This window comes from Dipodomys spectabilis, unplaced genomic scaffold (assembly GCF_019054845.1).
Source record: "Dipodomys spectabilis isolate Male_0828 unplaced genomic scaffold, ASM1905484v1 ptg000001l, whole genome shotgun sequence".
NCBI classification, from domain to species: domain Eukaryota; kingdom Metazoa; phylum Chordata; class Mammalia; order Rodentia; family Heteromyidae; genus Dipodomys; species Dipodomys spectabilis.
The window spans coordinates 8,220,066-8,346,296 of record NW_024870678.1 but is presented as its reverse complement, the minus strand read 5'-3'; the positions used below and the strand labels follow the sequence as shown (position 1 = coordinate 8,346,296).

At 37.4% G+C, this 126,231-nt stretch overlaps 1 protein-coding gene and 1 pseudogene across 1 annotated transcript; both read left to right on the top strand.

Annotated features, from left to right (window-relative positions):
• The first annotated feature begins 4,878 nt into the window (after positions 1–4,878).
• Frk (fyn related Src family tyrosine kinase) lies at positions 4,879–89,108 on the top strand. The gene is made up of 8 exons (XM_042669804.1): positions 4,879–5,788; positions 43,400–43,521; positions 69,932–70,095; positions 71,001–71,169; positions 75,085–75,243; positions 84,275–84,456; positions 85,937–86,102; positions 86,495–89,108. Exons 1-8 carry the CDS (start codon positions 5,418–5,420, stop codon positions 86,704–86,706), a joined length of 1,545 nt encoding a protein of 514 aa, XP_042525738.1. The 5' UTR covers positions 4,879–5,417; the 3' UTR covers positions 86,707–89,108.
• On the top strand, positions 65,718–66,281 carry LOC122099267 (annotated as a pseudogene).
• Positions 89,109–126,231: the final 37,123 nt, after the last annotated feature.

Sequence of the window (126,231 nt, the reverse complement as noted above, 5' to 3'; positions counted from 1 at the left end):
CCAGCTAGAAGAGAAGGGTTCAATTCACTTAAGATTGTGTGTGGGGATTAGAAATGGAGCTAGAAAAATTCAAGAGAAATATCTTTGTGTAGGAATGAACAGAGGAAGGCCTAGAGGAGGTGTCAGGGTTTTGCTCAGGTTTTGAAGTGCAGGCAGGAATATGCTAGAGGGGAAGGAATATTAAAGAAAAGAATGTCCAAGGAGACAGAACTGGATGCCAGGAGAGATTAGGTTTACCAAGAGACCCAGTAAACCAGTTTGGTTGAGCAGGAGGGCTACTGTAAGGCTGTAATGGAAGGAGGATGTTGAAAGGGTCATCTGATAAAGATTAGATAAAACACTAGTGCCTTGCTTTGAATTCTAAACCATATGTTCCAGGCAGTGAGGATTTGTTAAAGTTTATTGTGTCCATAGAGTGATTTATAACTATTGTTTTGGCAAAGAAAGCCAACCTGCAGAGAGCCGTAGGAGGGGAGAGAAAAGGCTGAGAGGCAACAGAAGCTCCAACGTATTTTGTTTGAGAGAGGCAAGACTTAAGGGGAGGGGTCAGATGAATGATGAGAGAAATGGTGGGTGAATGCAGTCATAATGTTTAATGTACATGTGTGACAGTGGAACCAGGTAATTTGAGGAGATGGGTCCGGTTGGGGCAGATGATGAGGGGAGAATGAGAGAAAGGGTGACACTGCTCAAGATTCATTGTATGTATACATTGACAGGCTGAATTGAAACCTCTTTGTACAACTACTTAAAGATAATAATAATTAAGAAAAAACATAAAAATAGAGGCACTTTTCTGTGCTCCAGGAGCTTTCCCACAATAGACTTTTATTCTCAATTATAAATATTTACACATTTATCCCACCACAATCCTTCTTCCTTTCCTCCCTCCCTCCCCCCATGCCTTCCTTCCTTCCTATGCCAATTAAACAAATACTTTTTGAATATGTGCTATTATATACTGGATATTGAACAAGGCATTGAAGATTGAGGGAAGAGAATTCTATTCTATTCTTCCAGGAACAGCAAAAAAAAAAAAAAAAAAAAAAAGGGTAAATAAGAGGGTTTCAACAACAAACAAAGTAGAAATGTGTGCCAGGTTTCAGAGGTGAGTTCTCTTGATTATTTTCATCAGGGGAGGTAATGCGTGGTTCCTACAGGGAACTCTAAGAAGGAAGTCATCAGAGGAGCAGGTAGAGGAGGATGTAGAGGGGGTCTCAGTCCTCAGAAGCTGTTGGTACTTTAGGGGAAGTGTGTTACTACATATGCACAGAAATGAACATGGAAATATTTGCTGGGTCTTGTATTTAATGCTTGAGCAGTTAGGTTTTACATCCATCATATTAGAAGAATTTTGCATAGCATAACGTTTGGGATTAATTCTTTTTAGAAGTATTGAGGTTGAGTTCAGCATTGCATTTGCTAAGATGCTCAATCACTTGATCCATCGCTTCAGCTTTTTGTATTTTTTTTGCTTCAGTTATCTTCACATTTCCCCCCGAAGTCATTTTGGGATTATAATCCTCTTGCTTATACCTCCTCTGTAGCTGAGATTACAACAACAAGCCATCATTGCCCAACTGGTTAATCAGTTGAGATGGAGATCTCATTAACTTTTTTTTTCAGGTCTTTTTTTTTATTGTGAAAATACTGTACAGAGGGGTTACAATTACATGGGCAAGATAATGAGTACATTTCTTATCAAGCATTGTTGCCTCCCCTTTTGTTTCCCCTTCCCATCCCTTTCCATCTCCCCCCTTCCCCCCCTTAGGTGAAATGAACCCCAAGATAAGTATTCAAATGTTTTTTCTTTCATGCGATTGTTTCTAACATATTTATAAGATTATTTCTTTGTTGCTTTGTATGTCCCTCTCCCATGGTATAATCCCTGCTTTCATTGTATTTGATGTTGGTATAATTTGTGGACGGGAAGGGAAAAAACAGATCGTTTAAATAGGGATACAAGTGGACCCATTGCAACAATGAGATGTACAACTCATTAACTTTTTACCAAGCTTTCCTCAAACCATTATCCTTCTCATCTCTGCTTCCTAACAAAGTGGGAATACTGATTGCATGTATGAGCCATTGTACCTAGCACCATTAAAAAATAATTAGTGTCAATTAGTTGCACTGGAGGGTTAATTGTTCAAAGGTGTTTCATGATAATACCTTACACATGCATATACATTTTTTAAGAGTCTAACCACAATGACAACAATAACAACAACGTCCCCCCCTCCCCAAACTGAAGATTTATAGTATTGGGCTCTGCAATCAGATTAAGTCCATGATGCAAGTCATGGTTTCTCCTCTGGGTGGCTATATGGTCTTGGACAAGTTACCTAATCTCTTTAAGCCTCTGTTTTGGTTTAAAAAAAAAGGAAGGAAGGAAGGAAGGAAAGAAAGGAATGGTGGGAGTGAAGACTCAACTAGCTTCTTCATAGGCATTGTTCTTTATTTTGTAAGAATTGATGGTGTACCACTTGCAATGCTCTTAGAATGGTGCATAGTGCATAGAAACTTCTCAGAAACCAATTGTTCTCCTTATGTGGGCTCACCTCAGCCATCATGGTTATCATGAAAACAGTTCAGTAAGCTATGACAAACACCACTCACCATGGTATGAGTTAGAGATAAGAACAAGCTGGAAAAGAGATATTATTAGTTAAGAGACGAGACCCCTGTAAAAATCTGAGAAAGAATCTTTTTCTTTTTCTTTTTCTGGTCACTACCCAGCTGTCATTCAGACAGATTTAAACCAAAAAGTTTGTGGGATAAATGAAAAGGAAGACTGAGCAGACTTTAGTGATTGATTAGCTGCAAAAATCAGGGAGTGAATAAAAGATGCTTGAAAGGCTTCAAGCTTGAGTGACTAGAGAATTCTGGCACTGTGGCATGAGGAAAGTCATTCACACTCTTGGTTCTGTGTCTCAGGCCAGTGCTCTCCTGACATCCTTGTATGGTTGGCCAACTTTTCAATTTTATTCACTTGCTCAGTGACTGTGCAGTGTAGCCAGCTGCTTTGTCATAAGCACAGCGAAGGCATGTGGAATCTTGGAGATCTTGGCATCTCATACCCCACTTACAAGTTGTATTTGAATCTCATTCTTATCGCTCCCAAGTCTTCTTGGGAAATCTCAGGAAAGACCTCAGCATCTACAGCTCTGTTGAAGAATATTAAAATAATGGTATATGCTTATAATTCTTGTTGTGTTTGAAACAAAATATTCCATATAGTTTGTCACTGTTATGTACTTATTTTTTCTTCTCCTGTCTAAAATATGGAATTGTATCTACATTCACTTTGAGGATCCATGATATTCAAAATCAACAACAGGGCTGGGATGTAGCTCAGTGGCAAAGCCTTTGCCTAGCAAGTGAAATGTCCTAGGTTTAATCCTCAATACCAAAAAAGAAAAAAACAAAACAAAACAAAAATCAACAACTATGTAGAAACCTGGTTCAGTTTTTGGCTTTTGTATTTCTGCTTTTTGTTACTTATACTCTGATTGATTCTGGGAATAATCCGAGAAACCATGGGGCATGATACAGGATCTTGTTTTAACCAAATGATCTGTCCATTGGTGCCTAGCTAGAACAAAGAAATAATAGCAGGTGGAGCTAAGGCCATAGTTTGCTGCCTTCCTTCCTTCCTCCCTCTCTCACTCCCTTCTTCTCTCCTTTCTTCCCAACCTGTTAATCTCTCTTTCTGCCTTCTTTCCTCTTCCTTCTCCTCCCTCCCTCCTCCTTTTCCCTTGAATCTGATTATTTTAATTACTGAAAATACTCTACAATTGGACAAAGTACAGGAGGATTAAGATTGTCTTAAAACCAGGCTCAAGGTTCGGGCAACACTTATTAACAAAGTTGGTTTTTAAGAGAGCATTTATTGTGTAATCCTGGGGATTGAACCTACTGCCTCATGACTGTTAAGTATAGCCTGATCAGAGTTACAATTCCAGTCCCTAAGAGAGAATATTTTTTTAAATGAATGTTTTGTTGGAAAATAAGTGGCATGTCAGGAACAATTTTGCAGTGCTCTCTGGTAGAATAAATGGCAGTATGCTGAGCTGTCTAAACTTCTTGTCCAGTAGCTCTTAAAATCCAGGGAACAGCTGAAGATTGCCTTGAGGAAGTAGTGCAAAACCTACTGTCTGCTTCAGAATGGCTGTCCAGACTTCAGCCTCATTCATTCCCCATCTCCTGCAATCAACCAAGACAGTAAGAATTATGTAGACCTGGGTGTTCATGTTCAACCATAAGAATCTTCACAGTGAGAGTTGCCTTATTTCTCTATTGGCCACCTACTCACCCTGTGTGTGTGTGTGTGTGTGTGTGTGTTTCAAAAATAGTTCATGAAAGATTGTAAATTAAATGTCTCTGTGGGAAAAGGCAGCATTGCAGGTTCTCAGCATTTTATTCAGCTGCTCTTTTACTTTTCCAGACCATGAATATACTCTGAGGCTATTAAAATCTATTTCTGGTGATTGGGGAAAAATGGACTTAATGTTTCCTTTCCCCCTCCCTCCCAATTGCCCTGTGTCTGGCAACAATACCTCAACACACTAATTTTTCTTTTTTTTACATTTTCTCTTCTGGTGGCAAAACAATCCCACTCCTATTTGTGGCGAGAGAGAGGAAAAAAAATCTCTGTCCTAAGTTTTATGTTGGGAACATAAAACAAGACAAAAAGCTACCTGGGCTAGCCTGTTTCTCCAGAGTGAAAGAAAGCAGTATACATTTTGGCGGCTGCTTTAAGAGTCTGGCTCCCTGGTAAGGGGGCTGGTCTATTATGGGTGTGAGAGAAAGGAGGGGGAAGAGGGAGTCCGGTTTAGATTCTGGACTGAAGGAAACCAGGAAGTAAGGAGGAATGATTACAGTCTGCACATAGCTCAGGATGTTAAAGGCAGCAGCCCTAGCTGGTTGGTTATTCATTAGCGAGAAGGCAAGGACAGTTGGGATCAGGACTGGTGAAACCACAGAAACAGATTTGAAGTTGGGTGAGAGTGACTGGCCTGGGCCAAGCTGGGAGAATTTTTTTTACCTAGAGGGAATACCTCTCTTGCTAACTTTTTCTTAGGACAGTGGGAAAGGTGACTGCTTTCTATTCTCCTGTGTGCGTCTAAATAGAGCTCTCTTAATTGTATTTCATTCGTTGTTGTTGTGGGATTGTGAAGCAGGCAGGAAGAAGAGCAGCTGCCCCCAGTCCCGACTGGCTTTTGCCCTGGGGCTGGAACTGAGGGCCAGAACCCAGAAAGCCAGGTGCTGAGTCTCTCCAGGCGAGAACAGAATTCAGACTCTTATGAAACCGGACTCTTCACACTCTCCAAAGTATGGTGAGTTGGTGCTGATCCAGTGAATCTGCAGACGCCCAGAGCAAGAAGCCCCTTTCTCCCTCCTCCCACTGGGGCGCCATGGGCAACATCTGTTTGAGGCTCTGGGCATACCTGCAGCCCTGTCTCCCTTGCTTGTCCCAAGAGGCTGACAAGTCGGTGGTGATTGCAAACCCAGCGGCCCACTATCCCCCTGAAGCCCCCGTGTCACAAAAACAGACTCCAGAGAGAAGCCATGGCCACTACTTTGTGGCTCTGTTTGATTACCATGCCCGGACGGCAGAGGACCTAAGTTTCCATGCAGGCGACAAACTCCAAGTCCTGGACACTTCTCATGAGGGCTGGTGGTTGGCCAGACACTTGGAGAAAAGGGGAGATGGCTTTGGCCAGCAACTGCAGGGCTACATTCCTTCTAACTACGTGGCTGAGGACAGGAGCCTCCAAGCAGAGCCGTGAGTAGTACAAACCCACACTTGATTTCTTAACTCTTCGAGGGCCTGGTGAAGTTCTCCTTTCTATCCACTTACAGCTTCCTTATCTGCAGATTTGCCTAGAAAACTATGTGTAGGTACTGAGAAGACTCACGGATGAAAGCATATCTTGCCCCAGAGAGAGTGAACCTGGCAGCTAATGGTTGTTGAAATCATTTCCATTACAGTCTGCACACCCTCCGGGAGCACTTTCTTCAACATTACCAAGGGGTGCACTTAATAATACTCTACTTCTCCTTTTTATGTAACACAATGCTGGCCTCACCTTCAAAAGTGAACTGCATAGGACTCCTCTGTATATTCGAATCTAAAATCCAGTGCTTTCTGTGTGATTTAACTTTAGAAGCATTTTGGAGGAATAATTCAAACCCGAACACCAATCCCAATACTTTTTATTACATAGCTTAACCTTACTAACCTAACCTACCAACAAGACAGATAATATATCAACAAGACTAGGTTTTCTGGTGAAATCATGACAGAAACATTTCTCTTAGAGTCTCCCATTCTAAGATATGCTACTCCGAGAGGGTTATCTCTTGGCGGTCCCAACTAAAAACTGGCCAGGTGGAGAGGCAGTAAAATTTAACAAGAAACATTATTTCTTAGAATGGTAAAGATTTTGTCTCAAAAAAAAAAACTATCCTACTATTTGAATAAGGCCTACAATTTATACAACATATTGTTTATAGTTGAACAAAAAGGGAAAAACACATGCTCATACTATCTGTCTGTCTATCTATCTATCTATCTATGTATCTATCTATCTACTGAAAGGTTATTTTACTGATTGTTGACCGTAAAGTAGGTAAAGCACTGTTTTCACAATGCATTGGTGGGTTCTGGTAGAATGGAAAGCCAGAAGGATCTGTTGGTCTCAATTTTGCTAAGACTATGAATGTCTCTCAGGAAATGGCCTTATTTTCTAGAATGGCATCATAATGGAGAAGCACTTATGTTCTCCTGTGATCCTTCTTTCATGAGAGGTGCATCATCCTTCACTGTCCACAGAATAAGATAGTAAGGACACAGTCATGAAATATCTTCATCAGTTTTCACACTTATAATCCAGATAGGATATTTGAGATTCTTTCCATCATCAAAAGCTTATAAATGTTAAGAAGGGATAGACTTCTATGACTAATTAGAAATTAATTGAAATTTAGACTTTTGATGGATGGGATTGATTAGTTCTCAAATGAGAAAACCATCTGTGTGAACATTTATTTTTTGCAATAGTCTACATCTCTTCTTACTCAATTTCACATAAAAGTCCATGGGGAAAAAACTAAGGTGCTCCTAAACAGCAAAGGAACATCTATTTTTAAAAATTCATTAAATGCTTAAATATATTTTTGTGTTTTCATTACTATGTAATTTCTAGGTAATAAGAGCATTATGCATATTTATATTAAGCGTAGCAAACTATATTTGCATAAATACTATAAAGTTAATATTTAGTGCCTGGGATTCATAATCTACTAGTATTTATATATATTTGATTTGTTTAACAGCTCAAGGCCTCTATTTTCTCTTTTGTAAGATCTCTGGGGTTGCCTAGACCTCTGGATTTTTTGATGATTTGGAAACACAAACTCCTATACTTTATATGTAATGTAATATATTATTAACTACATTTGCTTTTGATGGGATTATAAATTGTAAAGACTAGTGGACTGAAACAAGATAAGCTTCTGGATAAAAGGCTTTGCTTAGAACAAGGCCCTTATCAATTTTGGTTGCCTTTGCCTAGGAACACAACATGAGGCAGCTACAGTATTGAAGCCATTTTATTATTATTTATTTTATTTTTATATTTTCAAGGATGATCTATAGCTAAGAACACTCTTTTCTCTCTGTACCTAACTTCAAAACTTGTGTCTTGGTCTTGGTTTTCAACAGTGTTTCCATATGTCATTACCAGCTCAGAATGCTAGAGTGATCCTCTAGAGTGATCACAATTCAGACTTGAAGGTTCTACCATACTGCTTCTCCACATGACAGGATATGTTTTTCCTTCTATGTGTTCATGAAGGCTTTACATGGAATCCTGGGCTAATTTTTGAAGGTTCTTGCCACCTTTAGTATTTTTAGCACAAAACCCGCTAAACTTCCCATTAATTTCAAAAAAAGATTAATTTTTTAACTTGCAGTTTTCAGAGTAAGAGGGTCCAAGAGGCCCATACAGTGCTTAACTACCCAAGGAAGCAGATTAAAAACCAAAACAAAGCACAAAACTGGCTCCCTTGATATTATTTCTTCAGTGAGGTTTTCAAACTTAATACTTCATTTTTCCTTATGAACATTGTGAAAGTTAATGAGGTTAATTGAGCTCAGTAAATAGAATTGAAGAAGGAGAATTGTTTATATTCATTTATGTGAGATGAGTAGGCAGTGAGAAACCAATGAAAGTGGAAGAGTCATCAAATTTCTAATTAGACCAATTTAATGTGGTATATATAGTGTATATCTGTTTATGTCTTTAATCTCGACTTGTATTAGTAAGAAAACAGTAGAAGCACTTCTGGAGTTATTAAGGCCAGGGCAAATTAGTTCAAGATTTGATTTCATCTTCTTTTAATACCTGGAAGTAGAGATGTTGTGAAAAACTATACTATTATAAATCACCTTACTAAAAGATTAATACTCAAGTTAAAAATGCTTTATTCTATATCTCTTACACTAAGTAATATAATAATCCAATTCTTAAAGGTTTTTCTTTATGAAAAAGCATTGCATTTATTTTATCTTCAATCAAAGTTTATTCTTAGGTCTTCTTATAGATGAATACGTTTTCTTTAACACGGAATCTTTTAAAAACCTCATTCTACCTATGCCGAGTGCTCTTTAAATATGTTATCTAGTATTTTTAAAGATAAAGTTAAAATTCACCCTGAAAACAATGACATGAAAATTATATTTTAAATCACGGAGACAAGACAAATAGCTTTGTATCTTATTGCTTTTACAGTAAAAAAAAAATTCAAATATATTGAAAAAGTCAAGATGATCAGCAAAAGTATAGTTTTCACAGCATGAGTATTCTTTAAAGAGTTTAAAAAGTTTGCTTTACTGTTTAGTTATATATATTAGGTGTTGTCTTTGTACTTCTCTTAGGGTCATGCATTAGCAGAGTTTAGTATCCTGATGATGGCAGTGGTAGCAGGGAGTGGGTGGTCATCACCATATAAATGGTAGTAAGCCAGCAGCATCTGGTGGTTTCTGCCTCATTAAACTTGGACATGCCAAAGGTAGCAGTATAGACAACCCATTTGATGCCCTTTGTGCCAATGGCAGACTCTCAAGTGATGTTAACAACAATGACATACACTTCTGTGATTCTGACTCTATAAGCATCTCAACAGCATAAATGCAATTTCTATTAAAAGAAATCCCAACATCTGAAGTGTGATAGTCTACATCTGTAATTTTAGCTCTTGAGAAGGGTAGGTAGGAGAATCGAAGTTCCAGCCTTTGAACAGGGAGACTTTGTCTCAGACAAGAAAAGAAAACAAATATCAGAACTGGGAGTGTAGCTGAGTAGTAGAACATTGCCTGACACAAAGAGTCGGTTCTCTTCAGCGCCACACCCCCTTACCACTAGAATAATCTTTGACTTGTATGGTTATTGTTATTTATTTATTTATTTATTTGAGGCCTGAACTCTGGGTCTGGGCTCTGCCCCTCAGCTCTTCAGCTCAAGGCTAGTGCTCTACTAGTTGAGCCACAGTGTCACTTCCAGCATTTTCTGCTTATATGGTGCTGAGGAATCAAACCCAGGGCCTCATGCATGCATTTAATGAAGGACTCAGGACAGTCATAGGAATTGACATCTTCTTTGTTGGGTGTAGTATCTGGCTTTATGTTAAGAAATATTTCAACACTTATGAGTGACCCTATAAAACCTGTGAAGTTTCTCCATGTCTCCTAAACTTGAGGGTGGCTTACTTTTGTGTGTAGCAAGGCTTTAGGAGCCAATAGGAGTACAGAAATGTCTTTGTGGTTCCTTATAGCTTAGCAGAAGAGGAAGAAGAAAAGCTTTTTGTAGACAGCATTTTCCCCTTACCTACCACTTAAACGTAGATCTCTCTGGGCTGGGAAGGTGGCTCAGTGGTTGAGTGCTTGCCTTGCATGCATGAGACCCTGGGTTCGATTCCGCAGCGCCATATAAGCAGAAAAAGCTGGAAGTGGCACTGTGGCTCAAGTGGTAGAGCACTAGCTTTGGGTTGTATTGCTGAGGGACAGCGCCCAGGCCCAGAGTTCAGGCCCCATGACCGACCGAAAAAAAAAGTAGATCTCTGTTTCTGTTTCTGCCTTTCTGTCTTTGTCTCTCTCTCATTTTCTGACAGCATTTTAGGAAGTACCCTTGAAAAAAAAAGTAAAGTATCTGTGACACAATTTTGTTGGCAGTTTATGTTTATAAGCTGAAAATGTTAGAATGTTATGACATAAAAAAACATTAGGATTGGGCTGGGAAGGTGGCTCAGTGGTAGAGCGCTTGCCTTGCATGCATGAGGCCTTGGGTTCAAATCCTCAGCACCACATAAGCAAAAAAGAAAAAAGCCTGAAGTGGCTCTGTGGCTCAAGTGGTAGAGCGCTAGCCTTGAGCTGAAGAGCTGAGGGACAACGTCCAGGCCCAGAGTTCAGGCCCCACGACCGGACCCAAACAAAAACAAAAAACACAAAAACAAAACAAAAAACCCATTAGGATTCCTCATTAAGATATTTGCTAACTTCTGCTCCTCCTTAAAGTGTTAGATGAGGTTCCTATCAGATATTGTATAATTTAGGTGAGTGAAATAAACCATAAACTATTGAATTCTAGTCTTAAAGATTAGAATCTAGACTCCACCTTGGTTAAATTTATTCTTTGAAAAAAATTGTTCTCTTCAAATTACTTTGTTTTGTTCAAGTGAATTAATATTTATTGAGTGCTGGGATGCTGTTAATTTTTGACAAATTTAAGCATCTCACTATAGTGTCATTGTCAAAGTAGGCACAATCTTTTTTTATTCAGTAAAGCAAGAGTAACTTTTTCTTTTTTCTTTCTTTCTTTTTTGTTGTTGGCCATGGAGCTTGAACTCTGGGCCTGGATGTTGTCCCTGAGCTCTTCCGCTCAAGGTGAGTGCTATACCACTCAATCCACAGCACCACTTCCAAGATTAAGTTTATAAAAGTAACCATTGCCTACCATGCTTCTTAATTTGTTTCATATCACACTATAATAGAAAATAAACAATACCTTCTCTCAATTAACTGGTTGTCAGCTTAAAATATTTCTTGCAGATTTTTAAATTGTAAATACTACATTAGAAATCTATGTGATAAATAAAGATGAGAGCATTTTTTTTTTTTTTTGGTTTCTGGCATTGGATATCCTAACTAGATCTAAACATTAACAGTATAGAATTTTAATTAAAATATAATGCAAATTGGTTTCTTGGGTACTATAATGTCTTTTTTTAAATAAGTTTTTTATTGTGAAAATACTGTACAGAGGTGTTACAGTTGCATGAGCAAGGTAATGAGTACATTTCTTTTTTTTTAATTTAATTTAATTTTATTTGTGAACATACTGTACAGAGGGGTTACAATTACATGGGCAGGATAATGCGTACATTTCTTACCAAGCATTGCAGCCTCCTCCTTTGGTTTACCCTTCACATCCCTTCCCAGCCTCCCCCTCCCCCGCAATCCCAATCCTTCTCCTTCCCCCCCCCCCCCCCCCCCCCCCCCCCCCCCGGACCAACGTTGTAAAGCTCGTTTTGGACATGACAACTTGTACTTCTCATTGTTGCAACAGGTCCACCTGTATCCTTAAACAACTGGTTTTTCCCCATCTCCTCCACAAGTTATACTGACATCAAATATAGTGAAAGCAGGGGTTATACTGTGGGGGAGGGACATACAAAGCAACAAAGAGATAATCTTATAAATGTGTTAGAAACACATGCATGAAAGAAAAAAACATTAAAATACATATCTAAGGGTTCATTTTCCTGACATCACATTATCTGACCTTTTATGAGTACATTTCTTAACCAACATTATTGCCTTTGTTTTTCCCCTACCATCCCTTCCCTCCTACCTCCTCAACTACACTCCCATCCCCACCCCCAACCCCTACCTCCAAAGAATTTTAAAGTTCGTTTTTCAACATAGCGTTTTGTACATCTCATTGTTCAATGGGTCAACCTGTATCCTTATTTAAACAATTTGTTTTTTTCCTTCCCATCCTCAAATTATACCAACATCAAATTCAGTGAAAACAGGGGTTATACCATGGGGGAGGGACATACAAAAAAATCACCTTATAAATATGTTAGAAACAATAGCAAGAAAGAAAAAACCACTTGTGTCCCTATCTTGGGGTTCATTTCGCTTAACATCATCTTATCTGACCTTTTCTGCTTATCCCAGACATATACTAGTTATTGCAAATAAGGGAAACTATGGAACCTATTTTTCTTTGGGCCTGGCTAAATATAATTTTTTCCAAATCTTTCCATTTCCTAACAAATGGGGCAATGTCATTCTCTCTCTCTCTTTATATATACATAGAATATATATATATATATATATATATATATATATATATATATCACATTTTCTTGATCCATTCATCTACTGAGGGGCATCTGGGTTGGTTCCAAATCTTAGCTATGGTAAATAATGCTGCAGTAAACATAATTGTGCTGGTAGCTTTAGTATGGTCTTGTTTGTGATCATTTGGGTAAATGCTCAAAAGTGGGATTGCTGGGTCATAGGGGAGCTCTATGTGGAGTCTTTTGAGGAACCTCCATATTGCTTTCCAAAGTGGTTGAACAAGTTTACACTCCCACCAACAATGCAGTAGGGTTCCCTTCTGGCCACATCCTCTTCAGCATCTGTTGTTATTAGAGTTCTTGATTATAGCCATTCTAACTGGGGAGAGGTAGAATCTCAATGTTGTTTTGATTTGCAGTTCTTTTATGACTAGAGAGATTGAGCATTCCTTCATGTGTCTATTGGCCATTCTTATTTCCTCTTCAGAGAAGTTTCTCTTTAAGTCTTTAGCCATTTATTTACTGGGCAGTTGTTTCTTTGAGGATTTGTTGTTGGAGGATTTAATTTTTGAGTTCCAAGTATATTTTAGATATGAGATGCTTGTCTGTTGTATGGCAGATGATAAATCTCATAGAAATTACATATAAAATTTACATACATACGTACTAAACTATGCTATAGCTATTCCCAAAGTAGAGGTCAGGGCTTTTAAGGAGAACCCAATTTGCAAAATTAATGTTGTGGGCCCGACTTATATTCAGTTTTTACAGCTGATATTCATAATTCCAAATTAGCATGTGCACAGAAGGCTTTTAGCTTCTATATTGTGAAAGTTTTTTGTTTCTTTGGTGAGTATCAGTAGAGTTAACTATTAAATTCTTAAATGTTACTCAACAAAATAATTATGTCTATTTTTTGCTAATTATCTTACTAATTAACTGCTAATTTCTCTGTGGAATTTCTTTTGGCTTTCATTTTTTTTAATGGGGTCCTTAGGACTTCTAGCACTGAAGGCTTTTCAACCCCTTTCTTTAGGGAAGGTAGTTCTGCATATTAATAACAGCTTTAATGGTGTTTCAGGCTCTTTACAGCCATTTCCCTAAAGCCTGTGACTTTAGTATTAGTTTCTGTGGCTTTTTTGTTGAAGCCTAATGGTATAGAAGCCCTGTCTTAAAATGCATATATGCAAATATAGAGCAAGTGATCTATATATCCACTTTATTGATTTTTTTGTTTATTTTCAGAGATAGTAGACTATCCCCTGTGTAAAATGTTCTGTCATGATATCATTTTTTTCTACAAAGTTTTTTTCTCAGATTTTTAAATATTTAAACATTGAGCTAATTATGTGCTAATGTTTTTGTTTATGTCATCTTTTTAAAATTCATATATTAGTGTGTCTTTAAATCTAGACTAATTTTCTCAAGTTTCACTTCATGATTTCTGTGCCTTTTTGATAGCAAAATGAAAATACAGTTCAAGAAATGTAATTACTAGAACTTTTGAACTTTATAGTATGTATACAATTTTAAAGGGATGTAGAATCTTATATTCAAACAAGTTTTTCCATGGAAATGAGTATTTCAAACTGCATTGGAAACTTGGTTTGGATATTCAGAAGAATCTCATATAGTTCCTCTGAAGGGCCAGTTTTATGAAAGATTTAGGGTAACTATAATGCTTTTCTGATCTCACATGTATCTTTTTGCCATTTCTGAATGTTAATTCAGAGATATCATCATGTCAGTCTTAGTATTGTGCTGCTTACGAAGTCCAAGAATCACTTCTGAAAGATAGCTGTGACACTTCTGGGAAGCAGACTTTCGCCATTCTTCACAGAATTTCTCACTGTGGAAGATAAGAATTGCTAAGGGATTCATATCTCCAAGAAACACTTTTGTGTACTTACTCTAGTAAAGGGACTATTTTTCTATCATACTTGTTGAAGGAAAACAGAACACAGGATTAAGAAGAATAATCATCTCAGTAGGAGGTTTTAGGAAGAGCTTATAATTTTGAGTATATATATTATCTATCTATCTATCTATCTATCTATCTATCTATCTATCTATCTATCTATCTATCTATCTATCTATCTATCTATCTATCTATTTATCTATTGATATTCTTGAACTCAGGGGCTTGAACTCAAGCTCTGAGTGCTATCCCTGAGCTTTTTTCCTCAAGGCTGGTGTTCTACCACTTGAGTCACAGCTCCACTTCTGCCTTTTTGGTGATTAATTGGTAATAAGAATCTCATGGACTTTCTTGCCCAGCCTGGCTTTGAATCTTGATCTTCAAATCTCAGCCTCCTGAATAGCTAGGATTATAGACATGAACCACCAGTGCCCAGCAAGAGTATTGCTTTGGGGAAAACTTAAGGAAACAAGGCTTTGCTTCAGATTGGATCTGATAGAAAGTAGTGATAGATGTATGATTTGGAATACAAAATGTTGTGGAGGAGGGAAGATTAGTTGGAAACTGAAGATTCAATTGATAAAGAAAACAGTAGTGGATGTGAGGGCGATCTGGCTGCGACATCTGTCACCCCATTGATCGCCAGGGTTGATTCGGCTGATCTGGCTGGCTAGGCGGGTGTCCCCTTCCTCCCTCACCGCTCCATGTGCGTCCCTCCTGGAAGCTGCGCGCTCAGTCGAAGAGGATGACCATCCCCGATAGAGGAGGACCGGTCTTCGGTCAAGGGTATACGAGTAGCTGCGCTCCCCTGCTAGAACCTCCAAACAAGCTCTCAAGAAAACAGTAGTCATTTAGGTGAGCCAAGATGAACGGATGTCTGGGCATTCTGTGGTTGGACAATGTTCATGGTTTTGTGGATGCTCAGATTCTGCTGTGAGGTATCTCATCTTGTTGTTGTCTTGATGCATCATAGTCACACACTGGCCTTGTTTGATGCTAGTCTTTCCTAGATTGTTTATGTTCAACAGAGGAACACCAGGCCTTCCATAAGTGCTTGGTTGGCACTTGGATTGTCACAGGCTTCTTTACATCTTCTCAACACAGACAGTTGCTAATTAATGCCATAGGGCATAGAAGTTATTATGTAGTATGCTCTTAGGAAAAAAAAACCCAATTGTTTAATGAATGAATGAAGAAACTAATAAATGGATGAATGAGTGCAGGGGTAAGGCAGTCAGTCCTGATATGGGGGAAATCATACCATCCTTTCAAGGTTCAACTCACACAGTCATCTTCCTAGATGCATTCTCCAACCTTTGTAGAAAGGATGCATAAACTGTTTTTCCAATGGCTTTGTATTTATTGTTGCTGACCAATAGATTATAATAATTGATGTTTATTGAAGATGTACCATTGCATTACTTCAAAACACAAATAACTTTTCTTGCATTGCCTTATACTTTAGAACAATCCAACAAAACGGGTGTTTCTTTTTATCCTCATTTTTCAAATGTGGAGTTTAAAGCTAAATAAACTCAGCAGGTGGCTTTTATGCCTTAGTTTTTATTTGTAGCATTGTTGAAAAACAAAGATAGGAAGGTGAAAAATCTCAGAACTAAGCACTAAAGAAAAGTTAAGGAGAAAAGAAATAAGGAACTTTTTTAGTATCTTTAATGTATTAAGCATGCAAATCCAATTTAATCCTTATGATAGCTCTGTATAGCAAGTTTTCTTATCATTACTAAAATAGAAACTAAAATTAAATGGATTCTAGTGTATGCTTATCTGGTAACTAGTAGAGGCAAAATTATAAAAATAGATAAAGGAAAGAGAAAGAAGCTTATATAAAAACATGTAATTTTTGAATCAAGTAAAATATTAAGAGAAATATTCATTTCATACATTAATTTTGATGGAGAGAAAGGAAACAGTTGAAGTAGGAAGGGAGATAATATATCGAATTTTAGGCATGCCAAACTTGAAGTCTTAATAGGATATCTCAATGAAAATGTCCAGTAGAAATTTAAGAACACAAAAGTCAGGATGAAAGGAAATCTCTTCTCTGTAAAGTTGGTTTATGAAGTAATGACACAGAAATGTTATAGGCATCATAGGAATATAATGTTGTAGACTTCATGTGTATTATAGTACCATAGAGTGATAATCTAAAGAAGATTTTCAGAAGCATCCATAACTTGGCTAAGATTGGGGAAATTTCCTCTTTGGTTCATACCTTCCTTGTATACCCCCTAGGGTACTCTTCTTGCACACTGGCCATCAGCTTGCTGTATTGACTCCTGACAACAGGAGAGCAGCAAATTTAACAAAATCAGAAATCTGAATGTTGAGTTTTTGCTTTCTCATTGTTCTTTGAGTTCTAAAATTACTATGAAAAAAACCCTCAAGCTAATTTCCAGAAAAACTAAAGATTCACAGCTTATTGAAGTCTCACTAGTTTATTGAAGACTCATAATTAACTGAGCTCAGTTAACATCTGAGGAACCTATATCAAATAGCTGACTTTTAGATGTGGGAGACAAGTAACTAGGTGTTATAAATAAAAAAAACCTAACTATAACAGGGAGGAGGTAGAGCCACAGAATGAAGCACTGAAGAACTAACAAAAGTTACAAAAAAAACAAAAGTCATCTATTTCAGAGCAATAAAACAGAATGTCCAGGAAGAAGTTGGGGTCAAATTCTAAAGAAATGTTAAGGTAATAAGGAAGAGATAAGGAACATTAAGTTTGTTTGGGAGGGTTATTTGTGATATTAAAAGAGTAGTTTTCTAAAGTAATGATGGGTGGAGGCTTGGAAAAAAGTGACAGACTTATAAAGGGGCATTGACTTTCTGTCTGGGACTCTTAAGTTGGGGAGTTTAAGGCTTGTTATAAAAGTAATATATGACCAGGTCTACACATGAGGCATGGCTTAAAATATCTTAAAATTCCTATCTGATAGAATACGAATTAATTTTTATAGCGATCTCTATTATAATCTACTATAATGAATAAACAATAGTTATTAGGCATATTTTGTATTTTAAAACTTTAAGTTATAGGGCAAAAGAATGTTTTATGTTCACCTATTAACCAAAGAATAATTTTTAAAAAATTTGCTCTCTGGTTGGTAGACTAATTCTAAGCCAAAGGTGACATGTTTTACTGAATCACGATAAATGACTGTGGTTAGAGTTCTAGTCTCTCCTTCACCAGCCTCCTGCTTTGCTTTTCTAGCTCTTATATGGCTAGTGTGCTCTCCTACACATCTTGCCTTGCACATTTCATTCTTTCCTTAGTTCCAGTTGGGAACATTTTTGTTTTCTGGAGAATTTGACACAGCATCCTGCCTTATCTCCTCATTTGTGAGTTTAAGCATTTGTAGGGCTGATTCTGAGTCTGGTCATTTATTTATCTGTAGAGTGAGCTAGCAAAGTGCTCTCAGGAGGGTCTTTAACTTTACTGTAGAGGAGAGATACAAGGTGCAAAGAAAACATTAGAGAAAAGGGAAGAAGAGGCACAGTAGCTTAAGATGTAGTAAAAAGATGCAGATGAACTTTTTTTCTTTTTTATTGTGCCTGTTCTGGGGCTTAAACTCAGGGCCTCAGTCTCCTGAGTTGCTAGGATTACAGGCATGTGCTACCAGTACCTGATGCAGATGAATTTTTAAAGTAAATTCTAGAAAAGAAGATGATTATTCATGTTCATTGCTACACTATGGAAACCATATGGATGAGTGGATGAGAAAATGTTTGTGTGTGTGTGTATTAGTGTGTGTGTGAGTGTGTGTGTGATATATGCAAAGTTCCATTATATGTAAATACACATACATACCAAGTTCCATTGCATATATGAAATGACACACCTATGTATGCATATATACATATGTTTGTATATATTTATATATAAAATGGAACATGCATGTGAACATGTATTTATGAACATTTGTATATGTATATTATATATAATATATATATATATATATTGTACTCATAAGGAAGGATAACATTATGTCATTTGCAGAGAATGAACGGACCTGGAAAAATAATGCTAAATGAAGTAAGTCAGTCTTAGAGAGACAAAAAGTGCATGTTTTCTGTCATTTGTGGAGATTAGATCTAAATTGTAAATCTAATATGAAAGCATACACATGGATATATGTATATATACACAAACAAATGGACTAAAGTATGGGATATGTGAGGAAGATGTAACTCCCTGACCAACTAACTTGCAGTTTAACAAAATGACTATCAGGAAGCTGAAACATGTCTTATTGAGGTGGCTGGATGAGGAGGTCAGGGGACAAGGGACAGATGAATGGAGACAGGAAGGGTGGGAAAATGCAGTCATTTTATTCAAGGTACATTTGTGAAGATGGATCCAGGTAACTTGAGGGGCTGGGTGAGGTTGGGAGAGATGGGGGAGCTGATGGAAGGGGTGACACTGATCAAGATGCATTGTAGTCATAAACTGACATACTGAACTGAGACATCTATGTACAACTACTTAAAGACAATGAAAAGAAAAGCAAGATAAGAATAAACAGATGATTTTGCTTATTAAGCGTATAAGCACCTGTGTTGAAAATGAGCTATACAACTTGTGGGGGCGGGACATTGGGAAGAAAAAAACAGGGAGAAAACAAGGGAAGAGGTGACACTGTTCATAGAGAAATGTACTCATTACCTGACTTATGTAACTGTATCCCCTCTATACATCACCTTTATGATAAAAATTTAAAAACCGAAAGGGTATAAGCCAAAGTAAATGTTTGCTGTTGTTTTTAAGGAAAGAGCATGCAGTGAGAGGGCTTGAGAAGCTAGGCAGGGACTAAGGTACGGCAGTGTTGAGCAGCACAATCTGGTTTGTGGTTGAGGATAGTGGAGAAAAGGATTTTGTCACGTAAGTGAGACAAATGTGGACATTCAGGGAAGTTCATGATTCTCTGTTTATATTATTTTGTCTGTATTTGAAAAAATACTTGAGGCTTTTGCATCTGTGTTTTGTAAGCAGCTATCCTAAGGAGACTCACCCCGTGCTGTTTTTAACTCATGCTAAGCCCAGAGTGAAGAAAATGCCAGGATATTGAAAGGGGGTTAAACCCATTCTTCCTTCCTTCTACTTTCTTTTATCATTCAAATTATTTACTTCCACTTGAGTATTGGTTATCTTTCACAAAGTGAAAAGAAAATCCATAGAAATACACAAACCTAGTGTATAGATGTCAAAATCAAGTCAGTATTTCAGGGTCCTGAAGGAAATGAATTGACTTATATGGTGGGAAAATCGGGTTAGAACAACTTGGTAGTGATCTAAGAAGCCTTTGACATTCGCTAGTGAAAGATTGACTGTCTTACTGAAATGATTAGCCAAAAGACTTCTGTAAAGAATTAGGTTTAGTAGATTTGGTTGGTGCCCAAAGATTCAGAGAAATAAAGAAAGGAAACACTGGCATATTCAGATGGGCCTGTCCATTTCTATTTGGGCAAACTCAATATATATCATAGCTACTGATTTAATACTCAAAGAAATATTATATCAATAGTAATGATGACAACATATTTTAGTTTGCTGGCCTGTTCACAAGTAGAACAGGAAATTGCTTTTCAAGAAGCTAAAGGAATACACAGTTGGAGAGGGATTGGAGGTATATGTCAATGTTTGCACAGTTCCAATGTTTTAGTTTTTATCCATTTTTTCCTTTATAGTTTAGTAGATTGATACTTATCTTGTAATGCAATCACACTTCTTTAATGGACAAAATACTATTTTTTTCCCTCTCAAAGATATATTATCAGTTTATTTTTACTTTGAAAGTAACTTCACAGAAGTTAATTTTCCTCAAAAGAAAAGGGAGAAAATCTCCCAGGAATGTTTGCTTCTTAGTCCTTGGAAGATAAGCAATTTCAAAAAGCACTTTGTTTTACCATTTCTAACTGCATCACTACATACAGTCAGATCATTGAACACACTTAGTGATTTTATTGTGTACAATGGCTATAATGAGAATAATAATTCCAACCTATATTTCAAACCTATGATTTTAGCTTTCCATTTGATATACTTTAGTGACTTATGCTTACCATGATTTTGTGCCTTTTGAAAGAACTAGGAGTATAAAATATAATGGATTAGTTTGGTCCAACAGAGTCAGTATATTTTCTGAGAATAAGTCAAGTAATTGGTTCACTGAGTTCCAGGAGCTTGCTTACCTTATCTAATGAAGCTCTACCTCTGCCGAGAGAATAGAGCATAACTGCTCTATTCCCATTGCTGGGAGATTTGTCATGGAAAAAGGCTTTGTTCAAGCAAGCAAGAAAACCTTGTCATTAATCCAATTACTGATCTATTTTCAGAAACAAAGTACTTGCTGAAACTTATTTTAAAAATAACAGAGCGATCTCCTTCTACCCATTCCCTTTCTGTCCAGATGCTTTTCCTAGAATGGAAAACTGAAATCAAATCACGTTTTTATTATTATTTTTTTATTTCATTTTTCTTTTGTGTGTGTCAGTCATGGGACTTGAACTCACAGCCCAGATACTGTTGCTGAGCATTTTTGCTCAGGGATAGTGCTCTACCACTCTGAGCCACAGCACCACTTCTGGTTTTCTGGTGGTTAGTTAGAGATAAGAGTCTCATGGACTTCCCTGACTGGGCTGGCTTCAAACCACAGTGCTCAGATCTTAGCCTCCTGAGGAGCTAGGATTATAGGTATGAGCCACCAGTGCTGGGTTGAAATCACTCACGTTTAAAGTGAAGGCTTGATATCGTGTTTGATGGGACTTTACAGGTACTGGTGTCTGGGAAAGAGAGTCAGAGGGAAAGAGAGAAAATCAGTGGGATGAGTACAACATAGCAGAGAAGATGGATAGAAATTAAGGAGGAGTTGGCATTGCTTAAATTTCTATTACAAAGGAAGTTACAAGTGTTGAACAATCTCTGTGAATGTTCTCTACTGTAAACAGAAACCATGGAAATAGATATTCACCTGCTCACTATTTACTCATGGTAGTTGTTCCAACACAGAAACTCAGTACCTGTTAGCTCAGCCACTAGTATTGGAAAAAAATCAGTACAGTGAGGATTGAAGAAAACATTTAACAATAATTCTATAAAGGGGCCAATGATTTGAACAATTTATTTCATGACATACTTAAATATAACTAATTTTCTTGTGTCTTTTTTTCTTTTTCTTCTTGTGTCCTTTTTGTTTTTGTTTTGCAATTTTTTATTGTGATGAAGTGATTACATAAATTTCACAAATTTCACAGTATTGTGGGATAGTGATACTAAGTTAAAGTCATAAACACATTCTAACCTTCATGGGGCAAATTGTCTGTATCGTGGTCTATAAAGTTTATGAGTTCTATGAGCTTTGACATTACAGTTATTTCTTCCACATCGGGTGATACGTACATTCTTTTCCTTTTGCTTAGTGTCCTTTTTAATTTTAAATATTTGTTGCAGTTAATATTCTACCTTTTATGCAATAATATTTTGTTAGCCAAATAGAGCAGCAGATTACAACTTTGAAACAGAAATTTCAATCAGTGTTATTAGCTAGAGGGGTATCTGAAAGTATGCTTTAAATGGGTGAATTGGAATGAGTCACAGTTGTGGTGAAATTGAAGAGTCAGGTTATTAGCAACTTTAAAAATGTGCTCTATTCTTAAGCATTCCATTGGCTCAATCAAAATTCAGTATATAGGTATTGATTTCTTTTGCAAATTGTTGACTACTCTTGAGTTGGCCATTCTAACTGGAATTCTGGTTAGTAAAGAATTAGATTACTTATTTCTGAACTAACCTCTTCTTGGATGCTATATAGCAGCTAACAACATCAATACTCTCAATTCTTAAAACAGTCCTCGGCTCTACTTCCTCTTGGCTATTGCATACTGAGCTCCTCTCCTGTGCAAATTCAGGCTCCTCTTTTTCCTTTGTTTCTTGTTCTTTCTACTCTCCCTTTTTTTTTTGGGTCTGGTCGTGAGGCCTGAACTCTGGGCCTGGGCGCTGTCCCTCAGCTCTTCAGCTCAAGGCTAGCGCTCTACCACTTGAGCCATAGCGCCACTTCCGGCTTTTTTCTTTTTGCTTATGTGGTGCTGAGGAATCGAACCCAGGGCCTCAGGCACGCAAGGCAAGCGCTCTAACCACTGAGCCACCTTCCCAGCCCTCTACTCTCCCTTTTTCCCACCCACCCCCATCCTCATTTTTTTTTTTTTTTTTTTTACAGTGAAAGCAGGGGTTATACTGTGGGGGAAGGACATACATAGCAACAAAGAAATAATCTTATAAATGTGTTAGAAACAATCGTATGAAAGAAAAAAAAAACATTTGAATACATATCTTAGGGTTCATTTCCCTAATTTCTCTTCCTTCCTCTCTCTCCTTCAAATTTTTATTATGGAAAAATTTAAACATTTACAACAGTATAGATAATATTGCCCTCAATATACAATTATTCAGCTTCAGAAATTAATACACATTGACCTTATCTTTATTGCTTCTTCCCACCTCTACTGCCATCATCAGCTATTCTAATGTAAATATTTGGCATATACATATACAGATACAATTCCTCCTGTAAGTTTTCTAGTACATATCTCTAGAAGACACAGAATGCTCTTAAACATCAAATGACGAAGTATAATGAGCACTTGTTGATAACGTTAATATCACCAAATAATCCTTTCAGGGTAGAACTTCCCCAAATCCTATGGTGTGTCTTTCATGGTTTGTTTATTTGAATCCAAATATTTGTGGATATATTTGGTGATTTTGTTTTTGTAAATCCATGTAAAGTCCTTTCTTTATAACTGTTTGATTTGCTCCATTTCTTTTAGCCTTATTCATTGTTTGATCATGTTGGGAATGAAACCCAGCTATGTCCCAGCCCTAGTTCCCCATAGTCTAGTTCATTTACCTGTAGTTGCCCACAATCTAAATTTTGCTAATTTATTCTTTTTTGAACTTGCTGCAATTATACTTCCACTTTAAGCATGTCAGGAAGCTACTCCTCACAAAAGTCACTAAGGGAACTTCACATTGAAAAACCCATTAGCCAGTTCTCACTCTTTATTATCTTACCAACATTATTTAATACACTTGATAAGTATATCATCCTTTTATACTTCAGTCCACAGGACACCCACGGACCTGGCATTTCTCTAATACTGCTGGCTCATATCGATTTGACTCTTTATCATTGCTCTAATAACAGAGTATCAAGACTCTAACCTTTGTGCTCCATGTGCCCTAGTTTTCTGAGTTACCTGTTTAAGGCCCGCATATTCAGTGATCTACTTGATGTCACCGTATCAAAATGGAAATATTCCAAATTCCAGACAGTTCCAGTGTGTCCAGAAAAAAGAGCTGCCTTCCTCCCAGGAATCTGCCCCACAGTCTTCCTCAGCTGGGTCCCTCTGCTTATTCAGGGAATCACTCTGCTCCCATTTTCTTTTCCTACCTTACTGCCAGCCAAACAGCACACCATTTTGCCTCTTCCTTAAAAATGCATCAATCAATCAATCAATCAGTCAGCCCTCTCTCCCCAGTTCTTTCAATCTGGTTCAGCATAGTAGTCTTTTCATTGGATTCTTTGACTCTGTGCTCAATCTATACTCCCAGTGGGAGTTACTCTGATAAAGTACAGCAGCTACCTATATCATTCACTTACTTAACCCCTGGAAGGCTTGTTAGTGACTTGCATTTCTCTTCGCATCTCCTAATCCCACCTAACTCTGGCTTCAATCCTTATTTCTCAAATTTTCACTTATTCTATAGGAACCTTTTATTTTTATTTATTTATTTATTTATTTATTTTGGGTCCGGTTGTGGGGCCTGAACTCTGGGCCTAGGCGCTGTCCCTCAGCTCTTCAGCTCAAGGCTAGCGCTCTACCACTTGAGCCATAGTGCCACTTCCGGCTTTTTTCTTTTTGCTTATGTGGTGCTGAGGAATTGAACCCAGGGCCTCGAGCATGCAAGGCAAGCGCTCTACCACTGAGCCACCTTCCCAGCCCATCTATAGGAACTTTTTAGAAGGACAAGGCTTTAGAGTTTTAGTTGAAAATTCACTTTGTAAACTTTTGATTAGAGTCTATAATGTGAATTCTGTTGTTCAATAAGAGAGAGTGTGTGAGCAATGGATTCAAATACAATTTAAAAGCGAGGTGCTGGTGGCTTTTGCCTATAATTCTAGCTACTCAGGAAGCTGAGATCTGAGGATCATGGTTTGAAGCCATCCCGGGCAGGAAAACCCCTGAGACTCTTATCTCCAATGAACTACTCAAAAAACCAGAAATGGAGTTGTGACTCAAATGCTAGAGTGTTAGCCTTGAGCAAAAGATGCTCAGATATAGCACACAGACCTAAGTTCAAGCCCCAGGACCTGTACACACACATACACACACACACACAAATCTGAGACCACTGTTGTACAGTGGTAGACTCCAATTATTCCTGAATATTTAGTTTTGATATTAAGAGGAAAATGCCTTATATTCTCTCTCTGTTTATCCTAGTAATAATGCCAAACACAACCAAGTTCAAAATTTGATGGTGAGAGAGACTTATTCTCACTTATACTTCTAATTAGCTGTGTTTGATATTTCAAAATGGATTATTACAAAGTAAGTGGCTGCTTGCTTTATTGCATAGTTTTAAGAGTGCTGCATTTCTTTCTTACAGATTTTGAGTGAACATGGGAAAATATGAGATATGAACAAAATAGCTGCTAGCATTTCTGACAACAGAAGTTTGTGATTAATAAATAGGTATCTAGTAAATAGGTATCACAATCATTGATTGCATCTTTATTATTCATACCCTGATAGAAGGTTTTTTATCAGTGCCTTCAATGCAGAATGTATTTTTGTAAAATAGCTTTAAATATAGAAAAATGAGTCAACATTATTTTATGTGGTCCCACATTAAATTAGTCTCTATCTGAAAGATGTTTTTATCCTCCCTAAGAAATGAAGCACAGCCATGAAATATGAATGAAAGGGTTTGCTGTAATGTTACTTGACATTTGAGTTGTAATTAGAAGAAGTTATAATATTAGCCAACATTAATTAACAATGTAAAGTGTTTAAACATGGACTGTAGTAACTCGGCTGAGTGGAATGTGCACATTCATCAATGCATCATGTTTATTAAAGATTTGTCTTTGAGTGCTGTGTGACTAAATACGTTCATTAAACCCACCACACAAATATGTAGTGATTTTTCTGCCACACTCGTTTCATAGTTACTACATATTCCCTGGGAAATTGTTCTGTGGTGCAAGTCAGCAGGCTTTAGAGGGGGCCATGTCAGGCAGGGTGAGACTGATTGGAGGCCTGGTTCCGGGAGATGCAATGCTGTCTTCTATGGATTTTGGTTATGTTAGTATAGTAGTTATGAAAAATGGACATAAGTTTTTATTACTATCCAATTACTTTATCCAATTATGAAAAGGAACTTAAAAAGAGTTTCAGGAAGCAAAAATGTGAGGAAAATGCTGGGCACTGGTGACTCACACCTATAATCCTAGCTAATCAGGAGGCTGAGATCTGAAGATCATGATTTGAAGCTAGCCTGGCCAGAAAGGTCCCTATGAGACTCATCCGCAATTAACTCCTCAAAATCTGCAAGTGGAGATGTGTCTCAAAGTGGTAGAGTACTAGCCCTGACCACAAAGAGCTCAGGGACAGTCCTAGGCCACAAGTTAAAACCCCATGACTGACCCCCCCCCCAAAAAAAAAAGTGAGGAAAAATTCTAGTATTAGAGATGGTAACTAACCACTGTTTTTGTTTTTGTTTTCTTTTAATCTTGTTAGTGTTGGTTATTGACCCCCAAGGCTTCATGCTTGCCAGGCGAGCACTCTACCACTTGTCCTACTCTCCAGTCCTTCTCTTTTGGTGTGGGATCTTTCTACCTTTGGTGTAGGATCTTTCAACCTCTGCCCAGGATGGTCTCAAACTCTCAATCAACTTGCCGTCAAAGCACTAATAGACAGGCACTAACCATCCTGGCACTTCCTAATGGATGTCTTTTTACTTTTTAAAGAATTCTTCTTTTATTGCATACCAGTCTTCTAGAAGACTGACACTTAGAAGCCTTGAAGTGTGCTCATCCTTTCCTTCAATTTCTTATTCAGATGTCCTACCTCTATTCTAGTTCCTGACTATTCCACTTAAAAATGGTGCCATCTCTCATCTCTGTGCAGGAATCTTTCAAAATTTCTTCTTGCCATCTAATATATTGTGTAACTCACTTCTTAATTCTTACTGATTATTTGCCTCTCAACTGAATTTTAGGTCTAAAGTCAAGATTCCCTTACTTATTGTGGGAATGCTGATTGAGCACCTATTTAAACACTGAAGGTGCAGTCATGACTGCACACTATAAACTGATTTCCTTTGTAATACACTGATATCCTTTGTAATAAACTGATAAACATGAGATGTTCTCTCAAATGTTCTGAGAAGCCCTGGTTTATAGCTGGTCAGAAGTATGGGGCAGCCCCGAGATATGACCCATGAGACTTTGAGCTGGCACTTGGAAAACAAACTCTTTCACCTGAGGGGACCGTACTGGTTGGGGTCAATTGTAGAGCATGCAGTTGAAATCCCTGGAGAATTGCTTGAAGACCCAACACACATTGGGTGCTAGAAGGGAAGTATGACATGGACCATTGAGCGCAGTGGGTGATACAGATATCATTAAGAATATTTTGATGCGTTTTAGGACTCGTGGGCACTGGCCAGCATCTCCCTTGAGCCCCAGCCTTATCCAGAACACCCCCATATTTCTGTTTCCCCATATCACCTCTATTCTGTCCACTCTTTCATATTTGCATATCAGCTTCTTTGTTTTTTTAACCCCAAAGTTCTTCGTTCATGTTATATTAACCTATAAATATTATTACTGCTTTAGTTCCTGTCTTAATTTTTTTTATTGACTCTAGCTTAGACCTGTAATAGTCCATTAATAATCTCCTGTTTCCTCCCTTTTTTAAGTTTTAGAGAGGAGATTCTCCTTTCTTTAAAGGAGAAATAGAAAGAGAGAGAAACATTTCTGGCTCTCCTTGGCTGGAAATGAGAGTTAAAAATTCTGTTTCTCTTTTTAATTTTAAACAGTTCCCTGAATTTTTTTGCATTGCAAAAAAGGTATGATTATTACCCCAATTTTTGCAGGTGGGTAAATCAAGGCCAGGGATGATGCAATATGTGGAGCGTAATTCACAGGGAGGACACTAACTAACTTTGGTTGTAAGCCTGAATAGAGACTGGCAGCCTGTTCTCCTAACACTGTTTACCACCCCGGGTAACAAAACTGACATTCGGTTATTCATTTTATCAACAGAGGATTATAACATGCAAGGATTAGTCACAGGGAAAAAAAATTGTTGAGAAGTAGATTATAACAAAGAAATTTGAAAGTATATGTACTGAGTGTGTCTTCAAGTAGGTCTAACCTTTTTAAAGGTCACAGTTATAAGGGTGGGTCTTAATATTTTTAGAAAGAACTTGCTTCCTTGAAAAGATATTTATGGTCCAGTCATAGATTCTTGGTGATGTGAGCATTAGCTGTGAAAGTTTCCCTTTAAAATTAAAATTCAATAGAATATTATAAGTAAGAGTTGATTTCATATGTAATTATAAGATTAGGTTTTAGTCATTTTTCTATAAAAGTGAAAACAAATGTTGTTAGTTATCAGTCTTAATACATGCTTTCTTAAACCTCCCCACTTAATTAAAAGCATACATGTTTATAACAAGTTATAGCAAACTAGTTACTTTCTTGAATTTAGGCTTGAGCCCTTCTAACCTCTGAAAATTAAGAATATTTCTATATTTATAAGTGATGAAATTGAGGCACATTGTGATGTTACTTGACATGTTACTGGGATGATATTTATTCCTATTTCTCCCTTACATGAAGCCCAAAATTTTCTTGTTCTTTGATTTAAGGCCTTCTCTCCTGAAGCACCTGCCCTTTTGAAATTAAGGCTCTTTCCAGGAAGTAGATATTTTTATAGCCACATCAGTGCTGAGGACAGAACCTTAAAGAGACAGACGCCAGAGCAATTATATTCCTATGGATCTGTTTGTTGACAGGGGTGTGTGTGTGTGTGTGTGTGTGTGTGTGTGTGTGTGTGTGTGTGTTAGGTTTTCAATAAGTCATAGACACAAACTATAAAAAGGAGATTTTTGAGGTCAGACTTTTAAATCCCTTTTTGAAAAACTAACCGGTGGTTTCAAGTTTAAGGAAATAAAATGATTTCTACTACATAATGTAGTTATACATATTTAAAACCCATTTTTTCAAATCAATCTTGAGCTTATATTTGAGTGAAATTTGATAAATATGTATAGTCATAAAAACACACAGTAGTTAACACATAGAAAATGTTCATTGAAAACATTGTGATTTCTGTCACCATTCTTTGCCTATTTGGGTGCTTTATGTAAATATTATATATTTACTTTCCTCTGCTTTGCTTCCTTAGTACAGCATAAGGCTTTTGATATTCAGCTACACTGTTACATATATAATTAGTCTGTTGAATTTTAGTGCTGAGTAATAGACTTCACTGAGTAATAGAGTTCACTGTATGACTAATCATAATTTTTTTTCACTTACCTTTTGGTCAGCATTGAGCTCTTGTATATTTTTGCCTATTACCAGTAGAATTGTTGGTACTACAGGTGTGGTTTAAAGATAAGAGCACCTGCCTAGCAAGAACAAATAATTCACCAAATGATATATATGTATTTATATATATTTATTTTAAATTTTAGAAAGGATTGATTTCAGCATGACAGGGCTATACTAAAATGAATTATTCTCCTTTCTTTAAATAAGAAATAGAAAAAGAAGCATTTTACATCTATATCTATAGAGAGAACATAGTTTTTCCATCCTACAACTTGAATGCAAGTCAGAGTGCTATCTCTGGGCTTTTGTATTCAAAGCCAGTGTGCTACCACTTGAGCCCCAGATTACTTTCAGCTTTTTGGTGGTTAATTGGAGCTAAATATCTCACGGGCTTTCCTGCTGGGCTGGTGTTAAACTGTGATCCTCCTGAGTTGCTGGGATTATAGGTCTGAGACACGGACACCAATCTAAAAAGGGTAACTTTTATCTAGACTGAAGTAAGAGATTTTTTCCCCCCAAAGTATTTAAAGAATCTGACAAACACTACAGTAGTAATAAAATATTAAGAACTGCTGTGTACATATTTCTTCCATAGTTTACTTCATTCTCTTGGAATCATCATGTGACAATGATTTTATAATATCATTTTTTATTGAGGGAATAAATGATAATTTGAAATGCTTGATCAAATTTTTTTTTTGGGGTCCGGTTGTGGGGCCTGAACTCTGGGGCTGGGCACTGTCCCTCAGCTCTTCAGCTCAAGGCTAGGGCTCTACCACTTGAGCCACAGCATCACTTCCGGCTTTTTTCTTTTTGCTTATGTGGTGCTGAGGAATCGAACCCAGGGCCTCAGGCATGCAAGGCAAGTGCTCTACCACTGAGCCACCTTCCCAGCCCTTGATCAAATTTTTTATGATTGATACTTTAGGAAAGTTTAAGCTTCATAACATATATTTAAATAATATCATCATGTTGTTTTACTCTAGTATTTATTTAGATCTCTTCTTGGTTTATACTTTCAATTTGGACTCTTTTACAACCATGCCTATATCTAAACAGCAGAGAAAAAGCGTTCAACTTCACTAAAGTCTTCTCTATTTTTCTTTGAGAATATTTTAGAACTTAATGTTGCTCTTACTAAGTCATAACTGTTTACTATTTCACACCCATTCTATAGATTATATTATGATTTGGGGATAGGTTCATATTTCTAATTCAGCAATCTGGAATTGGAAATATGAATCTATTTACTACAAGGTCACCTTAAGACTGGTTCAACCTGAGTGGCTCTTTTGCTCCATGTAACAGCTCTTCACATGCTTTTCTTTATATTCTTGTCCTACTGTCTGGTTTATTGAGCTATAACCTTTATCTCTCAGACTCACATCCTAGAAGAAGTATTTGCCCATTCATTCATGCATTCATTCTGAAGTATATTGAGACTATTATTTAATGCCAGTGTTGTGCTAGGCTTGTGAATTTTAATACATAGGCTAAACAGTATAACCCCTTAGCTTTCAAAGATAGTAAGAGAAAATAGGAATGAATCAAAGAAGTCCCCAAAACAAAGTAAATTTAAAAAAGGGGTGTGAGGAAAAGGAACACAGGGGTGAAACACAGGTGATCAAGAGAAGGAGGTTCTCTTATTGCGAGACCTGTGAGCTGAAACATCACCAAAAGATGAATAGGAGTCACTGGGATAAAGCTTTCTTGTAGAATCAGGCTGTCACCATTCACCTTGGTAGAAATCTCTGCCTAGTTAATTCACAAATCTAAGGTGTCAGGGTGTTTCTGTCCTGTGTTCTCATTTCAACAGCAGGTCCTCATAAGCCTATAAAGTTGAAAAATCTCTTTCCTGAATCATAAAGATCAGGTTAGAGTTTACAACATTATTTTACTGATTCCTTCCCCTCATTTAGCCCTGAAGATGTTTTAGTATCTGCAAAAGTCTGTGTATCACAGAATGATGAGGTGAAATCTTCCTTAATTAAAATTTGTAATTAGTAAGGCAGCCATGGAGGAGAGACTGGATTTCAGTTTTTTCAAAACTACATTTCTATGTCAATAGCTTGCATGCTATTTACAGATAATACTTACATTGTGTACCCTTAGAATGTCATCCAATGAAGATACCTTGTAAAAGTGAGCACTTTAACTTAGTTCAAGAACTTAGTTTAATAAAGTATATTATTTAATACAGAAATATAAGTGAGAGAAATGTTGCCTTCCTTCTCCCAGCACATACTTAGTAAAGACAGCAAAAGCATGTGTAATTTCATTGCTATACTCTACTATGGAGAGTGGTGTGAAAGGATACTGGCCCAAGGATTTGATGTGTTGGAACCAATTCTATTTTCAAAGCCCTGGCTGTTTATGTTGCTATAAATCAAGACCGGAAATAGATATGGACCTTTAATGAGCAGAATTATTTTAATGAGTGTTTTTCTATAACAAGGGAGAACCAGAATTTAGTTTGGAGTGAGGCTTCCTTAGAGAAACACCACCACCAACAAAACCAAACCGACAATAAAACTGCTGTGCATACCAAAGCATGGGACAATTGAACTGTAAAATTCTGACAGATCAAAAGGAGGGGGAAGAGGTGGGCAACCTTAGCAAAGGGGCAGAGGACCCAGATATAAGGAAAACAAGTTTGGGGAAATTCTCTCTTTGTGGGAAAGGTCATTTATTTCTATGAACAAAGACTCTGAATTGTATTTACTTGTTCTTCCAAAACTCTGCATAGTATATGTGTCAAATGCAGAATGTTTTGGATGTGTGGAAAATAAAGAAGTAGGCCACAGTGTGGGGCAGCACGCAGCAAAGTAAACCAAAGGTCACAAGGTTTGGAAAGGTTATTGTGAGTCCACTCAGAATTGCAAACAAGACTGTGCTCTTTAAAACTGTGGCCCCTGATTGACCTTCCTCAAAATTCCCCACTGCATTTATGACCTGTAGCATCCTGACCACTACTTTAGGCTTTCTGGTAGTGTTTGTCTTGTACACATTCTTCCTGGGACATCGTTTAGAAACTGGAGTTTGAGAACTGGGTCTTTGAAGAAGTTCATCTTCAGGTATGGATGAGTGCGTGGGGCTGGAACTGGAGGGGGCCACTTGGATGAAGTGGCCCCTACTTGTAACAGTCTGAGAAGGGAGGCAAGTAATATCTATGCGGTTGCCTTTTCTTCTAGTTCTATGTAAAAACAAGCAAGAGGTGAACGCTCAGGTTTCTGACAAAAATCTACCAGTGATGGCTGAGCCTTCCCTTTGTTTCCTGACAAATAGCTTGTGGACACCAAAAACAAAAGGTGTATTTTCTGGCACTGGTTCTAAGTCTCCTCTGAGGAGAACAAGCAGCTTTGTAGTCATGTTCAGCATCCACCATTTTCAACCAGGGAGTGGTATTTATGTGGATTATAAACAAACTGAAGTTATTATTGTGTTAGTGTTATAGTTGTTAGTTATTGATTACAGTAATGCTTAGTACCTGAACACACAGGACCAAATTATTAAAGAGAAAGATGGAGATGAGGGAGAAGGAGAAGGAGAGAAAAATGAATGAATAAAGGACTGACTGTATGCTGTTTTTATCTTTGGACTGTCTCATTTATTGGCTGCCTGGAGATACCTGCTTCACTTTAACCCTCAAAGATCCATGATAATGGTATATATTTCTTACGTACCATGATTGCTTCAGTCACACACACACACACACACACACACACACACACACACACACACACACAGGAACACACATCATACTTTCATACTTGTTTTGGTACCACACCTACATAATCATTAAGACAGTACAGACTTTGCTCTGCATGTTATTTTTCTCAAAAGCAAGAGATAACTATAGAAAAATTCTACCACAAACCTTCCATTGTAAATAAAAATACTATTTTTATACTATATATAATTATTTCCATAAAACATCATAACATCATTCTTCTTGTTAAGTAACATCCTGTCTCCCTCCTCTGAAGCTTGTTGGAAGATAGTGTAGTTTCTGGTGTTTTGCATTTCTATAAACAACTATGATGGAAATAAGTAAATTGGTGGTTATTATTTCTTAATTGGAAACAAATGATAATAGCTATTAGCCAAGCTAAGGTAAAAAAATCTGGACATCAGGTTTAATAATAAAGTGCTTTATAATGTTCATTCATCTACAGCTCACAAAGAGTCAAAAAATATCATGAGTTCTAGGCTGAAAATCAGAAGTCAAATACTTCTTTTGTTTTTCCTTTGTAAAAAAGTCCTAGAGATAAGAAATACAGAATAAGACGCTAAATTGAAACTATGACGTCTATTAACTCATCCCAAATGGGGTCCACATACCAACTAGTTTCCTAAATTCAATAATTGGTTTTATATTTTCTTTGAAGGTAATTCCCAAAGAATAAATTATTTTAATGTGTTTTAAGAACATTTAATGATTCACATAAAGTGCGTAATATTATTGATGACACTGGGAATTAAATTTTTTTTTAAATTTAAATTTTTTGAAATTAAATCCCTTTTGTTTTTCTTCTCAAGATGAAGTAAGTAGTACTACTGCTTCTGAAATGAACCCCTCACATGTTTATTAAGAAATATACTTCCAATGAAAAGCTTATTCATAGGAATAAGAGTGATATATATGTGTGTATATATATTGTTTCTGGGATAAATCTTATCATATATTGTAAAGAAATGTTATAATTTACATTTATATTTTAGCTTGAAGATTGGCAGTGTCATGTTTGCATATGTATAAACACACTTTTGCTTTAGAAGAGAAATCAATATTGGATTCCATTTCCTTTTACAAAAATGGTTATGAATCAAAACAGTGCTTTGAGTTTAAAGACCTGTCTGAACTTTGCTGTAGTCTTTGTGAAGTTTTTGTGTGTAAGGAATCACATATTTTTGATCACTAGACACAGGGAAGTAGGCTGAAATTATAACCAGATTCTTATAGAAAGAGTCATCTCCTTTAGTGACAAAAACACAGATTACTTCCTTCAAAATTCCCCTTCTATAAGTTGATTATAAAAGTGAATGACAGCAACAAAAAACACTATCAAGTGACTCAAGTAATGACTTCCTGGTTTTTGTGTGACTACAAGGCCTGCATTGTAATTGTCCCAGAGTGATGTTGTCAGTTTATCAGCATAGTTTACATGTGTGCCGTTCTGGGAAGCTTGTGTTTTTAAGACAGAAAAGTCAGTTTCATTTCTGACCTTTATGATTATATGCAATTATTCTATAGAAGAGAGAGATATAATATTATAATCTGTAGTTTCAGGCCAATTAATATTAGAATTGTGGTACAATTTGCTCATAGCAGAGAAAGCACTTTATATTATATGGTAAACACACAGACACACAGACACACACAGATACACACACAAAGATTACATGGCAACACTGGCATAATCTAAAGTCCAAGGTTCAGAATAAGCTCAAAGATGATATAAAATGACTACATGTAAGTTCAAAGAATGAATGGTTCCATCAAGAAGTATTTCTGTAACAGCTCCAAAGAGAAAATATATGCATTCAGCATTGGCGTTGTATACTTTATGTTCTACCAGGTGATTAGTACCAGGTGATTACTACCAGTTCCTGTAGTACTTTAAGAATTCTGAATAGGCAAGTTTAAGTAATGCCACTACAGTTAATGATGGCCCAGTGAAGTTACCTGAGCAATCCTAGGAAAGATAAAATTGAAGGAATGTCTAATATCTACATCTTGTATACAACCTGAAATTCCAGTCCAATAGGCTTTATTCCATAGGCAATCAAAACATAACAAATAACAACAACCATAACAAAAAACAATCTAGTTATTTGTATGTATTGGTAAGATACCCAAGTCATATTTTCTGTAGATAAATCCTTTGATGGTAATGTGAACAGAGGAGAGATACTTAGATTAATACAGTTAAAACTTGTGACACCGGTGCTCCTTGTATATGGTCAATAAATATAACCTAGCTAGGTGCTTGTGGCTTATGCCTGTAATCCTGGTTATGCAGGAGGCTGAGATCTGAGGATTGGGGTTTGAAGCCAGCCTAGGGAAGGGAAGTTCCTGAGTCTCTTATCTCCAGTTAACCACCAGAAAACAGCAAGTGGTGCTATGGTTCAAGGTGGTAGCCTGCTAGCTAGCCTTGAGTGAAAAAGTTCAGGGACAGTGCCCAGGCCCTGCATTCAAGCCCCATGCCAAAACAACAACATAAATATAAAAAAGACTATATAGCAATATGTTGCAATTTATTGCTATGACTCACTTACTGATAATGAGTTGGACAAAGGTTTTGTTGGGGAAAATGGAAAGAAAAAAAATGAATACAAAATCTATGGAAGCATTCTTTTCTTTCTTCTTGTGATGGGGGAGGGGAGCAGGAAGGGGACTAGTGGCAGGGCTAGCTTACAGTGAGCCAAGGACACACTGAGCCTATATGGAGCCTTTGAAGAAGGGGTGGGGCTCAATTACCTGGAAAGGTGGAACTTCACAGAGGCCTTCCTGGCAATGTTGACCAAGCACAGAAAGATGCCAATGAGTCATGCAAAACCATAGTAGTTCAAGGGGACTCTGAATCCAAGCCCTTTAGAAACCACTAGTGACCAACCATCTCTGTGCCCTGTGGACTATGATTGTAAATATCAGTGTCTCTGAAGTCTCTGAAGCCGCATTGGTGAGGCTGATGATTTCTTCACTCATTCTAGAGCATGTAATAATGAAAACAGTAAGGACACTGCCTGTGCCTTGAGTAACTCCCTTCGGGGAATCTTCTCGTTACTTTCCCACTGGGTGCTCTTGCCAGGTTTATCCACTTACTTTACTTTCTGACTTTTCTTCCTTCTCTTCTTCCTAACTCGTTTTCTTCCTGGAATCTGTCTATAGTACTTTAAGTACTAGCCTCTTTATTTTTTAGGGAGATTCTAGAAAAAGATATTATAGGTTATCTTCTGTAAACCTTAGCCAGCAGTTTTTCAGCCTGGGTTTCTATTTTTAAAATGTAGGAGGAAATTATCTCAGCCTGATTGGAATTATGAGTGGCCTATTTACCTCCTTTTCACCACTCATTATGGCATCACAAACTCGATTAGATGAAATTATGAACTTTTAATGGAGGTAAGACATTTTTCCCAATGTTGATTCCCCTAAAATGTTACCATTTGGTTGATATCATATCCATATTATTTCTTAAATGTTGATATTTTGTACTGCAGAGCTCCTGTTTTTTTGTTTTCCTTAAACCTCACTTTGACTCTCCTCACTCCCCCATGTGAAATACAGAGCCTCCAGTTAATTAATTCTAGTATAGATTTCATCTTTTTTTGATTAGTACAAATACTAAAAATACTGCCACCTGGTGGCAGCGTGTCCTAGACAATAATGGTAAGCAGGGCAGAACAGTCACATTCAAGAAAAACACAGAAAAAGCGACAAATCGTGTTCACATAGTCACGTATTTCATTTTGACTTCAAACCTGACAAGTCTAAGATAAATTTATAATTGCTTCCTTCAATAGCCTTGATGTATGAATGCACCTAGACATTAAGCTCTTTATAGATAGACTTTTTTTTTTAAAATGTCAAAATGAGACTAAGATGGAAGTATCAGTGTTCTCACTTCCAAATGAGAAAATTGAGACCTGAGAGGTGAAGGAGAGCTTCCCCAGAAAGATGTCTTTGCTTTTAACTGTGGGCCCTCTTTGCCTTTGTAGCTATTCAGATTTGAAACCAGGCATTGTTCCATTGCTCATCCCTATTCACATGTCACATGATTCTTTTGCCATTATCTGTCTGTTCTAATGGCCAGCCTTCGTGGTCCAAACTTTTGCAACCTGTAGATTTTTGTAGCATAATCTTTAGTGACTTCTAAAGTTTCATATTTCAGTAAATCTTAAGGTTGTTTACAACATCTTATTGTAAATATCCAAATTATTAAAAATACAGAGTAAACAGTGAAAGTCTCTGTCCTCACATTCATTGTCCCTTGCTGTTCTCTGAGAAGTAAGCAGTATAAGTTTTGGTGTTGGTTCTTAAACAGAAATACAGTATTTCCATTGTTCTGAAATTTATCCATCCAACTATGGCTTGCTAGGGTAGATATTCCTATGGTAGTGTGAAATATATTTACAGGCTTTATTATATACATTTAGACATTTGATACTTGCTTATAATTATAGAATTATATTAATATATCATAAAATTATATAGATTTGATAATGGTTACATATGTTACACAATTATATTAATAATTTTTATAATTGTTATATACATTTAGACATGTACTAATTGCTTACAAAATAAATTTTTTGCTTTAGCCTCATACTACTTTTATCTCAAATAGGCATTTATTTTGTCTTCTGTTTTCATCTCATGGGAGCATTTCTTTTTATTTCTTTTTTATTGTAAAGGTGATATAGTGAAGGGGCTATAGTAACATAAGTCAGATAATGAGTACATTTCTTTTTGAGAAGTGTTACCTCTTCCCTTGCTTTCTCCTAGTGTTTTCCCCTCTCGGCCCTCTTCCTTCCAAGGCGTACACTATGGGAGCATTTCTTATTCCCTTAATAGGTCCTCCTTTGAGGAGGCCAATATCTTTTTGATGACATGGTATTCTATAGTAATACAAATTATCTTGATTAAATATCAATAAAGTGTATATGTATGTGAATGTATGTGGTATCATTTAGCTAAATAATTTTTCACATGTGAGTGCCAAACTCTAATTTACTCTCAGTGGCCTTGTATACATTACTATGCTTCTTTTTGCTATCTCTGCACATCAATATTTCTCATACATAGGTGAGAATCACTTGGGGGTTATATTAAAACATGGCTGCTGAACTATAACCCCAGAGTTTCTGTGTCAGTAGGTCTGGAGTGTGTTCTGAGATTTTTCCATTTCCAATAAGTTTTCATGCAATATTGACCTCACATTAAGGAAGACTGATGTGTGGGATTTTCCTCTAAATTCCTTCTTGGCACTCACTGTTTACTTCCTAGAAGATCATCAGCTTCCAGAGATAGTTGAAAATGGCTGTGGCCAAGAACCAGGCCTGGAGTTTGTATTCTTTCAGCCTAGGACCAGCTGGGTGTCTAAAAGGAAGAACTGAGGAGAACAGGCCTCAAAATAAGGAAATGTTTCACACATGTGAAGAGTGGAGCAAGCTGTCTCTCTCCATCATGTGCTCTGAAGATTCCATCTATAGCAAGTGCATCATCTTTGAGCATGAATGATGGCATTATTATGACACTAAATGTAGACAAGAATTTTTTATTTTACATTCTTCCCTTCCCGTTGGGAGCTAAGCCAAGCAAAATTTCAGGCGTTGAATGAGTTCTGCATCTAGTCAGATATTCATATCCATTTCATCATTAGTATGGACTCAATTCTAGTGTGATTTGTCTTGTAAAGCAACGGTCCCATCCATTAAGCCCCAAATGGCTTTTGAACAATTATTATAGAGCTTCCCTCTTAATCTACTAAAACTGCTTTATCGTTTAATTTACAAAAACTGCTTGCTTCTAAATATAGTGGGTAGAAGAAATATGTCATCAGGAGACTTGATTATCTGAGTATATTATAAATATATCTACATAAAAGATGCAATAGAAGATTTATGCTTGAGAATGAAATATAGGAAATAAAATCACAATTATAAAGTTTGACATAAAGTGTAATTCTTGTAAATGTTTACATATGTATGTTTGTATCAAGCATTTTAATTTTGACACATATGCATGGCCTTTTGAATCAGGAAAATGCATTGAGCTGATAGGTATATTGCTTCCTAGCTTGAAATATATGTGTGAAGAAAATTTACCATTTTTGGAATTGGAATTAAAAGGAAATATTTGATATTTTAACTATTACTCTCACTAGACATGCATATATCTATAAAATATATATAGCTGTTTCAATAATCTTTATGTTGTTGTGCAAAGGAGTTTCAATTCAACATGTCAATTTATGAATACAGTGCATCTTGATCACTGTCACCTCTTCCATCATTCCTCCCATCTATCTCAAACCCACCCATTCCCTCAAGTTACCTCGTTCCATTTGTGAATGCACATACGTGAGTATGTGCATTTAATATTAGGATTGTATTTGCCCACTATTTGTCTCTCTAGTTGTCCCCCTCTTGTTCATCTTCCAATCCTCCCCAGACAAAACATGCTACAATTTTTAAAAGATATTTGCTTAAGCTTTATACAAATGACATTACAATGGCATACATCTTCCCCCTCCCCCCGCCAGTCCTGGGGCTTGAACTCAGGGCCTGGGCACTGTCCCTGAGCTTCTTTTGCTCAAGGCTAGCATTTTACCACTTGAGCCACAGCGCCACTTCTGGCTTTTTCTATTTATGTGGTACTGAGGAATCGAACCCAAGGCTTCATGGAAGCTAGGCAAGCACTCTACCACTAAGCCACATTCCCAGCTCTTGCTTTGTTTTTATTGAGACATGGCCTCAGCTGGTCTAGAACTTGCTGTGTGGGCTAGGCTGGTTTTCAACTTGCAATCTTCCTATCTCAGCCTCTCAAGTGCTGGTTCAGCCTCTCAAGTGCTGGTATTACAGGTGTGACCCAAAGCCTGTCATGTATATATCTTTTGGCATATGAACAATTTATTTCTTGTAAATAACCTACAATATGGTTTTATTTGTTGTTTTATTTTGTTTTATTTTTTATTTTGTTTTATTTATTTATTTATTTTAAGTCCGGTCGTGGGGCCTGAACTCTGGACCTGGGCGCTGTCCCTCAGCTCTTCAGCTCAAGGCTACCACTTGAGCCACAGCGCCACTTCCGCCTTTTTTCTTTTTGCTTATGTGGTGCTGAGGAATTGAATCAGGGCCTCATGCATGCAAGGCAAGTGCTCTACCACTGAGCCACCTTCCCAGCCCTTTTGTTTTATTTTTTGGTGGTTCTTGCTGAGGATCATACCCAAGGCCTTGTGCATGCTAGGCATGACCTCTACAACTAAGCTACACTAGTCTTTGTTTCTAATTTGTCAGTGCTAAAATTAATTCTTCAGTGAATTAGGAAACAAAATCGAGTAGTATGCAAATATTCAGCTTTACTGAATAGTGCTAAGTTGCTTTCTAAATTTGTGGTATCAAACTATAATGTCACTAGTGTTGTATAGAGGTTATGTTTCAAATTTTTCCAATACGCATTTTCCCAATACACGAGATAAAGTGTAAAATTGGATTTGATTGTAGTTTTCAGTATAATACCTAATTTCTAGCACAGAGGCTGTGATCTATTTCTCCAAACTGTCCACTTATATCTTTTGCCAATTTTTCCACTGTTTTGACTTTTATTGAATATAGATTTTAATGTAATCTGAATAACAGTTCTATTTTTATAGATCTACCTTGCATGTATTTTTTCAAGTTTTGAGGCTTATCTTTTAATGTCTCTATATGGTAATCTTATAATACAGAAGTTTAAATGGTGATACAATAAATATTATCAACATTTCCCCTTTAAATTTATGTATCTTTGCACTAGTCCAAAGGCAAATTATTTAAAATTATCATATATACTGTAGACAATGTTTGTATATTTTTTCATAAGGATTATTGATGGCATTTGCCCCATTTGTTCATGATTGCATCCTTTTACCCATAGTTTATGTTTGGGTCAATTTGAATTTTTTTTTTTAAATTATGCTCTTGTGTTCTTTTATTTCTGCAGGCATAGGAATGATGTATTTCTATTTTCTTATGGATATTTCCATGTCAACTGGAATGTTCCATGCCTTATGTGATTTTAGTTGGGCCAATCATAGTCTATAGATTGAATCACTGCAACTAGTTCAGTGCCCCAATTATTCCTAGTTCTCTGCCTCCTGGGGGAATGGTGGGACTGCATTTCTGCTGTCTTTGTATGACTTACCTCATGAGTAGAAGCTTCAAACTGAAGGTCTAGCAAGCAGCCTATGATTGATTAACCACACTTTCCAGTCTTGGTTCAGATTCATGGACACATGGAGATAGAAAATCTGAGAGTAAAGTTCCAGAGCAGAGCTCCAGATGACCTTTAATAGACATTCGGCCAAAAAAAAGCAATTCTTTATTGTATTAAATGGCTGAGATTTTTTGAGTAGTTGGCTGCTCCAATATGATAAGAGTTAATATGGGTGTTACTTGATCATTAGTAGAGATAAGTCTTAATAAGTATAGACATTTATATTTATATTATCATGTCCCTTTTCAGTTCTTTTCCTTTCTCTTCCTTCTAGTTGCATTACTATTAGTGTAATTCTCTAGCACCCATCAATTGTCAAGAAGATTTGAATTTTTTTAAATTTTATTTAAATCAAACTTAAAAAAATACAGGGCCTTGATGGTATCCAATACATGCCTTAGTGTCACATGGAGTTATAAATAAATATGTAGAAGCAGACATCACAATAAATTTCAAGCTAATTTTCAAGAGTAAAAATTGGACACACATTTTATAGCAATTTTACTTTTCCATTTGCTTAGTCAGGCCTCAAATGTGTAAGGCAGGATCTCTACATTGAGCTACCTTGGCACTATTTACCTTATAATTCTTAGGATAGGTTTTTCTTTGCCTAACAACAATCTAGGTCACCGAAAATCCTGTGTATGTCCCCAGTGTAGCTTACTAGATAGGAACTTCCAAGCATCTCTTGCATTAACAATTATGAGCCACATAAAACTTCTGCATATCGCTTTTGGCCATGATATAACTATGTCCAGAGTAAATGTTCAGGACATCTTGGAAGGTTTTATGGTATTAAAAATGTTCCATATTAAATAGAAAGACTTGGAAAAAATTATATTAAGTGAAGTGAGCCAGGTCCAAAGAAACATAGGCCCCATGGTTTCCCTTATTTGTAATAACTGGTATATGTCTGAGTCAAGCAGAAAAGGTCAGATAAGTTGATGTTAGGCAAAATGAACCCCAAGATAAGTGTTCAAATTTTTTTTCCATGTGATTGTTTCTAAAATATAAGATAATTTCTTTGTTACTTTGTATGTCCCTCCCCCACAATATAACCCCTGCTTTCACTGTATTTGATGTTGGTATAATTTGTGGAGGGGAAGGGAAAAAACAACTTGTTTAAATAGGGATACAGGTGGACCCATTGCAACAACGAGATATACAAGTCGTTATGTTGACAAACGAACTTTACAACTTTGGCCATGGGGTGGGAGATGAGGGGGCAGAGGGTGGGGTGGGATGGGGAAGATGGGAAGGGATAGGAAGGGGAAACAAAGGAGGAGGCAACAATGCTTGATAAGAAATGTACTCATTATCTTGCCCATGTAATTGTAACTCCTCTGTATGGTATTTTCACAATAAAAAAAGTTCCATATTATTTATCTGGACTTACGATTGACTATAAATTCTTTTGTATTGACAAAGAAAGTCAAATGGCTGAAGGATTTCACTCATTGCTTTACTACAGTTATTCTCTAGTGTTATGACATGAAAGTTGTCAAAGGACAATGGGTTGTGTAAATATTTGATGGCTAGCATTTCTTCTCCTCTCCTAATATTTCCTTCCACAAGCCATTATTTCCTCCCTTGGAGTGTTACCATTTGTAAAGAAGACGCCTGAAAAAACCTGTGTTTTACCTGAAATCCTTAACAGTAACGATGTAATGATCATCTGTATGGCACCATAGCAAGGGGCCATTTTTGAAAAAATGATACCTCAGCTTCCTGTTATTAGATTACACTGGTCCCACCAACCTGGTCCACTTTTAGACTGGCTCTGATATTAAAGCTCTATCATTTTTTGTTCAGTTGATCACATTCATGAATTTGCTTGTTCAGTATCTGACTCATATTTCTGGAAGGATGAAGGTAAAGACAAGATAAAGAGTAAAGCACCAAGAAGGTATGTCCTAAGGCAGAAATTAGCCTGCACACAATCTCTCCACTGCTCAGTGTTTCATTTATTTTAATAAGTGTCTCTTAAAATGCAGAATCATAGATTATAGTTGTCTCGGGAGGAATGGAGGTGGGGAAAGAAGGGAATTACTGTCTGGAGAAGCGGAGTTTCATACTCCCATGTTAATATGAAGCACATGTATACTTTAATTGGCATGTTTGCTCTGAACATGCTAGCTGAGGTGTTGGTAGACAGATTAATAGTGACTGGGGAATTTAGAGTCTGGAATGTGCAGGCTTACATTTCCAGGCCAACAGACCAAATGCAGAAATGAGAAGGAATGTAGAATGGATATTAGACAATTCCCACTTTGTAATTTATTTTTATGAATTCTGATTTGGGTTACTGACATCCTGATGCTGAAAAATGATCTCAAGTGTCAAAAGCTACCATTTGGATCTATAGTAATTTCACTGAAGAGCATCGAGTATTGCTGAATGTTAGAATACTTTCTTGCCAAGCTTCTTGCTCCTTAAGAAAAGAACATTGATTGGTTAATCAAGGTTTATGTATTTTTCTTTTAGGTGGTTCTTTGGAGCAATCAAAAGAACAGATGCAGAAAAGCAACTATTATATTCAGAAAACCGTACAGGTGCCTTCCTAATCAGAGAAAGTGAAAGCCAGACAGGAGATTTCTCCCTCTCAGGTATGGGCATTGTTTTGTGAGATTCCAGTACGGGTTTGAGCGTTTATAGTCTTGATCTCTTAATTTAATCTTTTTCTCTTGAACTTCAACATGCTGTACAAGCAGATTCCAATTTATTCTGTCCATTTAAGTGTTCAGTGCCTCTTATTCAGAGTCATCAGTTCTATCATTCTCTCCCAGCCTGTCTGTTTCTTCCCCTGCTCCCCACTCCCCAACTCCTGCCTGGCGCAATTCCAAACGTCCTTTATCATATATATTAACATTGAGTATTCTTGCTGTACTTGTTCCCTGTTTCCCTTTTTCATTCATGCACCCTCACTCCCACTACTGTCCTTCCTTTACAATTTATTTCAGCTTCTGGTAGTCATTTTGTTAAACTGTCTGCTAGCTGTTACTCTATGGATATCCATTCCTTTTTATACTATACATTAGCTAACTTAATGGTGTAAGTAGGCATATGCCTCTATGTATGATTGTATGGATTTAAGGTTCACATATGGGAGAAAATATACATTTTTTTGTCTTTCTGGGTTTGACTTACTGAGTATAATGTTTTCCAGATCCATCTATTTCTCTGCAAATGATATAATTTCTTTCTTCCTGGTGGTTGCATAAAAATTCCATTGTCTATTTATAGCACATTTAAAAATCCATTCATCTGTGGTAGGGCCTCTGGGCTGTTTCCATAACTTGGCTATTGTGAACTATGCTGTGATGAACAGTTGCCTTTGTTTTGTCCTGATGTGTCATCTTTTGGATAAATGTGGTGTTTAGTAAGCACAATTTCCATAGTATTTGCACTCGTTTATATTCCCAACAACATTACAATAGGTGTCTTTCTTTCTGCAACCTTGCCAGCATTTTTGCTATTTGTGATCTTGATGACAGTTGTTATTGGCATGAGATGGAATCTCAATGTCATTTTGATTTGCATTTCTTTTATGGTCAGGGATGTTGAACATTTCTTCATGTGTTTATTGAACATGGACTTCCGTTCAGCAACTTTGCCCACTTATTAATTTGATGATTGATTCTCTGGGGTTTTAGTTTTTGAGCTCCTTGTGTATTCTGTTTATTAGACCTCTGTCAGATGGAGAGTTGGAAAAGTCATCTCCTATTCTGTAAGCTTTCCTTGTAGTTCGAAATTATATCTTTTCTGTACAGCAGCTTTGAAGCTTGATGTGGCCAGTTTGTCAGTTCTCCCTCTTATTTTCTGCACTCCTGAAATTCTATTCTGTATATATGCATGAGTTCTAGTATTTTCCCTACATTTACTGTATTGGTTTCAAGGTTTCTGCTCCCATTGAGGCTGTGAGCCATTTTGATGTGATGTAAGTACAAAGTCACAGACACGGATCTGGGGATTCTTGTCTTGTCCAGTTCTGTTTTCTTTCCCTCAGTCTGGGGAGCTGATTGTTTTCTCATGGTCTTCTTGCTCTCTCCTCCTATTTCTTTTCTTTCTGTATTAATTACTTAAGTAATTAGCTTTTATTCATTGTTTTTGGTGGCACTGGGGTTTGAATACAGGATTTTGTGCTTGCTAACCTGGTAGTTTATTGCTTAAGCCACACCTCCAGCCTGCCCTGTTCTTTGCTGGTTCTTTTTGAGCTTGGTATCCCTTCCAACCTGGGTGCAAGTCTAAGCCACAATTCACCCACTTGGGGCTTTCCTCATTTCTGAGGGTAGAATGTCATAAACTTATTTATTTTTTATTTTTTTGCCAGTCGTGGGACCTGAACTCTGGGCCTGCATGCTGTCCCTCAGCTTTTCAGCTCAAGGCTAGCACTCTGCCACTTGAGCCACAGTGCCACTCCTGGATTTTTCTGCTTATGTGGTGCTGAGGAACCGAACTCAGGGCCTCATGCATACAAGGCAAGCACTCTACCACTGAGCCACCTTCCCAGGCCTGTCATTAACTTTTCAGTCCAGGCTGAACTAGAATTGTGAACCTCCCAATCTCAGTCTCTTATGTAGTTTGGGATGACAGATACTTACCCCTGTACTCAGCTGTGGGTTGAAAAGGGATCTTGGTAACTTTCTGTGCATAGACACAAACTTTTAATTCCCAGATCTCCACTTCTCAAGTAGCTAGGATTATAAGCATGATTATGAGCACAGGTATAGCCTTGCTAAAATCTGTGTTTTTAGTTCTATTGCAATTCTGTAGTGTATTTTTAAAAATTAAATTCTCTAGGTGTGAAATATTCTCTCTTTATACTGTGTAGGCCTGCCACTTACATGGTCACCCTCTTCAAGCAAGTATTCTGCTTCTCTAGCAGATAGAAGCCTTGTAGGAGAAGAGGTTTTACTTTCCTTCATTCATGTTGCTTTTCAGTAAATGCTTATCTTCCATTATTTTGTGTACCTCATGCTCTCTGCCTGGCTCGTCATGGTGGTGTTGCCTTTCCTGACTCAAATTGGATCCTCACAATAGTGCACATCTGTACCAAGCCAGGTGATGTTATAATGACTTCTAGTCATGAATAAAATAAAATGTTAGATAAACAGAACAGCTCAGAGAGGGAATTTTAAATATTTCTGAGGAAATTTTAAATATTAAAATATCTTTCTCATGCACTTAAAAATATATATCTCATGCACTTGACCTCTATTTATTTACACACACACACACACACACACACACACACACACACACACGCATTCTCACTCCCATACACCTGAAAAGAAATTGAGGACATTTTATAGATCATGAACTATATCCATCTGTCTAGACTGTGTTTAGAATATAAATGTGTGAGTTCCTACGTTAACACACATGCACGTAATTGTGTATTTGCGATATGATCCAGCGTTCATAATTTTAATTTCTGTTTTGTATTATCCTGTAAATATTTTTGAATGCCCTTTGGTATTTCTATATTTTGCTCTGAGAGACTGCATAGTTTCCCATTGCATGCCTGTACCATCATTTTATTTGACCTATTTCATCTTTAATACTTAAAACAGTTTTGAGTTATTTTGCTATTATAAAATATGTATGATACAGTGAACATCCTTGAAGATATATATTTGAATATTTCCATGAAAATGTTGTTTTCAGAGGAAGATATTGAACCTTTTTGAATTCTCTGTGCTTAATAAGAAGAGCTATAAGAGAATTTCTTGTCTAACTACATTCCTGTTTGTTTGTCTGCCTCTCCCAATATTCATATATCAAATTTGGTGGTAGTTATTTAGCCAAAAGCTGGATTAAATGTTTCAGAGAAGCATTAAAATATAGAAGAATAATATTCCCACCAGGAAAACAAACTAAATGTAGAATTACCTGACTCATGTTTGAATAATGCTCAGGCTACAGTGACTGCTCAGAACCCTGTCTAGGAAGAATATGCTGGAACAAAACAGCTTTGCAGGCTTAGAAGAAAATTAGGAGGATATTGGCTGCAATGTGTGGAGAATACTCTAGAGCTTGCTTATGGATTTAGGAAGCTTTGTAGGCCTTGCTTAGAGACCAGCATATCATTATAGATTCTTTTTCAGTGAAGTCAAACAATTTAGTCTTTCAAACAAATTATCTGATTGCTGTGTATTCACTGGAGGATAAAGTAAATACATCCTATTATGTCCTAGTGAAAGGGAAATTCTCTTATTAGCCAGAGGGAAGGATTTAGGGGGAAAAGATGGGAAGAAAAAGGTCTTCAATTTATCTACATTAAACAAACAAACAATCCAATTGCTGACTGTTGATTATCACTAAGGATCTTCTGATGTCTCACTCATAGATCTCTTTCTTAGTGCAGTTGTCTCCTTAATCAGTCGGAATTGATGGTCTTCAATTTTGCTGACTGTTCTGTTGCTAAAGGAAAGCAAATAATATCCCTTTTCAATCTCTGTCTTTCCCACATGAATTTTCCTTAGAAATATTGTCTTTATTCGTTGGGCAGCAATGGCTTGCAGCTGTCAGAGAAGAGCTTCATGAGAAAGCATGATTTATTGATGGTGGGGTGGCTCCTGGACACAGCAGCCCAAGGGTGGGGTAGGTACTAATTGGGTTGCTGTGATCCTTGAATGCCTGTAGGCTTTTGTGAGGTCTGAAGAGATCAGAAAAGAGAGTTGGGGCAATGACACCTCTCCTAACCACAAGACACTAATTAGCTGTGAATTACGGCAGCCGCTTTTGGATATTACATATTATATGTGGTAGCCAGAGAATCTGTCTTCATTAAATGCCTGACAGGCAGTTTTAGTGGCCTTACTATTATTTGTCATTGGGAGCGAATTGCTTTTGTTATGAAAAAATAAAATAAAATTCCGACTGTATTTCAACAGATTTGACTATTTTCTGGTATCAATCAATTATGTAAAAGGAAATTATTACTGCTGTTAACCATTAATGGTAATCGGATGTTTGGTGTCCTATGAAGTATTTTTATTCCTGTTTAAAGCACCCTTTAAGGATGTGCAGTAGAGGGTCATCATTGAGCTGCTGAAAGTTTCAGAAAAGATTTTTCCATTGTATATTGTCATTTTGCTCTAGGCAACTCTATGTGTAAAAATCTATGGAGCAATATAGGGATTTCCAAGTTTTCCCTCAGTGAAATCCTTTCAAGAGCCAATAGTAATAGACTGAAATGGAGATCACACGTGAAAAAAAATCTCCCTAACAAGTGCATGAGGAGCTGATGTTACTTGCTGATGTTGTTGGTTATGGGTTCAACAAACATTCAGAATACTTACTATGTGCCTATCCTCTGCTAGATAAAAGGTAGTAGAGCTCAGCAAGGAACCATCTCTGAATTCAATCTGGAAGATTGTAATACAGTTGTCTTATTGTGAAGAAAGAGTGGCCAGGAGCCAAGTCTTAAAGGGAGTACCAAAGAAGGCTTCCTGGAGGAGAGGACTTGTGTGTTGTGTTATTTTTTTGTTACAAGGTGGCAATGTGAGAATAGTTATTTCTGGCTAACCCATGTTCACAGTGTTAGGAGTACATCTGGTGTGTGTGGAATGGTGGCAAGAGTGGAGGATGTTTCAGGGGTGTGTGTGTGTGTGTGTGTGTGTGTGTGTGTGTGTGTGTATGCATGTGTGCATGTGTATGTGTGTGTGTAGGATGGACAGGATAAATAGAAAGTTAGTGTAGAAAGCTGAAGCTAGAATGAGGAATTTGGATCTTGTTCCAGCGTTTTGGGGAGGAATTGATTGGTCTGTTCTGTGTTAGGCAGTTATCTTTCATGTGAAGGGTAGATGAGAGATTTGTAGACATCAGCCTGGGGAGAAGTGAGAGGAGAAAACACAAATTGGCATCTCTGACTGTGTCTGAAATCACAGGTTCAAAGTGAGTCTGAAGAGAAAGGCAATAGACCCCAATCTCATTGTTTTGCATGTGAATTGAATTCTCTGCTTCACACAGGCCATCCTCCAAAGCCGGAGTGTTCCTCTGCTCTTTTGGATGTTTTTTCTTTTGGTGGTAATGGAGTTTAAACTCAGGGCCTTGTGCTTGCTACCCAGTGCTCTTGCAGTTGTGCCATGCCATGTTTAAGTTATTTTTAAAAATAAAGACTTGCATTTTTGCCCAAGCCAACCTGGAGTGTGATTCACCCATTTAGATCTCTCATGTACTGGGATTACACTATGATCTACCATACCCAGTTTATTGCTTGATATTAGGGTCTAATATCCCACCCAACTCCCCAAGCTTTCCTTGAACCACAGTTCTCTCAATCTGTGTCTCCAAGTAGCTGGGGTTGTAGCTGGGAACCATTGTGCTCAGCTATTCTTTTTTTTTTTTAAATCTGGAAAATTTGGGAGTAGCCTTAGGATTTGGAATGAAAGCCTGCTTTAGTGTTAAGGCAGGCTGATTTTACTATTGACCATTTTCAGGATTATTTAGAAACTTTAGAATCCATAGGTTCTAGAAGCAGTGGGAAATTGAATTCCTTTGCCCAATAGAGGCAACCAAGGGACCTACAGGAAGCTGAGTTCAGATGCAGCCCTTCATGCTGAGGTTGGGGTCATGGTGGGTCTGCACCATGGAGTACTTTGCAAGCAGTCTGGAGAGAGCTCCTAGATAGTCCTTTGTGTCTATAAATGTTAGGATATAGTAAGGAGAAATGGAGAGGAGGAAATAAAATTGAGAAATATGTACACAATACTACAATCGGTGATTGATCAGAAATGGAGTAAAGGAAATGAAGAAAAGCTGTCAGATGTCTGGCCTGAGTCACTGAGCAGCAATGATAGCTTTAGCTCAAAGAGGTCTACAGTAAAGCATGAACTACGGAAGAGGAGGGATCACAGAAATAACCTAAGATAGGTTTTGAGGCTGTGTGTGTGTGTGTGTATGTATGTGTGTGCATGTGTGCCTCTGTGTATGCTGGTACTGAGGCTTGAACTTAGGGTTTCATGTTCTTGCTTGGCTTTTTACTCAGGGCTGGAGCTCTACCAAATTGAGCCAACCCTCTAGTATGCCTTTTTTTGTACTGGGTAACTGGAAGTAATGGTCTCCTAGACTTTTCTGCTTTCTAGGGTTACAAGTATGAGGCCTGTGTGTCTGGCTTTCTGCTTAAAACATTTAACTTGGTTTAATTGAGAATAATTGGACAACTCTCAAAAGCAAAATTTCAGGATTGTGTCTACTGATTTCCATCAGAGAATTTTCCATGGTTATCATTTTGTATAATGAATCATGTAGGGCCCATGAAGTATTCAAAAGTTTAATTATAATTGAGGTTTCTGTAAAGTCTTTTCTTGAAAATAAGCTCCTATAGTAACATCATTTACATTTTAATTTTTAAATTTTAAAATGAATACACAAGAATTTTTAAAACCAAATAATTTTTTAAATCCTTCTAAATGATTTGACTATCATTGCTAGAAATACTGCACAAATGGTAGAATTTTCTTCATAGAAAGAATGTCATTTGTGTGATTTATGTATGTGATATCTCTTAGCTGCACAATTATGTCTTTATTAAGGGGAACTTTGATATTTGGAATTGGTCAGAGTAATATGAAACAACTTCCTGAATGATATGGATGATTCAGAATGATACGGCTTTGTCGATCTTTCTGCATGCTGTATAAATAGATTTTCACAGCAACTAAAAGTAATGAGAACAACAATTTCCTTAGGGAAGATATGTACCTGCCCTTTCACATTGACCTTGTATGCATCTTTCCTATTAGACAGATGTGTTCAAAGATTCACTTATTTGTGAGTGACTCTTTCACTGTGAGTGAACATGTGCTCTTTGAACCAGATTATAAACTCGTTGGCCAGAAAAAAACAGTTTTATGGGTTTTGTTGCATGCTTTTTCCTACCTTAAGTTTTCCAGTAGTTTTATAAAGCAAGTAGACACTTCGATGCTCACCTCTTCATTTTATAAGAGCAAAGAAAGATAGGCAAGGTCATGTCACTTCCTTAAGCTTCTTAAGTCTGGGTTGTGTAGATCATGATCACAAATAATCCCCCTATCTGTTGTGTTTCAGACTTCCTTTACAAAAACAATTTCACACTTTGACAAGTCAGGGTTTTTTTTTTTTTTTTTTTTTGGTCCCTAGGTAGAAAATCTGCTCTCTTCTTTGTAGAAAGGGCAGATTGGGAACAGATATCACTTGTTTGTGTGGCCCTCTACCTCTGTGCATGACAAAGTGTCTAGACCCAACTTACTGGACACCAACTGCTCAGCTACCATGAATGCCCCCAAACTTTTCAGATAGGATGACGAATTCAAATCTGACTAGCTCAGAGACTAAAGGCTCTGTGTTTTCACTATTAGTCTCCAGAGCCACGCATTCATTCTTCTAAAATTAATGTGGACCCTGTGGCTACTACAGTTTGTCAGTAATTCTGTTACTATTAACCAAGAATGTAAGTATTTCCCAACTAGAAGTGAGTATTAAGTGACTGGAAAAAATTATTTTTAAAAATTTATTATCTAATGAAACTTCTATGGATTCTGGGAGCATTTTGATATTGGTTAAAGATGTGTTGCTTGTTAAAATGTGCACAGGCTGCAAAAAGGAAATTTTATGTTAATGACTATAGTATCTCATATAAAATGTATTAAATTTTAAACATGTTGGTGCCATCTTAGAAAATGCCTTTTAATTAAAGTCATAATTTAGATGTGTTCTGCTTAATTGCAAATATCATAGACTATAATAGCATGTGACTTTTTTTGAGTTATGGTGTATACTGCCTTTTCTTAACATTACTACTAGTAAGTTATATTGGGATATTTTAAATACTCTATAAAGTTAAATTAACATTTTATTATGTGGAACATATATCTGCATTTGTATCAGTACATACAAATACACTGGTGTGGAAGCTAAATAATTTTTTCTCTTGGGTACTGGCTCAGGGAGAAACCTTTTACTGAAAATCCATAATATTCTTTATGAGAGATTATAACATTCTTGTGTGTGTGTGTGTGTGTATCTGTGTGCCAGTCCTAAGGCTTGAACTCAGGGCCTTGTAACTATCCCTGGGCTTTTTTTGCTTAAGGCTAGTGCTCTACCATGTGAGTCACAAATTCACTTTCTGTCTTTTGGTGGTTTATTAAAGAGACTCATAGACTTTCCAACTTATGCTTCGAGCTTTGAGCCTCAGATCTCAGCTTCCTGAGGATTATAAACATGAACCTGTGGTGCTTGACAAGAGGCCATAATATTCTTTATGGGGATTTTGTGTGTGTGTGTGTGTGTGTGTGTGTATGTGAATGTATGTGTGTGTATGTGAATGTGTGTGTGTGTGTGTGTGTGTGTGTGTGTGTGTTTCTGATTCTCTGTGAATCTCTCATATTGACTCACTGAAATCTTATTTAGTTACCTTGTTTTGTTTATTTATAACACTTTTTTGTATTGAGACTTTAAGCTATTTTAGGGAAATTATAACAAAGAAGTGATGTATATTATTTCCCTTTGTATGTAACTCTATACAAATAAATTTGTTATTAAGTAAGAAAGGAGTTATCTACTTTCTATTCAGTTATTCAAGAACCTAGCTAAGATATTCAAAAATTGTAATAGCACTGTAAACTAAGTCTATTCATCAATGATCTGTTAGCATATGGATAGATACTTTCCAAGCTTCTGTGGAAATGTTGAAAATGGCCAGAAAGAACTTGACCTTGGCATCCGATGAGGGTTGTGATCCTTATCAAGGATAAGATGGGAGATGCTTTGACCTGAATTTAGTGTGTGCCCAGGGAGGCAAGACCTGGAAGCCAGTTGGCCTCTGCCTTCCTATGCGGAAGTGACTTAGTGACCTGGCATTCCTTAAGCTTCCTTCATTTTCTATCTAACAAACAGGACAGCAGCTTCCAGCCCAGAAAATGGGATGTCAGTTAATGTTGCACAGAAATGGAGGGACAAAGGGCAGACAAATGCAGTAGTGGTACTCACTAGATAGACACAATATTGAAATGAACTATACAACTTGTGGGTAGGGATGGGAGGGAAAAACTGGAAGAGAGAAAAGGAAGGTGGAGGGGACATAATTCAGAAAGAAATGTGTAATCACCCGACTTATGTAACTCTAAGTCCTCTGTACATCACCTTTACAATAACAATTTTAAAAAGTCAAAGCTGCATTGGGGATGATAGTGTTGCATACTGGTGTGTGGAAGCTAGGCTTTCAGTAAAGAAGAAATGAGTGCTGATCTCTGGTGAGTTTTCTTCACACGTTCTTTAGGTTCAACATGCATTCACCATTCAGCAATATTGTCTGGGTCAGTGTGAGGACAGGTAGGCAACAGCCACTCGTTGCTTATATTAGAAAAGAAAAACAGCAGGAAAGGTGAACTTAACAGACCAAGAGGTTTTAGTTGGGAAGAAAGTCTGGCTGAAGGGGAAATGGCACACACCCTTACAACTAGGGTCTCTAAATATTAGACAGAAAAAGTGGAAGTCAGGCGTGGCAGCTGGAAGCAAGGTAAGGTGGAGGTGGGGTGGGAGAGCACTCGTTTGTTGAGTAGAAGGTTTCAAGGTTCAACAGCATGTATGTCTGCCGGGGTGTCAGCGCCTGACATGACCTTCGAGACCTTCGTCAGAGGCTGTCTTCCACAATTGCTGGGTGCGTTTGTTCAGAGGGAGGAGAGGGGAGATGAGTCAGCGGGGTTCGCAGCAAGGCAGCAAGGATATTTCTAAGATATGGTTGTCACTGGGGAAGGTGAGTGCTTTTAGTTTAAGTTAATATCCATCAGCTTATAGCTGTTAGGACTGGGAATCCCAAGATCTAACAAAATGTTGACCAGGTTGGTGTTTCAATAACGGTCCTCATCTTGGTGGTTTGCAGATGGCTGCCCTGAGCTGTATCCCCTCATTGGTAGAGACATAGGGCTCTGGTCTGTTTCTTTTTCTAGAAGGGCATGAATCCAACCATACATGGAGTTTCCACCCTCATGACCTCCTCTAAACCTAATTATTATCCAAAGGTCCCAGCTCCAAATGCCATCATATTGATCATTAGACTTCAACAGATACATTTGGGGAGAAGGACACAAATCATAGCAACTGGAAAGTAGTGAATTGTGTGTCTCCTTGGCAGTCTTCATGCCATGAAAGAAGAAGAAGGTTGGCCCTGCTTTGAGAATAGCAGAGTCTGTATGATTGCTAGACAGTGGAAATATTTTAGAGTCAGTAGCAGCTCTTCTGTGTGAACAGAGGGAAACATATATCCACGAAACAAATGGAAACAGACAGGTGCATGTCTTAATTTTTTTCTATATACCAAGTTCCTTTTTATTTGAGGATGAATAAAAAAGGTAATCAGATTCTAGATACTCAATGTCACACTCCCCTAATTTATGATCTAAATGTAAATTCATTGATAAACCATCAGTGTTCTGTAGAAAAGAGGGCTCAGTAATGGCAGAACCCTACAGAAGATCTTCCGACCTACTATGCGGGGCTAATGCGACCTTCAGAGTGAAGGTCTTCACCCAGTGAAGGAAGCACCTGCTCTCGAATACCAGGCTGGGGAGACTGAAGTCCTCTAGGATATTGAGAGTCCTAATGAGAACAGGACCTGCATGCAGGGTGGGGAACTGAGAACGAGGGGACCTCTGGACACGCCACATACAGGCTTCTCCACAAGGGTGCTGTAGTTGCTGAAGTCCTCTCCAGGGTGACATTGCCACCACTGTAGGAAGTAGCAGGGCCAGAGGAACCAAGGGCCTGCAGTACCTCAGCCAGCTCAGGCCTGCAAGGAGCCAGGCAGTGCTGGGAGACCCAATGGCAGGAATGTCTCCAGGGAGAGGCAGCTGTTCAGCTAAAGCATCACTGAGTGCATGGACAATGTGCTCAGCAAGATGGAAGCTGCCTACCTCCAGGACCACATCAATGACTCCCAGGCAGCTCCTGCCCATCTATGAGCTGGATGGGGCTCCCACAGCTTCCAAGGTTCTGATTATGGGCTCTGATGACTTTATTGTGGCCATGAACTGGTCCTTTGGCAGTGGCCATATCACCCCCTCTGGAATCCTGCTTAGAAGCCAAATGCTGGACTTCTTTTGGCCCAACAGGACTCCTAACCACTGTATACCCAGCCTGGAGAACTCGGTGCAGCCAGGAAAGCACCTGCTCTCTTTCCTGCTGCCCACTGTGGTTTGACCAGCAGAAAGGTTCTGTGTGATCTACTTGGCCCTAGGAGCCAACCAAGCTGCCCTGAGTCTTAGCAGCTTGATTCAGGTTCTGCTGAATGTCCTGACCTTGAACCAGAACTCAAGTGAAAGCCTGGTCTGGGGACCTCTGCCCTTAGAACTACAATCCAACCTTCTGAGGCAGACAGTGAGTTCATGGAGGAGAAGACCGAGTTCCTAGAAGCCAGAGGTCACCACATGGAGGATGGCCGTGGCCTAGTCTGGGTCCATGGCAGCTGCAGAACCAACAACTTCAGCACTGATCCTCATCATTGATGTGCAGGACCTGTAGGGCCCAGATGCAGCTGGATTCATGGTCCTATAGAGCAGCAGGGTGGGGTGGGGGTCTCTGCTTCCTTCCTTTGAGTGTTCCCAGAGTCCTTCCATCTCTCAGGTGGTCTCAGGGGGATCCCAGGGATGCTCCAGATAAGGGGCTTTAGGGGGTGTTTAGCAAACACGAATCTCAGAGTAACTGGAAAATTCATCATTAAGAGATTGTCAGTATCCATGACCACCCAGGCAGGACCTTAAGGAGTCTGTCTGTCTGTCTGTCTGTTCATCTGTCTCCTATTACTTCCCTCAGCCATGCTGGCTCAAGGGTCTCATCACTCCAACATCTTCAGAGTGGTCTGACTTGGGCCCTGTCTTCCAGATCCCTTTGCCTGTCCCCAGCCTTATTTCATAAGTGACTAGGATTTAAAAAATGGGGAGTGGTAGCCCTCTTTTACCTCCAGGTTAAGGCAGGGACTTCATCTAACGGTCCCAGGGTTGAGGATGGAGTCAGCTCAGAAGCTTCCATTTCCGAAGGGTCATTAAAGAAAGATATTGTTTAAAAAAAATAAAGAGGGTTCAGTAGTAATGCTAAGAAAAATCACTATTGCATTCCCTCTACCCTGACTTGACAAAGCATATTAAAATCTGAGTCCGATAAGAAAATAAATTAAAAATCTTTAGCACAAAATTATCTAAACTTCTTGGTTATTGAGAATTTTTTAATATAAAAAGTTGCTTGGGAAAAAATAATTGTATGAGATGACACATGATAACCTGGAGATAGAGAGGAAAATACATACACTAAAAGGAACAGAAGAACAATTTTGAACACATTTGATTAGAAACTATGGGCACAAGAAAGTACAAAAATGCTGTGAAATAAGGCGTAACAGTCATCACAGTGAACAAAATGGTCTCCCATGCAGAAAGCAGCTGGCGATCGTACATGCCTGAGGAGCTCTGGAGGGAAGAAGGAGGGATGAAAGTAAGGAAGGCTGGTGTATAAAGTGGAGAGTTCTCTTTAAACGTACTAGCATAATTAAATGCAGGTAACAGTAATGATGTAGCAGAAGAAAAAATTCCTGAGTTAAAAAAAAATAAAACTTATATTTTCAGATTGAAAGGGCATAGTTTCCCAAGCAAAATATATTAAAAATACCTATCCCTCAGGTGTTTTTCCAGTGTACTTCAATATCAAGCATATATTTTAAAGAATTCTATGAGATTCAGGTAAAAAGTAATTTCAGAAGAATGAAAATTGAGTTGGCTTTAAAATTCTCCTTCACACCATTAAACGCCATGAATTTATATAGCCAATAAAGATTTTTTTCTTTTTTTTTTCTCTCTGATAAAGTTTGAAGGCATACTTTTTTGGCTTAACTTTACTTATAAGGCTGATAAGTTATATAATTGTACCAAACTTTTAACAGTTTCTGACATTTACTTTCCAACATTCTTAAGTGTGTGTGTGTGTGTGTGTGTATTTGCAGATTTCATGCTATTTAAACTCTAAAATTTGACTATTAGTATGTATGTGATATGATTACTCTCTGAAGTAATATATACTCTGCTGTGTGATATGATACAAATATATAATCCATTAGCGAAAAAATAATCAAATCTTTCCAAATTTCTAGCCCTTTATTTGTATTATGTACAATAGGAGAATTATACATTGAATTTGGTCATCATTTTTTTTCTTTTATCATGAAGAGTCAAAAGCCTTCAATAGCTCTGCTTTACAAATGACATTAATTCCCTATTTACTATGCCATTTCAATCTCTGATAGTTTTACCAAAATTCATTTCCAGCTTGGATCTTTCACATAACCTTAAATCATACTGTACTTCCTGAGAGATTCATACCAGCTATTGCATGGTTAAGCCTTATACTTCTTGTCTTTTTAAAAAAAGTTTTGATTTTACTTTCTTAACATAGTGTCTGGCATGCAGATAATTTCCTTTCCCTTTTTTAATAAAATATTTGCTTACAGAGGTTGTATAGTTTAAAAAAGATGCTCCTGACTTTTTTCCTTGCTACTCCTTTTCATATAATTTGGTTTGGCTATGAAGTGCTTTTCTTCAGCTCCAGTGACTTGTATTAAAGGGTTGGTTGCTAGATTATGGACTTTGGGAAGGAGATTAGGTCCTAGGGGCACTAACTTCACTAGTTCCTTGACTTTATAGCTGAGTCTGCTATTAGGCAGTTGGGAGCTGGAGGCCTGACTTTGAAAGTTGCATTTTGTCTCCAGGCCCTTCTTGTTCTCTCTGCTTCTGGCTGCCATAAGGTGAGCAGCTTTCCTCCACCACACCCTTCCATCAGTATGTTCTGTCTCACCATAAGCCTGAAAGCAGTGGAGCCAGCTGATTATGAAGAGAATACTCTGAAAAATTGAGCCAAAATAAAAATTTTCCACCTTCTGTTTTTATCACCAGGACTTTGTCATAGGGATGAAAAGTAATGCATAGAAAAATAATTTTTTAAAAGTATTGGGAGATATGTTCTGAGCTAATTTTTAATCATTTACTTTATTCAGCAACTTATTCATTTACTGATCCATCATAAAAGTTTCATTTATGTTTACTTTGAAGAATCATTGGGTAAACAAATAAATAGGTTACATCAGACTAAGTGTCATAATCAAGTTATTTGCACAGTGCTTACAGAAACCCAGAAAAGAGAACAAATGATTTTCTGTAAGAGATTAATAGGGGATAGCATTACAAGAGAGACAAAACAAAAATCAATACTCTAGCTAATAATTAATGAAAATCTATGGAAAATAGTGGGCACAACTTAATATTTTTGTACAGATAATGTCTGGTACTAAGAACTTCCTTGAAAAATCATATGATTCTCTTCAAATCAACAATAGGGAAACTGTCTGCAATATACTTTGTTTTGCATGTGCCAGTCCTGGGGCTTAGCTTGGTCACTGTCCTTGGCTTTTGTGCTCAAGGTTAGCACTCTACCACTTGAGCCACAGCTCCATTTCCAGCTTTTTTTTGTGCTTACATTGGATATAAGAGTCTCATGGACTTTCCTGTCTGGCTTGGCTTTGAACCATGGTCCTTAGATCTCAGCTTCCTAAGTAGCTAGGATTATAGGCATGAGCTACCTGGATTCTGTGATGTACTTTTTAACTCTTTAAAATAAAATATGTACCTGTGAATTGTTTACTCACATTTTGCCATCAGTGTGCCTGAATAGCTAACAAAGGTATTGCATTGTAGGTACTATACACGTGCTCATGATTAATTCATTATGGATGACATTTTCATAGTTTCTAGAACTGATCCTTGTATCTAGTTTTTTGTTCAGATAACAAACTTAATGATCTCACAGTGGAAAAAAAAGAGAAAAAAAAGTTTTGAGAAATAGAGAGGTAAAGAGTTTTGAAAAGCCATGGTGCTGAGTCTTGATTGAAAGGCAATCAAGGAGTTTTGTCTATTAAAATGAGAGCCAGTTCCCCTTTTATTTTATATATGTGGCCTACGATCCTTAATTAAAAATCCAAGCTGTGCCAGCTTCTGCTTCCCATTCTTGTAATTAAGGCCACGTGAGGGGTTCAGTCAAACATATGCTCCCTCTTGTGGCATGCCAGAAAACAACATGCAGTTTTCATGATCAGTATGTTAATTTGCAAGAGGAAATGTCTGATTTTACTTGACAAAAATATGATTAAAAAAATCTAGGAACTTGAGCTATAAATGAAAACACAGCCAATTGGTAGGATTGACTAGGGTTTAAAGTTACGTCATGATTTTACACATCTATTTTCTAGGTGGTGATTACTATGAAATATGTGTTCATAGAATAAAAAATGAATGAAGTAACTATAATACAACTTAATAAGATAGTAGCTCCAATCTTAACCTGAATATTTAAAATGACATGCATATTTGCTGATTTATAACTATCAGAATTTCATTAAACATGAAGTCACTTATAATGCATTTTAGAAATGTGCTTTGCATTAGTTTATGGGAAATTTTGGCATGGGAACCAAATCCTTGTCTTAAAAGCCTATGCACACCAGAGATGAAAACTTACATTGCTCTTTGTTTCAGCAGGGCAGGAACTTTCTTTCAATACCTTTTCTCTACAGAACTAACTTATAACCACCTGCAGGTGTTTCTTAAACAATTTTGTGAAAAGTAAAATACAGAGGACGCAAAAGCATAAAAGAAGAAAAAAGCAAAATTATACTCCTATTTTATGTAATTATAATGAGCAGCATTTTCTATGTCTCTATTATATGTATAGTCTTAAAGAGAAGCTTCCCTTTAATGACTTTGAATCCATCCATTGCTGTGGTATTCATTTACTTAATGCCTACTGGGTGCTCTTAGGTTTTCTTAAGATATGGTCCCCACAATCAAAGAGCTCAAAGTCCAGTAGAAGTAGATTGAAAATAAACAGTTGCAATAATTGTGGAATGAATGCAGTCATCTAAGTAGACATGCGGTGAAATATTAAGAAGCAAGAGAGGTGCTCTATTTACGTCTACATCTGCTACTACTGCATTTAGCAGTCTGGAGTAATCTAAATTGTTTGCAGTGCTGGAATCTAAGACTAGACTTCATTTTCTTCATCATGGAAAAACAAAAACAAAAAAACCTAAAGCATCTTGAGATTTTCTTGTAGTGCATAGTTCATATTCTTTTTTCCTTGTCTTTTTATTAACAGACTCTGAAAGAATCTCGAAACTTTCATGAGCAGAAATCCTAGAGAAACAGCTTCCACTATCAGGCAGTTTGGTTCATTTCTTTAGAATTTGGTTCTTATATTTAATAGCCGTACCCTGCATTTGAATATTTATCATTCAATTGGGGTAAGATTTTCCTCATCTGAAAATATTTTAAGTTGGCTTAAAATGCTGAAGCACAGTATAAAACACTAAAACATAAAAAAGACAAAATCAATAGACAAGATCTTGTTTAGCCTCTAATGGGAGATAAGTATCTAGGTTTAGAAGTCGGCTTATCCTGGGCTTCTCTGGCAGATAAAGCAAAAAGAGAAATACACTACCTCTTGCTGACTTATGGAAACAAAAATGAATTGTGATTTTAAACTGTGAATTCAAGAGAAATAAGTTTCATGCCTTTTTTACACGAACAGTATCAGTATCATAGTAGACTATATTTTGATTGAGCTTGTCTTTAGGTGGTTAATTTTTATATTACTTTCCTAAAAAAAACCCAGAGGCATTATGTGTGTTCTTCTATTTTAAAAGCTATGTAGCTTTGAAGGAGTTGCCTTAGAACACAAATAAAATACTCAAAAAACTGTCAGTTGGAGATCTGCCCTCATGTTGACAAAATTAATCATATTTGTCCATATGCAGTTATGCTTTCCACAAGGAATATGATCTAGGTTCTTTAACAATCCAAGATATGTGAGTTGCCAGATGTATCTTCATCTTCGAAATTGCATTCTCAATCTTATAACCGCCTATTTTTCACTTAATATAATATATATGTATATATGTGATGTGAATACATGCATATATATGTATACACTTCTTTTTGCTAGGTAATCTGTAGAATTATACAGATTTTACAATTTAGTCTTACTTTTCAGACTTACTATTACAATTTGGCAATTATGTAAAAATGCTACAGTCAACATCTTATGCATTTAACTCTTCTTTGATTGAATTTCACATTGGAAATTGGATCATAATAATGATCATCATAGAATTGATCCTGTATAGTGTGCTGGCATATTTATTATTAGGAATTTTTTGATGATATTCCTTATTCCATTTTTCTATGTATTTCTTTTTGAGGATCTATATTAGAAATTTCTTCACTTTAATACCAGAAATAGTTTTGTGTGTGTGTGTGTGTGTGTGTGTGTGTGCTAGACTAATAGTTTGTTGATATTTTATCCAGGGAAATAGGTAATTGAAAATGTATCCTTTTTACTATGAGCTGTTGGAAAGATGCAGAGCCAAATCTTTTGCTAACATCTCACCAACTTGGATGCATAACTAAAATAAAATAATTTAGTCATGTTTCTAGAGTCATCAGTCTGTCCTTTACCTTTTGGTATATTTCCTTCAAAGGAACCTTAGGTTTTTATCTTAGTTTTTAAGTGCTGGAGGTTGAACCTGGGTTTTTGTGCATATTATACAGGTGCTCTGTCACTGAGTTACACTCCTAGCCCCCAGATCCACTGATTTTAAATTTTATCTTGCGATATTTTGTAATTGATGCAACCATTTGAATCTTTCCAAAACAAGGGATAGATGTAATTACATGAATTAATTTAAACATTCCAGTAAATTCCTTCAAGGCAGTTGTGAGAACTGAAAGTACTGTTCTCATGTCACATTATATGTTAACCCTGTGTAAGATTTTCTTCAAGTCACTAAGATAATACAATATGAGGATGTTAAATTCTTTTGATTTATTGTACTTAATAACACCTAGTGAAGTTAGGAGTTCTGAGAGGAATAAAAAATCAAGTCATTTTCTGAAGTGTTCTTTGCAGAATCAAGTGTTAAAAACACTACTTTTGTGTGAAATTGTGCTAGACAATTTTTCTAGTAAATTAGCAGACAAGATATGAAATATTACAATTATGTATTATTAATGAAAAGTGTTCATCTGCTTAGGTGAAAGACAAGAAAACGATAAAATTGACAATCTCTTCTGAAAATTTAGGGATCAGCTAAACTGAATTCAATTCGGGGAGCCAGAAATGGATGGGGGGGTGCTATATAACATGGAGGAGATAGTTAGGTTTTGCCTGATTAAGATACCTCTGACAAACATTGTTCCTAGACTAGTTAACTTCCTGGAAATTTCCAAGACATGAGAGCTATCAACCCTGTACTGTTTAAGTAGGCTAGCTTTTTTTTTCTTTAGTCTACTAACATAGACATTTTCTTAATGAATCTGAACTTAACTCAATCTACTAGTTTAACAGCAAAACTTACTGACTCAGTGTTCAAAGTATATTAACCATACCTGGATGGAAGCCAGGTACTTTCCTGGACTGATGAGTTAAGTTGTATGCATAAAATGAATCAATTGTGCTTGTTTCCTTAGGTCCAAGAAGACTTCTTCCCCTAGAAGTCAATAACCTTTCTATAGGAATCATCTATCTATATGCAAACATATATGGAGTTTCAACTCAGGGCTCATTACTGCTAGGTGATTTCTCTTTTGCTTGGGCCATACCCCTAGCCTTTTTGTTGTTCTTGTTGTTTTGGTTTGTTTAAAGATAAAATCTCACACTTCTTTTCAAGCTGGCTGTGCATTGTTATCCTCCTCCTTCTGCTTCCAAAGTAGATGAAGTACAGGCATACCTGGCCCAATAGTATTTGAAGTTAGATATACTTTCTCCTTTCAAAATTACTCATACTGGAGTCCTATTCTATATGTTGTGCAGGAAAAATTCAGTGTAAAGTAAGCATGTGTCTTAAATTCTGTTTTAATGAGAGATGTACCATGTTTAATGAGAGATGACTAAGTTGGTATGGGTTTTGAGGCAGTGGTGTAGGGAGAATCATCAAGGTTACCTTTGTAATAAACCTCGTAAAAATGAGGCAAATCGATAGGAGTTTATATGTGTAGGTGTTCTGTCATCGAGGATTAGTAGCCCTAAATGTTTGGTAGACACTGTGTTGTGTAGCTATTACTGTGGAAAATGTTACTTTGGTGGAATTGTCTTTGATTTGTTGACAACGCTATTTAATAGTACTGATATTGTAATGCGACACTCACACATTGCACTTAAGAAATATCTATCATTCTTTGTGAACAAAGACACTCAAAATCTCCCTGTGGGGGCATACAGATAAGATCATTATTCTCATTTTCTAGGTAAGGAAACTGAAATGAAATTCCTTGCCTAAGGTCAAAGAACAAATCACTGGCAGAATAAGATTAGGGTGGAGAGAGTTCTTGATTTTCAATCCTTTGCTCAGTGAAAGAAATCGTATTGTTTTACTCAGTGTGGAAACAGATTAGTATCAGTCAGTAGGAATAAAGCTATGCCTAGCTGAGGCCAGAAGACCTGCTGGAAGATGAAAATCTGCTCAATCGACCATTTGTTTATCTATAAAATGCCAAACCATTTATTATACTGATGTTATTCACTGCACTGGCTAGGCATCTTGGGGGCTTTCTGACACAGCCTCAAAATCTATATTTATGCTATGTTCCAAAGTTAGTTTTGAGAGTTCTCTCTTTTAACTATCTAATTTTGGAATATCTTGACTTTATAATTTGTCAAGTCCTGTATGACAAAATCTTACAAGACTTTTATTTAGTGACAAGCTCTTTTCTATTGTCTGAGATGGTGTCAAGTAAGACCTTATTGTTCAGCAGTAGCTGGGCGGCTGTTCCTGTCTCCAGTCATATGAATGCATGGGGTCTGACAAATAGGACTGCAGTTTCAGATCTCATCTAAATGACATAGGATGCTCCCAGAATGACCAATTTTGGTAGCCAAATGATTGGATGACTTGTGTTATGTATGGTTCAAATAGAAGTTAATGTTCATAAATAAGTGAACGGATTCAATGTTAAACAAACCTTTATTGTATTCCTCATATATGTACCTACATCTTTGCAATAGATTCTAATTCTTAGACATGTTCTGGTAGATTAATTGGTTGATTAATCAGCTTAATATTTTCTCCTAGGTCAAACAGCATAATGACAGAAATTATTGTAAACTCTGGATTCCTAGTCACTGGGTTTAATCATAATGTTACTGACTTTGTCGATGGATGACTATAATTAGCATATATAGTTCTGCAGCTGAAATACTAAATGCTTAACCAGTCTGGACTCAGAGTATTCTAGTATAAGAAAAGTGAACAGGTATTGTCATTCAGTTATATTCTGCAGGATTTAGAGTAGGTTTCATTCAGTAATAAAGGTCATAACAAACCACAAAAAGAATAGCAAGTTGCCTTCTCTTTAGTTCTAAGACTCTTGAAACCCTTGGCAGCCCATAGTTAAGGGTTTAAATTTGTAGTTATAAAGATCTGGCAAACATTTGTTTGTATTTTCTTTATGACCAATAGCAATAGCCAAAGTGATTTCAATTGCTGTGATTTGCATCTCTTATTAAGAAAATAAGGTATACTTTAGCTCTTCAGTCATCTATTAACTTTAATCTCTAGCTTGAAAGCCATTAGATCTTTTGTAGTCCATTAAAATGAAATTGGTCAATTTGTGTTTATTGTAGCTTACTTCAATTTCCAACTAAAAGATGTCTTACCTTGTTTTAAAAAGCAGAATTAAAAATAGCTTTTCCTCACTCCCAATTATAGACCTATTGACTTGCTGGATACTTTAGCTATACTTTATACTGTTCTTTTTGATAACTAGCAAAGCTTAGATTTTCGGGCCAATAATTTGTAAATTTCAGGTATATTTTATATTTTGCTATGTTTCTACTTTTAGTATTTTCATTACACTGTAAATAAATGAATTGGGACAGATGTGATATTATTTATAGCTGTTCAGATTTTTTGTTGGCCTTTTAATCCATACACTGGAGTTTATTATGGGCTAAGCTCTATACCTGAATCAAATTTCTATTAGATGTTGAGAATAGAGGGCAATTATTCTTTCTCCAAGAGTTGTAGTCAGTGGAACTGGTAACTTGACAGATGAGAGTACAAGGATGCATTGGTCACAAAAGATTTTAACTTAAGAAACAGGTATTCTTTATGGAGGGGCTTTTATTAAAAAAAGCTGAAAGTAAAGGCTTTTATATGCAAATTATGTCATTTTATGGTCATGAAGTAGACATATCTTTTTTTATTTTATTTTACTTTTTCAGTTGTGAGGCTTGAATTCTGGGTCTGGGCACTGTCCCTGAGCTCTTCAGCTCAAGGTGAGTGCTCTACCACTTGAGCCACAGTGCCACTTCTGGTTTTCTGGTGGTTTATTGAAGATAAGAATCTCAAGGACTTTCCTGCCCGGGCTGGCTTTGAACCACGATCCTCAGATCTCAGCCTCCTGAGCAGCTAGGATTACAGGTGTGAGCCACCAGTGCCCAACTAAAGTGGACACATCTTTAACAACTCAAACTTTACTGGAAACCCACTGGTTATGAAGAATCTTAGAGTCATAAGGCCCTAGGTTTGAATTCTGGCTCTGTCACCTCCAACTTTGTGATTAGTAAAATGTGCCTAGTAATATCTACCTTATATAAATTGAATGAAGATACCGTAAGATAATGTAAAATAGCGCATAGTATAGTGATTAGATCAATAAATATGGCTATCATAGACTACTTAAATGGCACTTTTGACTGATGCTCTAAAATAAAATGATTCCCATCTCCCTGGCAGCCTGGGCTGATGGCCCAGATGGCATCCACAGCCGCTGGAGTAGCTGTGGGCTCTGCCGTTGGGCACACACTGGGCCATGCCGTCACTGGCGGCTTCAGTGGAGCTGGTAATGCTGAGCCCGCCAGGCGGGACATCACTTATCAGGAGCCCCAGGGAACTCAGCTAGCGCAGCAGCAGCAGCAGCAGCAGCAGCAGCAGCAGCAGCAGCAGCAGCTTCGTGGCCCATGCTCCTTTGAAAGAAAGCAGTTTTTGGAGTGTGCCCAGAACCTGGGTGATTTTAAGCTCTGTGAGGGCTTCAATGAAATGCTGAAGCAGTGCAGAATTGCAAATGGACTAGTTTAACCATGAAGTTCAAGTTGAAGAAATGGAAAATCACCTCTGATGACCAAGTTAATTTAACATGGAAATGTAATTGGTAGTGACACTATAGAGTGTAAAACTATAAGTTAACTTCTTGTTGTTAATTGCATGGTTGCCTCAGAGTGGCCATGGAAGAGGGTATTGTGACTCTTAATACAGCTTCACTGAGATGGTATAGAGTTGGGGCTGAGAGGTGTTTGTGTGGTCTTCATTGTTCTGATGTTATTTTGAGTTAATTAGAATAAACTGACTTCTTCCAAAAAAAAAAAGAAATAAACTTCCAAAGCTAGATTCTCATAGAGTTTACAAAGAAACTGGTCCAAGACAGGTATTGCTGCTTGTGGATCCCTCCTCTTGTTAGTGATTTTGAAAGTACACAAGAAGTAAAAGGGAGGAAGAATTTGATAAGGGCATTTTGCTTGTGGAGAAAGCACTAAACACAACTGTGCATCCTCACTCTTTCCCAATTACCACCTCAATCTTATGAGGAGGAGTTCGAGGGAGGCCAATCTGGGAGCTTCCTCTCTGCTCTTTGCAGTTGGGAATTGAGAGAAGAACAGGTGCCCAATACAGCTTGAGAAGATTAAGATAACCTGTGGGAGAGCATTAGCGGTGCCTTGTGGCACCAGCCTCTCCTCCCAATAACTAATGGAGAAGACAAGAACCAGACTATAAAGTGTGTGTGTGGGGGGCTCCCTCCAGAACAAATGTGCCAGAGATCCACGGGTGGATAGTCTGGAGGAGTTTGGGGTTCTTCTATCCAAGTGAGCTTCTGTCAAAGGATGCGGGGAGTGTGTGCTAGGTGGACTGACAATAAAAGAAGCTGAGAGGCTCTGGGTGCAGGCAGCCTGGGAAACTCCTGTCTCTTGGGAGCTGTAGTGGAGCTGCTGGGGGAAAGGGGAACGCTTCAAAAGATGGTCATGAGAGTCCAAGACAGGAGTCAGAGGGGATGCCCTCAGCAGGCTCAAAGTGTGAAGCCCACCATCCTTGATGCCATTTAAGTGAGCCAACTCATCCTTCACACTCTCCTTTCACTGATCCTACCCTTGAATCTCAGCAGGCAGGGGAAGGGGAGAAAGCAGCTCTAGGCAGAGAAATGAAGAGGAAACCACCCACGTTAAAAAAAATACTACTGCTTTTTCAGTCTGAAGCAGGCCTGGGTTTTGAATAGGCAGAAATAGGACCTTTTTTTTATCAAGGAATGGAGTGTTTTGGTTAATCTCTTGGACTGAGAATTCTTAGTTTGAATTTGAATTTTAGCTAAGGATGGTGGAGTATAATCTGCTTTGAGTACAAATTCAATAGTACTAGAAATAATGAAAAGCATGTGGTTACTTATTAGTGGTGCTGATCTGCTATATTGGTTTCATCATTTTCTTTTTTTACTAATGTTGGTAAGGGAAAGATACCATCAAAGTTAGCATTGTAATCCTCTACCTTTTACTTTTAATATATCCTATATTTTTATGACACCCGATAAATATCCCTATATCACAAGTGATCTCTGGCAGTGATTTAGGAAGGCATTTTGTAACCAGGATTCTCATCACCTATGAGAAAATTTATTTCCTTAAAGATGTTGTTCTATAAATACTGAGAATGTTTTTATATCCAAGGTAGAAATCAGGTAGTATTTGCTGTAACTTTTGGTTCCACCACATGGCGGCTTGGGGGTTTGAACACAAACAAGAGCAGATAATCATATTTTTAGTATTCTTTCAATGCATGATACATGTTAGAAAGCTATATAATTCACAAATGTTTAATGAATATTCACAGACTAAACACATCCATGTAACCCATACTAAGTCATAACATAAAATACTACTGATACCCTTTTTCACTGACTTCATATGTCAATGGTTGTGCTTTGTTTTAAAACATTTTCACACTGAAGCCATATGTGTATGGATTCACTTTAGGTTGTTGTTATAGATGTTTAATTACAAATCTATATTGCATTCTGCCAGACAAATATGCAACTATTTATTAATTAACTCTATTACATCAGCTGGTAGGCATTTGGATTGTTTCCAGACATAGGCTTTAAAAAATATTGCCACTAGAATGACTCATACACATACACTTGAGGGACTATGCCATGCATTTTTACTCATGTCATGTTTAGGAAGGGAATTGCTATAAGTATGACAATGTTAATTTCCAGTATACAATAACCAATTTTATGAAGTAATTATAAGAATAACACCTCTATCAACTATGTATGAGAAATCATTCCACTTCCTTGTCCACACTTGGTATCCTCTTAATTTTTCACTCTATCTAGGCTGGTGTGTGCTGAATGGTTTTGTAGAAAATCTTGTCTAGCCACTGCCATATTTGGGTATACTACCGAGTTCGAAGTGAGAAATATTTGCCTCTGCTTTCTCTCTTTTCATGAGAACATTGATTTAGCTTAGCTGTTTTGGAAGGACCTCAGGATAGCTGTATTTGTGATCCATGCTGGCCAATACGTTGATCAGTAAGCATGAATTGTGTCAGTCAGTATTTTGAAGGCTTGTGCAGGACATCTGATTTAAACTAATTTAAACAAAAAGTACCCAACCCTTGTTGCTGAAAAGACAGGTTGCCAACTCTAGAGGCTAAGTTTTGCTTTCCAAATGAAGACTACTTTTTTTTTTTTTAATCAAGATGTTTTACTTCTGGTAAGCTTGCCTCTCTGCTGTAGGAAAGAATTTTCCTGATAACTCCGAAGTCTTCAGTAGAAACACAAAGCAATGAGACCAGCAATAGCAACATTCTTTCTGTCTTTCTGGAGCTCCCTAACATGAGTCCTAGAAGTGTTCATGGACCTTCCTTAGCTCAGGGCAGGGATGAGGTCTCTCTACAACACAAGCTCTTAGAAGCAAAGATTCTCTGAGAAAATTGGAATGCTGTTAACAATGGAAGAGACAGTGGTTGGTGGTAGGCAGATGTAACAACATATATACAGTAAGTCCGACTACCTAAAAAGGATGCAGTTTATTTGTACAGATGTCAAATTTATCCTAGGACTAATCAGAGAAGTTGTACATGCACACCACATCATGTAGGCCCTGTGGAAATTCTTTTATTGAACTGTGCTGGGATATGCTGTTATCTTCTTGCATTGAGGGACAGTGTAATGAGAAACCTGTGGAATTCCTTATAATATGGTAAGGTAGCACTAAGGATACATTTTATTTCAGGCTCAACATCATCAAATTCTAAGGGTAGCGTTACTGGGAAGAGTTGAAATGTTTCTTAATACCTTTATGATGTTGCCTTTTGGACACTATGATTTCTGAAACTGGTAAAGTTAGATCACCAGAGTCCATTTCTATAGCTTGTTTAGTGAAGTATTATATACATATTATATGGCTTCCAAGCATGGGATGATTTCAGTGCCAAGCACACGCCTTCATTTTTACCTTCTATTTCCTTCAGTGTGATCCCCAGTTCTTTTTTCTTCTTTTGTTAATCCTTTTTTTTCAAAGAAAATTAAGTAGTTGGATCTGTCTTTTTCTACTGTTAAGTGTATCCATTGTAAATTTCCTTGAGCATTTCCTAAGAACTTGAAAAATATAGTATTTTGTGTCAATTTAATTCTACATTGAAAAACCATCACAATACAAAGAAATGTGTGTGTTTTTCCTAAAATTCATTTTCATGCTATAGTTGCATAGAGTGCTTTCAATCCCAGAGTCAGGCCATGAGGACAATGTATCTTGATCAATGTCACCCCTTTCATTGTTCTCCCTCATATGATTACATTGCTCAGTATTTAAAGAGTATACATTGAATGAAATGACTGCATGATGCTTGGTTATGACAAGAAGCTTACTAACCAGACTTACTTTGGGTTTCAGTTTTAGATGAAGGAGTTGTGAAACACTACAGAATCAGAAGACTGGATGAAGGGGGCTTTTTCCTTACCCGAAGACAAACTTTCTCCACACTGAATGAATTTGTAAACTACTACAGCAATCAAAGTGATGGCCTGTGTGTCAGGCTGGGTAGACCATGCTTAAAGGTGAAATGCTCTCAAGCTATGTTGGATTGTCTTTGAATTCTCTTTGCTTTGAGATAGTGGAGTATTTGTTATACAATGTCAGTTTCAAAAGAGACAGTACAGTGCATGCTAAACTTGACTGAACTTTAGGAAGGCAGAGCTGCGTGCCAGTTTTGTTTATTGAATGATCCCCAGCTGATGATTAGAACTTTTAAAAATCAACTAAAAGAAGCCGGGCGCCAATGGCTCACTCCTGTATCCTAACTATTCAGGAGGCTGAGATCTGGGGATCACAGTTCAAAGTAAGCCCGGGCAGAAAAGTCTGTGAGACTCTTATCTCCAATAAACCACTAGAAAACCAGAAGTGCAGCTGTGGCTCAAGCGGTAGAGTGCTCGCCTTGAGCTGAAGAGCGCAGGGAGAGCACCCAAGCCCAGAGTTCAAGCCCCATGACCCACCAAAAAAAAAAAAATTAACTAAAAGAGTAAAGAAGGGAGTGAACAAGTAAATAGTAATTTTGAAACAATATAATTTTATTCTGCAAAATATGGTATCTAAAAGTCAATGATTTAACTGCAGGGTGTGGGGAGGACCTGCAAGTGAGTTGGAATGCTGAATAAGTTTTGACATGGGAGGGTTTAGTAGGCAAATTGGCAGAGACCTGTGTCAGGCTGTGTCATGCTGTGTGAGCCTGATGGGTGCTGATGGATGAGATAGACAGACTTGGGGCTGTAGGTTTGGGGACAGGATCAGTGAAAAGAGTTAGGAGTGCAGCCTCCCACAATGGTTTTCCACTTTCAAGTAATTAGAATGTCATTTATTGTATTGTTCTTTTCAAAGCGACCATTTTTCTCTTAAAATATACCCAGATGATTATTTTCCACAAAAAGCATCACGTCTACCGTATTTTCCTTATTCTGGGAAACAGATACAGGTCCCAACTCCTTTTGATTTGTCCTATAAAACGGCAGACCAGTGGGAGATAGACCGCAATTCCGTACAGCTCCTGAAGCGACTGGGATCCGGCCAGTTCGGTGAAGTGTGGGAAGGCCTGTGGAACAATACCACTCCAGTTGCCGTCAAAACGTTAAAACCAGGTAGGAGAATATCAAAGTTGAAATGGCATATGCTGATTGCTATGAGCACAACTTGCTACGATAAGTGTCTAAGATGTTATGGGACAGCCAGGGTGATCAGTGACCCAATGTTGTCATCATTCTTTCTACCCTGGCCCACCGACAGGCCTTGAAACAAAGCCAGCTCCCTGAATCAGCTAAGCTTAAAACAGCCCAAACTGAGTTTCTAGCAGTGCATTTCTTCTTTAAAGTTAGGATTCAGTCTTTTAATGTTCTTCTTCTCCTTTTTTCCTAACTTTAGATAAAAAATTGACTAAAATGTTAAAAAAAAAAAACAGATTGAACATGGGTACCATACACAGATTAACTGTATTAAACACGGATTGGATGATCAAAGGGAAAAGGGTCCATCTAAAACTAAGTTCATTTTTGAAAATCTAGGAACTATTTTTATTTCCATCTTCATTTCCTCTTCCCTGGAAGGTAAACATAGTGTAAGATCAATATTCATCTAGCCAGAGAATCAATTAGTCTTTCCATTTTAAAGATGGGCTGAAAGAATCTAGAGAGATTGAGTAACTTTGCTATGGCTTGCTACTCAACCGTTCTTGAGCAAAAATTTGAACTACTCTTTTCCTCAGTTTTATCTCCATTTGGAAAAATAGAGATAACAATAAGGCTAGCCTTGAAGGATTGTATGAAAACTAAATTAGGTCATTAGTAGAAATGCTTTGCATAACTTGTGGTTTATAATAGTCACCAATAAAATATATAATCATAATTGTTATTATTATTAAGTCAATAAATAGCAATGCTGGAAATTGAACACACATCCATCACCACTATAGTATCATACATCCCATGGAAGTGACACTTTCTTATAAAATTTTCAAATGATAAGTTCTTAGGGGAAAAACTTCTTAGTAATTTGGAGCTAACCAAGTAACTCAGAAGGTTACTAAGAATTCATTTTGTCATAGTCTATTATGAAAAAGCAAGGAGATGCTCAGAATAGCAGGAACTGAAAATGTTGGGTTCTTAGGATTATAATAGTTAAGAGCATGAAGTCTGGGGTAAGATGAACCTGAGTTCAAACTTGATTCAGTTCTCTGTAACATTTGGACAATTGATTGACCTTTCTGAACCTCCTTACCTGGAAGTAGGTATTATAATCATTTCTGATCTGTAGAGTTTTATGAGGACACATTGAGTTAATGTGCATAAAGTATATGCAGTGAGTTCTTAGGAAATGTTAGCCTCTAAGTGCATTAGATGGATGCACCCAGTGAGGAACAGATTTACAAGTACAGTAGTAGTTTGGTTCCAGCATTCCTATCTCCAATTTGACGCACTTTTTTTTTTTTTGGGTCCACTCGTGGGGCCTGAACTCTGGGCCTGGGCACTGTCCCTCAGCTCTTCAGCTCAAGGCTAGCACTCTACCACTTGAGCCACAGCACCACTTCTGGCTTTTTTCTTTTTGCTTATGTGGTGCTGAGGAATCGAACCCAGGGCCTCATGCATGCAAGGCAAGTGCTCTACCACTGAGCCAACTTCCCAGCCCAATTTGAGGCACTTTTATGTGACCAGTTGCCATCTGAGTACATCAGCTAAAGACAATCTACTCCAGCACCTGAGACTTTTTTCAACCACCAAGTAGATAGTCTTTTAAATCCTGATCTTGTTGAAATATGAAACTGTCTAACCAAATCATTCTTTCCCCCCCAAAATAACCAAAAACAAACAAACAAACCAAGCAGCAAGATATCTTTCCTAACATTGCTTCCTAAGGCAGCCTTCTGGAGGTCAAAAGAGAACAACAAAAAATCGCATTTATTATACTAAGCAAAAGCCATGATTGTTTTCTTTGCAACAGGAATAATTATTATTGATTTACAGTGTAATAGCAGCAAACAGTTTTGGTGATTGGTTAAATGTCTTCACTTCACTGGGGCCATTTATCAATTTTAGCAGTTATTTATTGCCTAGCTGACTGCCACGCAATAAAGATGAGCTTGAAATCAACTCTCACAGAAGCTTTGACAGGCAAAAATTAATATTTAATGTTGTGCTGCTAGCTGAGTTGAGGTTGGGTCTCCCTTGTACTGTAGCTGGTGGGCTGTAATCATTGTGGCCACTGGGCAGTGCTCTAATAGTATTACCGGCAGAGAAGCCTGGTTTCAGCTCTTACACATATTCTGGTTTGGAAATGGTTGCCTTGTCATGCAGAAATTGAATGATGCTTGCAATTGGTGCTATCCTTGGAAGCTCCATAAATCAGATTATTATTTTTAAAAATTTGAGTGTTGGATAATAAAGTATCCATATTTGACCACAGGCTAGTCATACCACTAAGCTTAACAACTATTTGACCAAGAACTAAGTGATTTGTTTTGGTATAGGAGCCTCTTTTATTTCCAGCTACAGTTTTCTATTATGACTCTAAATTTTGTCCTATTTGATTATGTGGAGTAAACCAGTGGTAGAGTTGGAATTGAGGGAGTTCAAAAATAATGTGATGGAAGAATAGGAAATATATTTTAAGGCCTTGTCCTGTCTTCTCTTCAATCAGTGTAAAACGATTATCAATTGGTTTGTTTGGATTTCTCAAGAGCATGCAAGTGTATAATAGTAGAAATAAGGATCAGCCATCATTGACTACTTGTTCCTGGTATTGCTATTATCCTGATAAATACTTTACAATGTGAACAGGATAATTAACCACTGAAGCTCAGAGAGGTTGGATCACTTGCTTAAGATCACACAGGGAGCTAACAGCAGAGTTGAGGTTTCTTAATAATCCAGAGTCTGTTGGACCTGCATGCTGATCTTTGAGACTCTTGAAGGATTATCACATGTAACACTTCTTAGCTTCATGTTAATAGATAGGTCACGATGCTGCCTTGGATTCATACAGTGTATTTAGGCCTGGGTTCAAATATTGGTTGTAATATCTTCATTATGGGAAACGATGATGGAGGAATGGCTTCTAAGCATCCATGGACGATAGAGTATCCCTAGTGAATACTAAGGTGAGACATGACAGTATTCCATCAGTTCTAATAATGCTTCGGAAACATCCTATCCTACAGGACACAAAAGATTTGAAAATTACTAAAGAAATGTAAACTCCAGGTATCCTTCCTTTTAGATTTTATTGGATGTTAATGACTTGGCATGTTGCCCCAGTGAGTCAGAGTTGGACCTTTTAAGTACAATTTAACTATAGATGAATCCTCAAAACAGCCCAAAATATCATCTCCTTTATTGCTTGGTCAAACTTTTAGGGATTTGATAATGGAAGCAGATAATAAAGGAGAGAATGTTAAATATCAATTTCGCTTTAAATATATAAAGCTGGCGAAAAGAAGCTGTGCCCTTTGCATATGTCCTTGAATGTTTTCTGCTTAGCCTGTGGTCCATGTACCATAAGAGGAAGGACATAAATTCGATAGAATGCCATTTTTTAAAGTTGTTTCTTCCAGCTATTCCTACAAGTAGGGACCCAAGGGTAGGGCAGCCATCAGTTTCTCCTGAAACAAAGAGCTCTGAGTTGAGTAATTAAACATTCAACATACTTCAGTGTTCATGTTAATAGATTCTCTTCTCTTTGTGTTCTGAAGATGTCCACCTTGTTTTATCAATTAGACTGTCAGTCTCTCTTGTTCTCTTCATTTTTCATAGGGGACCCAGATCAAGCGCTCTTCACCTACAGGTCATCACATATAAACTGCATACCTCCTGATACAACAACACATCTGGTAATTAGGTTGCCCTGGTTGAACTGATTCTCTTCTTTGATAACTTGGAAGATTTGTGACACTGATGCTCTTACATTACTGGGAGGCAGGAGGCAATCTCTGGTGATTCCCACCAGGCTGCTGTAAGAATAGGAATGGGTCAATAACATAAAATGATTTCCTCCTTTTCTTGTTTCAGGTTCAATGGATCCAAATGACTTCCTGAGGGAGGCGCAGATAATGAAGAGCCTAAGACATCCAAAGCTTATCCAGCTTTATGCTGTTTGCACTTTAGAAGATCCAATTTATATTATTACTGAGTTGATGAGACATGGAAGTCTGCAGGAATACCTACAGAGTAAGTGAAAGACTTAAGACAAGGGGAAAAAGGAATCTAGTTTAGCTTGTCTTATAAATGTCAATTTAGCAAACCTTCTCTAACCCAAAGGATATTCACTGTGTACCTATCTGCAAGGGTCAACGCTGTGACATTGAGTAGCTCAACTAATAGTTAATAGTATTTATACAGTGTATTAAAGGAGAGGAGAAATGTTTATGTAGAGGAGCAAATTGTTCACAGTGAACCCAAGTATTAAAATGTAATATGGGAAATTGGTGAATAGATGCTCTGCATGATGCTCTGTTTTTCTATATGAATCAGACATTATTCATCATGGCCCGATATATTGTATTGTTCAAAATTTGGGAACATAGACTATTTAGGGTCAGACAGGGAGAAAAGTATCCTGGAGTTTTTTCTTTGTATTTGCTAATATTATACTTGTTGATGTTTATAATACAGTAACAGCGAGGCAACATTATATTTTCAGACTACAAAGCAGAAACATACTATTGCTTTCCCTCAATCTACTTCCTGCAGTCAAAGAAAACTTAAGGGCATTGTGAAACATTGATGTTTATTAAAATGAGCAATTTAATAAATAAAATACTAAGCATCAAAACGAGAGATCAAGCTCTTAGGGAAAATCCATATTCAAAGACAGACATTTTTCTAATTATTTTAAATGTTGACTGAAGAGAAGGTGAGGAAGATGGAAAGAGGATTTTAGGGCAACTTGTGAAGTTGGTGGTTCTAAACTACAACACAAAATAACAACGGCAAATATAATGTGGTCTATTAAATGCCATAAAAAGCCAAAATATACTTACATCATAAAAAACCAAAATACACTTAGATCTCTTTTTTAATTCAGTATATTGAATACATTCAATACATTTGAGAAGATGTCACCTGCCACAGAAAGACTACCTTCAGCTATGGACTGCTTTTGTCTTATTCCCCAAAGTACAAGAGTGACTGGGTATCATATCTAACAATGTGCTTTGTAAAGCTCACATATAATATGGACATTAAATACATGATCAACTTGCGGTTTTCAGACCTAACAGAAGCAATTAGCTTACTTGTTTTACCTGGTTTTCAATCTTCCTTTTCGGATCAGTTCTCAATTTGTGTATACTTCTTTTAAAAATTACTTTATTATAAAGATGCTGTACAGAGGGCTTACAGTTACATGAGTAAGGTAATGAGTACATTTCTTGTCAAGCATTTTTACCCCCTCCTTTGTTTTTCTCCTACTAATTTTGAACTCTCCGGGAATCTTTCCAAGCGTATTCTGTTCTCCTGTTCACTTCAGCCAGTGTCATTACTTAAATGTATTAAGGAGGCCCCAATTTTATTCCTTGCCACTGAATAATATACTCTGCTGCTGGTAGACCCACAATCTCCACTTGGATGCTGAGTCAGTTTGGAAGATGTAGCTATGGCAGTAGCCTCCAGACTCTAGGGACTCCACCTGACAAGTGTTTTGTCCTCATTTTCCATGTGTAAAATTGGTTGCCTGGTGGCTACACTTTATTGATCACCGTTGAGAAGAAGAGGATGGGACTGGTTTCATCTTGACTCTGGAAGCTTCTGACTAGAAGTGATCTAGGTCATTGCTGTGTCTTTTTTGTTTGGGTAAATGCAATCAAGTGGGTTAAGAAAGTATGATCATTTGAAGTCCTACTGAAGAGAACTCACAAGGATATGCCAAGAACTGATCTTCTGATTTTCCTAGTGATTTGCTACTTTTCCAGTATTTCTTTCTTCGACGATGTCAATACTCACTTGACCTTCGTGTCATTTCTACATCTGTATCCCATATCTAACCAAACATACCTTTTATTTATTTCTTTTCAAACATATCCAGTGTTTATTATTTTTGCTATTTTAATTATTTACCTTTCTCAATGTTCTACCTGGGTTCTAGCCATCACTGGCTACATTAGGTTTGGTAATAGCATCTTTATTAGTCTGTCTTTTTTTTTTACTGTAAGGTTTATGTACAGGGGTTACAGATACATAGGTAGGATAATGCATACATTTCTTTTTGAACAGTGTTACCTCCTCCCTCATTTTTTCCTCCCCCCAACTTCCTTCCTCCAAATTGTAAAGTTCATTTCCAATGTAATGTTTAGTGAATACCATTAATTCTCCTCCTCCTTTTTGGTCATTTTTTAAAAAAGCATAATAGAGAAATATAATTAAAATACAGATTAGCTTGCCCCTTCTCAGGTTGAAACCTTCAAAGACTCTCACTGGTTCTCCTTTTATTTCTTTGGGGAAACTATTTTATATACAAGTTGTATTATAACAACCCAGGTAACAAGGAGCAGTATTAAATAGAACATGTTCAAATTTCATAGCACTTTAAAGGGGATAGTAATGAGCTATCTTTTGCTTAGCTCATAATCAGATGATGGGGACATAAGAAACTTAGTGAGAGCAACGAGGATTGTGACTCTTCAAAAGAACACACAGTTCATAGCTCATTGGTTCTTATATCTGTTTAACTCAGAAAGTCTTGTCTGGGCTCTGTATTAGTTTTTGGCCTTATCTCCTGCAACATTCCTCTTGTTACTTGGTACTTTCTTTCCTATTCCTTTTACCCTCCAGTCACTCTTCTGCCTTGAGGTCTGTGCTTTTGTTTTTGTTTTTGTTTTTTTGCTTGTTTTATTCCCCCATGCTGTTTATCCACATGCTGACTTCTCATTTCCTGAAAGTCTTTGACACTTCCATCTTGGTGAGTTCTTCACTGATCACCTGTCAAATTTGAAAACTCAAGCTTCTCATGATCCTCATACTTTTCTATTCTTTTAGTATTTTTTCTCCTGGATAGTCAATTTTTTATATTGCATGACTTATTTATTTAGCTTATTTTTAATATCTTCTAAATACAATTCTACAGAAGGCAGAAAGTGTCAACGTGGTAGAGCAGTGTCTGGCATATGGAATGAGTGCATTAGATATGTGTTGATGGACTGAGTAGTTGAGACCATACCAGACCTCATAAGATTGGGATTTGGAGACAAATTAGTTTGAGACTCTTGGTATTAGCTTGAAGAGATCCCATTTAGTAGTCTGAAAAACTTTCTGGCATTGAGCATTTGTATGTTTTTTTGATGTGGTTTTATCAGGGGCTGACTCTGAACTATTTCATTTTCTGAGTTTAGTTACCTTGACAAGTTTCCTAAGGCCTTCATTTGTAATAATACCTAGCAACCAGAAAGGTTAATGAATATATACTTACTGTATACTATCCCCTTTCAATCAAAAGGTGTAAATTTAATCAAATGATCTTGACATGAATCTGTCATACTTAAGTAGCCCATAAGTTTACACATCATTAAATTGGAAGACAATTTTTATAATTGAAAGTTGAGTATTTTTATTTTTCTCATTATTTTGGTGCAGATACAAAGTTTCACAGGTTTGTGAACATTTATACTGGGATCTATGATGGTTGTGTTACATGTATCTTCTGAGGTTGTTTTGTACTTTTAAAACTACTGCCCTGTTCACAATAGCATGTGTATAATACACAATTTTCTCCAGTATGCTGCCTGCCAGTAAAAATCTTTTTAGATCTACTGTAATAGGATTATATGTTGTATTTGGTATTTGAAGTAACACACATATTTTTATAAAACAGTTTTTGTAACCTCTAAGCTTAGCTGAGTTTCCCTTTGTAATATTGTTCTCTGAAATTGGAGAGATCTCCCCTAAACAACAACAACAGAAAACTTTAACACTGAGGATAATTGATGACAGGTATTTCAAACTGAAATTTAGAAAGGATAAATATCTATATCCTCTTTCATGTGGTTAGATTTTTTTCCTCAATAAATACCTATAGAACATCTACCATATGTATGCATTAAAGTATTCCTTAAAGAACATAAAACATTTTCTATTTTCATAAATCAAGTCTCAGCAGGGTGTTCCTCATTCTTCAGGACAGTTGATTTAGACTGACTGAAGTAGACAAGTATGTTATTTCTATTGAGATACCCTTCAGCTGACTCCACCTAAATAACCGTGGTTGTCCTCTGACTTCTGAGTGCTTACTGGTTATATGTGGGGTAAGTTTAGGGAGGGGAAATAAAAGAGTTTTGGGAACATAAAATTTCAGCTTCAAATATACATGGATTTGAATCTCAACTGTACAACCTATTGTCTACTCTTAAGAGAAATAGGGAATCCTATGAAATAGAGTAAACAATACTTCATACACTTATCCTCAGTATCAAATTTAGTAATTTAACTGAAATCAAATGTATGGGACAGTGGTGAGAGAGGAACATATAGATTTTTTTTTGAAAACCATGTTACATGGTTACATGGCTACTGACACAGCAGGCATTTTTCTAAGTCCTTTATAAATATTAACTTGTGAATTTTTCTGACTACCTTAAGAGTTAAGAATTGTTAACTACTTTATAGTTGAAGGCCCTGAGGTATAGAGAGCATCAGCAACTTATTTAAGATGGAAGTTGGGCTCCATAGTTCATGCTTTTAACCTCATAGATAGCACTGATGCTATTTTCCTAACATCAATTGCATTAGTTGCCTATTGCTTCAAAATAGCTCGCATTTAGTATCTCATGGTTGCTATGGTCAGGAATCCAGAGACCTGTTGTATAGTCTAGAATCTCATGAGACTGTGGGCAAGATGTTGGCATGTGCTCCAGTTATGAAGGCTAAGGGAGTTGGTCCACTTCCAAACTCACCTATATGATTGCTGGCAGGAACCGATTCACCCTGGGCTATTGGATTGAGGAGGTCCATCCTTTTCTGGAGAAGGCCTATGGTTCTTGCTACATTGGGAAGTAGAAACATGGCAACTTGCAAGTGAGCAAGCAATAAAATGAAATAGAATGGAGAGCATCAGAGTTACCACAGTTTTTCAGAATTTAATCTTAGACGTGATCACTCTAAGATCTCATCACTTCTGCCATATTTATTTGTCAAATGGCCCAACCCAGCCTCGCAGAAGGAGGTTTAGGAGGATTATGAGTGTCAGGGGAGAGGCATTATGAGAGCATTTGGAAGTTTCTGTTTAGTAACCAACTTGCCTTAATTCCCATATGTTTCTTTTCTTATTGAGAACATTTTGTATCAAAAGAAATTGCTATGCCATGACATACAATTGGGAAGTCTTAGTAAATTAGCACACAAAAAGCATTAGTTTTTTGTGGGCTAAACTTTTAGGTTGTCTCCTGTCTGATATTGGGATTTAGGCTTCATCATGAAGCACTACTAATGTGAAATTCTAGCTCTAGCCACAGAGATGTAGGAAATCTTAAGCATTGGACATGGAAGTCACATATTTAGTTTTTAGTTTCTGTATATATTGTATTGATCAGAATTCATGACAGGGTCCAACTTAACTGCAGAGAGAGTTGGGTAATGTAGTTTTCTGTGTGTTTCCAGGGCAAAAGGATATAAAAGACAAAAGGAAGATGGGAATGGTGGTTCCTGCCTATAATCCCAACACTTGAGAAGTGGAGAAGGAGGATCTTGAGTTTAAGACCAATCTGGGCTGTACATATACATACATTATATATATTCATAAGCTGTATATGTTTATGCATAATATATTTATAGTTATTTATAAATTATATTTATAAATATAATGGTTGCTATGGTCAGGAATCTGGAAACTCATTACAATATTCTCTTCTCATAACTCTAAACTTGTATATATAAAGTTTAAGCCAGACTGAGCTACAGAGATATGTTCCCCAAAATCATGGGCTAGGGATTCAGGTCAGTGGTAAATTGCCCCTGCAGACCTTGCATATGCAAGGCAAATGCTTTAAAATGCTTTACCAAACACACACATGCGCGCACACATACACACACACACACACAGACAACAGGATTGTGAGCACTTGGTTAGATTCACCTCACAGCCTATTTGAATATGTTGCTTGCCTTCCAAATAATATATGCACATATGCAACAGCACACTCTGTATTTAAAGTTTTCCTTTTTAAAATTTCTCTCAGCTCTGTTTGTTTTATTCCATAATGGGAAAGATAGCATGTATGTAGAATAGGCATAAATCATGTAGTAGAGTTTAAAATGCAGTTATAAAGCGAACAAGTACAGTACTGTGCAGCCAGTGCCAAAATCAAGAATTAGAACATGACCAGAAGTGGTGCTGTGGCTCAAGTGGTAAAGCACTAGCCTTGAGCTGAAGAGCTGAGGGACCATGACCAGGCCCAGAGTTCAAGCCCCAGGACTGACCAAAAAAAAAAAAAAAGATTTGGGCTGGGAAGGTGGCTCAATGGTAGAGTGCTTGCCTTACATGCATGGGGCCCTGGGTTTGATTCCTCAGCACCACATAAGCAGAAAAAGCCGGAAGTGGCGCTGTGGCTCAAGTGGTAGAGCGCTAGCCTTGAGCTGAAGAGCTGAGGGACAGCGCCCAGGCCCAGAGTTCAGGCCCCACGACCTGACAAAAAAAAAAAAAAAAAAAAAAAGAACATGACCTTTGCATTCTTTACCAATCACAGCTCCTCACTGGTGCTTCATTTTCTGGGAATTCTTTTCCTTCAGCATTACTTTTATTTGTACCAGATTTTATTCTCTTCTCTTTTTGGTAAAGGTTTTGGAATTTTCCCTCTTCTCTAGACTTGTATCCAGCTCTCAACATCTTCTACATTGTGTTTAGTAAAATGACTCTTGTCACCATAGCCACCAATGATTCCTCTTACATTATCTTCATCAGTTGCCTTATAGTCCTGTCTTTCTGAATTGATAGATGAAATTCGACAACTATAACAATTTTCTCTTCCTTGAAGCCATTGACTCATTACAGTAGATTCTTCTAATGATTCTAGCTGACTCTCCTTAGTTTTCTTTTTTGTTGTTGTTGCTGTTGGTCCTGGGGCTTGAACTCTGGGCTTGAGCACTGTCCTTGAGCTCTTCAACTCGAGGTGAACACTCTACTGCTTGAGCCACAGCACTACTTCCGATCTCCTCAGTTTTCTTACAATTCTATTTTCCTCATGAATCTATTTCTTATGAATCTGTAACTTCTGGGACTGAACTCTACTTTTTATGTTTTAACTCCTGCTCATAAATTTATATCTATATCTATAGTTGTTTATAGAAATTTATTTCTATAGTTGTATACATTCATATAAGATGTGGACAGTACACTTGAGTTTTTTTAGCCACTTCCATAGGGATAATTTATATGGATCCCTAGCTTAACAAGGCTTGAATGATTTCATCTTGCTTAGGAACAATGACAAAATTAACAGCTATAATCTATTGACAACTTCTAGGCACCAGATATTGTTTTAAGTGGCTTGATTTTCATTTTAATGGCTAATTCTATAGGCTAGTATTGTCAATGTACAGATGAGGACCAACTGAGAAAGAAATATATTAAGGATATTACCTATGGTCACAAACAAACAAAGAGCCTGGCACCAGTGGCTCATGCCTATACAATCCTAGCTACTCAGGAGGCAAAGATCTGAGGATCACCTTTTGAAACTAGCCTGAGAGGGAGAGTCCATAAGAGACTCTTAGCTCCCGTTAATCACCAAAAAAAAAAAAAAAAAAAAAAAAAAAAATCAGAGGTAGAACTGTGGCTCAGATTCATTGCCTGGGTCCTGATTTCAATCTAATCTCAGGTCTAGCATAAACACACACACACACACACACACACACACACACAGAGAGAGAGAGAGAGAGAGAGAGAGAGAGAGAGAGAAAACTTTGGACTTGATATTAAGTCTGACATTCCATCTTCAAATCACAATTCTGAATTCCTTTATAATTGCTTTCTCTCAAGTCAGAGCTTATGTCTAAACTTCATGACAAGTTCAATGGACCTTGCAGTAATATTTGGTTTATTCAGAAAAAGATATAATATTTGAAATTTATGTGAAACTTTAAAAAATTCTTCATAAATTTAGAAGATACTACTAATAATATGGCAGATTAATAAAACCCAGGAATAACTGATGTTATTTCAGAAAGTTACCACAAAGTAGCATTGACTTCTTCTTTTTTTGGGGGGGGGGGTCCGGTCGTGGGCCTGAACTCTGGGCCTGGGCTCTGTCCCTCAGCTCATCAGCTCAAGGTTAGCGCTCTACTACTTGAGCCACAGCACCACTTCCGGCTTTTTTTTTTCTGCTTATGTGGTGGTGCTGAGGAATCGAACCCAGGGCCTCATGCATGCAAGGCAAGCACTCCACCACTGAGCCACCTTCTCAGCCCAGCATTGACTTCTTTTACTAATCATGTAACGGATCCTACTATGTAAATTTTCTATACTTAGCTATACACAATAAGCAATATATTAAATGCCTATTTAAGATATGTCTATACCTAAAAAGATGCACAAGCTGTTCTAACAATAACTGTTTAAGAAAGCAATTAAATAAGCTGTGTGCCAGTGGCTTAAGCTTGTAATCCTAGCTACTCAGGAGGTTGAGATCTGAGGACTGTGGTTTGAAGCCAGCCTGAGCAAGAACATTTATGAGACTATTATCTCCAATAACGTACTCAGAAAAAGTAAAAAGTGGCGCTGTGGCTCAAGTGGTAGAGTACAAGCCTTAGGCTCAGGGACAGGGTCCAGGCCCCACGTTTAAGCCCCAGGACCAGAAAAAAAGCAAGCAAGCAAATACAGATTTACTAAGGTTATTAGTTCAAATGCAATATGCACATTTTATAATGACTGATACATCCTTTATTTTTATTAGTGAGCTAGATTTAAAGAAAAAGCTGTCTTTATTGGATCAGTCAACAAGAAGATGGATCCAATGAATAAAGCAAACTGTTCCATGTTTCAAAGAAATCAAAGCAATCTAGAAGCAGCTAAGTGGCTATGAGTCAGTGACTTGTGATATTGAAAAATAGCAATAACTTGACTCTTTCAGATAATGGTAGTTGTGTTTTGATCGCAGGATATCTTTTCTCCTTTCTCAGATCAGTACCACGGATCATTCATCAAAAGTCCCAGAATTCATCCAGTAGTCTAAATATTTTCCAATGTCATTCTCTTTTGTTTTCTCTTATTGCTTAGATGATGCTGGGACAAAAATCCATTTGCCTCAACAGGTAGACATGGCGGCCCAGGTTGCTTCGGGGATGGCCTATTTGGAGTCTCAGAACTATATCCACAGAGATCTTGCTGCCAGAAATGTCCTTGTTGGTGAACATAATATCTACAAAGTAGCAGATTTTGGACTTGCAAGAGTTTTTAAGGTAGATTTGATTTTGTTTTAATTCGTTTGTGTACTAGGTTTACATTCAGACTCTAAGACACACACACACACACACACACACACACACACACACACACACACACACACACATGTATATATATACACTACCCTGAGTTATTCTTCAAAACACCATTTTTCCAAGTCCCTAGTTCACAGAACACTTCAAGCTCAAGACTTATAGTCTATCTGTCTGTTCCAATTCCTTCAACATAGGGAAGAAAAACACAGAAAATAATGATATACTTGAGTTGTAAATGTGTAATTGTGTGCTTGAATTTATTGTCTGCCTTTTCATTTACTACCAATATTTCTTCCTGTATTTTTCGTTTACAAAAGCAACATACTTTATATGATTACAGAACCTACTGTTGCTTACTCTTTGCCCAACTAATCTACCTGTTGCCAGAATTCTACAAGTCTGGGGGGTGGCAATCCTCTGGTTTGAACTCAGGACCCTATCCTTGTTAGGTTGGGCTAAGATTTTAGCCATTCATCCAGAACATTTTTGTTTTAGCTATTTTTAGGAAGGCTCCTACTTTTTTGTTACGCTTTGTTTCTTTTTGTTTCATTTTATTTTTGCCTAGACTTGCCTGGCCTGTGATCTTCCCACTTATGTCTTCTATATAGCTGGAATGAGAGAGCCCAGCTTACTTGTTGAATTGAGGGTCTTACTAACTTTTGACCTAGGCTGGCCTGGAACCATGATCCTTCTGCTCTCTGTATCCTGAGTATCTGGAATTTCAGACATGAGCCAGGGTGCTGGCTACAGCCACCAACTTTTAAATTCCCCTTCCTCAACCTATTTTGTGACATGAGTCCAAAATATACTAACACAGAAGCATAATATTAGGTATTTATCTCTGGATTTACTTTTAAATCTCCATATTATACTCCTAAAAATATGGATATGGGACATGAAGTACAACAAATAAAAGATTCTCTTTTGATCCTCACATACTCATCAACGCTCCTTTTGGTAAGCTAATTAAAACCCTAGTGAGTTGATCTATTAGTTTGAATCATTTGAATTCTATTTTTTCAGCATTAGCAAGTGGTTATTTTGTAATTATCAAAGCCACTGGCTCTTCAATATCACCAGTAAATTAAAATAACACCAGACTTCGCTTCCTTTTCTTTTACTAAATTTCTAAGCATCATTTGTAAAGCATCTTATATGAGATCTCCCAATATAATAGAATAGTCCTTCCAGGGCTGATCTTAGCACATAGTAGGCTGTCAAATAATATTTTATTAATGCCATTCCCACATTTTTCAACCTTACCTGTGTGACTCAGAATTAGCTACTATAATCATCAATTGATCTAAGATCATTTTGGATATTTTTCCCTCTAAAATTTAACATGAAACTTTAAATGAATGAAGGAAGCAAAAAACAAACAACAACAACAAAAATCCCCAGCAGTACTTTAACTTGGATCGACTCTTTCATGCATTAACAGGTAGATAATGAAGACATCTATGAATCTAAACATGAAATCAAGCTGCCAGTGAAGTGGACTGCCCCTGAAGCCATTCGTACTAATAAATTCAGCATTAAGTCCGATGTGTGGTCATTTGGAATCTTGCTTTATGAAATCATTACTTATGGCAAAATGCCTTATAGTGGTGAGTAATGAATTCCGAAGTGAGCCTTTCTGCTGTAGGTCACTTCCTTAGGTGTGCCTTGAGCTGTTTTTCCTAGACTTAGAGGGCAGAGTGATGAAGCTGACCAGACTCGGTGCCCATGAGGGCTTGAGGGATAAAATTTGATGATGACAATTTACATTAATGAGGTGGCTTATTGCTTCCTTCTCCTTTGCTCTTGAATTGCGCTCTTGTAGACAGACATAACTTGCTGCAGGATTTAGTTTAATCTCTGCAAACTGGGAATTGGAAGGTAGATTCCCATCATCTTGCCCAGGAAATTGATTTGCTTTGCAATCTAGTGTATTGGTGCTTATGAACTGAAGACTAATCTTTTGCTTGTTTTTGTTCATTCTATTCTATATTGCTTTCAGGTATGACAGGTGCTCAAGTAATCCAGATGTTAGGTCACAACTACAGACTCCCACAACCAGCTAGTTGTCCACAGCAATTCTATAGTATCATGTTGGAGTGCTGGAATTCAGAGCCTAAAGAAAGACCTACCTTTGAGACACTGCATTGGAAACTTGAGGACTATTTTGAAACAGACTCTTCATATTCTGATACAAATAACTTCATAAGATGAACATTGATGGAAGCAAAAAAATCAAATAATCAGTCCAGAGACACAATGTTATCAGCCAATCACAATACCCGTTTATCTTGACATATGTGGGTAAAAGGACAAATTTGGCCATGTATTTCACAAAAGATTATATGTATATTTTATTGACTGGGAAACACTACAGAGCAGTAGAAGGTGGTTTATCATTTTCTCAAACTGCCTGGCAAAATCTAACACACTTAATGAGGTTATTTTTCTTCTTAAAAGATCCTTACATTTCTATTTATTGTTTGAAATGCCGATCAAGAGAATCAACAGATGATAGTCAATTTTTACATGGTGACTGTTGTAGCATTTTTCTGTTTACTGATTAGAGTGGTTATTCATTATTCCTTAGATTGCTGAATCCCATCAAGCTGTTATTATGAAGGAATTTGATTGCATTGCTGCACAGCAGGACCTGTGCTTTGAGATTTTTTCCCCCCTCTCTTTTAAAATATCCTGTAACTACAATGATGGGAAAGCCATGTTAAATGACTTGATTGTACTTGAAGTAATTGCACATATTTTTCTTATGCATAAAAAAAATGAAGCAGCTGTTGAGAAAAAGAATTAAAATTGTTCTCGTTTTTTAGAAGGAAATGATGGAATTTTTCTATACCTCAGTATGTGTCATTTGAGAATCATCTGTATTAGTTTTAATCTCTTAATGTTAAGAATCAGGTTGCAAAGCTGTTGAATTATTATGTACAGAAATATGTGACAGACACCCAATAGCCCACAAGGTGTGAGAAGTAGGTATTAAAGTCATTAAGCAAAACAAGGTAAGAGTAGTATTGCTACAGCCTTCTAAGTCATTTTTAAAATTGGTACCTAAGCCACTTTTAAATAGATCACAAGGCAAGTCAAGCTCTTTTCAGATCTAGAGGCTAGGGATCATGTCTGAACTAGGTTATAAATATAAACTTGACTCCTAGATGAACGTTTTTAGCTATCTTAAATTTGTGTTAACCTTCGTAACAATGTTACTGCCTTCTTAAGCAAAGGGTATATCAAATTCTCTGCTGCATTAGAAGAATAACAAGACTTCTCCAAGTTAGTTTCAAAGTCAAATGTATGTTCAAAGATGTGGTTCATAGCAATTAGAATGAACAAGCCATGAGAAAACAGATTGTTTTGAGTGTATTCCCTTATTTTTCTTTGAGAAGAATATGTCTATGAATAAGCAAGAAACCAATTTGTAAACTTTTTAAAACTCAGGGACAAGAGGTAAGGAAGGTGCCAGGTTTAATACCATTAACCCTCAATAATGTTACCCCAAACCTCCACATGATCCTTATTCTCAATGTTTATACCAGAGTGCCAGCAGCAACTAGGGCTCTTTATTATCTTCTCGCTTTGCTAAAGCTAGATGGAAATTTCACTCTTAATCTCCATGATTCTTTTTCTGTGTGGGTCACATGTCCACTCTGGACTAATAACACATTTCATATGGATGTTGAGTGGCTTAGAAGAACTAGGTCTGACATTGAACATGGGAATGTATTGTCTTCCCTGGAGATTAGTTGGTGTGTTAGTTTAGCTGAATAAAATTAGAGATTAATTGCTGGAGAGATGTCCATAAGAAAATCATCTGAGATAAACTAATTATTAGAATTAATCTATGTGCAGATATATCTGTCTGTGTGTCTATCACCCCACACCCCCTTATATATTAGGCTGGTAGGTGAGTACATAGAGAAACTTTGCTGAAGACGTGATACTACAATGGGTTTGTGGAGCTAACAATTATAGAACCACTTATAGAAGCAAGAATATCTGTAAAGTAAGATCAATATTAATATTTTCAATCACTTGATGACTTAAAAGATGACTTCATTTATTTATTTAAGTTATATTGTCTAATGTACTCAAGGAGTAGGTTAGTTAAAATTTAGCAAAACTTAACAGAAAATAGCTCCTTTCCCTGAGTTCATGTCTTTGGGTTCAGTTCCACTTGGGCATAGGTAGAAATGAACCGAAACATTCTCATTTTATTGTGCAAATTCAACCACTCAATAATTTGTCTTTCTGTGGTAAGTAGTGAAAATAAATTTTTAAATAGGATCTGGTTTTGAAATATAAAAAGAAGGTTATCCTTTCTTGTTTTAATACCACCTGAAACTCATTTAACTTACTGTGTCGGATTCTTGGGGACATTTATGTTCAAGGTTCTGTCAAAGCAATCTATTATTCTTGTTTTTACCCTGATGGAGCATGGGGAAAAATAATGGATTCAGTTATGAGAAGCAGTAATAGATTTTTTTAACTGACATAAATTTCTCTCCCTGTATAGAATAAAAGGATCAGAGAAAGATAAGTTGAATTTTCTTACAGTGAGCCAGCTCTTGTTAAATTTACCTCCCATAAATTGTAGCAAAGTACTTCTTATGTAATGTTTTATTTATGTAATTCAGGTATTTGGAGGTGGTGGTGAGGGATGTGAGTACATCATTTCATGTGGTATTTCAAATCTCTTTTGACAAAAACCTTACGAATTTTTGTGACAGGAAAAAAATTCAAAGTCCCATTAAGCCACTTTTTTTTTTTGAGAAGGCAAAGAAAGAAATATGTTTAAATTACCTTAGGTCAAAAGAGGCAGCTGTGAACTCCTGGTAGTTGTGCAAAACGGAAGATTTTATCATCTAAAACAATGGTAAAGTCAAGCGAGGAGAAGGCTGCAAATTGTGTCCTAAGGGAACAAGTCACTTTAGAGGACACCAAAAGAACAAGCCGGTGGGGAAATGTCACACTGTGCCCACTTACACCCCTGACTCAAAACATGTATCTGCCTGGCGACCACAGAGATCTAGTGAACCATGAGAGACCCTCACTTTTCTGACTCGCTGGTGGCCCAAAGGAAATCTTCGCTCTGGACGGATGGCTTCCCGTAAGCCAGCTGGAACTTCCCGGAGGAAGCGGGACCCAGCTGGTGTTCGGTGGTGTGTCAAGCATATGCTGTACCTGTAATCAAAATGTTCATGGTGAGGTTGGGCATATAATATCGGCACCAAACAATCTCGCTGGCTGTGTGTTTGTGGTGACTTTTTAGGATGGTTTAAAACAATACATTATGTAAATTAGAATGAGGGTGGTTTGAGTACTCTATTCAAATTGTATCATGTTCTCTCATTGAGAACAGACACTTTTTAGAAAAAGTAAATGAGGTCAGTGTATTAGTAATACCAGTGGACTCGTCTACCAATGTTTGGTTCTTGGCTTTCCTGGTTTCCTTAAGGAGAAGTTTTCATTTATAATCATCAACATAATGCAAAAAATTCTCTATTGTGGGGTGAAAACAAAAGGTAGAAATTTTGGTAGAGGAGATCTGCAGAGCTTTTAAATCCACGACTGTAGCCTACATTGCATCATTGAACACTTTCAGATTTTTCACTTTTATTTTAATATTTTACTTAAGAAATTGAGTTAGAATTTCACTATGCACATAGTCCAGGCTGGCTTCTGACTCACAGTCCTTCTGCTCAGCCTCTGCCTCCAGAGTGCTGGGATTATAGCTGGATACCACCACGCTGCCTTCTCTTTGCTTTGTTTGACAGAAATAAGGCTGGTAAATTTTTCAAATTATTGATTAAATTGAGAAACTAGAGGCACAAATGATAGCCAGCTAGAAAGAAGAATGGAATTATGTCATGGAACTGGAGGTCATATTAAATAAACCAGACACAGAAAGACAAGCATTGCTTGTTTTCTCTCAAATGAGGAAACAAAGAAAGATTTTTAGGAAGAATAAGGGAAGATCAAAGGGGAAGAAGAGAGTGAGAAGGTTAAGAGAGGGTAGAAAGGAAGGTAGACATGACCAAAATGCCACACACACATGAATGATGATGTTTCAGTGATAATTTTTCTGATTTAATAGTTACAAGTAAAAATAGTCAGTAAACATTGAATTCCAGAACTTTAAGGAAGCTTAGCTTCAATTTACATTCAAATGATAGTAACTCCATGGGGTTTATAAAAACAGGCTATAAGGAAAGAGGTATGCAATGGTTTCCATTTACTCTTCTCATTTGGGTAATTAATCCAATAGCTATCTAAATCAATAAGCTTCAGTATAATTTATCCTTTGTCGTTCTGTGGGAAAAGTCAGCTTTTTCATAAAAAGAGGAAGCAATTGTGGGGTGCCAGTAGCTCACGCCTGTAATCCTAGCTACTCAGGAGGCTGAGATCTGAGGATTGTGGTTTGAAGCCAGTCTGGGCAGAAAAGTTCCTGTGAGACTCTTATTTCCAATTAACCACTCAAAAGCCAGAAGTGGTGCTGTGGCTCAAGTGGTAGAGCACTAGCCTTGAGAACAAAGAGGCTCAGAGACAGCACTCAGACCCTGAGTTCAAGTCCCACAACAGACCAAAAAAAAAAAATAGAGGAAGCAACTCTGATATGCCTTAAGTGTCCAGTTATAGTATAGTTCAGAGGTTTACAGACATACATTATAATAACCATGAAATTGTATGTTGGGAAGAAATGGCTAAAAGTATTGTATATGGAATAAGTGAAATATTTTAACAATGTCTTAGATATTAGCATATAGTCTTTCATTATACTGCTTGTGGATTATATAAAACTGATTTTTATTAACCAACTTACACCTAAATTTTATGCTCCATAGAATTTCAGCAGAAAAACCTATACCATATGTTTTAACCAATCTTTAAAATCTACACTTACTAATAGGTTGAGAAGGTGACAAATAAAACTAATTAGTAATATTACCATACTCTGAAGACAGAGAGTGAGATTCTATCTCTTATGAGCTTTCATTTTTCTATATGGTACCCTTTAATACTTAGATGGTGCAGTTATATTAGAAATATTTTACATGATTATATGTGTAACAAATGATAAAAAGACCTCTATTAATTGTACCATTGTGATAATGTTACTAGTAATTATGATTCAAATGCAAGTATTTAATTAAAGTAGTCTATTTTTGTGTTTTTAAAATACTCAGGAAAAAAAACTTCTCTTGGAGATATAGTTTACCATAATTGCTATCTTTAATCATGCTGATAGCTATAAAAACAGATTATTTTTAACTTGTAAAAGTTGAGAGCTTCAGAGGTGAAAGTAGTTGTGACTATATAGCATAAAATTAGTATGTTTCATAGCAAGTAAAATGATTTATCAGTTGAGTTATTTAAGAGTGTGTATGAGGTAGGCAGTGCGTCTAGGAATCCAGGAGGTATAATATGTCACCTTTATCAAGGAACTAGGCTGATGGAGAAGTCACCAGCACTTACATTGGTGGTTGAAATATGAACCTTGGTGAACCTCCAATGAGCAATTTTGGACCCAGTAGGTACAATGCGGTTTTTTCCCTCATACTCACTGACAACAGCATTGTTGTCAAGCCATCGTATAATGACTGCACCCAGACACACTAATGCTGAATGTGAATCTATAGAGAAAAGGAAAATGATGCAGCTGAAGAACAGAAACAATCTGTTTTGACAGGAATACAGGAGTGAGGGAGAAAAAAGACCCAGGTTAGGACTAACCAGGTTATGGAGGACAGTATAGTTTGAGCTACTAATAATACTTTTTAATCTCCCAGGACAGCTACTGAGAACACTTAGAAATGTAATCTGGATTTTCAAATACTATTTTCACTAAAGTACGGCTTAAATGACAATAAGCATGGGCAGAGAGGATAATTTAGGAAGGCAGATTTTCTGGGTAGGGGATTATACTCTATGTGGTTACATTAGTGGATGAAAGACATGCAGAAAATCATAACAACTGGTGAGACATTTGGAGGCAGAGTTATGTATCAAGGACATTTCCATGAGTCCTCAAAGAGCAATGGAGATTTGGGACAACAGAAGAGAAGCAGATGGGTAGGATGAGTGCAGGAGATAGCAGCTCAGTTTAAGGTTATTACAACACATCCAAATAGAGTTAATGAAAGAGTTGGGTGCTTGTAATTGGGGAGCAGAACTGAAGTATGATGCTAACTGAAAACTAAGGAGATATTGGAAAATAAATGTATAGATTCATGCTGGGGGGAATAGTCTGAAGAAAGAGTGAGAGAGAGAGAGAGAGAGAGAGGGAGACAGAGAGAGACAGAGAGACAGACAGAGAGACAGAGAGACAGAACAAAAGGGTTCATCTGATATCAGTACCCGAAGAGATGGGGCATCAGAGAAGTGGGCAGAGAATCAGGGGATGCTATCCCCGGAGTAAAGCAATAAAGCATAGCCTGTTGTACTGAATATTAAAGAGAAGTCAAGAGAAATGGAAAGTGACGGTTGTGCATTAGCCTTTTAGCAGCTCTGAGGTTTTTAGGAAGAGCATTCTATCTGAGAAGGAGAAGCAAAATCAGACTATACTGGGATAAGGCACAAGTGAGAAAGAATTTGGCGCAACATTTATCATACTATCACCCTGGGAACACCTCCTGTCGATGGGTATAAAAGTCAGATGAGACATAGATAACAACTATGAATATGAAATTGTGTGTGTGTGTGTGTGTGTGTGTGTGTGTGTGTGTGTGTGTCTGTGAGAGAGAGAGAGAGAGAGGAGAGAGAGATTTAAAAAATAGGCGACTAGGTTTTCTTTCAAAATTTAAAGGATGGTCATAAGAAGCTAGTTTCAGTAGGAATATAATATACAGAGACACTTTGTGATGCAAACAAGTCAGATAGTCTTATTCATCAAATTGGTTTGGATTCTCTCTTTCCCTTAGATAAATGTAAGCCTGGGATATAGGAAAATAAATATTTTGAGTGAGGATCTCCAGTTTCAGGAATAACCATTTACTTTGTGGTAATAAAAGGCTACATGAGAAACAAATCATGCCTATTTACTCCAGATTGACCTAGTTTGCTAATAATGTTCTTTGGGTAGATTACTTTTCTCTGGAAATATGTCTGATATAGATTAGAGAAACAGAAACAAAGAGAAAAAATTTTCAAGTGATTCCAAGTACAGTGTCTATTCATTTTCCTTGAATGTGCATATGAGGTCTAATTGTACAAAATGAAACAATATGGCTCACTGCAGATGAATTATGAGATCCATTTGAAAGTAGGTTAAAATAGAGTCCAGGAGGTGATAAGAAGCTCAGGTTTTAATATCTCAGGGGGAAGACATTGGAACCATCCTAATGGATCTAATTATAAGGAAGACTAAGAGGGAAAAACAGGCAAATGAAGAAAAAAAAGAAAGGTAAAGCTATTTTAAGAAAATATCATCAAAGTCTTTAGAAAATGTTCTTCCTTCATCTAGTTGATTGGCTGAAGAATAATGCAGAAATGTTCTTAAAATATCCTCACTTTCAACTCTAAGTGTTTTTGTACCTGAGTCAGACCAAAGTGACTCTGGAATAAACTATATCATGGGAATTAATTATTTTCATCAATTTATTTTTTATAGAATTACAGAATTTAAAAATCAATGGGATTCTTGGAGAAAAACTGTAGAATTTTAAAATAGTTAAGACCCTTAGAGGTCATGTAGTCAGACTATCAGAAAGAAACTCTTTCTTTCTCTCTCTCTCTTTCTCTCTCAAACCAGTCCTGGGGTTTTGAACTCAGGGCCTAGGCTCAAGGCTAGCGGTCTTCCACTTGAGCCACAGTGTCACTTCATGCTTTTTCTGATCACTTTATTGGCGATAATAGTCTCATGGACTTTCCTGCCCGCACTGGTTTCGAACTGCAATCCTCCGATCTTGACCTTCTGCATAGCTAGGATTACAGACGGGAGTCACCAGTGCCTGGCTCTTCTCTTCTTTTGGAAGGAAATTCAGAAGCAAAAGTAATAAAAACCAAGGTATATTTAGTCATTTGAGAGAGATGTTCCCCCAAATGAAACTGTTTTATGAACTCTTTAAATGACTGCAAGAATTATTCAACACCTTCAATGACAGATAGGACAAAAGCAATGTCTCAATTTGTCTCTTTTTCTTCCTGAAACTCACAGCACTTAGTATAAAGAATCACAAAACTCTGATTCCAGATTGTATTTTTTGTAGCCGTGTATTAAAATTATAAAGCTAGTGAGTTGTATGATATTGTGCAAATGGAAGGGATGTTGGCATCAAAAGACACCTCCTACCTCCCCTGAGCGCCCCCCCCCCCCCACTCCAAAATAAATCAAAGAAGCAGCATATATTGCTTTCATGAGTTCTCAAGCTGACCAGCAGATGGGGATCCAGACTGCTGTGGAGATTTGTGATCATAAGATAAAAAGGAAAGGATCTTCAAAAATAATTTAAAAGTTTCATAGACTATCCGGCTTGTGTAAAAAAGAAAAACAGATTCTGAAAGAACATTTACTTCAACTTGAGTATGTGTGTGCAGATCTGCACTGCAGGAACTGGTTCTATCCCACTGTACTGTGTTCCACACTTCATAGCAATGCAAAATCACACAGGTCATGTCTTACTGAACTCTCATTATCAAAAATAACTTCGAGTACTCCGCACCAAAATAGAGCTAAAAGCATATCTCCTTCGAGAAGGTTCCTTTTTGATATGCAGATTTTACTATTTCAGCTCTTTTATATGTATTTTTACGATGCATCCTGAATATCTTCCCACATGCCCAATTATATTTCAAATGCATTGGAATACTTTTTATATATCTTCACTCTCATACTTTGCTTATTCATTCTTTTAACAAAGAATTCTGAATAGACTTCTATAAAATTAATTTTGAAAAATTATAGGCATTTAGATTCTTATTAGTACAGAAGCAAAACATTTTTCAATATGAACTCACAAACTGACAACTAATCATAGCTCATTTTTTTCAATTGTAGGAGAGTTAAATTATTATTATTCCAGTGAGACATTTTACCTCCCATTGTGCTTTAGAACTTTTAGCTCTGGAAACAGCAAAAATGATATGTTGTTTGTGGTATTAACTCTACTTAATTTTGAACCTTAGAATAATTTTATTTTTTTCCATTAAATCCTTAATGCATCTTCAGCATAAAATTTAAATATTAATGTGTTAAATATTGATTTTATGTTAACATTTTAGGCTTATTTAAATCACATTGATTTTTTGGTGTGTCTGAAAACAAGTTAATCTATACTTTATTATCTACCCAATATTATAATTCTAAATCAATCAGTTGAATAAGGAAGAATTACATTCTTTGGTCCATTCTAATTAATCTGACAGATTTCTAAAGATGTGAGCAATTAGAAAGATACATGTGTTTCTGCATAAATGAGACGGTTATGTATAAATGTACGCATGTATTTTGTTTTTTTTAAATTTTATTTTATTGTAAAGATGTTGTACAGAGGGGTTACTGTTACATGAGTAAGGTAATGAGTACATTTCTTATTCGATATTGTTACCCTCTCCTTGGTTTCTCTCCTACTATCCCTTCCCTCCCCTACCTCCTTACTCTTCCCCCGCCCCAAATTGTAAAGTTAATTTCCAACATAATGTCTTGTGAGTATCATTGTTGCAATGGGTCATCCTGTGTCCTTGTTTCAGCATTTTGTTATTTCCCTTCCCTTCCCCAAAATAAATAAATGTATATACAAGATGCAAGGTACCAAAATCAAATATAGTGACAACAGAAGATATACCATAAGGGGAAGAACATACAAAAGAAACAAAAAACATCACTTAGTACATTAAAAACAATAACAACAAAGAAAGACCTCTGTGTTATATATTGAAGTTCATTTCTCTTAGCAACATCTTACATGGTTGTATGTAAGTAGTTTTTGAGCTTTTCTGCTCATCTGATAAGATTATCCTAGATGTATACTAATTATTGAAAATAAGGGAAACCATGGGGCCTATATTTCTTTGGGTCTGGCTTATTTCATTTAATATGATTTTTTTCTAAGTCTTTCCATTTCCTAACAAATAGGGTGGTGTCATTCTTTCTGATGGAAGCATAGCATTCCATTTTATTATACACACCACATTGCTGATCCTGGGGTTTGAACTCCGAGCACCCAGAGGTGCTCTCTCTGAACTTCTTTGTGCTCAAGGCTAGAGCTCTACTGCTTGAGCTGCAGCACCACTTCTGGCTTTTTCTGAGTAGTTTATTGGAACAAAGAGTTTCAAGGACTTTCTTGCTCTGGCTGGCTTCAAAATGTGGTCCCCAGATCAGCCTCCTGAGTAGCTTGGACTACACATGTGAGCCACCAGCATCTGGTGAGATAGTTGTATTTTCTTTTTCACTTTTGACATTGCTGTGTTGAATTCCACTAGTCTCATGCTCAAGTATCACAGCAAGAAGATTTAAGGCTAATGCTGGAAAAATACCAGTGGAAGGTTGTATTCTATCTTGTTAATCTGTTTAATTTGGGGGCAAAGTTGATAAGAATTTGTGAAATGTGAGGATCCCAGAATGATACTGACAGACTGTAGAGCTAAAGAAAATTTTATCTTTGGGCTCATTTAAGAGAACACCTACAAAGGGTGTTGTCAGTAACACCTTCATAGCTACTGAGTAGTGACTGGGAAAAATGAATGTAGCAGAAAGAAAGTGGGTATTCACAAAGGGATTTAAGGGTATCCTGCTTTCCAGATCCCATATATTCATTCCATTTTCCATAGTTTTTCCCATTTTTCCCTACTTCATACCTTGCATGTTTACCCAAAGATGGAAATAGGATCTCAGAGAAAATGAAAAGCAACAAAGAAGCGGGGGAGGAGGGGGGAGTAGGAGGAGGGGGGAGGAGGAGGAGGAGGAGGAGGAGGAAGAAGAAGAAGGAAGTAGAAGAAGAAGAAAACACATTAGGAGAGAGTCCAGCAGAGCTGGTGGGGAAAACATACTGTCTCTTGAGACTATGTAGTTAGATTTATAGTCTCTATTTCAGTCATACCCATAGATTTACTGACAGATCTTTGCCAAATGAAATCACTTAATTTTATAACCTTTTTTTGCCCTCGGCAAAATATTAGTGTTAGTATTTATGAATCCCAATGAGGGTTTCATGAATATAAAACCTTGAATATTTCATGAAGGTCTTGAGATATTTGGATCTAAGTATATGCTATTAAATAGAGCCAACTATGAAATTCCACTTGGTGCCTTGTATGTGGAGAGCCTACTTCTGCATTTCTGTTCCTCTGCTATATCACATAATTTTGAGCTACCTCCTTGCATAAGTTGGTCACTGTATAGTTAAGCAATTTAATTTAATCTCTGTATGGGCTGTAAATCTCTTCCTGTGAAGGCTGAGGCATAAGGGAGTGAGAGAGTACTAGTGGTTGATCTATTTTGGTCTTTCATTCAACTTTTAATACATAACTTATTGAACATGTGCTTTGTGGTAGTGATTGGATTGGGACTGGCAAATAAAACTTTGAGCAAAGTGTGGTTAAGTTGTATGTTCTTGGAATTTAACTTACTTTGAATTTTTACATATTGGAGAGACTTCCAAAGAGACCTTTTACTCAATTTTCAAATTCTACTGACACAACCAGGAACTTGAATTAATGATGCAATCTATTTTGAAGTTATCAGAACACTTGTGCTAGCATATAACTAGCAATTAGCAGGGATTTTTTTTTTTAGTATGAAAAGACCAAGCAGTGTGCAAATAAAGAGGAGAATGGGCTTGAATTTGCTCCAGGTGTTAGAAAGTGAAGAGCCAAGACTCAATGGGTAGTCACTTGCCCAGAGTATTGCTCTTTAACTGGGCAGGAAATTTCCAGTTCAGAATTGTTCACCTGGATATGTCATGGAGACCATGATTCTGAGTTGGTATTAAATGAGTTTTATGACATAGGAGTTGTGTGTGTGTGTGTGTGTGTGTGTGTGTGTGTGTGTGTGTGTGTGTGTGTGTGTGTGTGTTAAGGTATTCTTCCTGGATACAGATTTACAAAAACCATGTATTTCTATTCTCAGACCTAATTACTACTCTAGGGATAGTGTATCTCACTTAACATCCCTAGAGAAAATAGAGGGTGGTAGAATTCAAATCTGTTCATTCTTGTATAACTTAATTCAATGTCTTGCTGTTCTAATGATTTTTTTTTTAGTTTTATTTTCTGGTCTGTCTTAGCTCCTGAAACTGGCTTAATTTCTGATATATTTTCTAATTCTCCTGTCACTTTCCTTTAGCTATCCTGTCTTAAGATGAATTAGTAGTTGTTGGGCTGACTCATTATTTTGTCTTTTACTTGTTTTATCTGGAGAATGGGGAGATTATCTAGGTCACAGACTTGCTTTTAGAATTAAGTTAGATAGCTGGGCATATTGAGCTGTGTCTACCACAGGACTGTGCACTCAATATGTGCTAGCTCTAATGATCTAATCTCTGTTTTCCAAAACTATTATGTGTGAGGAATATGGTAACAAATGATTATAATACAGTGTAATAAGTGCTATTTTCCAGACTTGCATAAGCTATTACCAGGGCTCAAGAGCCACATTGACAATCTGCTTAAGAGAGTAGAATTGGAAGAGGAGTCAGAAGAAAATCTCAATATTAGACCTTCAAGGGAAAAGAAGACTAAGTTAAGAACCCAGATTTTAGCCTGAAAAATACAAATTGTAAGCTTTCAGTTTGAGTTTCAAGTATAGTAGATTTTTATTCAGAAATCTCTCATTAGGGGTGTCAATGTAAGACTTGCCTCTTAGGACATGGAAAAAGTGTTCCAAATACATAGCTTTAGACACTTTTAGCCCATCAGAGATTGATTTGATTTTTAGAGATCTCTTTATCTTATCAAATCTAGTTTTATGTTTAATCTATTTTAATCTACTTCATTTGCAATATCTCTTGAACTACTTATAATTTTGCATATTTTATTTCTATTTAAAATTTTAGTTCCTTAAGGAATCAAAGAATTTTTTCAATCCTCATTAGATAGAGATATTTGACTCACATTTTCATGCATTATATATGAATATAATGGGAGGAAAAATGCCAACTTAGGTGAGCTGATTTCAATGAAGTAAATATAACATGTTGAAGGGGAGCTTCGGTAGCAAGAACTCAGTTTGTATAGGAATTTCCTGTTTCCTCAGTTCTCTGTAATCTTGAGCTGCGTGATTGATCACTCTGCCTCATCATGAAAATGATACAAATGATTCACATGGAACAATTAATCTGGAAATGACTACTTCATGAAAGGCTTTGAACAGCCTAAGTGGGCCCAGTTCATGCTGATTAAAAGAACCCTATTGCAGTTTCAAAGGTTTCCTTTGACCTAACATTATGACATCTGATTAACTCTTAGCCTAGTGGCTACAGTGTAGTGAACAACCAGCTCATACTACATACATGAATAAAATAAAGCACCCAAGCAAAATGTCCTAAGTTAGAAACACACTTTTTTTTGGCTTCTGAGCAGGTGGCAATATAAACATTTCCCAAAGGCATACTGAAGGTAGCATTGTTTGTTTATTCCTACTTTCTTCCTCTGGTCAAGACTTCCATGTAGCTGGTGACATAAGTCAATGCCAAGAGTGAAACCTAAAAGCCAAGTTTAAAGACATTCTCCATATGTCACCTATTCGCAGTGCCGTTTCTCTGATCAATCAGGTGATGCAGAATCTTTCCTTGAAAGTCTGCAGAGAAGCAAAAGATAGTGGTCCTGGTTGACTCACTAGAATACCTGCTTGCAGGTTAGATTTAAAAACAAATGGATTGACATGATCTTTCTTCAAGGCTGAATTTTACAAGGATTCATTGCCATTTTAACAATACCATTCCTTTGTATTAATGTGAAATCAAAGAAGAAATTACCTGGGGTTGGGATGATTTGAGATTTTAGATGATGATCATCTCGCTCACTTGAACTAGGGAAGAGAACATTTGTTATCTCAATGACCATTTATGCTAAGAAACAAAATATACCAATATATCTAAAATATATAGAAAGGCTGATAGAGTCACAAGGCTTATGAGTTCAGGATACTTGAAGTCAAGATAGGCTGATTCTGACATTATAGGCTGACTCTAGAAGAGCTTCCTGAACCATAAATAAATTTTCAGGCCAGACAAATTCATTATTATAATCCAATTCAATTACCCATAGATTTTCTTCCACTCAAGGTCACAAGGTGATCTACTATTGAGTGCTTTTCTCTACTCTGGAGCTGGATGTTTTAGATTAAGTTAAAGAGATCATTCATTCATTCATTCATTCATTTTTTTACTCTACAAGTATTGATCAAGTGTTTATGATGTTTTAGTTATTTTCTAGGCTCTGAAGAAAATAGAGCAAATAAAATAATTCTCTGCTCCAAAGTCTAAGGATTATTTAGACATTTACTTTGGTCCAGTATTTCTGCTGGAATCATCCAGTTTCATAATCAAAGGTCAATACTATGTGGCTATAAAGATAAAATGGACCTAAAATGCTATCAATTTATGTAGTTAATCTTCTATGTTCCAAAGAATTGCCTGCTTATTCAGGGTAGCTATGTGGTTGAGCTTTTCCTTAAAGTAAATTCCAAGGGTTTAATGATTATTTGAAATCAGGCTCAACTTCTCCATGCCTGAATATCAGAGAAATGACAATATTACCAGTTTATGAAAAAAAATCATCAGATGCTTTCTTCCAGCCTGAAGAATTTCTAGAGATATTTTAAATAGAACTCGTAGGAAATAAGCTTATTGCTTTTCACCACTTTTGAAAAAAAATACATGGTGTTTAAACTTCAAGTTGCTATGGTTAGGATTAGGAGGTATACAACACAGGGCACTGGTAACAATTGTAGGTCTCTTAAAAGAGAAATTATAACAATAAGAATACTGTTCACATATGACTCAGTCCCCCTATGATGAGTTATCTGAGTTTTATCAGCTGTGGTACTTCTGCAACTGTGCCACCACCTCAACAACACCAATACCCCATGACCAAATCTGTGTCTGTTTGTTAAAGCCCCCATCTGATTCATAGTCTAAAGCTGTGAATTTTGAGAAATACACCTGCCTGTCTAAGCTCAAAGACAGGCAGGCCCTGGGAAATTACAATAAGCAATTTATCCATAATGGACTGAGCCCTATTTGCAGGAAATGGAAAGACTTGGGAAAAAATCATATTAAGTGAAGTAAGCCAGGCCCAAAGAAACATAGATCCCATGGTTTCCCTTATTTGCAATAACTAGTATATGTCTGGGACAAGCAAAAAGTTCAAAAGTTATGACCATATAAGATGATGTTAAGGGAAATGAACCTCAAGATAGGGACACAAATGTTTTTTTTTCTTTCTTGCTATTGTTTTTTAACCTATTTATAATGTACTATGTGATTTTTTTGTTTCTTTTGTATGTTCCTCCCCCATGGTATAACCTCTGTTTTCACTGTATTTGATGTCAGTATCCTGCATCTTGTATATACATTTTTCTAATTTGGGGAGGGGAAGGGAAAAAACAAAATGCTGAAATAAGGATACAGGTTGACCCATTGTAACAATGAGATGTGCAAGACATTATATTGAGAATGAACTTTACAACTTTGGCGGGGGTGGGGGGGGGTAAAGGTGTGGGGAGCGTGGGGAGTAGTGAGGAGGGAAGGGATGGTAGAGGAAAAAGGAAGGAGGAGGCAACAATGCTCAATAGGAAATGTACTCATTACCTTACTTATGTAACTGTAACCCCTCTGTATAGTATTTTTACAATAAAAAACATATTAAAAAAAGAAAATGGACCACCACTGAATTCATTTCTAAAGGAAGAACTGTGTGAGACTTCTTGCTGCCCCAAATCTTGGATCTTATCTTGGGCTGTGGATCAAATAAACTGTGCATAGAGTTTGATTCCTAACCAAATGTTGTAGGTATAATTTTCTTTGAAGGACTCAGTGCATGGCAGGTTCCATTCCCAACCAGGGAAACATTTCTTCAAATGTTTCTGAAGGTTTCAGACTGACCTTACTCCTTTGTCTGCTTTTCTCCTGCTTTTCTAACTTCTTTGAGAAGGCAGGATATTTTGGTATTTACTTGCTGTACCTTTTCTGTTTGTCTTAAAGATATTGAAAGTAATTTGCTTAGAAATATGGTGACTGCAACAATCAATCAACTTTTATCTTTTTATTATATTTCTTCTTCTTTTTTTGCCAGTGGGATCTCAAAGGCATATCTCTATGTTCTAATGAGGAGAAATGAATTCCAGAAGCCACAAAGTGAGAGGAGAATTTGCCTCAATCAAAAAAGAAAAGGGGGAACAGGAGAATTGATCATTAAAAATAGGCTCTAGTAAAATGATAGAGTCAGCACATGGAAAACAGTGAGATAAAAAACATGTAGAGATTCTCAGCAAATGTTATAGATGTTTTTCAAGCTTCTCTTGGGGTTTCTTTTTTTATTTCCTGAATGAGAGTCGACTTTTAGAATTTGTGTCTTGATTTTCTGCTCGTCTCTAAGCACTTCTGGAGAGTTGTAGCCTATTTCTTTTGGTGTGTGCTATCACAGATACCTAGATTGAACACCTGTGCGTGCTCATGATGTGCTGCGCTGGCTCTTCCCTGTCTCCTGTGGTGTCACAGGAGGCTGCATTCTGCAGACCGACCCACTCTCATCCCCTCACTCTCTGGGCTCTGTTTGGCGTCAGATAATGAAAAGATGGGGGCCAAATGAGTTGAGGCTGGGTATTTCCCAGTGTCCCTCCCCTCCAACCAAGAGTCTAACTTTAGCTCTTGGAGATTTACCTTGCCCCCTTCCCCTTTTAAGCCATTCTTAGCTCAGATAACATCTTCCTTTTTTATATATGTATTTCAATGGTAACTTTCTCCTTCTTCCTTACATTGTGTTAGGTAATTATAAGAATCTACAGATGATTAAAATTATATGGGAGGATGCACATAAGCTATAATGCAAATACTGTATTATTTTGTTTAAGAAACCTGGGCATCCTGTGTGAGGTGCTGGAAATCTCCCATGATACTAAGAGACAATTTTATTTGAATATTGGCACTTAGATAGTGCTTGCAGAAATGCCAGACACTGTTCTAATTGCTTTATACTACTTTATTTAATCCCCATTAAAGTCTTTTAAAAGATGCTGTCACAGCTTTATGGAGGAGAAAACTGTGGCACAGAGCAGATATATCCTAGTGACATCTCAGCTTTAGCAGAATCAGGATCCGTTTTATTATTTGAATTCTATTAGTAGTATGTCTATCAAGAGATTCCTCATTATCTCTGTCATAAATGGTATAAACTCTGATACTATACTTGATTTTTTTTTGGTTTTACCTCTTTTTTCATATATGACTCCCTTCAATTTTCCCTTCCAAACATTTTTTATATACATTGATGTCTTTTCGAGTGATGTCCTGGTGTAAACCTATTTCCTTCTACCTGGATTACTGGCTTACTCCAGTGTCCTCTGCCTCAGAAAGAGAGAGTTTGAGGAAGCTGCTATTATTTCTTCCTTGAAAACCAATTCATCAATTTACTCCTTTTAAAACATCAATAGCACTAATGTTTCAACATTGTGACAAAAAGGAAACATTATGAAAACCTTGCTTTCGCTCTGCCCTCTTTATCTCCTTTTAGTTTCAAGGTGAGTCTTCTGTCCTTGATTTTTGATTCTTCTGGGTTCTGCACATGGAAAAACTACAAGTTCCATGTGTATCTTTAAGTATGTTAGGCAGACATTGTTATTTGTGGGGTACAGGTGTTAATTTAGGAATATTAATATCTACAGGATTCAAGGAATATATTTTACAAAGGCGCCATGCAACTGTGACTGAGCTTGCAGTTATAAATATGAGAGCTGGCTTTCACTTCCTCCCGCTACCATGTTGACCAAATAACAGCAAGATAGGGTAAGCTGATTTCATGTGTGTGTGTGCGCGTGCATGCACGTGTGCACAAGTGATGATATACACGCTTCATTTTCCTTAATTAGCAGTGCCTTAACCAATATTAATATTGAAATTAAGAAATGCGAGAAATATATTTAAGAAATTAAATCCATTTATCAATAAGGATTGAGCTAGCCATATACAGAAATTTTAAGAGCTATGTGCAGTAGAAGAATATAATATGCCTTTTTGCCTTGACAGAGCATCGAGTCCACCAGACTGCAGTATGATGCTCAATTCAGGAGAGAAAGGAGTTGGTGGAGGAACTCAGGCATCTAGGTAGTTAGAAGCCACACCTCAATTTATTTCATACTGATTTCACTTCTTTGTTAATGGACTTTGAATTTCTTTTCTTTAGCTCAAAGCAGCTGTCTGGCTTACTGCTTAATCTTCACTTATACCTCCTGGCAATAAGAAACTGCCAATATTTGTCTGAAATTAAGGATTGCAAAATCAATTTTTCCTTTAAAAAAGTGCATGGTTACTGATTTCCTGGGGGGCATTTACTCACTTGCAGCATCATTTCTATCTCAATCAGCACGTAAGCTCAAGGACTTGTGCTGCTGTAACTCTCAGTCCATTTTGCCCAACATTACATGTTCTTGTATTTGTGTGATCTAGAATAGTGCTCCAGAAGCCCAGCAGAACAGTTTGTGGTGGCTGTTTACCACTGTTCTTAAGGTAATCAGGAGCTTGGGAGAAGGGATTTGGGAATTTCAGATCCATTGGAACGCATTAGGGGATCCATGCTACCTCAATTTCAATTCTCATTGGACTATTCAAGTTCATTTAAGTTGGATATATGATTCTACTAGATAATAGCTATAGGAACACACACACACACACACACACACACACACACACACACACACACACACACACAATTATACCCTTTCTATTGTCAACATTAACCTTCCTAGACAATGCAGCTTAAATCAGAGTAACCCAAGATTCAAATGTGTGCAGACATGATCCAGGAAGATCAAATGCACAAAGTGGCACAGTAGCCTAGGGAGGGGTGGGGACTTTTTATTGTGTCTATCATTTTATTACTAAATAGAGATCAGTCTGCAGTGTTGATATACAATTTGAATCACATCAAGAAGATCCAGAAATCCATAACCCTTACAATAAATAAATATATATATTTGAAACATTGTGATGGTTAATTTTATGTATCAACCTGACTTGGCCATGGTACAAGACATTTGTATAAACATGACTGGGTATTTGTCTATGAGAATGTTTTAGGTTAAGATGAATATTTAAATTGATAAACAGAGTGAAGAAGATAGCTCTCCAAATATAAGTGGGCACATCTAGCTAAAATCGAAGACTTGCCTGGTGTAAATAAGTAAGTAATTGGGAATTCATCCTGCCTGGCTGTTGGAGCTGGAACTTCTGGGCTTGACTTAAAAAAATAGTACTTCCTGGGTTGGTCTTCAACTTACCAGTTTATAGACCACAACTCATATCATCAATCATTCTGGTTTTCAGGCCTCTGGACTTCTATAGCAATAACATCTTTGATTTTTCTTTTCTTTTTCTTTATTTGTCGGTCGTGGGGCTTGAACTCTGGGCCTGGGCGCTGTCCCTCAGCTCTTCAGCTCAAGGCGAGAAGTCTACCCCTTGAGCCACAGCGCCACTTCCGGTTTTCTAGTGGTTTATTGGAGATAAGAGTCTCATGGACTTTCCTGCCCAGGCTGGCTTTGAACTGAGATCCTCAGATCTCAGCCTCCTAAGTAGGTAGGATTACAGGTGTGAGCCACTGGTGCCTGGCTCATCATTGACTTTTCTAGGTCTGTGGCTTGTCCTTTTAGATTTTGGGACTTCAGAGCATAAGTTTTCTCTGAAGCCATAAACCAATTCCTATCTATCTATCTATCTATCTATCTATCTATCTATCTATCTATCTGTCTATCTATCTGTCTAGTCATCTATCTCTTATTGGTTCAGTTTTTCTAGAGAACTCTGATTGACACAAGTGTTCACAGTTAACTGGAAATTGAAACAAAATAAAGTAAATTAATGCTTTAAAACCCTTCAAAAAAAGTCCAAAGGCTGGTGTTCTCATTTGAATACTTTATATGAAACTCACCAAAGGACACATAAACATTTTCCTAGTTGCTCCATACTTTTCAAAATTGTCTCATAACGACCTTAAGTTTGTATGCTGACTATATTATTGACTTTCCTGCATTTCTCTCTCCCTTTCAGTGATCTCTTCCATCAGTATGAACCACTTTGGTGGTCAGTGACTGGCTGCTTCCTTAGCGACAGCAAAAGATAGTAAATTATTTTTTATTCTTTTTTTTTTTGTCAGTCATGGGGCTTGAACTCTGAGTCACAGCGCCACCTCCAGTTTTCTGGTGGTTTTATTGGCGATAAGAGTCTCACAAACTTTCCTGCCTTGGCTGGCTTTGAATCCTGATCCTCAGATCTCAGCCTCCTGAGTAGCGAGGATTATAGGTGTGAGCCACCAGTGCCTGGTGAACTAGTGAATTCTTAAATCAAAGTTCTTTCACTCCCTATCCCCATTGGAAAGTGATGTTAGGAAAGCTAGGGAAAGTTGTTGCATTATTTCAGATAAATAAGTTCAGAGATCGTAGTTTTAAACAAACAAAACAGTAAATATAATCAGAAGATATGTTGAGTCGGGCCTTGTGGCTTTGCTTGCATGTAATTGTGAAGCCAGGCAGAGGATCATGAGTTCCAGCCCAGACTGGGTTATATAGGAAGGCTCTGTGGACTGGTGTGGTAGCTGGAAAGAGAAGGGGAAAGACGAGAGTGTGAAAGAGTGTATATGCTCAAAGTTATGTTATGTGGACTTGTTGAAAATACCATGATGACACCAACTATAAACTATTGGAGAGAGCTGGAGAAGGGATGGGCCAAGAAGGATGCTATAGATGGAGTGAATTTGATCATTACATGCGTGATTAGGTACAGGTATGTAAAACATCATAATGAAATGCCTCATTAACTTATGCTGTTAAAAATTTTTTTAAAAAATGGGGCTGGGAAGGTGGTTCAGTGGTAGAGTGCTTGCCTTGCATGCATGAGGACCTGGGTTCCATTCCTCAGCACCACATAAGCAGAAAAAGCCAGAAGTGGCACTGTGGCTCAAGTGGTAGAGTGCTAACCTTGAGCTGAAGAGCTGAAGGACAGCGCCCAGGCCCACAACTGACAAAAAATAAAAAATTAAAAAAGGACCAAATTTCTAGGTACTTTCCTTAAAAATAACAGTAACAAAATACTGCATTTATCTTAGTGAAAATGATGCCATTATAATTATAATAAATAACAATTCCAATTTTCCAAAATTGCCTTCTAAAGCAGTTACATAAGAAAATTAATCTGTAGTGTCTTCTAATCTATTTTTGAAAAAAAACATGATTAGTCAAAGTAAACATATTTTTTGTGTTTTTTATATTTTTATTGTAAAAATACTGTTCAGAGGGGTTACAGTTACATGAGTAAGGAAATAAGTACATTTCCTATTGAACATTGTTACCTCCTTCTTTGTTTTTCCCCTACCATCCTTTCCTTCCCTATCTCCCCAACTTTTCCTTCCCTGCCCCAAAGTTGTGGAGTTTGTTTTCAATATAGTATCTTGTTACAATGGGTAACAATGGGTAAATTGTTACAATGAAGCAACCTGTATCCTTATTTCAGTATTTTGGTATTTCCCTTTCCCTCCCTAACTTAAAAAAATGTATATACAAGATGCAGGGCACAGGAATCAAATGCAGTGAAAATGGGGGTTAAACCATGGGGGAAGAACATACAAAAGACACACAAAAAATCACATAGTACATTATAAATACATTAAAAACAATAGCAAGAAAGATAAAACCACTTCTGTCCCTATCTTGGGGTTCATTTTGTGTAGCAGCATCTTATACCTTTAAAAAAATAACTTTTATTTAAAATATGTTTTTAAATATGTCCTTCAAGAAAGAAATTTAAAATGATTAAGATAACATAGAAATATGCACAACAGGTAGGTTGCTAAAGTATTTTAAGCAATGACCAATCACTGTAATAAATATTTATTATACAAAGATTATCTCTTTGAAGGGGTCATGTGAAACAGGTTTGGTAGTATTTATTTAGAACTCAGTCCTGTTTCCTTAAAGCTAAGTCTCATATTCCACATAATTCCTTGCATGTATGGGAGAAACTTACGGCCTTGTATTTGCTAGGCAATAACTCTACTATGTAAACCACTCTGCCAGCCCTTTGTATGTTACTTTCTTTTCCAGATTCGATCTAGCTTTAAACCTAGCCAGTCCAGATTGTGATCCTCCTATTTATGCATGCCCACAGAGTTGGCATCACAGGCTACCTACCATTTGAGGTGGAGACTTGCAAACATTTTTCCTGGGCTCACTTCAAACCATAATTTGACCTCTGTCTCTCAAGGAGGTAGGTTTATGGCTTGAGTCATGTCCCTGGCACCATGATGTCCCTAATGTTTTCAAACCTGTAGTGTATAAGCACATGAGAGAGACTCGTGACTTAGAGATGACTGGTGCCACTGGTGGTCAAGTGATGGAAAAAATAGGAAGAGATGAGAGTCCCGTAGCACAGAATATACATTCAAGAAATTTAACTGTGAAAAGAACAACATAAATTAGATATTGCAGGATCCAGTGGAATGTCTTCAAGGTGGCTATAACTGGGAAAGGATGGAATCTGAGAATATGGTCCGAACAGTTTGAATGAAGGTGTGAAGGTAAGATGAAAAGCGGGGCGGGCTGAGGGAAGAACATGGAATGTCGGAGGGAGGAGGTGAGGTCAAGAGGGGGCGAAGCAAGCTTTTGGGAGGAGGAAAGAGATTTTTATCCTCTGAGGAAGAGATTTAATCTGAGGAAGCAAGAAGATCGATTATTTGGATAAGAATAGAAACACACTTATCAAATTTGTGCATGCTACCGATCTGATCTGTGAGGAGTAGCTAATATGATTAATAATAGAGTCAAGATTTAAGAAGTTGTGTTGGGAGTGCGAGAATGATGAATTGAAACAAACAAAATGAAGTTTCATGATGATAAATGTAAAATTTCTCCTTCCTATGAAAATAAATCACTTAAGGAGAGAATGGAGGAGGAATGATTTAGTACTATTTCCTGAGGAAAAGACTTGCATTTTTACTTATAAGAGCTTGTGTATTAATGATGCAGCTGGGTGAGATGAAGGCTTTAATACTAGGACAGCCCTCGGTTTAATATTTGGGAGAGCATGGCAGCATCCTGCTCAGACTTGATGTATGTTTACAGTGGGAATGGGGCAACAGTCTGTCATTTGGAATGCTAATTCAATAAGTCGTGATAATTCTCAAGATGGAATACTCTGCAGTGATGAAAAATAATGAAGAACTCCAGGGTACTGATTAGGATTTTGAAGATACATTATGAAACTAAAAAATGAAGATGCCCAGTGGTAGAGATATCACAGTGCTTTTTATTTAAATGAGGGAAATATGAATAATCATATTTTTATTTGCATAAAGAGATCCCAAAATAGAAAAAAAAAGATTTTAACAACATATGAACCTATAGCATAGCAGGTAGAATGGGAATGGAGTAGAGAGAGATAGGTATGAGAGTAAGATTTCTCAACACACCACATTGTATTAATGAAAAATTGTAAAAAAGTGATATATTTCAGATGAAGAATTGGAATAATAATAATAGAGAAGATGAAAGCTAGAAAATTATCCCCAAAATGATATTCTTCATAACTGCATTTGTTCTTCATTTATTCTTTTCCATAATGTCTACCATTCCACTTGTCATGTACAAGGCTATGAATGAAATATGTGCCAGTCCAATGAGGGAATTTGTTAAAGAGGAGCTAGCATTGTTTATAGTTCTATGTAATCAATTTAGAGCCGATGAATGATAGAAAAAGAAAGAAAATCAGTTTGTTCCTTCCGCAAGCATTTTTGAGACCATTTTACAGTAAGTATCATAAGGAAGACATATCATAGGCCTTCAAGAGATTCACAGTTGGTTTTCTTTTCATTAAATCCAGTTTTAGTAAAGAACTCTGCTGTTAGTTTACAAGAAGTTCTAGCCCTTAACATCTGATCGGGCTCTTCAGTCTCCACCATCCTAATTCAGTTAATGTGTGACTATCCTGGCCTCTTTCTGGCCGAAATATTTTCAGGAAGATTTAGTCTGAATCCGTGCTACTCCTACTTTCTTTCTTTCTTTCTTTCTTTCTTTCTTTCTTTCTTTCTTTCTTTCTTTCTTTCTTTCTTTCTTTCTTTCTTTCTTTCTTTCTTTCTTTCTTTCCTTCTTTCCTTCCTTTCTTCCTTCCTTCCTTCCTTCCTTCCTTCCTTCCTTCCTTCCTTCCTTCTTTCTTTCTTTCTTTCTTTCTTTCTTTCTTTCTTTCTTTGCTGGTTGTGGGGCCTGAACTCTGGGCCTGGGTGCTGTCCCTCAGCTCTTCAGCTCAAGGCTAGCACTCTACCACTTGAGCCACAGTGCCACTTCTGGATTTTTCTGCTTATGTGGTGCTGAGGATTTGAACCCAAGGCCTCATGCATGCAAGGCAAGCACTCTACCACTGAGCCACCTTCCCAGCCCCTACTGTTTCTTTTTAATAAGTTTCCATAACTGGCCATTACGTCATTCCTTGGCTATAAATCCCACTTGCTCATACTGTATTTGGAGTTGAGCCCACATACAAGATGCCATTTCCTTCATTCCTATGCATCTTTTCCTGGTCCTTCCCAGGTTTTGACATGTGTCACTGAATAAGTTTTTGCTTTATAGCAGTAGTAATGGTCAGCATTCTGGAGACCAGGACATCTATACTAAATCTTAAAACAAGAAAGGGAAGGAGGAAGGGAGGTACTGGAAAGGCAGGGCAGGAACAGAAACAGAGAGAAATAAAGAGTATGTTGTCCTGAGCATCAAACAATTCTTGAGGGGAGCATAAAGGTTAGGGAATGAATGAGTAGATACATGACCAGAAAGCTCCATTGATAGTGCTGAACTGAGTATAAAGGGGAGGCTGCCAGCAGTCAGCCTAATCTACAGAGGGACTGTGCTCAGTGGAGGTTTGCATGCTCATGATCAGGAAGGCTATGGGGTCACTTGTTAGAGCTATGGACAGTGAGAGGGCATGGCCTCAGAATTTCAAATCTCGTCATGTTCCTTATTAGAACCACATTGCAGGAAGAAAGGAGAGGGAGGCTCATTAGCTTTAGATTTTCTGACACTTCAAAATTTTAGTCTGTTCTCCCCACACGGAGACTTAAGATTATTTCTCCCATTGTCTAGTGAATGATAAGAGAGAAAGATGTCAAGAAACTTAGGAAAGAAGGGAAGGTAGCATGGGTCTATCTGGAAGGGAAGGGTGGATCTTGAAGAAGCCTATTTGAAAAGGGAGCTTTCCACCTCCCTCCTTGGTTGCTGTTTTTGTTTTCGATATCTTTTTTCATGTACGTAAGTTTGTCTTTGTGGAGGGCAAGAGAGGAATCACAGAAGTGGTGTGACAAAGGTGAACAAATGCAGCAGTGACACTCACTGGACACTATGCTGAAAGTGAACTGTACAACTTGTGGGGGGAGTCAGGAGGGAAAAACTGGGAGAAAGCGAGGGAAGGGGTGACATTGTTAAAAACGAAATGTACTTTTACCTGACTTATGTAACAATAACCTCTCTGCACATCACCTTTACAACAACTGAAGAAAAGAAAAAAGGAGCCAATAACATACATTTAAAAGCAGCATTCATTTTATTGAAGCATGAAGTTTCTCTAAGAACTGTCATATAAGTTGTCTTGTTATGTCGGGGGGGGGGGGGGAGAAGGCTAATACCTTTTCTGCAGTAAGAATAGTAAAGATTATAAGCATAGTACAAGGTGTTGGTTCAGATAGTCATTTATGCTACCTTACACTCCTGAGTTTAGAAATCATAAAAGATTGCTATTCAAACCTGACTTCAGACTACATAACTTCATTACCATAAGAAAGGTTCTTTGAGACAAAGAAAAGTTTGTTTGCCTTTTCTTTTTGGTTTGCTTTTGCTCTAATTAGTTCATAAAAAGATTTGCTACCTAGTAGGAAAATTAAGTAAGTTCGTTTTATCAGTAGAAGTATGTAATGAAGCACTAACCATTTTAATGTCATTTTTAATGTATTTAATATAAAAAGTTTAATATTATCCAAGTAGTTGAACAAGGAGGTTTCAAGTCAACAAGTCTTCTTGTGAGCACAGTACTCCTAGAACAATGTCACACCCTTCAGCTCCTCTCCCATCCATCCAATCCCACCCATCCCCTCAGTTGCCTTTTTCCATTTATACATATGTACATTAAATATTATATCTTTCTATGAATCTGTTGCCTCCTTCTCCTTAAGACCCATCTCTTCTAAGATAAAATGCATATGAGCTTTTTGGTATTCATCTTGTTAGTTAACTGCTCAAAGAGTTCAGATATAGGAACCAACCCCTTCATAGATCATATTTTAGTCAGTTTGATTGTGCATTCATGCATATGGCCCTGTGTGTTTCACACACATACATATATGTATAGGCATATATATTTCAAGGTTAGCCTTAATTTCTATACATGAGAGAAAACATCCCATTTATTGAGCCTGACTTCACTGAACATAATTTGTTTCTAGGGGCATCTTGGAGTGTGAATACTAAGTTAAACAACTTTTATGGCACACACATGGATACATGTATACACACACTTGTATACATACACACACACACACCCCACATACTACATACTCCTTTCACAGATGCAAAAGGAGAGGAACAAGGAACAGCAGGTCAGGTAACTTGTCTCTGATCATAGCTATTAGATAGTCCAGGATCAACCAACCCCACAAGACTTTCTCACTCCCAAGTCTTAAATTGTTACATTGAGAGATTTATTTAGTTTATTTAATTACTTGTTTTTTTTTCCAATATTTTTAAATTTTCAAATTACTTTCAAAAGCTACAAAAAGAAAGCCGAGTGAGTTTGTTTCTCTCTTTAAGTTTAGCCACACAGTCCTTGTGCTTGTTAAGAAGGAATCTCAGGGTAGCAGCTTGCATTTCTCATGGGAAGCCCTGGTTTGCTTTAGAGAATAGTCCTATAATTTGGAGAACCAGTAGAGGCTGACAGTGGAGAGGGAAGGATACAATCAGCTTCCTGACACTGGAGAAAAGCCTGTGAAGGAGTCAAGTTCCCCGGGGTCCTGGAGGCCAACTGTGGCACAGAGCTAACAACTTCCAGAGGGAGCAGAGGCCAGCTCTCTCCAGATGGCACATTGCGGATGCAGGGCCCCACAGTGAGGGCTGTGGAAGGAGCTGTCCCGGAGGCAGGAGCCAGCAAGAACAATGCGAATCTCTTCTGATACCAACGGGGGTATGTTTGTCCTGAGAAAGAAAGATCCAAACTACTGTCACCTCCCAGTGGGGTGCTGTCTCTCCCTCCTCTGGGCTGGACTCACCAAGCACTCCCTCCAACACGAATAATTGGCAAGTACGCTACATACAATCTTGCATATGCTCCATTCTTGGGCAAAAGGCATTAGACTAATTACCAGAATGATGGCAGTGTGTCATTAAAGTCAAACACTTGAGGTGAGAGTATGTTTTATTTTTTTTAACTTCCAAAGAAAAGCTGTAACATCCTGACATACAGCACTGTACAAATGAGTTACTAAAAATATGAGTCAACAGTTTTGGCCATTTTCCTCATACATGTGTTTCTTTCTCCCTATTGGATGTTGGTGTTTCTAAGGTGTTTAGCAAATATAAAACCCACAGAGCCAACTTTGAATCTATAGATATGATGTCCTGTCTTTCTTCTTCAAATAAAATTTATGAAACCCAGATGACTTTACCAGAATCCTTACTTTAGCTTTTCTATGATGGTAATTACAGATGACATTCATTTTTATCTTTGTGAAAAATTTTATTTTATTTAAAGATGCTGTACAGAGGGGTTACAGTTACATGAGGAAGGTAATGAATACATTTCTTGTTGAACACTGTTACCCCTTCTTTGTTTATTTCCTACTAATACATTCTTATCTTTTGTTTTGTCACTAATGTCAAAGACCTAAGTGATTTCAGCATAAAATTTAACAGCATTAGGAAACCACTGGTTAACCTATCATTTCGTTACTGCTAATTTGTTAAACAGTCATAGCTACTATTAAAAGAACTTTTTAGCATATACATCATTTTTTCATTAAAGTGAACAGTCCCATTTCACAGTTGAACTCTTTTACCCAGGGAAGATAAGTGACTTGAATGTTGGAGGCAGTGCATTGGGAATCCCAACTGGCCTCTGAGTTTTAGTCTAGGGCTTCAGTCATTGTGTTATCTACTTGCTTCTCTTGGGGGAAGAATTTATCTCAGTTACCAGGAATCCTGCCTTGAGCCATTCCCTATAGCTGCACCATGTACAGTGATCTGAAGCAGGCCAAGTAAGGAATTCCATCATCTTCTTGGGGGCTCAGTCCTCAGCTGATTTCTTTTGCCTGTTAATATTATTTCTTTGCTCATCACTGTTCATTCAGCAGCACCTCAAAGTCTTCATTCTCAGTTACTCTAAAAGAAGACATAAGGGAGGGGGTAACATTGTTCAAAAAGAAATGTACAGCCAGGTGCTGGTGCTCAGGCCTGTCATCCTAGCTACTAAGAAGGCTGAGATCTGAGGATTGTGGTTCAAAGCCAGCCTGGGCAGGAAAGTCTGTGAGACTCTTATCTCCAATAACCCACTCAGAAAACTGGAAGTAGCCCTGTGGCTCAAGTGGTAGAGTGCTAGCCTTAGGCAGAAAAGCTGAGGGCCAGCACCCAGGCCCAGAGTTCAAGCCCCGCAACCGACAAAAAAAAAAAAAAGAAAAAGAAAAAGAAAAAAGAAATGTATTCTTTACCTGACTTTTAGGTAATTGTAACCTTAATGTACACCACCTTTACAATAAAAAGCAAAGGTAAAATAAAATAAATGTAAGGGTAAAGGAAAGCTGAAACATCAAACAATATAGCCAGCATGAAATGGGGGTGTGAGGAGCCGAGTTTGCAAGACCCCAGAATTCCCTCTGTCTGTATATCTCTCTTTTTTCCACCCTCTCCACCCTCTCATTCTCTTTTCATTTATTTCAAGAGTGATGCTTCACATCGCTCTCCTTCACCACCGGTGTGTGTGTGTGTGTGTGTTTTATAGTTTTTCCTGCCTTTCCAGTTTTTCTGTGGTGCTCCGAGTATAGGCAGTTGGTAGAACAAAGGATCTGGATCCTTGTTTAAAATGTGGCAGCTTTGCTGCCACAATATGTCAGTCATGCTTCTGTGCATCAAATGATAATGATCTCTACTATCCTTTCCTTTTTACCAACAGCCTGTTTAACTAGAGAGAGCAACGAGTCAGGACACACTGTGTCTCTCATCATTATCATCTCCACTTCCATACCTGTTAAATCTTCATCTCTCTGTTCTCTCTCTCTCTCTCTCTCTCTCTCTCTCTCTCTCTCTCTCTCTCTCACACACACACACACACACACACACACAAAATGAAAGAGGAAAAAAATTATCCAGTATAGTTTGGCTTTACAAATGTCAATAAAATTATTTTCTTATCTCTCTGGAACTTAGAAGCAAGAGTCACACATCATGTCACTTATAAGCAGTATGTCGAAGTTAGAAAACAGAATGTTTACTAAATAAATTTTAAAATGTCATCATTATTCTAGAGAAGCTGAAAGATATCACATTACCTTCTGAGGAGATCCTTAATTACAAAGACCAGATAGCTTACTTAATTTTTGTTTTTTGAAAGCTGTAGAAAGTTTACATAATATGATAAATTCACAAATTTACCGGTGATATTTGCTGCTTAAATGAGTTATAAATTGAATTGGTAGTAATAGGACACATTTTTCTGTGACGGATGGATGCCAAATAGTGTCTCCAATAGGATGGGACAGAAGTTAGAATAGGCTACAGGAGGAGATACAGATGAATGATCTTAGTATACCTCCAAGGGCTACTGGAGGAGGGGATAGAGAGCATTGTAAGAACTAGAGTTGAGGAACAAGACTGGAGTGCCAGGACACAGAGAGAAAGGGAAGGGAAGGAATGGTACCAACCAAAGGGTTCTGGGAAACTTATCCCCAGAATGATAGCATAATACACATATTAACTATTCTTTGAGTACTGGGACAATTAGCTGTGAATTCAAATATTGGTTTCACAGATGATCGTATTATTCCTGCTTTGGAATCAAGTTAGTCTCAGAGCGGGGACAAGGCTGGGCTGAACATACAGGTGTGCACAATGTTACTGTCATTTCTAGAGTAACCACAGCAGTTAGAAATCAAATACTGGAACTGATGTGTAAAACATACTTTGGAATGGAAAACAGTTTGCCTATGTCTTTGGTTCTTTATGCTTACAAAAAGATGAGAAAAAATGAAATAGATAATTTCCACAATGAGTTTGAATCAATTAGCCAATTTTTAATTTGTAATGAGTAATTTAAGAGAGCTAAGATTTTTTTGGAGTCTTCCAATGATGCTAATGGGTTAATTTTTGTTTGTTTGTTTGTGGTGCTGAGGCTTGAACTTGGGATCTCAGGCTGACTCTTATCAATAGCCCTTTAGTATTGATTTCTGTGGAGTGATCATATCTCCCATGAAACTCATTGGGGATATAAGGAAACATAGATGTGGTAGCTTTCTTCACCCATGCTAACAATCTTGTAACAGGAGACAGGTTATTATATTAGTAAAGCATCATGCAGTCATATACCAAGTTATATGTGACAAGGGAACTTTCAGACATGAAGACAAAATGAGTGAGGGAAAGCTGTCTGCTTTTTATGCTAAGGCCAGATGAAAATGGACAGCCATCTAGAAATGCGATTGGACACAAGGGATGTGTCTTAATGGTAATAGGATAAAAACTCCATTGTGTTATACTTTCTCTAAGAAAAGTTTATATATGTATAGATTTTTTAAATAGAAAAGATTTCAGGGACCAATCAATTCACAGAACATTGTGAGCTGTTTACTGAAATATGTTTTTATCAAAAATGAAGATTCAAGTCTTTCCATTTCCTAACAAATGGGGCAATGTCATTCTTTCTGATGGAAGCATAGAATTCCGTGGTATATATACCACATTTTCTTGATCCATTCATCTACTGAGGGGCATCTGGGTTGGATCCATATCTTATCTATGGTAAATAATGCTGCAATAAACATAGTTGTGATGGTAGCTTTAGTATGGTCTTGTTTGTGATCAATCGGGTAAATGCCCAAAAGTGGGATTGCTGGGTCGTAGGGGAGCTCTACATAGAATCTTTTGAGGAACCTCCATACTGCTTTCCAAAGTGGTTTTAACAAGTTTACACTCCCACCAACAATGCAGTAGGGTTCCCTTGGAAAAAATTATATTAAGTGAAGTAAGCCAGACCCAAAGAAACATAGGTCTCATGGTTTCCCTTATTTGCAATAACTAGTATATGTCTGGGATAAGCAGAAAAGGTCAGATAAGATGATGTTAAGCAAAATGAATCCGAGATAGGGACACAAGTGGATTTTTCTTTCTTGCTATTGCTTCTAATGTATTTATAAGGTACCATGTGTTTTTTTTTTTTGTTGCTTTGTATGTTCCTTCCCCACGGTATAGTCCCTGTTTTCACTGTATTTGATATTGGTATAATTTGTGGAGGGGAAGGGAAAAAACAAATTGTTTAAATAGGGATAGAGGTTGACCCATTGCAACAATGAGATGTACAAGACGTTATGTCGAAAAATGAACTTTATAGTTTAGGCCAGGCCGGGGGGTGGGGGGGGGGGGTGGGTAGGGGGGAGTTGTAGAGATGGGAGGGAAGGGATGGTAGGGGAATAGGGGAAAAACAAAGGAGGAGCTGACAATTCTGGATTAGAAATGTACTAATTACTTTGCTCATGTAACTGTAACCCCTCTGTACAGTATTTTCACAATAAAAAGCTTACTTTTTAAGAAAATGTGACTCTGTTTAAGAAGTGACTCTGTTTTTTTAAGGGCTAGTATTTGTTAGTATTAGTTACTATATATGGTGTAGCAGATGATCGTTCACCAATATCCCCCATAATGGTTTAAATGAAAGTTAAGGTTGCCCTCTTTATGAATCACCATGAAAAAATCATTACCTGAAAAAAGAATGAGCCTTTTGCCAGCTGAGGAAACTAACGTGAGTGTGTGTGTGTGTGTGTGTGTGTGTGTGTGTGTGTGTGTGTGTGTGTGTGTGTGTGTGTATGTTGGTCCTGAGGCTTGAACACAGGGCCAGGATGCAGTCCCTGAGCTTTTCTGTTCCAGGCTAGCAGTCTACCTCTTGAGCCACAGTTCCACTTCTGTCTTTTGCTGTTTAATTGGAGATAAGAGTCTTATGGGCTTTCTTGCCTGCAGTGGCTTTGAACTGCCCTCTGATTTCAGCCTCTTGAGTAGCCAGGATTACAGAAGTGAGCCATCAGTGCCCAGAGTTACATTAAAAATATCTTTTATCCCCTTTAGTCATGATGGATAAACACATTAATTTACTGTGTACAAAGGATGCACAGCTCAGTTATTTACTAGGGGTCTAAATTAAGTGCGGAGCATAGTTCACATGCCTGAAAATCCTTCCTAAAAGACTAAAGAGAATAAGAAAGTCTTGGCTGCTTCTAACCCTGCCTGTTCATATAGTGAGCAAATCAAGTTTAATCCATTTCAATGTTGAGCTTTAAATTTTCATGTGTTCTTCCTGATTTTCAGTGAAAGCTGGCATGTGGACCAGCCATAGTTCTTGCTTGTTTTTATCTGAACAAATCTCTCCATCTCCACCAAAGGGCTGGTGTGTTCTTCACCCTTTCTCTTCCAAAGAATCTGTCAAAACTGAAATGTCATGTTAATGTTTTATGGACAGGGGATTCCAGCTGCTGAGGAAATGGCACAGCACTTCAATAATTTACTTGGTGCTTCTGCTCTACTTTTTCTGGTTTCTGTAATGTTTCAGCAGGAGAAAAACAGACAGCAATAGGACTTCTAGGCACATCTCTGTCTCTAGGGTTTTGTCCATTTCTTATTTTGTCCTCCAGCCCCTTAAATGAAAAAGCCAAATAATTCCCGACTGTAGTACTATTAGGGAAAATCGACCTATTTACTCAAGAGCACAGTGCTTTAACTTAATCACATGACCCAACTTTTACTTTTGTTTTCCCCTACTGTTTCGATGGGTTGTTTTCATCAGTAGCAATTTACTTTATGTTTAATGGTTTACTAAGGATGTCACATAAATATTGTGACTTCTTACCTCAATTAAAATATTCTGGATACATACTGCACTGTGCCTGTTTGAATTATATACCATTTGCCACATCATAACCTCTCAAGTTTTCAATTCTGTAAATAATGGTATAAAGAATAAAGCTTTCTTCTGTATCCTATGTGTTGTGGTGGCAAGAAGAATTCCTCAGCCCCATTGCAACAATGAGATATACACGTGGTTATGTCGAAAATGAACTTCACAACTTTGGTTGGGGGGGAGGGGTGGGGAGGATTGGCTGAGGGGGTGGGGGGGGAAGATGGGAAGGGGAAACAAAGGAGGAGGCTACAATGCTTGATAAGAAATGTACTCATTATCTTGCCCATGTAATTGTAACCCCTCTGTACAGTATTTTCACAATTAAAAAAAATTAAATAAAAAAAGAATTCCTCAGTAGCCAAGAGTGGCTCTCAGATTTTCACAGGCTTCTTGGAATTGGAACTACAGTTTGGATATTGACTTGTGAGGCAGGAATTCTAACATTTGTCTCACATCTCTCAGGACCTTGGTGACGATAAAATGAGCTTCTATATGTCATATTTCACAAACAGACTACCTTAACCTAATTTTTTTGCCCATAGATGACCTTTTGTTGCTATGTCATTCTTTTGAGACCTTTGTCCTGTAAATCGGCAGAAGTCTCAATACAGTGCTTACTAGAAGCATCACATGTGCACCCTCATCATCATCATCATCATCATCATCATCATCATCATTATCATTATCATCATCATTATCATCATCACTGTTTTGTGCATGTCCTGGAGCTTGAACTTGGGGCTGGGTGCTGTCCCTGAGCTCCTTTGCTCAAGGCTAATGCTCTATACCACTTGAGCCACAGCTCCACTTGCAACATTTTTGGTGCTTAATTGGACAGACTTTCTTGCCCGGGCAGGCTTCCAACCATGATCAGGCAAGCAAGTACAGTTTGTGTAATCCTGCATCACAGGGTGGAAGGGGCAATACAGAAGCCAACCATTTCTAGTAAAATGATCCCTTCAACCAAGGCCTGCTTTTGTTTTTGTTTTCCTTTCTGAACACTCATTCTGTGATCATGGAAGACACTTAGATTTTTAAAGAAACTTCAAATTATGTATGTTTTGGTCTAGATTTTTAAAAGCAAAATAAAGCACCTGTCTTCTGGGATTAATTCCTAGGGTGAGTCTTCTCCAGTACACAATCCAAAGTCTTGGAATTTATCAACCAAATATTTACTCCCCATCAGAAAGGGCATTTTTTTAATTTAACATTGTACATTTAGAATTCTACTTTATAATTGTTAGACATAGCACTAAGAGTAATGGGGGATTATTGACAATCTTGAATCTATTATCTTGTGATATATGTAACTGATTTGAACCTAAATGGTTTGTATATAATAGAAATTTAGAGATTCATTACTTTTATTTCTCATATTCTACGGTATCTTTTCTTAAAGGACTTGTTGCCTTGATGTGAGACTATTTAACATCCCTAAATCTTATGTTTAAAAACCTACATTATGTTTATATCTAGGCTTACTATGTCTTTCCCATTGATACAAGGGATTCAGTCATGCTTTATAGGACATGTAGTTACTTTAGAGTACTGGTTTTTAAGTAGATGCTTATAGAAAACAAGTACAGCTATACTATGATCTTGCTAGTGATTTATGCCAAATGAATTTTACATCTTCCTTTTAGCTATTGACAATGGTATAAATTAAACTAATCTAAAAATCTTTGACCTGTTTTTGTGATTTCCTGTGACAAGTGCTTTCATGTCCTGGGAAGTTTCTTCACCAATGAAATAAAGATGCTGATGTGCTCACTTAGATGCTAACAGTTCTCACACACAGATCCCTTTCTTTTCCATCATTCAACACAAACCTACTCTCTAGTTTTACATGCTGTTTACTCCAACCCAGAACCACTCAATGATTCATGCATAAACAACTAGATGATTTAAAAACATTCTCATGCTATTTGTGCCAAATTTTTCTAGAACTTCCTTACAGTTTTGAACTCTGTGTGTGTGTGTGTGTGTGTGTGTGTGTGTGTGTGTGTGTGTGTGTGTAGAGCCGAAAAACCACTGGTAAAAATAGGCATTTTTAAAATTAGTATTTTTAATTGTTTTAACATTAAGATACACAATTCTTAGTGTATCTACAGAACTTTATATACACTTAATAACAGACATTCTTTATCTGTCAATACTCTAGCCTTTTTACCTAATCAAAGAAAAGGAAATCAGTTCACTGAACCAGAGAAGGATGATTTTCAGAATTCTGGAGACTTCTACTCTGTGCAACTTAGAATGTAGACAGCAGAAACCCATCACATCTCTGTGATGAAGGGAGTCACAGAAACTACAGACAAGTTAAGGGAGGGAAATAGCTAGGGTACAGGCATGAGCCACTGGTGCCCAGCTTTTTTACTCATGGTATCATGGAGGGTTGTGGCTTCTCCCTCCCTGCCTACATTATAGGAGAGGGAACTGTCCATTGCTATCAACCAAAGGAACTTTGCCCTTCAGGATGTGGGTGCTAAGAATGTTGTGCTGCAGAATTCCAACTGTTTACTCCTTGCTTTGGTCTGGGATTAAGGAAGGACCATCCCTTCTTTATGCTACATTCAGAGAGAAAAATTAGCTCCTTAGTGCTGCTGCTGCTGCTGCTGGCTCTCAGCTGTTACTACTGTACTCAACTGGATAATGGACATAAACCACAAAGAGAACTTAACGTATCAACTTAACATTGGAAAATAACCCACTGTTTGATGTTTGTGAATTACGCAAAAAAGCAAGAGATTTTCTTTAAAGAGGAACATGGAGATAGTACCCAATGGAGTCTCTCTTAGACTCCATATAAAAGGCATAAATACTGATAGTTACGTCACATTAAATGTTAGGTATGGAGAGACTGCTGAATGCTGAAACACGTAACCATGTAGCCCCCTCTTTTGAAGGAAGTTGGACGCTGAGAAATGTGCTGCTTTTGGCAGAAAGTCCCTGAGTCGCCCTGGAGTCCCAGCTGCAGGGTGATTGATGGCACCACATTGGAGAACGCTCTTAGGGGAGTCATTTACCCCCATCTTCCATCTGGAGCTCCTGGGATCTAGTTCACCGTGATGATGGCTACTGAATGAGCTTCGCTGGCAGGACCTTTGTGACAAGAAAGGATAGTGGCTGGGGAGTTGGTCCAGAATCAAAGGTGTCAAGGAAATGAATGGAGCTGCGAACAAAACAGCCAACTCTTCTCAAACACGATGGAGGAGAGAAGTCGGATAGAAAGCTGGTGTGCAGCTTTTAAGACAGAAAACCAGACATGTTGTGCTCTTTTGTTCATTCGCTGAGAGAGATTTCTGATCAAGGGAACATGCTAGTAGCAACTGAAACCCAATGGTTCTGTTGAGTTAATGTTGAAAATACATTTGATCAGATAAGATTATGAGCTCCTCTCAGGGACAGCATTCAGTATTTATTTGGGTATGTCAAACACCAGTGTAAGAGACTAATTCTTCCTGCACAGGTTCCCTAGCAATCTGCAATTATTATACACATGACAAATAACAGAAGGCAACACACAGGTGCATACATTCTTTCCCTCTCTCTCTCTCTTTCACACAGCCACACACACACACACACACACACACACACACACACACACACACACAAACACATAATCTAGTGAAGAATAAGTATAGAAATATTTACAAGAATACTGCAGGACTGGGAATGTGGCTTAGAGTGCTTGCCTAGCATGTACGAAGCCCTGGGTTCGATTCCTCAGTACCACATAAACAGAAAAAGCCGGAAGTGGCACTGTGGTTCAAGTGGTAGTGTGCTAGCTTTGAGCAAAAGAAGCTCAGGAACAGTACCCAGGCCCTGAGTTCAAGCCCCAGGACTGACAGGGAAAAATAATAGTGCAGGAAACAGTAGAGGAAAGCATCTGTAAAGGAAAGACACATGAGAGCATGCAGCCACACTCACCAATGTAGTTGAAGTGTGGTGAGGATGAGAGGCTGCATCCTCTGAATGAAGCAGTGAGAGAATGCCTAGATGGTGTCTGTAAAAGGGAGAGGAAAGCAGAGCTTGCGAAGAGGGAGCAATGCAATTTCCTTCCTCCCTGCTTCCCTCCCCCTCCTTCCCCCTCCCTCCCTCCCTCCCTTCCTTCCTTGCTTGCTTCCTTCCTTTCTCCCTTCCCTCCCTCCTTCCCTCCCTTCTTTCCTTTCTCCCTTCCCTCCCTCCTTCCCTCCCTTCTTTCCTTTCTCCCTTCCCTCCCTCCTTCCCTCCCTTCTTTCCTTTCTCCCTTCCCTCCCTCCTTCCCTCCCTTCTTTCCTTTCTCCCTTCCCTCCCTCCTTCCCTCCCTTCTTTCCTTTCTCCCTTCCCTCCCTCCTTCCTTGCTTCCTTCCCTCCTTCCTCACCTTCCTCCCTCCTTCCCTCCTTCCTTCCTTCCTTCTCTCCTCTTTTCTCTTTTGTCATGATATATTTTTACTTTGGTGGTCTAGTTCTGTACATTGCTGTAATACAATCATTTCTGATAGTACTCTGGTAGTTGCAGAATATGATCTATAAACTAGTCAATATATGAACAGACAAAAGTTTTTGAGAGGGATGACAAGTAAGGTCAGGTCCTGGGTTAGTTTGGGAAGGTGATAGCTGAAGAACAATGTTTCTAGTAGGACTGGTAATTTAACAGAAGAATTAATTGCAGTGGCAAAGGCAGGGTTAGCCCCGCTCAGTTCTCAGAGCTGCCATCCGACGGGAGGTCTGAACAAGGTCAGGTGAACCAGGGAAGAGGGCAGATGAGATATCTCATGTCTTACTTTTCGCAACTAACATCTAGCCCACGAGAATATATTTGGTGATCAGCACAATTCCTTCATAAAATTCTTGTTGATTTTACTATGTGGAATTTGTGGATTAAATCTGTGTTTTTCAGTTTTCCTGGTTATGGCAATATATTAGTATGTTGCTACTTCAATTGAAAACAAAATTAATGTAATCCTTTTATTTTTTACAATATAATCTATTTTCATCTGTCCTAATTAGCTAAAGGGACACATGGTTTTTGAAATCAAAATTACACTGTGTATTTGTTTTCTTTAGAGACATTTAAAAATTTTCATTAACAGAAGCAAAAAGGCCTGGGATGGTTAAGTCTTGGGAACCAATGGAAGACACTAAATAGGCACCTCATTTGCACTCCTTCTTTGTATTATTTCCTCTTCCATTTTCCCTCTTCCATACCATCACACAGAGATCAAAATGAATTTAATACCTTACTCAGGGTTAGGGTGTTAAGGAGAACATGAGCAAGGACTTGAACTCAGATTTCTTTGAGTGGTAACCTGTCTGTTCCATTACTTGATTTTATTTATATTTTTACTGTGCTTGATTATCTAGAACTTGGGTTCGCAAAAAAATTCAACATGTCAAATTGCATGTTAGCAATCTGCTGAAAGGAAAATGAAAGACAGGAGAATATGCACTTTCCCAATCATGTTACAAAATACAGCTCTTAGAAACAGTTTTACTGAGAAGAAATTGAAATAATGGTCTAAACATTGGAGCTTAATAGAAATAAGCATGAATTTAGTTTGTAAAATTTTCTCTCTGGTTTAGAATGGTCATGCACAAGCCGGCGTCACTATTCAAAATGTAGGTTTTCAGTCCTTTCTCTCACCTTCATAAAATGAGCCTACAATGATAAACATTGCTAGCTGTATTAGGTATACTGAGATGTTCACCCTTGTTATAATTCTGTTTTAAGCAGAGCTTGTCCTTTATAAATGAGCTATGGTCTCAGTTGGCTAGTAGCCTATGAAAAAAATTAAACCACCATTTTGGACCCAAGAATATCATTAAGGTTAATGGAAGAGTTTAAGATTTATTTAGTATTGGGGGCAGTCAATCTGGGTTGAGTTTTATCTCTCCAGAGTAAACATTCACATCCTAAAACCTGCTACCTATTCCCGACTTTATTTGGAAATAGGGCTTTTATAGTTAAATTCAGGTTAAGTGAGGTTACACTAGATTAGGGTGAGCCTCAAGCTAATAATGGGTATTTGACACTACCACTGAGACAACATGTAGGAGACAAGCCATATGAGACTCGGGAGCAGAGACTCGGATTGACACAGTGTTTGCACACCAAGAGTCACCAAGAATTGCTGGGAAGCACCAGTAACTAGAGATAAAATATCAAACAGGTTTCTCTCCAATCCTCTAAAAGAACCAACCCTGATGATAGCCTGACTTCAGACTTCAGAATTGAGAGGGAAAATTTTCTGTTGTTTTATACCACCCAGTGTGTAGTGATTTGTTCTAGAAGCCCTGGGAGTTGAATAGAGTTATAAAAAAATCATCAGCAACAAAAACCACATTTTTCTCTTCCAGTGAGTATTCTCTATTTCCAGGTATTACGGATTTTGCTAGGCTCCTTGTAGACAACAACCAAACA

Excerpts from the sequence above, each read along its gene's own strand:
- Frk (XM_042669804.1), top strand. The coding sequence starts at position 5,418 with ATGGGCAACATCTGTTTGAGGCTCTGGGCATACCTGCAGCCCTGTCTC. Across the intron at positions 43,522-69,931 it reads AGGAGATTTCTCCCTCTCAG|TTTTAGATGAAGGAGTTGTG; the intron begins GTATGGGCATTG and ends TTTGGGTTTCAG. Across the intron at positions 71,170-75,084 it reads CGTCAAAACGTTAAAACCAG|GTTCAATGGATCCAAATGAC; the intron begins GTAGGAGAATAT and ends TTCTTGTTTCAG.